At 47.8% G+C, this 113,170-nt stretch overlaps 4 protein-coding genes across 9 annotated transcripts; 3 read left to right on the top strand and 1 right to left on the bottom strand.

The window, feature by feature from the left end:
* Window positions 1-8,484: 8,484 nt before the first annotated feature.
* Window positions 8,485-20,555, top strand: CHIT1 (chitinase 1). The gene is given in 12 exon segments (XM_067729374.1): window positions 8,485-8,509; window positions 9,771-9,800; window positions 12,055-12,256; window positions 12,838-12,894; window positions 14,487-14,652; window positions 14,859-14,983; window positions 15,652-15,775; window positions 17,747-17,932; window positions 18,249-18,362; window positions 19,659-19,785; window positions 20,310-20,467; window positions 20,469-20,555. Coding segments are annotated over 12 exon segments (1,401 nt in total).
* A 34,586-nt stretch (window positions 20,556-55,141) lies between these two features.
* CHI3L1 (chitinase 3 like 1) lies at window positions 55,142-60,892 on the top strand (the record flags this gene model as incomplete). The annotated part of the gene is given in 9 exon segments (XM_067711158.1): window positions 55,142-55,288; window positions 55,291-55,451; window positions 55,973-56,029; window positions 56,779-56,929; window positions 57,667-57,788; window positions 58,864-58,987; window positions 59,577-59,759; window positions 60,317-60,433; window positions 60,633-60,892. Coding segments are annotated over 9 exon segments (1,257 nt in total), but the record flags the coding sequence as incomplete, so codon positions are not given.
* Window positions 57,302-107,349, bottom strand: ADORA1 (adenosine A1 receptor). 6 transcript variants are annotated; one of them, XM_067729378.1, is made up of 5 exons: window positions 107,212-107,348; window positions 106,694-106,858; window positions 105,954-106,351; window positions 71,945-75,167; window positions 57,302-71,730 (listed from the first exon to the last, which is right to left on the bottom strand). In XM_067729378.1, the coding sequence occupies exons 3-4, from the start codon at window positions 106,292-106,294 to the stop codon at window positions 74,528-74,530; spliced, it is 981 nt and encodes a 326-aa protein (XP_067585479.1). In that variant the 5' UTR covers window positions 106,295-106,351; window positions 106,694-106,858; window positions 107,212-107,348; the 3' UTR covers window positions 57,302-71,730; window positions 71,945-74,527. The 6 variants fall into 6 exon arrangements, with proteins under 6 accessions (XP_067585479.1, XP_067585481.1, XP_067585480.1 ...); XM_067729380.1 differs by having other exon boundaries at window positions 71,945-72,192; window positions 74,411-75,167; window positions 105,954-106,858; XM_067729379.1 differs by having other exon boundaries at window positions 71,945-72,192; window positions 74,345-75,167; window positions 105,954-106,858.
* MYBPH (myosin binding protein H) lies at window positions 64,397-72,801 on the top strand. The gene is made up of 11 exons (XM_067729373.1): window positions 64,397-64,598; window positions 64,706-64,840; window positions 65,596-65,763; window positions 68,159-68,247; window positions 68,626-68,821; window positions 69,004-69,143; window positions 69,764-69,923; window positions 71,161-71,297; window positions 71,446-71,632; window positions 71,962-72,012; window positions 72,564-72,801. The coding sequence occupies exons 1-10, from the start codon at window positions 64,397-64,399 to the stop codon at window positions 71,976-71,978; spliced, it is 1,431 nt and encodes a 476-aa protein (XP_067585474.1). The 3' UTR covers window positions 71,979-72,012; window positions 72,564-72,801.
* Window positions 107,350-113,170: the final 5,821 nt, after the last annotated feature.

Here is a 113,170-nt window from a genome sequence, read left to right on the forward strand (position 1 = left end):
TAACCTCCCCAGACTAAACCAGGAAGAAATAGCAAATATGAACAGACCAATCACACGTAATGAAATTGAAACTGTGATTAAAAATCCTCCAACAAACAAAAATCCAGGACCAGGTGGCTTCACAGGTGAATTCTAGCAAACATTTAGAGAAGAGCTAACACCCATCCTTCTAAAACTCTTCCAAAAAATTGCAGAGGGAGGAAGACTCCCAAACTCATTCTATGAGGCCACCATCACCCTGATACCAAAACCAGACAAAGATACTACAAAAAAAGAAAATTACAGACCTTCACTGATGAATATAGATGCAAAATTACAGACCTTCACTGAGGAATATAGATGCAAAAATCCTCAACAAAATGCTAGCCAACAGAATCCAACAACACATTAAAAGGATCATACACCATGATCAAGCAGAATTTATCCCAGAGATGCAAGGATTCTTCAATATACACAAATCAGTCAATGTGATACATCATACTAACAATCTGAAGAATAAAAACCATATGATCATCTCAATGGATGCAGAAAAAGTTTTGACAAAAGTCAACACCCATTTATGATAAAAACTCTCCAGAAAGTGGGCATAGAGGGAACCTACCATAACATAATAAAGGCCATATATGACATCATTCTCAATGGTGAAAAACTGAAAGCATTTCCTCTAAGATCAGGAACGAGATAATATTATAATCTCACCACTATTATTCAACACAGTTTTGGAATCCCTAGCCATGGCAATCAGTGAGTAAAAGGAATACAAATTGGCAGTGAAGAAGTAAAACTGTCACTGTTTGCAGATGACATGATACTATACATAGAGAATCCTAAAGATGCCACCAGAAAACTGCTAGAGCTAATCAATGAATTTGGTAAAGTTTCAGGATACATATTTAATGCACAGAAATCTCTTGCATTCCTATACACTAATGATTAAAAATCTTTAAGAGAAATGAAGGAAACACTCCCATTTACCATTGCAACAAAAAGAATAAAATACCTAGGAAGAAACCTACCTAGGGAGACAAAAGACCTGTATGCAGAAAACTATAAGACACTGATGAAAGATATTAAAGATGATACCAACAGATGGAGAGATATACCATGTTCTTGGATTGGAAGAATCAATATTGTGAAAATGACTATACTACCCAAAGCAATCTACAGATCCAATGCAATCCCTATCAAATTCCCAATGGCATTTTTTATGGAACTAGAACAAAAAATCTTAAAATTTGTATGGCGACACAAAAGACCCCGAATAGCCAAAGCAGTCTTGAGGGAAAAAATCGGAGCTGGAGGAATCAGACTCCCTGACTTCAGACTATACTACAAAGCTACAGTAATCAAGACAATATTGTACTGGCACAAAACAGAAACATAGATCAATGGAACAAGATAGAAGGCCCAGAGATAAACCCACGTACCTATGGTCAACTAATCTATGACAAAGAAGGCAAGGATATACAATGGAGAAAAGACAGTCTCTTCAATAAGTGGTGCTAGGAAAACTCGACAGCTACATGTGAAAGAAGGAAATTAGAACACTTCCTAACACCATACACAATAATAAACTCAAAATGGATTCGAGACCTAAATGTAAGACCAGACACTATAAAACTCTTAGAGGAAAACATAGGAAGGACACTCTTTGACATCAATCACAGCAAGATTTTTTTTTTTTTTTTTTTGCGGTACACGGGCCTCTCCCTGTTGTGGCCTCTCCCGTTGTGGAGCACACGCTCCGGACACGCAGGCTCAGCAGCCATGGCTCACAGGCCCAGCAGCTCCGTAGCATGTGGGATCTTCCCTGACTGGGGCATGAACCCGTGTCCCCTGCATCGGCAGATGGACTCTCAACCACTGCGCCACCAGGGAAGCCCAGCAAGATCTTTTTTGATCCACCTCCTAGAGTAAAGGAAATAAAGACAAAAATAAACAAATGGGACCTAATGAAACAAAAACTTCCTTTGCACAGCAAAGGAAACCATAAACAAGACGAAAAGACAACCCTCTGAATGGGAGAAAATATTTGCAAATGAATCAACGGACAAAGGATTAATCTCCAAAATATATAAACAGCTCATGCAGCTCAATATCAAAAAAAGAAACAACCCAATCCAAAAATGGTCGGAAGACCTAACGGACATTTCTCCAAAGAAGACATACAGATGGCCAAGAAGCACATGAATAGCTTCTCAACATCACTACTTATTAGAGAAATGCAAATCAAAACTACAATGAGGTATCACCTCACACCAGTTAGAATTGGCAGCATCAGAAAATCTACAAACGACAAATGCTGGAGAGCATGTGGAAAAAAGGGAACCCTCTTGCACTGTTGGTGGGAATGTAAATTGATACCGTCACTATGGAGAACAGTATGGAGGTTCCTTAAAAAACTAAAAATAGAATTACCATATGATCCAACAATCGCACTACTGGGCATATACCCAGAGAAAACCATAATTCAAAAAGACACACACACACCTGAATGTTCATTGCAGCACTATTTGCAATAGCCAGGTCATGGAAGCAACCTAAATGCCCATCGACAGACGAAGGGATAAAGAAAATGTGGTACATATATACAATGGAATATTACTCAGCCATAAAAAGGAATGAAATTGGGTCATTTGTTGAGACGTGGATGGATCTAGAGACTGTCATACAGAGTGAAGTAAGTCAGAAAGAGAAAAACAAATATTATATATTAACGCATATATGTGGAACCTGGGAAAATGGTACAGATGAACCGGTTTGCAGGTCAGAAATTGAGACACAGATGTAGAGAACAAACGTATGGACACCAAGAGGGGCCAGCGGCGGGGTGGGGTGGGTGGTGGTGTGATGAATTGGGCGTTTGGGATTGACATGTATACACTGATGTGTATAAAATTGATGACTAATAAGAACCTGCTGTATAAAAAAATAAATAAAATAAAATTCAAAAATTCAAAAAAATGAGCTATATACACAAAGCTTTGGCAATGCTAATTAAAAAAAAAGGAAAACTCAAATGCCTAGAAATGGGAGGGAGAATTATAGACAGGTATACATGGGTACAATGTACAATGAGTCCTGCCAGGCCAAGCCCAGCTCAGTTCGGAGCCTGTGATAGCGCATCCCATGATGATATGGGGAGCTCACAGGAGAGGAAGCTGATACTTATAGAGTTCCCCAGTCAGCAGGCAGTGAGTGGGTGGAAGCACCTGAAACAGAAGGCTGTGCACCACACTGATTGAGAGATGAGATTTCATATTAATGGGGCAATGGGCCAGAACCATGATGCTCCCACACGGAGCCTTTTTGGACCAGCCTTCCTTGCCAGAGGGAACCCATCACAGGGGGACCAGCAGACCTTGGCCCAAGGCCCCATGCTAAACCACTGCCCTTGCACATTTAAAGCCTTGACTAATGAGGAATCTCAGCTTCAACAAGTTTGGTGGAAGATAGAAAAGGCCCAGGGCCCATTGTGGGGATGGAAAATTCTCCCCACCCTCTCCAGCATTTATTATTTCCAGATTATGGAGGTTCCTTAAAAAACTACAAATAGAACTACCATATGACTCAGCAATCCCACTACTGGGCATATACCCTGAGAAAACCGTAATTCAAAAAGAGTCATGTACCAAAATGTTCATTGCAGCTCTATTTACAATAGCCCGGAGATGGAAACAACCTAAGTGTCCATCATCGGATGAATGGATAAAGAAGATGTGACACATATATACAATGGAATATTACTCAGCCATAAAAAGAAATGAAATTGATCTATTTGTAATGAGGCGGATGGACCTAGAGTCTGTCATACAGAGTGAAGTAAGTCAGAAAGAGAAAGACAAATACCGTATGCTAACACGTATATATGGAATTTAAGGAAAAAAATGTCATGAAGAACCTAGGCGTAAGACAGGAATAAAGACACAGACCTACTAGAGAATGGACTTGAGGATATGGGGAGGGGGAAGGGTAAGCTGTGACAAAGTGAGAGAGTGACATGGACATATATACACTACCAAACGCAAAATAGATAGCTAGTGGGAAGCAGCCACATAGCACAGGGAGATCAGCTCGGGTGCTTTGTGACCACCTAGAGGGGTGGGATAGGGAGGGTGGGAGGGAGGGAAACGCAAGAGGGAAGAGATATGGGAACATATGTATATGTGTTATTGATTCACTTTGTTATAAAGCAGAAACTAACACACCATTGTAAAGCAATTATACTCCAATAAAGATGTAAAAGAAAAAAAAGATGTAAAAAAAAAAAAGAAAATTCTCCCTACCAGTGAGAAAAGGCTGAAGTGTGAGTGATTCTCAAGGGGATTTGCATTTTGAGAAATGACCCCAGTGAGAAGCAGTACTTAACCTTGTAGGCTGCAAGCTCCACAGGCACAGGGGCTGTGAATTCATCTCAGGGTCCCCAGTGCCTGGCACAGTGCTTGTTATCTAAAAGGTGTACAGCAAACAGGTAGACTAAATTTTTTAAAATAATAAAAGTAAAACAGTAAAAGTAACGTGTGCTCATCATTAAGAGTCAGAACATAATTGTTTGAGGTTAGAAAATCAGAAGCCCTCACTGCCACTCACTCTGATTTCTCCAAGTTCCTTTTTTTTTCTGTTTGTTTGATCTATCTTTCATGTAGGGACTCTTTCCTCAAATGTCTGGTGATCCTTCATTTCTTCCATATGCAATAGTGAGTCATCACTACTGGAAGCTCCAGGGGCTTGGTGGCTTTTTATCTAAGGGCTCCCACTTTGGGGTGATGGGATAGGGGCATGGCTATTCCATTCAAGATGTCATTTGAGTTTTGGTAGTCTGAGTTTTGGTAACTTTTCTCTTAGGCTGGTTTGTTTTCCTGAGAGGAGTTAATGCTCTGCTTGGGGCTCTAGTGGAGGGAAGGGTTGGTTGGTCTGAGCATCCCAGAGACTTTCAGAGACCTTCATTTAATTCCCCTGTCATCAGTCTCAGTCTTCAGTCTGGTATCCCCCTTACCCCATTCCCCTCCACTCTCTGCTGGGCAACGTGTTCCCAAATGTACAGTCACTCTGGTTCATCTTGTATTTTATGGGGATGGAGAAGAAGATCTGGGGGTCTAAACAGTTCACTCATACCTACTGTTGTCAGCTTCACTCCACTTCACAATATTCTGCTAACTCCTGTGCCTTTCCAGGGTACCTTGGCATGAATCCCCTGCTTCCTGTGCATTCCCCACCTGGTGGCTGAGGTTTCAGCTTTTTCAGGTCTGCTGAGTGAGTTCCACTTGTTCATTCTGTTTCATCTTCCAAACAGCTGTTGATATCTCTCATCTATTTTGGTCCCCTCTTCCATTTACTTCATCCTAGTTGATTTATACCATTTTAATCCTTTAACTGCTATTTTGAGGGGGTTTCAGAAGAGAGTGGAGATAAACACCTGTGTTCAATCTGCCATGTGCAATGGGTACACTGTGCTTTTTCCTTTTAACAATATATTGAGAAAGTGTTTATTTCTTTGTAATTGGGTATAGAATTCCAGGCTCCAATAGGCAACACATAAATCTATTTTAAGTTTATGTTGCTTAATGCTGCGAAGTATACAATGAACATTATTTTACGCTAATAATTATGTGTAGAAATAAAGGAGAGAAGAATAGAAGGAGAGAGAGAAAGAGAGTGAGAAAGAGAGAAGGAAGGAGGAAGAGGAAAGGGGTCTACATGGAATGTCAGGCTCTGAAGGAGGGAGTGGGGGAGAAGCTCAGGGAAATGAATGGGCTGTAGTTCTAGCCTTGGCCCATATGCTACCTAGATCCAATCCTCGCCTCTCATTTCTGGTACCCACTGAATGCCAACTGCCTCATACTCAAACGTGTTGTTATTTGTGAGAAAAGCAGCTTCCACTGGGATGTGGTCTACCAGGATCAGGAAACAAGCTGACGTTTGGACAGGCAAGGCCACAGCCTCCATGGCCAGAGAGGGCTCAGTGTGCCCTTTCTTGCCAGAGGGTGGGGGGAGGGCTCCCAGATGTGCGTTTCAGCATGACTGAAGGCCACAGTGGCCAGCATCCACGAGGTCCACCCCTGCCTGGGGCTCAGGCCCATCAGAAGATGCCCAGATAGAAAAGGGAAGAGCCTGGGAACCTTCACTCCAGCTCTGGTTCCTCTTTTATCCAGCTTTGGGCAAGTTTGCAAGAAACAGAAGCTTTGGCTTCTGGTTCTTCAACTGCAATATGGGAGAATAGCTTCTGCTAATAGTTAAGAGGTTTTATGGGGAGGTTGGCACTTCTCACATCAACCAGATACTTTCTGAGCACTTGACATTGAATGGTGAGAGGACTGAGGAAACAGCATTCAATAATAAACTCAATATTTTCAGGTATTTGTTGAGGACTATTCTTTGTGCTGGCCACTGGGGTTGTCAGTGCACAGTAGTGGACAAACAGACATGGTTCCCACTCTTGGGGCTTCCAGTCTAGTGAGAAAGACACACATTCAATTCATAAACTCACAAAATAAGTATATAATTTCAAATTAGGATAAGGGCTAGGAAGGAAAAGAGCATTCTGCTTCAGGAGAGAGTAGCAGGAATGAGGTAGTCAGGGGGAAAGAAAAGAAACAGCTACATAAACCAAGGTAGAGATACTAATGGCGGAGCTACTGGGCACAGTGGAGACCCCAGATGATTGGGGGCAGGTCAGCACTTAGAGTGACTCAGAATCCTGGGCACCACAATGCAGGGTCCTTTTGGTGACACGAAGCTGAGTCAGGAAAGCTCAAAGCTGACAGGTCAGCTATATGTACGGGAGAATGGGGCAAGATAAGGAGGCCACCTGTCTCTCTGGAGAAGCCTCTCAAAGTCTCCTGGCTTTCACTTTCCACCTTCTCCCTTCCCCTTCTGCCCACGTTCCAAGACCTGAGGCAGCTCTATAGACCTCAGGTGATTCTGAACAGGCTCCTTGGCAGGATCCCTAAGTGAAAGAGAAGGCAAGGACACAGGGACCGTCCATCTGGGCACAGAGCTCTGACCGCCTCAGAGACCTCACAGAGTACCAGAGCCCTGATCTCTGACACCAACAGAGACTGGGCAGAAGTGTCAGGGCCGGGCAGCCCCAGGAATAAGAGCAGGCAGGGCATTAATAACCATCCTCTGAGGACTTCTCCTTACAGATGAAGAAACTGGAGTTCAAAGAAATCAAGGAATGTGCTCTAGGTTACACAGTAAATGACAGAGCTGGGATTCAAACCCAGGCAACTTGACTCCAGAGTCTGCTGCCACTGGACGTTCCCACTCAGCCATTCAGGCCACTCACATTAAGGCCTAGGACCAAAGAGCAGGTCCCCTAGAAGCTCAGAGTTTTTCCAGGACCTTGGAGTTCATGTACGCACTGGCCATCGTCTGCAGACAGAATAAGTAACATGTCCCAGTAGGTCCTGCAGTGGCTGAATGCTGCCCCCTCCCCCAATATCTCCACCCAGCACCTCAGAATGTGACCTTACTTGAATAAGGGTCTATGCAGATGTAACTAAGGTGGGAATCTCAAGATGAGATCACCCTGGGTGGTCCCTAAATCCAATGACAAGGGTCTTTATATGAGGCAGAAAAGAAGACGTGCAAAGACACAGAGGAAAAAGCCTTGTGAGAATGGAGACAGACATCGAAGTGATGCTGCCACAAACCAAGGAACACCAGAAGCCATCAGAAGATGGACGAGGCAAGGAGACATTCTTCCCTAGAGATTCTGGAGGAAGCATGGCCCTGCCAATACCTCGATTTCAGACTTCCGGCCTCCTGAACTGGGAGGTAATAAATCCTGCTGCTTTAAGCCGCCTAGTTTGAGGTTATTTGTTACAGCAGCCACAGGGCACTGATAGATGTCCCTCTGATTCTTCATAAGAAACACAGGCATTTAAAAATATTACTAAGCTCATAGTTGCTATTTATCATTATGTATTTTTCTCAATGGATATAAAATATTACTATCACATGGATAGTAATAAAAATATTACTATTGTAAAATATAGATTATACGTGCAACACTATCATCTTACAGAGAGATTACCTAAATTCCAGAGAGGGCCCTGGTAAAGCAAGCAGGCAGGCTGGTCTGGAAGCCTGCTCCCCTCATTCATGAGGTGTTTCTCTTCCTCCAAAGCCTGGGGCTACTGGTGGTCCTCACCAGCCCACACAGAGAAAATCAGAATCAAGCTTGCCGAGCAGAACGTTTAGAAACACTTCCCTCTTCCCTTCCTTTGCCTCTTGGCTTGGCAATGATGAGAGCCCAGGTTACACCCTGTGATTGTTCCAGAAAACCAAGCATTGCTAAAGGGCATTATGTCAGGTGTCCCCAGTCCGTGCTACTTGGCACCCTAGACCTCCATACCACATCCCCTGCCCCTGTCTGACTTCAACACCCCTGGCTGTGGTGGGACAGGGAGGCCTGATAAAAGGAGGGCAGGACCTGGATAGCTGGTTGTGTGGGCTGGAGTCTGTCACTGAGCCAGCACCATGGTGTGGTCTGTAGCCTGGGCAGGTGAGTGGGTGCTGTCGGGGAGCATGGGCTGCGCCTTGGGAGCTGTGGGGAAGTGGGGATGTGTATGTGAAATGGCTCCTTGGTGCTGTGTGTAAGGAAGCAGAAGCTTCCAGGAGAACTTTGGAGGATCATTCCATTTCTCCCCCTGCTGCCAGGCTTGCAGTCCCTGTGGGCTCCCCCCTGAGGTCTTTCAGCCCAAGAGGCTTTGTGTTGCAAGGAAAAGCTTTTCTCAACAGGCTGAAAATGACTTTTCCTCCTGTTTTGGAAGCCTAGAGTCAGTGAACCCCTCGGCATTGGGTGGTTTTGTCTTTCCTGTGTTCTGAGGCCCCCTACTCTCCAGGGGTGCCCTGGAATTCACTGCCAAGGAATTCTTCCCCACCCTGATGCTGGTTGCCCTGCAAAAGGCAGCCTGGGAGCCATGACCCTGGGTGCCCTTACAAATTTTCATGCAGGTTTTATTAGGTTAATGGGAAGATCCAAGGTCTCCAGAGAGGTGAAATAAATACTTTTAAAGGAGTCCCACTGAGCCCTACGTCTCCAAGGATATTGGTAACTCAGCCAACCTCTTATGCAGTGTGGCAGGAAAGCAGCAAAAAGTAGTCAATTGTGGCTGTGAGCAGAGGTACAGAGACCTCACCTAGAGATGAGCTCTCTGGCCTAGCCCTTCCAAATTGGCTCTTTTCATCCTGAGGACAGGTTTTCTACTTATTTCAAAAGAGAAACCTTCTCTCTAAAAAGCTTAAAAGTCAGGCTTCCCTGGTGGCTCAGTGGTTGAGAGTCCACCTGCCGATGCAGGGGACACGGGTTCGTGCCCCGGTCTGGGAAGATCCCACATGACATGGAGCGGCTGCACCCGTGAGCCATGTGCTCTGCAATCGGAGAGGCCACAACAGTGACAGGCCCGCGTACCGCAAAAAAAAAAAAAAGCTTGAAAGTCAGTGGTTTTCCTAGAATCTTCCTAAATCCACACTGCCCTCTACTAATGTTCTAGAGAGGGGGCAGTCTCAGCTCATGGAGACTTCCATCAGCTCTGGGACTAGCCCAGGCCAGGTAGGGCCCCCTGCTGTCTGGCCTGGGTGAAGGGATGGACACAGTGCCCTCCTGGGTCCCTTGTGGGCAGAGGAAGCTGGATTTGTAGGAAACTGTCCTGAGCCCACCCCCATCCCGGACCACTTCTCGCTCCTGCGCTTCAATAGCCATAGAGGGCCTGGGAAAGTAAGAATGACATCTTAATCTCTGCCTTCTCTTTTGTGCTGTTCAGGTTTGATGGTTCTGCTGGCGATCCAGTGGGGTAAGTGGCGCCTTTCTTGAAGCTAGCCCTGGGTTCCCTCAGCCCCATTCCCTGGGCCCTGCTACCCTCTCCCATTCACTCCCCCAACACTTATGTCCACCCCAAGAGCTCTTGCCAGATTTCAGTGGGTTCTCGCCTCCAAAGCTCCGGCCCCTGCAAGTGTCCTTGTCCCCATAATGGCCTTGCCTTTCCTTCTTCTGGGAAGGTTCTAGCCTCCTAACCCACTAGCCGAACTCCTGTGTGTCCGTAGGGACAGCTTAAATGTCAGCCTCTCTCTGGTGTTTCCTGAGGTCACTTGCTCCAACCTCTGTGCTCTCATCGTACTGGAACCCATTTTACAGTATATATCACAGTGTTTCTAATTACTGGCTTAGGCGTCTCCCCTACCACCAGTAGGGGAGCTCTGAGCTACTGGAAGTAAGAAACCTAAGTCTTCCCCAGCTCCACGTCCTAGCCCCTTGGCTCAGGCAAGGACAGCACACTCTTTCCGTGTCTGTTGAACTGATTGCATGTGGAGCTTGGGAGAGCCAGGAGGGCTCCTTCTTGTGCAGGGGGGAACTCTCTGGGTGATGTTTAGCCACTTGGACTCCTGGGTTCCCTTCCTATCCCACACCACTCCCTGTACTCAGACCCTCATCCTGAGCCTGGGCTGTGGCACAGGACACACATTTCCCCTCTTCATCTCACAGGAGGGGACAGCCAGGTCCAGAGAAATAGCAAACATCGGGAAGAGAGAAAAGTTGAAGATTTCCTCAAAAGCTTTAATCCAAGCTACTTCTGGGCATATGGTGTGCTATGGTATGGGATGGTATATATTTCTAATAATAGAGTTTTGTGTGGGCTAAGGGTTAATGTATGCAAAGCACTTAGAACAGAGCTTACTTTCTGCCAGCACTGTTCTGAGTGTTTCACATACATTAACTCTTCATTCACACAGTAGTCCTTAAGATAGGAGCAATCATCATTCCCATTTTATGAAGGAGAAAGCTGAATTATCTGGCTAAAAAGTTGCAGAGTGGGGATTTCAACCCAGGCATGAAATTCCAAAGTCCCTGCTGTTAACCACCAGACTTTGTTGCCTCTATAGTACAAATATTCATGCACAATATTCAATATGCTATGGCAGGATATGATACAAAACAAAAAGAGCCTCCTGGGTCCTTTCTAGATGGTCCCAGGGATGTGTTCGCTGGGTTAATCCCCTGCTTCCTTCTTTTGCTTTGGGGAGTTCACCAATCCTCCTTCTATGTCACTCAGGCAACGCCCCAGTCCCATCGGCAAACTTCACTCCCGGGTGACCTCTAGTTAGGGCCAGTGACTACCCAGGAGCCAGTGACTACCCAGGAGCTTTGACCCTTCTCCTTCTGAGAGCCATCCATGGGCGCAGGGGTGTCTCAGCCAGCCCTTCATGCTCTGGGTTCCTACACACCCTCCTATAGCCACTTTGCACTGCTCTCCCTCCTCGTCCTCTCACTGGCCACATGGGGGCTGCAGGAGGGCGCAGAGAGACCCTGTCTGTGCAAAAGGAAATCCTAGGGTCTAGACCGTGACCACAGACATACTCCAGTCCAAACTCATCATTCTGCCAAGTCCCTGGCATAAAATGCTGGCGTGTACAAACCACACGATCATAGTCTGCAAGGCTGGAAGAGCCCTCAGAGACCACACTGTCATTTTCAGATGGGGACCCCTAAGCCAAGGCTAAAGAGATCGGCCCAAAGTACACTTCTGGCAGCTGCAGGGATGAAGACGAGCATCTTTGCGTTCCGGTGTTCTGGTCAACTTTGCACAGTGCTGCCCTTGGTGGGAGCCATCACTGCTAGACAAGCCCCCTTCTGGGAGGAGAGGCCCTATACACAAAGCCATTCTACAGGGTATGGGGATGACAGAAACAAGCTGCCTTTTCCTAGAGAAAATATTCTCTTTGTTAGAACCTTGTCAGTGATATTAAACCAATTCTCTACAAGGGATAATAGTATGTAAATGCAAACCTCTTTAAAGCAAAGACTAAAGAAACATAAACCCAGGCCTGTAACTGGGGCCTCCTCTCTGCCACTTTATATGTTTGTATTTTAATTAACATTCTGAAGTATTCCAAGCCGTGATTTGAAAGTTCTGCCTCCCTGCCTCCAGCAGATGAAGGGCCATGTTTAACGTCTTCTGGCATGACATAAGTTCTGCCTCTGGGCAGAGGGTGCCAGTCCATAGCAGGCCCTTCTGATTGCCATTTCTTTGCTTTGCCCCAACTGGCCAGGCTCTGCGGCAAAACTGGTCTGCGACTTCACTAACTGGGCCCAGTACAGACAGGGGGCTGCTCGCTTCTTGCCCAAGGATGTGGACCCCAAGCTGTGCACCCACCTCATATATGCCTTTGCTGGCATGAACAGTCACCAGCTTAGCCCCATAGCGTGGAATGCTGAGACACTCTGCAAGGAATTCAACAGCTTGAGGAAGATGTGAGCTGCAGTGGAGGAGGTGGGGATGGGAGGTGGAGAAGACAGGCGCCTCCTCTCAAAGCCAGAAACCTTCTCCATTACTTCAGTCTGGCTGCAGACCCGCTGTGTGGCTTTGGGCAAGTCTCATCACTTCTCTGGGCTTTCCCGTGCTTATGTGGAAGAGGTGGGGGTAGATAGTGACTCCTTAAGTGCCCTTCCAGTTTAGGTCTAAGTGGAATCTGGACTGTGAAACTGTTTCCCTCCACTGGGAATGAGTGCCCTTCTATCTCCTAAAATCTATCTATCCTTCAGCTCAAGTGTTATCACTACCTTAATACAGCCTCTCTGAAGATCTGTCCTGATCTCTTGCTTTCTAAATTCCTTGAGTGTACGGCTCCCCAGCCAGATAAGAGGTCCTCAAAGGCAGGAATGTGTCTTTTCTTTCCCAATCTAGAGCTTCCCTGGTACAGAATATGACCATAGGGATTTATATATCCCCTACCTCATCCCACCAGCCCTGCCAGGCTCCTTGCTTCCTTGTTAGTGAGGTGAGCCCCAGGACCTGGCTGGATAAATTCTGGTGCTTCTCTTGTCTTTTCCAGGAATCCCAAGCTGAAGACGCTGCTGGCCACTGGGGGCTGGAACTTCGGCACTCAGAAGTGAGTTGTCTGTGGGCACCAATGTGGCAGGGCCCCTAGTGTGGAACTGGCTCACTGGCCAGAGAGATCCCCAGTCGGGGAATCAGCCAGGTAGAGGTGTAGCCAGGGTGAGGGAGAGTGGGAGAGAAGAGTGGACTCTGGGGGCTGACCTTCCTTCTGACTTCTTGGTACCTCCTCAGGAGGCAGTGGAGTGGGCTTAGCTCCAGGCCGTTATACATCCAGTCTTTTTTTTTTTTTTTTTTTTTTGCGGTACGCGGGCCTCTCACTGTTGTGGCCTCTCCCGTTGTGGAGCACAGGCTCCGGACGCGCAGGCTCAGCGGCCATGGCCCACGGGCCTAGCCGCTCCACGGCATGTGGGATCCTCCCGGACCGGGGCACGAACCCGTGTCCCCTGCATCGGCAGGCGGACTCCCAACCACTGCACCACCAGGGAAGCCCATCCAGTCTTGCTTTACATGAAGCACAGAGTCTGACCTCTTTCCAGGCCTCAGTCTCTTCCTCCATGAAATGTGTAAAGGGAGGGTCTCAACTAATCCCAGACAACATATAATGTCTATATTTTCTGAGCTCTGGAACAGTATGTCTGAGAATTTTTGTTCCCTTTCTGGGTGTCAAAAGCAGTCTGTGAGATTGAGCTTGGATGCCAGAATATTGACATTTCCAGGACATTTTTGATGATTTATGGAGATAATGGAATGGTATATTTGGAACCATACTTTTCCTAGAAAGTGCTAACTGTAAGGTCCCCAAAATTCTAAACCAGTCTTTCTAATACTTTTTTGGATCATGAGTCCTTTTGAGAACCTGATGAAATTTATGACTCCCCTTCCCCAAACACTGCTTATACACAGATTTTTCACTGAAATTCAGGATTCTCAGCCTGGGGTTCCCAGGCACACAAACCTCACTTAAGAACTGATGCTATTAGCTAATTTAAAAAAATAAATTAAAATAGAAACGGTCTATAAAACTCAAGACCCCCAAGAAGTCCAGGGACTTGTTGAGAAAGTAAGATGTGGGGAGGTTGTTCTTGGGGCACCTCAGGAATTGTAAAGAACTCTGGACTAGTAATGGTAATAGCAAGAGCACGAAGCACTCTACAAACGTGAGTTAGAAGAATAGTAACCATGTTAACCTGCCAGGGAAGTAGAAGAGCAGCCCCCCAGGGTTACCCAGATCCTCACTGGCCTGCTGGGCTTCTCTTCCTCCTCATCTTAGAAACTGATTCCTCTTCTTTTTTCAATCTCCATGCTGGGTTGACAGCCAGCTCTGATTCAGGTTAGAGCAAATCCCTGGGCAGGGATGTGGCAGTAAGCTTCTGGAGGGAATTTTGGGAAGCAGAGCTCCTAGTGAGTCAGTGTGCCCCTGGTGATGTCAATGTTTTGGGGCACTTCTACATTGTCCCTTTCCCTTAGCCAGGCCCATAACCCACCTGCAAATATCCCGGCAGCCTCTGAAGCAGCCCTTCCGGTGCCCTTCTGGCCTAGACAGCTGAGCACCAATATCTTGAGTAGCTTCTCACTTGCCTCTGAGGGAGCATGACCCACTGTCCTGTGTAAGACAGGCCCACACTTCCCTTTATCAACCCACAGGTTCGTGGATATGGTGGCTATAGCCAATAACCGACAGACCTTTGTCAACTCAGCCATCAGGTTTCTGTGCTAATATGGCGTTGATGGTCTCGACCTTGACTGGGGGTACACAGGAAGCCGGGGGAGCCCTCCATCAGATAAGCAGTGCTTCAAAGCTCTGGTGCAGGTACAGCTGGGTGAGATAGAGAAGACCTAGTTGGCCAGGGGGCCACATAGGTGCTGCTCTGCCCCCAGGCTCAGCTGCTTCATGTGTCTGCATAGCACAGACCAGCCCTGTGGTCAGTTTTCAGGCTCCTGTGCGGGAACATCTGCTTGGGGCTCACAGGGCTACCTGTTCCCTGCCTGTGTGTTCACTCTGAGCTGCCCCTGCAGGCCCTGGCCAATGCCTTTCAGCAGGAAGCCCAGGCCTCAGGGAAGGCACACCTCCTGCCGAGCACAGCTGTCCCAGCAGGACCACACTGCACAAAAGCTGGATACGAGGGGGACAACATTGCTCTGTGAGTCTCAGGCAGATGGCATGGACCCTGTGTTCTCTGCGGGGGAAAGAGACCAAGGGTAGTCTGAGCTTCCCCCAGAATGGAGCAGGGGCTCGCCTGCACCACCAGCAGACCCAGGGAGGGTTTCCTTACCACATCTGCTGCTCCATCACTCCGGAGTCCCTCTCTTTGGAGCCTGGCCCTCAGTCTTAAAGTGAAATATCCCTGGGGGAGGAAAGAGGGAAGCACTTAGCATCTCCAAGAGGATGAGTTCCCACGCCAGGCCTACTGAATAAGAGCCTGCACCTGAATGAGATTCCCAGGTGATTTATGTGCACAACTAAAGTTTGAGAAATGCTAAGCTAGATTTCCCTTCAAAATAGCAAAATAGCAAGAGGTGTCCTTGAGTGGACTGTGTCCTGAGGGTGCTGAGGGGACAGCTGGGAGGAGGATGCTGAAGACGTGAGCCGCCAAGAATGAGAATGGCCTGGATGACGGTGTGCGGGGGGGGGCGACCGGAGGGGCTGCCTATGCTGCTGCGTCTCCCAGAGCCAGAAGGGAGCCCGCCCCCACCATGCAGGTCTCTCCCCAGGCCACACACTGCGTGAGAGGGGAGGGAGGAGCAAGGAAGGGGGAGGGCTCCACCCTGCGCACTAGCCCCTCACTCTTTCTTCCCACGCCTCATGCAGGAACCTGGAGTTCCTCAGCTTCGTGGCCTATGACTTCCGTGGCTCTTGGGAGAAGAACACAGGGCATAACCGCTCCCCCGACGAGAGACAGGGAGAAAGCGGGGCCGTGGCCGAATTCAATGTGGTAAGTGGGAGGACGCCTCTGGCACAGGCCCTTGCCGGTGGCCCCTTTTGAGCGTCGAAGAACCAAATGGAAGGGAAAAGCAGGATACCAAGCAGGGCATGGAGAAGCCAGGATATTTTTGTTTCTTTTGTGTGTGTTTGTTTGTTTGTTTTATTTTCCTGTTCCATGCCGCTGCTGAGGAGAAACCTCACTTCTGTATAGCATGTCGACTGATATTAGACACAAATCTAGTTTGGGGACACATCAAACAAACCAGTGACTAACTGGGAGGCTGTCTTTGAGCTCAAGTTTCCAGCCAAAATGGCTTCTGCTCCCTTCATACACCCTCAGCCCCATTTCCTTCAAGATAATGGGTAGCTTTTGCTCCTTGGCACTGAATGTCCTTCTGGAAGGTGTTTTCTGGAAAGAGGTGAGAGCTTTCCCAAGTTGATAACATCTCAGGGCAGAACCACCCCTACGCCACCCCAGTCCCGGGAAAGGGAAGGCTTGGTTGTAGACTGGAGTGGGTGGAGGTTTCCTGCCCAGCTCTTCCTCATTCAGTAGGCTAGACATTGTTTTACAAGCCCATTCTAATTTTAAAAGTCAAGATTGACCGTATCATTTCTCCTTCTTAACAAACAACAATAACAAAAAGCCCTAAATTAAAATGTTTGTTAATTTTGGGAGCCCACATCTTTGTGTGTCAGCTGGGTGGAACATCTAGGACTTCCATGGCTCTTTTCACAAATAAAGTGCACTTCTTCAGGCACTTGAGCTGAGCATCTAGACCTCACATTGCACCTGGCTCCTCCACCCTCATCTGGGAAACTGTGTGGGTCCCAGGAGAAGCCAGCCCAGTCAAGTGGGGAGACATACAAAGACATTCAGCTGAGAGGTGAGGGGGTTGAACTCCCGCTGGCACGGTGCTCTCCAAGCTGTGTGCCCTGGATCCATGTGGGGGAAGGGAGGCCTTTATCCTCCTACAAAGAGGCCTTCTACTCTCCATACTGTGTGCCCTGCATGTTGCTTCTGGCCAGAGGGGTGACTTTTCCAAATTTGCACAAAAATACCATAGAACTTAGCAGGGTGCTCTGCCCTCTGCCCTCAGAAAGCTCCAGTCTGACCAAAGATAAATCATATGGACCAGCAAAACCAAATACACGTAAATCAATACAGTGAAAATACCTAAGTGCTAAGAGGTTGCAGGGTAACTAGAAAACCTGGACTCAAACAGGGTGGCTTCTTGGGGAAAGTGAGCCTACCGTCCTGGTTTGAGGGAAGAGTCTTCATTATTTGTTTAATCCACAGAGTTATGTTGGGTACCTCCTCATGTCACAGGCCTGGGGGTGTCATGTCAAGTAATACATGATGGGGGAAGGTCTTGTGCAGAGGCGGTGAAGAAGCCCTGTGCTCATTTGTTCTTTCTATTTGCGCATCTTAGTGCCAAGCATTGTTCTAGGCACTGGGGATACAGAGATAAATAAAATTCCCTGCTCTTGTACTGAGGGTGAAACAACAGTGATGGTAATGATCACAATCATAGCTCCCCTTTATTGCACTATGTTCGACTTATACATGCATTATATCTTTTAATTCTCACAATGCCCTTAGTGACAAATATTTTTATCATTTCCATTTTATAGACAGGAAGCTCGAGGCTCGGCAAGATCAAATAAGCTGCTGGGTAAGGCAGAGATCGTTGTTTACTGAGGTATCCCAAGCATCTAGGACAGCGCCTGGCACACAGCTGGCCTTCAGTAGATATTTACTGAGTCAATGACTGTTTGAATCCAGAGCCCATGCTCTTGGCTATAGGGCCATGCAGCTTCAATCACTGTGGTTCAGGGTCTAAGACGGGATCTAAAGAAGATGGGGAAGGGTTGGAACACTAGTAAATGCTCATGAAACTCCTCTGGAGCCCCCAGGCTTGGATGATCTGAACCAGTCTAAAGGCAAAGAAAATTAGCCCTGACATTCCTCCTTCACCACCAGGACTCTGCCATGCAGTGGTGGCTGCAGAAAGGGACCCCTGCCAGCAAACTGATTTTTGGCATGCCCACCTATGGGTGATCCTTTACCCTGGCCTCTTTGTTGGACACCGGAGTGGGGGCCCAAGCCACGGGGCCTGGAACTCCTGGCCCCTTCACCAAAGACGGAGGACTCCTGGCTTACTGTGAAGTAGGAAAACCCACAGTACCAATGCCTGAGAGTATTGTGCAGAGTAGGGGCTTCTTCTCCCATAATTTCTGAATGAGGATGCTAGGCACAGTGAATTCTGGTTGGGTAAATTCCATCCCATGCCTGTCATCTTGGATTTATCCCTAACCCCAGGTGCCTCATTGAATCTACAGTTCTAGGTCACTCAGTCTAGAGCTTCCTAGATTCTCCAAGCTTCTCAGACGTGAATATTTCAGTCTCTAGTCTCCTCATGACAGGGAGAAGATGCTTGCAGTGCCTCCCACCTCCTTCCCAGCTCTGCCCTCTGCTCCTACAGGTCTGCTCTTGGAAGGGGGCTGATGAGCACAGAATCAAGGACCAGAAGGTGCCCTATGCCTTTCAGAGCAACCAGTGGGTCGGTTTTGACGATGTGGAGAGCTTCAAAATCAAGGTGAGGCTTGGCCCTGCTGGGAAGGTGTGGTCCTGTGTGGGCCCAAGGCCTGTCAATAACATTCAATGACAGCATTCAGAACTTCTTCAAGGAGAAATATCCCAGCATTTCACAGATCTCCATGTGATAGCATTTGGTACCATTATCACCTATTGATTAAGAAAAGACACAATGGCAAAAAAATTGCTCTACATTGGAATCTCTCTTGAAAGTATTTGCATTTTATTAAACACAAATTCTACAGATATATAAGAGGAGAAATACACACAGTAAGGCATATCATTTTATTCAGTCCATTGACAATATTTGGTGCATGTTCAAATTATAGATCCTTTGATTTACTTATATGAAACCCCCTCCACTCCTGCCTCAAAACTTGAGTGCGTTTACCTGTTTCCATGTCTCTCTCTCCAGTGAGGTCATTGGCACCTGCAGAGGGACCTGCATTTGCTCATCTGCTTATCTTTTGTCAGTTATGCAGTGGCAGGTTCTTCTGGTGGTGTAGACAAAGTGCTCTGGAGAATTGAGGAGGCAGCTGGGGGAGATGAGAGAAGGCATCATGGTGGAAGGGATTTTGAGAAAGTCTTAAAGCAGAGAAGGTGGGCCTTCTGGGGAGGAAAGCGCAGGAGAAAGACTTGATGGAGAGGAAAGAGGAAGCTGGCCTCTGAGAGCAAGTTGTACCATAGCTGGAACCCTGAGTGGGGACTGGTGTAGAAAGGGAGGTAGCTGGGAGGGACATTGGGGCCATCAAGGGTTCCAATCACCCCTACCCTGTAACCCCAGCCTCACGCCAGAGGTGAGCCATGGCCCCCTGGCAGGGCTAGGGCCAGGGAAGCCCACTTGGAGGGGACACACAGCCATACCCTAAAGAAGCCTCAGGGAACTGGTGGAGGTGAGAAGGCCCTCAGCGTGGACAAAAAGACATGAAGACAGGGAATGGGTTCAGATCTTTGGGGAAGTTTAGTCGTTCCCTATGGTAACTGAACTCATCACAATCAGCAGACAGTACCCCAAACACAACAGCTCAGCCCAGAAAATGCTGGGAAGTTAAGGCTGCCAACCTAAGGAAAGTCACACATCTATGTACTCCTCACACCTCCACCCTCATGTCCACCCCTGGCCATGTTTATGTCAGGGCAGGGAGATTCCAGAATGAATCATGCCCAGCAAGGATAAGGACTAATGGACCTGGGGGTGCTGGAGAAAGGAGGTCCCTGCCTGGATGAGGAAACCGGCTCTGGGGCTGCTGGCCGGGCTTCCCTGCTCTCCTCCACCCCCATCTCGCTCCTCACACAGGTCAGCTATCTGAAGCAGACGGGACTGGGTGGGGTCATGGTTTGGACACTGAACATGGACAACTTTGCTGGTTTCTTCTGCAACCAGGGCCGTTACCCCCTCATCAAGATGCTGCTGCTGGAGCTGAGTGAGTATGGGGTCAGGGCACCTCAGGAACTGGCTTCTTCTGAGGAAATGACTTTGCCCCAGTACCGTGATTTCCCAAATTTCACCCCCAGGAGCTGAGGAAGCTGTAGAAATGATTCTCTTTTCACACTCTTCTTCCTCTTTCTGATTGTACCAATGCCTGCCCAGGGTGTCGGTAACCAGGGCTTCCCTCCAGAGGGCCCTCAGCCTCTCTTCTCAAGGCCTGCACTCAGCCTTCATTGTGAGAGCCCGCTGGCCCTCACCATTACTTGGTTGGGCTTTGCAGATGGTAGATAGCCATTGACTGCCTATGACACTTGTAGCTCCGGTGTTTTCTCTTGAGCTGTGCTCCAGCTGTAGGTGTGCTTGCTGTCTGGCTGTCCTCTGCCTTGGGTGTCTGACTATGCCCTGCCTGTAAGGTACGGGGTGTTGAGCTGCTGCTGCCTATGTTGCTGCCTGTGTGCTTGGCCTATGGGTTTGGGATCTTTTGGAGGAGCCTTGGTTGAATCATCACTGTTTTCCCAGGTCGTCCATATATGTCTTCAGGCCCCCCAGAACCTGAAGCTCCTGCACCAGGCCAGCTCTCTGAACCTGAGTATGGCTCCAGCCTCGGACAAGACACCTTCTGCCAGGGCAAAGCTGACGGGCTCTACCCCAACCCTCTGGACTGGTCCAGCTACTACAAGTTGTACAGGGGGGCGGTTGTTCCAGAAAAGCTGCCCGAGGAGCCTGGTGTTCAGCTCCTCTTGCAAATGCTGCACCTGGAGTTGAGTCTCCAAGGCCCCTTCGGCTCCAGCACCTGGGGGAGGACCCAGGACCACTCCATAGCCCACCTCCCCAGCTTTCCCTGGCAGTTGCAATCTAGCTTCTTGTGTCTTTCCATATCCAAGCTTTCTGTTCTCAGCCTTGGTTTCCTCTTGTTCTGCTCTTCCTGGGCTGCCTATTTTACTTGAAAAATAAATCTTTGGTTTGCACCCCACTGCCCCCAGATGTGGTGACTTACAGAGGCTCTCTAAGCACTCTGTTAGTTCAAACTCTACCCTGAGGAAGGTAGGGAGACAAGAGGGGAGGGTGACATAAGGCATGACTAGGTCAGAGTCAGGTGAGAAGGCGATCCATTCAGGGTGTCATGCTCTGCACCAGGTCTCACCTTGAAGACTCCACTTTCTAGTGGGCAGCTTCCAGGACACAGATGATCACATCTGGGGCATGGCCCTGGATCTGACACATTCTTCATTGGCTCAGAACCCCTTGGAGAGAGAACTATTCCTGGTGACCTCCATTCAGGTGTTATTCCCAAGATGCTCACTAGATGGCAGCAGAGAAGACTTGTTCCCTGCCTTAAGGGCTCAGCACACCGCCACTCTGCGTTAAAATGAGAATCCAGACCCCCTGCTACTAAGCGCTCATTTGACAGATGAGGCAGGGATACTCATTACCCTCCTTTAACAGGTATTTAAACTGAAGACCTATTCTAACCCAGTTCTGAGACCAAAACCAAGGCCTAAATGGGCCAATATGGGCCAGAAGGGCATGCACATACAGTACCCTGGACAAATAGAGTAATCCAAATAGTCCTTGAAGCTTTGAGTTGATTCTTGGTCAATTTGAAGAAAATCTGCACATAATCTAATGGTCCAGCTTGCCATGCACTCACCCAAAGCTGGTGTTTTGGGTGGGACTCGGGCAGCTGGGTATGGGGACAAGTGGGGAGAGAGATGAGCTGGCCCTTCACATGAGTACAGGCAGCACCAGATCCCTCTAGCGGTGACTTCCCCTCTACACCCTGCCTGTCCTCAAGCCTTTTGAAATCTGCTCTTCTTCAGTCCAGAGCACAGGTCTGCTTTTGCCCATGTTCCTTCCTCTGAGGTCTCAGCTGAGACCTGTCTCTGCTCAGAATGGAGTCTAGGATGGAAGTCTCCTTATGGCGGGGGCTGCGGGAGGCTTAGCACCAGACAGTTGCAGAACCGACTTCCGGCTCCACAGGGTGGGTGAGGATTAGGGGAAGTAAGTGCGTGTTAGCTGGGTCCAACGTGATCAGCACCACCTCTCACTAGCCTTCTCACTGGGCTCTCTGCTTCCTGTACCTCTCTCATCCAGTGCAACCTCCACACTGTGACCAGCTTGATCTCTCTAAATGAGGAATCTAACCCTGTCATTTCCCATGCCTAAGAACTACCAACAGCTTCCTCCCGCCTAAAGACTAAAGTCTCTGTCATCAGCACAGTGTCAAGACACTTTATCAAGGCCCAGTCTCTTCTGCTCTCATTCCTATCGTCCAACCCCAGTTCAGTTGCCAGGTACCCCAGCTGTTGTTACTAAACTCAGCCACGCCAGCTTCTCATGTGGGACCCCCAGATGTCCACCGTCACTCTTATGAGTTTTGAGCCCCTGTCCCAAAGCAAATACTATTGTGTACTTTATTTTTTTTATTTTTTTGCTGTACGCGGGCCTCTCACTGTTGTGGCCTCTCCCGTTGCGGAGCACAGGCTCCGGACGTGCAGGCTCAGCAGCCATGGTTCACGGGCCCAGCCGCTCCACGGCATGTGGGATCTTCCCGGGCCGGGACACGAACCCGTGTCCCCTGCATCGGCAGGCAGACTCTCAACCACTGCGCCACCAGGGAAGCCCCCTATTGTGTACTTTAAACAAGACTGTCTCCCTTTACCCACCTGTCTGCCCTACCCACCCACCCCCAACTTTATAACCTAGGTGACGTACCGTTGTATGGAGTAGGCCTTCGAAGTCAAGTGCAAATATTGCCTGGATTGTTAGGTTTGCTTCGCGTTGAGCAATATAGTTTGTAAAGGAATTTTGGGTCACTTATGCTTTAGTGGCTTAGTCCATGAATGTCTGGCCACTCTCTCTAACAGCAATGACCACTTTCAGCCCCACAGAGGAGAAGTTCCTCTGGTCTTCTCTCTGAGCAGACTCAGAGCATTCACCACAATGTCAAATATACCTGCTGGAACACCAGGCAAATCCTCAACCCCCACCACACCCCAGGACCCAGCTCTCCTGGTGGGCCCACAGTCCCCTGCGCTGACATCATCCACTTCTTGATGTACCACACCTTACCTGGAGCCATGGGAACTGAAGCGCTATTGTCTTTATTTTGTTTCAATTATGAAATCTACCACATGGGCAAAAGAATGTTTAAAAAAATACGTATGTTCAGTATCTCCCAGGAATCCATCACGGGAGTAAGGAAACAACACTACCAACAACTTTGAAGTTACTCATGTGCCTCTCCCTAGTCCACACCCTTCTAGCTAGACTTTGGTTAGTCATTTCCTCTTTTTTCTTATACACACCAACCGTGTGTATGTTCCTAAACAAGATATTATTTAGTCTAGTCTGTTTTGAAACTTAAATAAATAGAAACATACTGTGTGGTACCTTCTGTGGCCCACTTCTTATGCTCCACAGAGCTGTAACCCACTCACCTTCACTGCTGTGCAGTATTCTATCACATGACTATACCACAATTTATATATTCTGCTATTAATAGGCATTTGGGTTGCTTCCAGCTTTTGGCTAATGCGGACAATATTGCTACACTCTTGAGCATGACTGTTGGTAAGTATGTGTAGAATTTGTCCAAGAGTGGACTTGATAGGATGTGGGGCATATGCAAATTCAGTTTTACTAGGTGCAGGCAAATATTTTTCCAAAGTGGTCGTACAGGTTTTCCCTCCCATTGCAAAGTTCACACTGCATTCCATCCCCACCTTTACTACACTATACTTTATACCAATCCAAGAGGTGCAAAATGGTATCTCATTATGGTTTAAACTTGCATTTCCGTAATTACTCATTATTTTAGCATCTTTTCCTGTGTCATAAGCTATTTGTGTTCTTTTGTGAATAGAATGAGTGTACCTTGCCCATTTTTCTGTTGGTTTGTTTGTCTCTTTCTTATTGAAATGTAGGAGTTCTTTACATATTCTGAACACAAATCCTTTGATAGTTACAAGTTTGGCTATATTTTCTCCTAGTTTGAGGTTTGGCTTTTCATTCTTTTTAGGTGTTGTTTAATGTAATCTTATACCCTTTATTGTTTGTGCTTCCTGTGTCTTGTTTAAGAAATCTTTCTTTAGTCTGAGGTCAGAAAGATATTTTCCTAGATTGTCATTTAAAATTTTTATAGTTTTTTTCTTTACGTCTTTAATCCTTCTGAAACTGACATTTGAGTATGCTGTGAGGTAGGACCCAAAATAATTTTGTTTCCATTTGGATAACCAGTTGTCCCAGAACCATTTATTGCATAATCCATCATTTTCATTTTGATACTAAAAAATCAGGTTTCTATCTATGCGTGGGTATCTTTCTTTGCCTTGATCTATTTTTTTACCCCTGCCACAGTAACTCACAGACTTAATTACTAAAGCTTTACAATACGTCTTGGTATATGGGAGGGTAAATCCTATTATGCTTTCTGTTTCAGGAATGTCTTGGCTATTTTTAGCTCTTACTTTTCCATGTACATGTTAGAATCCTTTCGCCAAGTTCCATTAAAAATTCTGTTTAGGTTTTGACAAGAACTGCATTGAATATATAGGTCAATTTGGGGAAAACTGACATTTTTATGATATTGAGTCTCCCATTCTAAAAACATGGTATATCTTTTTATGTAGTTATTTCTTCTAAAACATATCTTAATAAAATTTTGTAATTTTCTTCTTAAAGATGTCATGCATCTCTTATGATACTTATTCCTAGATTTTAAATTTTTGATAAATTTTATGCTTTTTAAAAATTAAATTTTTTTCACTAATTATTGCTAGTGTATAATAATGTCATTGATGTTTGGATGTCAGTGTTGTACCCAGAAACTTTCCCAACCCTTTTATTAGTTTCAGTGATTATTCTGCAGAAAGTTCTATGTAGACAATCATATCATCTCCATTAATGTTTTGTTTCTTACATTCCAAACCTTATGACTTTTTTTTCTTGTCGACTGTCCAGTACAGTGGTGAATAAAAACAGTGGCAGTGGGCATCTTTATCTTGTTTCTGGCCAGAAAGGAGATGTTTGCAACATTCACCCTTAAGTATGCTATTTATTGTAGGGTTCTCATAGATGCCTTTTATAAGACAAAGGGAGTTTCCTTCTATTCCTAGTTTGCTGAGAGTTTTCAAGAGAAGGTCTGTGATGCAAAATAAATGAGTCACCAGCATGAAATGTACAGCATCAATAACTATGTATATCTTTGTATGGTGAAATATCATAACTAGACTTACCATGGTGATCATTTTGAAATGTATGGAAATATCAAATCACTATGTCATATAACAGGAACTAACTTAGTGTTGTAAGTCAATTATCTTCAAAAACACACAAACAAACTCATAGAAAAAGGGATCCGATTTGTAGTTATCAGAGGCAGGGATGGGAGAAGAGGGAATTGGATGAAGACAGTCAAAAGGTATAATCTTCCACTTATAAGATAAATAAGTACTGGGGATGTAATGAACAACATAATACATATAATTAACACTGCTGAATGTTATATATGAAAGTTAAGAGACTAAATTCTGATTTCTTATCACAAGGAAAATATTTTTTTCTATTTCTTTAATTTTATATCTATATGAGATGATGGATATTCACTAAACTTACTATGATAATCATTTCATGATGTAAGTCAAATCATTATGCTGTACACCTTAAACTTATACGGTGCTGTATATCAATTATATCTCGTAAAACTGGAAGAAAAAAAGCTAAGGAATAAAGCTGAAACATTGTAAAGCTCTAGAAAATAAAAGAAGGGCTGTGAATTTTGTCAAATGGTTTCTATTTATAGTAACTTTTTGTTTTTATTCTGTTAACAAAGTAAATTACAGTCATCAATTTCCCCCTGTGAAATTCATCTTGCATTCCTAGGGTAAATCCAACTGAGTCATGATAGATTACTGCTTTTGTACATTGCTGGATCTGGTTAATATTGTGTCTCATGTTTTTGTACTTATATATTAATGAGTAAGATGGGCCTGCATGTTTTCTTTCTTACATTCTAGGATGTCCTTGCCATCCCTTGCTGCCTTCCAGGCTTATAATAAACTGATTTGAGGTACTGAGGTTTTGCTAACCTCATAAAATGAGTTGGGGAGGTTCCCTCTTTCTACTCTCTGAAAGAGTTGTATGGAAGGACTTATCTGTTTGTCTTTTTTTTTTTTTTCAATTAATTAATTTATTTTTGGCTGTGTTGGGTCTTCATTGCTGCACACAGGCTTTTCTCTAGTTGCGGCGAGTGGGGGCTACTCTTCACTGCGGTGCACAAGTTTCTCATTGCGGTGACTTCTCTTTGCGAAGCACGGGCTCTAGGCACATGGGCTTCAGTAGTTGTGGCTCACGGGCTCTAGAGCGGAGGCTCCGTAGTTGTGGTCCAGGGGCTTAGCTGCTCCACGGCATGTGGGATCTTCCCAGACCAGGGCTCGAACCTGTGTCCCCTGCATTGGCAGGCGGATTCTTAACTACTGCACCACCAGGGAAGTCCCTTATCTGTTTCTTGAATGTTTGGGAGCAGTTCCTACGAATGCTGCCTTGGCCCCATGCTTTTGTTGAGGACGATTTGTAACTGCTGATTCAATGTCTCTTTGTGGTTACAGGACCATTGCATTTTCTAATTTTCCTTGAGTAGATTGAGGGCTAAAGCTTTTTATTCCTCCCTGGGCCAAAGATTCTCCCCTTCCTCCCCAATGGGTATAAGGGTTATAGCTGGTGGCACTAGAGCTTGCTTTTGTTTTACTCAGAACTTAGTATCCTTGTGCTCCTGGGTAGAGCCCTTATTTGAGATAAAGTCAGGGAAGTTGCTGGTTCTCCCTTCTTCCCATCTGTCCCTCCCAAGTGGCCTGGAGAGGGTTGGGTCAGGCTGTAAACCCACAATTTTCTCAGAGGTCACTGGAGTGGACTCAGATTTTTGAAGGTCTCATGGACAGTTATGAACCTCCTGAAAATGTTGTTCATCTAGAGGCGCCATCCTTATATCCTCCCACTAAGGGAGTTCTCAGTCACCCCCAGGGATGTCCAGGGAGTTCAGGCTCAATGAACCAGCCTCCTCCATGCCTCTCTGCCTCCTTCCTCTGCCCTGATCCCCACCCCCATCCCACAAGGCAAAAGCCTCAGAATGCCACTCTCCCTGCATTGTAAGACTCTCACCTGGGAGACACATGCATTTCCCTTGACTCTAGGTCCTGCTATCCCTGAGTTTGGGGGAAACTGGAGAGGATCATGGCTGAGGAGCCAGTGCCAAAATGGAGAAGGATGGCAAAGCATTTTAGATGGAGCTGCCTCTGAGAGGGTGGTGGAGGGTATATCGGGAGTGGGGAGCTGCTAAAGGATCCCTGGGCACCACCTGCCGTGTCATGCTGTCCGGGCAGCTACTTTTTCTAAGCATCTTCTCCAGATGCCACCACCCAGTTCAGTGTGGAATCACTGCTAACAAGTACTCTTGGAGCTCATTCCACCGTCCTCTGCTGTAAGTAAAACCCATTTCTTCGTGCTCAGAGCTTGGTGCCAAGAGGAAATAGCCAGTCATATATTAATTAATTAATCCAATAATTAATTCTGTCATTCAGCAAACTATGTTTTTTAAATACATCTCAAGTAGAAAAGCATAGCTTCCGAAAGCTCACTGTCCAATTTCTCTTGGGCCTTACCTCATTTTGTTCAGCATGGGAGTGGGGACAAGAGAACACGCAGACATTCCTGGCATTCCCCCTCTCCTCGTTGGCCTCCACCATATGGCATGTGAGATCTTGGGAGTTTAGGATGGCCCCAGCATCACACGTTCCCTCCTTCAGAGTGTCCTTGCTATTCCCAGCTGTCGCCCACGCCAATAGGAAACTGACAATGCCAGGCAGCCAGGATCCCAGGCTTAGCTGAGGATAACCTCTCCCACCCACTCAGCCCCTTCATTTCTTGGCGACCACACTCCAAGAAAGGACACTGAAAGGGCAACCTGAGAAGGGGAGGCATCAGGAGGAAAAGGGCAGAAGGACTCAGTGCCCATAACTTCCATCATCACTACACCTTGCCCTTGGCCTTCCTCTGAAGCAGAACAGCTGGGGTACTGAGGAGCCAGACCAGTCTAAACCAGCCCAGAGCATAGGCCCTTGGTCTTGTTTTTCCTAAGCTCCTTCCTAGCATTAAATTTGAGAGTGTTGTGCTGTAGCAATAGATCACATGACCTTATTTGGACCCCTGTAAGGATGGAAACCTCCACCCTATTCATTTTTAAAGTTAGCTCTCAATTTGCCAGATATGGCTTTTCTGTGTCCATGGTTAAGTCTTGGGCTGCCTTCCAGTGTACAACCCAATGCTCCTTCACTCAGCCCTGCCCCACAGAAAGGCAGACTTCGAATATGAGGGGCTCAGACCCTGTAACACGAGCCAGGGCAGGACTTGAAGTTAGACATCTGGGACCCATAAAGTCAAAGTACAGAGAGGTTGTCACCCTATCCTATTCCTACCACCATTACCCAGACTCAAAAGTGACTTGATAAGGAAGAAAGTATACTAGGCTTTTACCTCTGCCTCCCTGTGTGGACTTGGGCAAGTTGCTTCTTATTCTGAGTCCTCAGCTTCCTGCCATACGGTGGGTGGGTTGGATTTACTGGCCACAGCCAGCCACAACCAACCACTGAACACCTCTTCCCAAGAAATAGGAAAGCAAGGGGGGGCCAGAGCCTCCCTTTGGCCTAAGTATTACCCCTTTACCCTGCTCTCCCAAGTGAAAGGCCCCTTTTAATATAAGTCTTGAGCTGAATGTTGGGGGCTCGCTCTGCGGCTCTCTCCTCCACACACACACACACACACCGCACACGCACACGCACAGGGAACTTGTGCTTTCTTAGCTAAGCAAAGGGACTTGCAACACTGGGATGGAGACTCTTACATTACCCTTCATGCCAGAGTGTGTCTTTACACATTTCTCGGGGCCTCCATCTCCACTAGCGACCTCAGCCAGGCCTCCCTTGCCCTCTCATCTGCCCACATCTGCAGGAGCAGCCACAGAGCGAAAGCCAGCCGGCAGCTGAGCGTGATGTGCTGGCTGTGTTCCAGAGCATCCTTGGGGTGATTCAGAGGTCACTGGCCTTTGGAGGGCATCCAGACCTCCACTCCCCAGGGGTGGAGAGATCTCTTAGCACACCAGTCCTCAAATGCCTTGAAACAATCTCTTTCCAATCCTTTAATCCAGTAGGTTGGAGCCATTTTCTAATAAGAGACAGTGACCTCAGTGGAAAAAAACAACAACCAAGGGTCATATAATCATATAAACTTACTTAATTGAGGTGTGGATGCTGCTGCTGCGTTTTAACTTAGAGGAGGTGCATGAGCATTAAACACACCTGATTGTAAAAGGAAGACAAAACTATACAGAATAAGCAATATTTGAAAATATGTCTTTAATCCAAATTTTGGGCAGTTGCGATATGAGTTGAAATAATGTGAAGGAGAGCAAAAGTAAGAAATTTGTGATGGGAGAAAAGAAAGAAAGACAAAAAGATAAGAAAAAAGGTGAAGGAGAGAGAAAAGTCAGGGAGAAAGAAAGAGATGAAATTAGGAGAGAGCGAGGAAGGCTCATTAGGACAACTGCTAACTTGTCACTCTCTGGGCTTCATGCTCCTGGTCATCCCTAACCTTGTAATGCTTGTTTTTAAGTTATTATGTGGATTATAGGTTACCACTTACACAGAGTCAACATGATAGGTGCTTATTTCTATTATATCATTTAATCCTCGCAAGAGCTCTAAAAATGAGATATTTTACAAATGAAGAAACTAAGACCCAGAAAAGATGCCCAAGTTCACACACCACTAATAATTAGAATCAGAGCTCAAATTCGTACCTTGTTCCAAACCTCTACATGCCATGCCATCTCTTATTGGCTATCTCACCATTGCCCCCCTACTGAACACTTGTTCCCCATGACCCAGTCACTCTTTCCTTCCTTCCATTCCTTGCGCCCATTAAACTCATTCCATCTCTCTCCCCAACCTCAAAGCTTTGTGTTTCCCCCTTCACAGACTCCTCATACCCAGACCTTTCCATGGCCACCTGTGCTCACCCTTCAGGTCTTTCCTTAAGTGTCACCTCTTCTGAGAGCCCTTTCACTCACTCCCCAGTCACACTATCACGTCACTCTGACTTATTTTTCTTTTATCATGGCACTTACCACTACTTGATGTTTTCCTTGCTTATCATCTGTCTTTCTGGGCTAGAACAGAATCTCCACATGAGCAAGAACTTAGCAGTTTTCTTACTATATCTCCAGCATCTAACACTATTTCTGGCACATAGTAGATGCTTAATAACTGTTTGCTGAATGAATGTATGGTTGAATTAATGGATGGATGGATGAACAAACTGCTCTCTATCCCTTTATGGACTCTGTTTTTAGCATAGAGGTGCATTTTTCCCAGAGAACCAATAAAATCAAGTCCTAGGTTGCATTTTCCACATCAGTTTAGGTTCCCCCCTACAACTTTAATCAAAACTCATCCATTCCACAAGCCTGTCCAAGCTCTTTGCTGAGACTGTGGATGGAGATAAATGAGATTTGGACCCCAGACTCAAAGCTTGATCTCCTGGAGTTTACAGAGTCTAGAAGGGGCAATAAGCATGCCCATGAAGCATTATAGTTCAAGATTAAATGAGCCATAAGTAGTGAGAAAGGAACAAACTAAGCATGTTCAAAGGAAGAAGAACTCTTTGGTTGGGTGATTTGGGTGAGGGCTTTAACAGATAGAGGTGCCAGCACTGAGACTGAGCCTTGAATGTGGGTTCAGACCTTCCTCAGTCTCAGAGACAGAGCATTACCCAGGCAAGGACTGAGTGCCAGGATCCCCAGGGCACGTCCAGACTGACTGATCAAGGCACACAGGAAGGAGGCAGCATGAGACAAGGACGGAAGGAGAGGTTGGGGCCAGATTGTGCAGGTTCATGGACTGAACCATAGCCATGGGAGAATTAGCCATGGGGGCACCTTGACCCAGGCAGCAAAGTGAACGAGTGCAGCCCAGCCCCCTGCACTCAGCAGCAGATGGGAGGAGGGAGGGTGGTCAGTGGAGGGTCCTCACCTGCAGTCATGAAGGGGCTGACCTGGCTTCTCTCTGAGAAGCTCAGTGAGACAGATTCCTCTCGTTTCTTCAAACAGTACGAAAAACAAGCTGGTCAACACACATGCTTTCTCAACAGCAGGAAATTAAGCAACAGTTTTTGAGACAACATCCTGCCTTGTTAGAGGGCAAGGTTCCAGGCTGTGGTCATTTTGCTCTGAAGTTAATCCTGTTTTTGAAAACAGTTCTCCTCCTAAGGGTGCTAGCCTGTCTGGGAAGGGGTGGAGACCTGGGGGACTGGAGACGGGGATGGAAACAAAGAACGAGCAGGGCTCTGTGGTGTTGGCATGGACAGTGGGCATTCTGGTAGAGGAAAACCAGGGCGTGGAGGGTGGAAGAGAGGTGAAGCTGGGTTCAAGGAGACTCAAGGAGTCTCAAGGGAGATCTACCAGATCTGGAATAATTCCAAGCCTCTGCACCCTTTGTCTTCATCTTCTGGGGGCCCATGTCCCCTCCCATAGATTCGGCCATACCCCCAGGTTCAGAGACCTGAGACCAACAGCCCCTTCTCCTGGGTTCATCTCTAAACTACTTTACCATGTTGTACTGGAGCTACCAGCTCATACACTTGCTCCTACACACTGCGAGCTCCTTGAGGACAAGGGCCTTGTCCTACTGCCCTGGTGTCCCCAGCATCTGTGGCATATGCAGCCAAGACTGTAGGCTTGATAAATGTTTGGTTGAATGAAATAGTTGCAGCTGCACCTTCTTGGTTTCCTCCACCTCCACCTGATCTCTAAATGTCAGTATCCCTCAGGGTTTGAACAGGGGCCTTCTGCCCTTCTATCCCTAGATGATCTCATCCATTCCCATGGCTTTAAATAACGTCTTTATGCTAATGACTCCCATACTTATACTGGGGAGCTCCAGTCCCAGGGTCCCCTCTGAGCTCCAGACACATATATCCACAAGCCTTCTTGCTATCTCCACTCAGATGAAGTGTAAACAGCTCATCTTTACTATGCCTGAAATAGAACCCCTTACTCTAAAGCCTATCCTTACCCCAAGTGTTCCTCTCTTTAAAAAATTACCGCAATCCTCTCTAAGTTGCCAAAAGTAGAAGCCCAGTGTGGTTCCTGATTCTTCCTTTTCCCTCATCCCTTTACAGCAGTAAGTTTGTTACTTTTCCTCCAATAAATGTCTAGAATTTGCCCACTTATCTCCATCTCCATCCTCACCAGCCTGGTCCAGGCCACTGTATCTCTTGCCTGGACCTCTTTAATAGCTATTTATGTTCTCACCTCTTCCCACCTCCATATCTATTCTCTACAGAGCAGCAAGAGTGACTTTCTAAAACAAAAATCCTATCATGTACCTCCTTGCCTAAACATTCAGTGGCATCTGATTGCACACAGAGCAAAACCCCTCCATGGTTTACAAGGGCCCCCTGACCCAGACCTTCTTCTCTCTGCACTGGGCCCCCTGCCTCTCTCCCCCTAGGTTCAGTATACTCTAGCCACACTGGCCTTCTCTTACTTTTTTTTTTTTTTTTTTTTTAATGCCCAAAGCTGTTTCTCACCTCTGGGACTTTGCATATGGTGTTCTCTGCCTAGATCACTTTCCCACCTCTTGGCATTTCAGATTTCAGCTTAAGCTCACCTCCCCAGAGAGGCTTCCCTGGCCATCCAAACTAAAGTAAGTCCCTCCACCCACTCATCACTGCCCCCACCCCCAGCTTAGCCCAGGATTTGGTCCCTAGCAGGGACTCAGCAGATACTTCCTGAAAGGACGGATAGCTGCAGCCCTGGGTCCCAGCTCCTGTGAGTTCTTTTCTTCCTCCTTCCACACCACCGGGGACTCAGCACCCTCCCCTCATTTTTACACTTTCTCAAAACTGCCCACACAAGCACCATACTGTGGGGTTTCTTTCTTCTCCAAATTTAGCTGCACAATTGGACAAAGATTCCTTTGCTACCTGCTTCCTTGCTGTCACCTTCAGTTTCAGGTTTAAAAGCTAGTCACTGCAGGGGAAGAGTGGAGAGAATGGAAGATCACCAACAGGGAGAAGTGGCAGAGTCCAGGGCCTGACGCAGCTCCTGTGGACATGGTGGTGCTATATAATTAGCACCTGACTGCCCTTCTTGGCAAGATCTTTCCAGTTTCTAGGACAGTCCCGATTCCCACCATTCTGTTCTAGTGTCTGACTACATACCATGAGTTTTCTTACCATATGGTTGCTCTACCCTTCTCTTCCTGCCCTTCTCCCATGACAACAACCTTTCTTAAATTACCCCCACACTCAGTAGTTCAAAGGTCATGGTCTAGTTCAAGCCCTTGAGCTCTGCCACATAAAATCTGTGTGACTTTGGGCAAATTACTTATCCTCTTCAAGCCTCAGTTTGCTCATCTGTAAAATAGGATAAGAACAATACCTCCATTCCAGGAACTGCCAAAGAGGTGACTGGCATAATACACGTCAAGCATTTGGAACCCATAAAAAGTGCCCTCTTCCCCCTCAGGTGGATAAATGGTGTAACAGACTCTTAGGCTCTAGTGAACAATTTAGTGTTTTAACCAAATAGTGTACACATGAAACTGATATGGTATTGGATGACTGGTACATTGGATGGTACATTGGTTGACTGGTACATTCTTGTGGCCTGAATGGTGAGCCAGGTCATGTCTGTAGGGCAGGAGCTTGGTCTCTGTGAGGAGGGAAGGGAAGAGGAGTTGGCTTGGGACTAAGGGCTGCACTTAAGTGGGGAAAGGGCAAATCTTTATTGGAAATCAGAGCTCATAAGACTGATCTTAGGCAGACAGGAGAGGGTCACCCATCTCTTGGGCCTGGTTCTCTTGGTCCCAGCTTGGGAGCAGGGGTGCATCCCTGAAAATGGGTTGTGAGATGGCCCCCTTCCTGTGGGATCAGGGCGAAAGCATAGCTGGGAGGTCTGCTCCTCTGGTATCCATCTCTCAGTGTGCACTTCCCTTTGATACCCTGGAACCTTCCCTAAAGTCTTATTTGAATGCCGTGGCTCAGAGTCAGCTCTGCAGAGGAAAGGTGTGTCACCTCCTGGGCTAGAGTATTTATTAAGGGACAACCAGTGTCCCCAAAGCCACACTGGTGATAGCCTCTCAAGGGGAAGTGCATCTTGGTGAATCCTGGGGACGGAGTCGGGATCACGTGGTCCAATTGCCCCTCCCATGTAGGAATTCTTCTTCCAGTGCCAACTTGGGCAGTCCTGCCTGAAGTTTTTTTTTTAATTAAGGGAGCCGAAATGTCCCTTTCAACATTCCGGAGGTATTCATTTCACACCGTGGAGGTTTCACCTCCCCAAGGCCACCACTTTGCAGGAGAACTTTCACTTTCAGGAATGGCCTCACAGTCCCTGAGCTCAGGTCTGCTGTAAGCTATGCCTGGTGAAACAAAACTGAAGTCTGGGCTCTGGGGCAGGCTCTGCCACAGCAGCTGAATGAGCTGGAAAGGTCATGTACTCTCAGCTTCCTTATTGCCAGATGGAGAAAACAACCTCTGTGTTAGTCTCCTACTGCTTCTGTAACAAATTACCATGAACTTTAGTGGTTTAAGACAACACATATTTATTGTTTTACAGTTCTGGAGGTAAGAAATCCAAAATAAGTTTTATGGGGCTAAAATCAAGGTGTCAGCAGGGTTGCATTTCTTCTAGAGACTCCAGGGTGGAATCCATTTTCTTGCCTTTTACACCCTCAAGAAGCCACCTGCATTCCTTGGCCTGTGGCCCCTTCCTCCATCTTCAAAGCTGATCACTCCAACCTCTGCTTCCATCATCACATCCCCTTTTCTGTGTCTGAAGAACTCTTGTGATTATATCAGACCCACCCAGATAATCCAGAGAAATCTCCCCATCTCAAGATTCTTGACTTAGACACATCTTCAAAGCCATTTTTTTCATGTAAGGTACTGTATCCTCAGGTTTAAGAATCAGGATGTGGGTAACTTTGGGAAACCAGTATTCTGTCTACTGTAATCTTCTTACTATATAAGCTGTTTTTTTCAAACCTCATCCATTTCCCAGGCTCCAGAATCTTCTTATCTCATCTCAGTTCAAAAGGCCTGACTTAAGATTCCCTAAGAATGGAGGATCTGTAGATTCTTCTAGTTGCCTGTTTTAGTGTTGAAAGCCCTTAAAGGAATCATCTCTGGCTATGGTATAAGAGATCCATGTAGCTCTGACCAAGTGCTCCACAAATTCAGTACTTAGTGGCAGAGCCACAGAAACATTTCAACTGAAGATGGAAATTCTATGGAAGAGCCAGAAATTAAGGTGGGGAGTGGAGAAGGAAGGTAACTAGCAGCTGCTGAGCATCTGCTATGCACCCAGCCCTTACATACAAACCTCTCATTTAATCCTGGGGAGAAATTGAGCCTCAAATGTAAGGAGGTGGCAGAGCTGAATGAGAGTGAAAGGGTTCTTTCTGAGTCTTCCTCAGCACACCGTGGGGTTGGGGGGGTCACTAGAGCCCTGGTTTTATATTTTACCAGCATTTCTTTTCTCTTGGCATTATAAGCAATCCCAATGAGGGGACCATTGGTTATGGTGAAAATGCCTATATTTAGACAGGTTAGAGCTACACATATGTAAATGAGAATTAGAGCTTACAGAGGAGAGAGAGGAAAATTAATTCCTACTTACCTCTGGATATTCAAATGGAGAGGAAATGGGGGAGAATGCCCTACTGGATGGGAGATTAAGATTGTCACCTGGACAGGAAGGGAGGCCCAGCAAAGAATCACTAAAACCACCTCTGTATTCACTTTGTTGATGAGTGCAAAATATCCCTCAAAGCAGTGGCTTGAAATCACCACCATTATTATCCAAAGACTTTTGTCAGAGACTTTGGTCCTCGAGCTAAAGAGGTCTGTTGAGAGTCATAACCCTGCCTAGATACGGCGGTGAAGTCCGGCAGATATTGATGTAATCTCTGCCCTCAGATATGAGATGGAAAGGAGGAGAGAGCCCTACCTTCAGGGAGAGCCATGTGTGGCATTTGGGAAAGAGACAGCCTCTTCCCTCAGAGAGTTCCCAGTCTGAGAGGAATGCTATAACCCATAGGCACTAAACACACCACTACAGGGGCAAATGTTCCCAAACCCACATGGTTCAATGGTTGTAAAGCCAGAGACAGAGGAAAGAGCCATTCAATGTGAGCTTGGTTAAAAAGGGAAGGTTCTAGGAGGACATGAGTCTGGAATCAGGGAGAGGAAAACTGAAGTAGGGGGTTGGCACCAGAGTGCTGAAGTTGGGAGAGAAGCTTACCATCTGAGAGGCCTGTAAAGGCAAGAGAGGTGAGAGCTAGCCAGCTGAGGCCTTGGATGGGGAATCGCCTGGATCAACTGGATCTCTTCCCAGGCCACTTCTCAGAGAACACAGACCCACAGGGAGCCACTGCTTCCTTACAGAGGACCCCTTCACACCCCCGGCATGGCCATCCCATCTCTCCAGGGAGAAATGGTGCCTGGGTCACTTCCCATCCAGTCTACTTACCCGGAAACTGATTTAAGGTCAGCCAAGGAGACCTAGTACAACCACCTGTCCATTATCTTCACGTGGCTTCTCCAGAGAGACCATGGTTTTCCTGATCCTATGAGGGACCATCAACAGCAAACAAATGTGTTGAGCACTGAAGAAACAAAAGTTGACACTTCCCTGTTTCCAAAATGACTAAACACTCACATGCCAGGAAAAGGGGAAAAACAAACCAACAGCGTTGGCCTAACAGGTTCAGGTCCCCCAAATATTGAATATTCCTCAGAAACTTGGACTCCCTAACAAAAACAATTTGATCCCTGAGTTTTGCTATGCTGAAATGTGAGGATATGATGTGAATATGATGATTATGTAAGAAAGTTGCTGTTTTCCACCATGAATAGACTAATATAAACATGGTCATCCTGGCCATTAAAAATGTTTTCCTTTAAACACTTGTGCTTTGTATTTGGCCAGCCAGTTGTCTGAAGGCGAATTCATTCACAGACTTCACAAGTGAGTGTTTTCTTCCATTTTCTAAATGCTTTGGTCTCTGGTCCTCCTTTGACAACTTATTCCTAGAGGTTCCACCAATGATGCCAACAGACACATGGAACCTACAGAGTCCCTCTGAGGGGACTCTGTAGTCACCCTCCCCTGACACCTCTGGGGACTCTCATTTGAGGTGATGGAGCTAAAGCTGATTCTTAGCCAGTTTTGCTTCTGGCTCTGATGGAGCACAGCAAGTTGTGCCCACACTAGTGGCAGCAGGAATGGTACATGATCTGGCCATTAAGTGATTTCTGTCAGGGAGCAATAGATGGTGTTTCTGGAATCTGATTCCCTGGTAGTCTTTTGGGGGAAAATATGTTTTTCTGAGGATTCTAATATTTCCTGGCATTTGAGAATACAGAATTGAAAAAAGGATTTTTTTTGGTTTTGGTGGTTCTATGACTATTGATAGAATTGTCTGTGTTGATGTGTTTCATGTTGGTGCCAATGGGGATTCTGTTAACTCAGAGCCTCCTTTCTCATCCCAAAGTTCTGGCTTTTAAAGTGTATAACTCATTATGGTCCCAATAGCTACTATAGCTACAAAGGTGAAATTCCTATACCTAAGTTGAAAGGAAACAAATCAGCTTTCTTTAATTTCTCTAAAAAATTAAATGATTCAAAAATTAGATTCAAATGATTCAAAAATAACAAGGTTAAAAAAGGGATGTGGACATTAGAAGAGAGAGAGCTTAGCCTGCTGAATTCAGAAGGAAATCCCCCAATTACTCAGGTTTTCAACAGTGATACTTCCCCCCATAAAAGAACTAATGGTGCTTAATTATATGTTTTAATGGATCACCTTTTAGTTTTTTCTTAGGTGATCCTTTTAGTTCTTCCAACTTGTATAAGAGTTGATAAAATTATCTACTTTATAAATATGAAAAAATTTTGAGCAAACAAATTGATATAGTTAAACTTCTGGAGGGAGTTAATAAATCAGATTATAAGGTTTTATTTATTTTTAAGTTATTTATTTATTTATTGGCTGTGTTGTGTCTTCATTGCTGCACGCAGGCTTTCTCTAGTTGTGGCGAGTGGGAGCTACTCTTCCTTGTGATGTGCAGATTTCTCATTGCGGTGGCTTCTCTTGCTGTGGAGCACTGGCTCTAGGGGTACAGGCTTCAGTAGCTGCAGCACGCAGCCTCAGTAGTTGCGGCACACGGGCTCAGTAATTGTGGCGCATGGGCTTAGATGCTCCACAGCATGTGGGATCTTCCCGGACCAGGGATACAATCCATGTCCCCTGCATTGGCAGGCGGATTCCTAACTACTGCGCCACGAGGGAAGTCCCATTTACAAGGTTTTAAAATCTAGAGGAGCAAACTCATGTTCCAAACGTCTTTTTTCTAAAAACAATACTATCATATCAAACACGTAAATGTAAAGAATCCAAAGATTTCTAAAATATTTTCTACTTACATGCTTTAAATCTGTTGACTGTTTCAGATTTTTTTTTCCCCCTAAAACTGTAATTCAGGGGAAAAAGAAAAAAAAAGAGTTTTGACTCTGGGTTTAATTAATGACCTTTGTTTCTAGGTTACAAAATAAGAAGCAAAAGTATTACTGTTAAATAAGGTGGACGTTTTAACATCTAATATATAATTGTATAAGAAGAAAAATCTGTATAGTATTCTCGTCAAGATGATTCTTTGGAAAAATTAAACTGGTTTAACAATTTTGCCTTAAAACACCTCTATGCCTTCTCCCTGATTTTACCACCATTTAAAAACAATGCAGGCACAGTATTCTAGTTTGTAACTCTTAGGATTATTTTCTCTTGAAAAATCCAGTTATTTTGGATTGCCTAAATTTCCCCTACTGTATTTTCTGGTCATATAAACTAACATCAATTTATTTAAGATTATAAAATTGCAAATTAAAGAGTTCAGCTAAATAGATGATAATAAGTAATATCTTTGTAAAAGGAGATTATTTTATGTAATGCTAAAAGATCACATAGACTTGATGTGCCAACTTAAATTGTAATTTCCAGACCCTTAGCTAACTTTATGACCTTAAACTAATATTGTATTAATTTGAATTAGTAATAATCTCTGGATACTCAAACAACAAATTTAAAATTCTCCCACTGTTATTTAATGCATCCTAACATAGCCAACAGTAACAGGTTGGAAGCTTATGTAAATGCCTTTGGGTTATGTTAATGTACACATTGAGTTTTTAAGAAAAGTACAAAATGTCTGGGCCAGTAGGGAAATGTGTATGCAAGATAATGGATGTGTTTTTACTTATCAAGGGGAAAAAAAGGAATAACTTTATCTTAAACTGAAAATGTTCTTGCTGTGTCAAAACATAAAAGAGACAAATCTGAGGTTGTGTCATAAGCTTAGATGGTCTGAGGGGAAGTAAACTTTATTTTCTTGTGTTTAAAATAGCTACAAATAATGAGTTTGAAAAGCATAATTATATATGTTAAATTTTTAAATGCAGTTAGACCAATGTTAATTAATTTACTCATTAGTATTGTGTTCCCTTACTGAGATTTTTCTGTCCATTTATATAATCAATTTAACCTATTCCAAAACAACAGAAATCTCTTTTTATCATTAATATATTCTGTTACTATTAATTCTCTGTTCTTTTGGCATGTTTTTACATTTTAACAAAGATACTTCTTTTTGAAAAAGTTAATATTTCTAATAATTATTACTACCTATATCTGAGTGTTTTAAAAAAACATTGTTTATTTCTTGCCTTTAGATACTTTGATGTAAGTTCATATCTTGTATCCTCTGACAACTCTTTTGAATTTTATCTTGCCCAAATTCAGGCCCCTTATTCAGAATCGTAAAACTGTTAGGATGTCTTTTTTTACCAGACTATTTATGGGTTTTTTTAGATGGCCATGGGTAGCACGTGAATTTATTTTTTACCTTATAAAAGGTGAGATATGAAAAATAATTAGTTATATTTGACATTCTCCAGATGATTGATTAGCTCAACACAGTTGTTAGAGCCATCCTTTTCATTCCTGCTTATCAAAAAGAAACATTCAGCTTTTTAGGGTTAAGTATTTATAAGTAAAATGTATTCATTTAACCATTTCAGTGATTCCATTGAAAACAATCATACTCACATTTCACTTTGAAAAGAAACATTCTGATGTTTATGTACAAAAACTGACACAATAATTGCCAACACATCTATTTATTTTAGGTTTTGTCCCTAGGTTTAAATATCCTTGTCAACTGGTGACATTCTTACTTTATGGCATAAAATAAAGGCCCTGGAGATTTGCTAGTATCCTCACTCTCTCACACAAATTGATTGCATATTATACTTGAATTAAAAAGGCTCTACATTCCTACAATCTGTTGATTAACCAGAACCATTTAATCTTCTTATTACAGATGATAGTTAATTAATCATAATTACAGATTACTTTTCCTTGCATCTACTAAAGACCCCTGCTACAAGCTAAAGATCAGGAATTCAGTCTTCTGAAAGAAATAACAAAGGAACATCAATTAAAAAAAACTGAACCTGGTACTCTTTTTTTAAAAAAATTAATTATTTATTTTATTTATTTTTGGCTGCGTCGGGTCTTAATTGCGCCATGCAGGATCTTCATTGAGGCATGCGAGACCTTGCGGCACGCAGGCTCTTCATTGCGGTGCGTGGTCTTCTCTCTAGCTGTGGCATACAGGCCCCAGGGCAAGTGGGCTCTGTAGTTGTGGCGCGTGGGTTCCAGGGCCCGTGGGCTCTCTAGTTGAGGTTCTGAGCTCAGCAGTTTTGGCGCACGGGCTTAGCTGCTGCGCAGCCTGTGGAAACTTAGTTCCCTGACCAGGGATCAAACCTGCGTCCCCTGCATTGTAAGGCGGTTTCTTTACCACTGGACCACCAGGGAAGTCCCTGAACCCGGTACTCTTGACTTGGATATGATAGGATACACTCATGGGTACAGACCTCCCTAAATAAGTGGACATCATTACCATGGATCTGTTAGACTGAACCAAGTGACTGAGTCAGAATTCCTAGAGTGGTTTTGGTCTAGATTTGAACAGGGGTCAGCAAACTATGGCCCTCGGGACAAATCCAACTAGCTGTCTGATTTTGTAAATAACGTTTTATTGGAACACAGCCATGCTCATTGAGTCACTATTATCTATGGCTGCTTTCCTACTACGACAGCAGGATTGAGTGGTTGCAAACAGAGTATGCAACTGATCGAAAAGCATACAACTTTGTAGAAGTAGATTATCTAACCCCAGATCAATAAAATAAAAATGAATTACCTACAACTAAGTGGACTAAATGAACCGATTTCATATGATTAACATTTATATTAATTGACATAAGAAAAAAAAACCCTTTCTCTTTTAATATATTTCTTATCCTCTACTTAGAATATACCTAAAAATTTTAAAATAATATATTTTATTTTACCCAATATATCCATAATATCAACATTTCAACATGTAATCAATGTAAAAAATATTAGAGATATTTTACATTTTAAATTCTCTATCTTCAATTTTATTTTAAATGCAGTGTTTATTTTTATACTTACAGCCCATTGAATCCCTTTTTTTTTAACATTTAAAAAAATTAATTTATTTATTTTTGGCTGCGTTGGGTCTTCATTGCTGCGCGCGGGCTTTTCTCTAGTTGTGGAGAGTAGGGGCTACTCTTTGTTGAGGTGTGCGGGATTCTCATTGCAGTGGCTTCTCTTGTTGCGGAGCATGGGCTCTAGGAGCACGGGCTTCAGTAGTTGTGGCACATAGGCTCAGTAGTTATGGCTTGCGGGCTCTAGAGCGCAGGCTCAGTACCTGGGTGCACAGGCTTAGTTGCTCCACGGCATGTGGGATCTTCCTAGACCAGGACTCGAACCCGTGTGTCCTGCATTGGCAGGCGGATTCTCAGCCACTGTGCCACCAGGGAAGCCCTGAATCACATTTTGAATGTCATTTTGTCCCAATTGAACTTTTAAATTTCAAAAGGAAAAAAAATATTCCATGAGTGATCCTAATATAGATTATAAGCTAATGTATCATTAGGACAATTTTTTTTTTTTTTTTTTTTTTTTTGTGGTATGCGGGCCTCTCACTGTTGTGGCCTCTCCCGTTGCGGAGCACAGGCTCCGGACGCACAGGCTCAGCGTCCATGGCTCACGGGCCCAGCCGCTCTGCAGCATGTGGGATCTTCCTGGACCAGGGCACGAACCCAGGTCCCCTGCATCGGCAGGCGGACTCTCAACCACTGCGCCACCAGGGAAGCCCCCTCATTAGGACAATTTTAAAAGAACAATTTTGTAAATTGTAATGACATGTATTGATTGGACTTGTCTACAGAACAATAATAACACAGGTTAAATAATATGGAAAGTGCCTTTACTAAGTTCCTATACTTTTTTTTCCCCTTTACTTGTGATGTCTTTTTTTTTTTTAACATCTTTATTGGAGTATAATTCCTTTACAATGTTGTGTTAGTTTCTGCTGTATAACAAAGTGAATCAGCTATATGTATACATATATCCCCATATTCCCTCCCCCTTGCTTCTCCCTCCCACCCTCCCTATCCCACCCCTCTAGGTGGTCACAAAGAACCAAGGTGATCTCCCTGTGCTATGCAGCTCTTTCGAACTACCTATCTATTTTACATTTGGTAGTGTATATATGTCAATTCTATTCTTTCACTTCGTCCCAGCTTACCCTTCCCCCTGCCTGTGTCCTCAGTCCATTCTCTACGTCTGCATCTTTATTCTTGTCCTGCCTCTAGGTTCATCAGAACCATTTTTTTCTTTTTTTAGACTCCATATATATGTGCTAGCATACGATATTTGTTTTTCTCTTTCTGACTTACTTCAGACTGTATGACAGATCTAGGTACATCCACCTCACTACAGATAACTCAATTTCATTTCTTTTTATGGCTGAGTAATATTCCATTGTATATATGTGCCACAGCTTCTTTATCCATTCATCTGTCAATGGACACTTAGGTTGCTTCCATGTCCTGGCTATTGTAAATAGTGCTGCATTGAACATTGTGGTACATGACTCTTTTTGAATTATGGTTTTCTCTGGGTATATGCCCAGTAGTGGGATTGCTGGGTCATATGGTAGTTCTATTTTCAGTTTTTTAAGGAACCTCCATACTGTTCTCCATAGTGGCTGTATCAATTTACATTTCCACTCAGAGTGCAAGAGAGGTCCCTTTTCTCCACAACCTCTCCAGCATTTATTGTTTCTAGATTTTTTTGATGATGGCCATTCTGACTCGTGTGAGGTGATAACTCATTGTAGTTTTGATTTGCGTTTCTCTAATGATTAGTGACATTAAGCATCCATTCATGTGTTTGTTGGCAATCTGTATATCTTCTTTGGAGAAATGTCTATTTAAACCTTATGCCATTTTTGGATTGGGTGGTTTGCTTTTTTGATATTGAGCTGCATGAGCTGCTTGTATATTTTGAGGATTAATTCTTTGTCTGTTGCTGCATTTGCAAATATTTTCTCCCATTCTGAGGGTTATCTTTTTGTGTTGTTTATGGTAACCTTTGCTGTGCAAAAGCTTTTAAGTTTCATTAGGTCCCATTTGTTTATTTTTGTTTTAATTTCCATTTCTCTAGGAGGTGGATCAGAAAGGATCTTGCTGTGATTTATGTCAAAGAGTGTTCTTCCCATGTTTTCCTCTAAGGGTTTTATAGCGTCTGGCCTTACATTTAGATTTTTAATCCATTTTGAGTTTATTTTTGTGTATGGTGTTAGGAAGTGTTCTAATTTCATTCTTTTACATGTAGCTGTCCAGTTTCCCAGCGCTACTTATTGAAGAGGCTGTCTTTTCTCCATTGTATATTCTTGCCTCCTTTATCAAAGATAAGGTGACCATATGTGCATGGGTTTACCTCTGGGCTTTCTATCCTGTTCCATTGATCTATACTTCTGTTTTTGTGCCAGTGCCATGCTGTCTTGATTACTGCAACTTTGTAGTATAGGCTGAAGTCAAGGAGCCTCATTCCTCCAGCTCTGTTTTTCTTTCTCAAGACTGCTTTTGCTATTTGGGGTCTTTTGTGTTTCCATACAAATTGTGAAATTTTTTGTTCTAGTTCTGTGAAAAATGCCATTGGTAGTTTGATAGGGATTGCATTGAGTCTGTAGATTGCTTTGGGTAGTATAGCCATTTTCACAATGTTGATTCTTCCAACCCAAGAACCTGGTATATCTCTCCATCTGTTTGTATCATCTTTAATTTCTTTCATCAGTGTCTTATAGTTTTCTGCATACAGGTCTTTTGTCCCTTTAGGTAGGTTTATTCCAAGGTATTTTATTCTTTTTGTGCAATGGTAAGTGGGAATGTTTCCTTAATTTCTCTTTCAGATTTTTTTATCATTAGTGTATAGGAATGCAAGAGATTTCTGAGCATTAATTTTGTATCCTACTACTTTACCAAATTGATTGATTAACTCTAGTAGTTTTCTGGTAGCATCTTTAGGTTTCTCTAGGTAGAGTATCATGTCATCTGCAAACAGTGACAGTTTTACTGCCTCTTTTCCAATTTGCATTCCTTTTATTTCTTTTTCTTCTTTGATTGCTGTGGCTAAAACTTCCAAAACTATGTTGAATAATAGTAGTGAGAGTTGGCAACCTTGTCTTGATCTTAGAGGAAATGATTTCAGTTTATCACCATTGAGAATGATGTTGGCTGTGGGTTTGTCATATATGGCCTTTATTATGTTGAGGTAGGTTCCCTCTATGCCTACTTTCTGGTGAGTTTTTATCATAAATGGGTGTTGAATTTTGTTGAAAGGTTTTTCTGCATCTATTGAGATGATCATATGGTTTTTCTCCTTCAATTTTTTAATATGGTGTATCACATCGATTGATTTGCATATATTGAAGAATTCTTGCATTCCTGGTATAAACCCCACTTGATCATGGTGTGTGATCCTTTTAATATGCTGTTGGTATTCTGTTTGCTAGTATTTTGTTGAGGATTTTTGCATCTATGTTCATCAGTGATATTGGCCTGTAGTTTTCTTTTTGGTGACATCTTTGTCTAGTGTTTGTATCAGGGTTATGGTGGCTTTGTAGAATGTGTTTGGGAATATTCCTCCCTCTGCCATATTCTGAAAGACTTTGAGAATGATAGGTGTTAGCTCTTCTCTAAATGTTTGATAGAATTCGCCTGTGAAGCCATCTGGCCCTGGACTTTTGTTTGTTGGAAGATTTTTAATCACAGTTTCAATTTCAGTGCTTGTGATTTGTCTGCTTATATTTTCTATTTCTTCCTGTTTCAGTCTCAGAAGATTGTGCTTTTCTAAGAATTTGTCAATTTCTTCTAGCGTGTCTATTTCATTGGCATATACTTGCTTGTAGTAATCTCTCATGATCCTTTGTATTTCTGCAGTGTCAGTTGTTACTTCCTTTTCATTTCTAATTCTGTTAATCTGAGTCTTCTCCCTTTTTTTCTTGATGAGTCTGGCTAGTGGTTTATCCATTTTGTTTATCTTCTTAAAGAACCAGCTATTAGTTTTATTGATCTTTGCTATTTCCTTCATTTCTTTTTCATTTATTTCTGATCTGATCTTTATGATTTCTTTCTTTCTGCTAACTTTGGTTTTTTGGGGTTTTTTTGTTCTTCTTTCTCTAATTGCTTTAGATGTAAGGTTAGGTTTTTTTTTGAGATTTTTTTTTTGTTTCTTGAGGTAGGATTGTATTGCTATAAACTTCCCTCTTAGAACTGCTTTTGCTGCATCCCATAGGTTTTGGATCATTGTGTTTTCATTGTCATTTGTTTCTAGGTATTTTTTGATTTCCTCTTTGATTTCCTCAGTGATCTCTTGGTTATTTAGTAACGTATTGTTTAGCCACCATGTGTTTGTATTTTTTCCAGATTTTTTTCCCCTGTAATTGATATCTAGTCTCATAGCATTGTGGTCAGGAAATATACTTGATATGATTTCAAATTTCTTAACTTTACCAAGGTTTGATTTGCAACCCAAGATATGATCTATCCTGGAGAATGTTCCATGAGCACTTGAGAAGAAAGTGTATTCTGTTGTTTTTGGATGAAATGTCCTATAAATATCAATTAAGTCCATCTTGTTTAATGTATCATTTAAAGCTTGTGTTTCCTCATTTATTTTCATTTTGGATGATCTGTCCATTGGTGAAAGTGGGGTGTTAAATTCCCCTACTATGATTGTGTTACTGTCAATTTCCCCTTTCATGGCTGTTAACATTTGCTTTATGTATTGAGGTGCTCCTATGTTGGGTGCATAAATATTTACAATTGTTATATCTTCTTCTTGGATTGATTCCTTGATCATTATGTAGTGTCCTTCCTTGCCTCTTGTAATAGTCTTTATTTTAAAGTCTATTTTGTCTGATATGAGAATTGCTACTCCAGCTTTCTTTTGATTTCAATTTGCATGGAATATCTTTTTCCATCCCCTCTCTTTCAGTCTTAATGTGTCCCTAGGTCTGAAGTGGATGTCTTGTAGACAGCATATATATGGGTCTTGTTTTTGTATTCATTCAACCAGTCTGTGTCTTTTGGTTGGAGCATTTAATCCATTTACATTTAAGGTATTTATTGATATGTATGTTCCTATTACCATTTTCTTAATTGTTTGGGGTTTGTTTTTATAGGTCTTTTCCTTCTCTTGTGTTTCATGCCTAGAGAAGTTCCTTTAGCATTTGTTGTAAAGCTGGTTTGGTGGTGCTGAATTCTCTTAGCTTTTGCTTGTCTGTAAAGGTTTTAATTTCTGCATCGAATCTGAATGAGATCCTTGCTGGGTAGAGTAATCTTGGTTGTAGGTTTTTCCCTTTCATCACTTTAAATATGTCCTGCAACTGCCTTCTGCCTTGCAGAGTTTCTGCTGAAAGGTCAGCTGTTAACCTAGGGGGATTCCCTTGTATGTTATCTGTTGCTTTTCCCTTGCTGCTTTTAATTTTTTTCTTTGCATTCAATTTTTGATATTTTGATTAATATGTGTCTTGGCATGTTTCTCCTTGGATTTATCCTGTATGGGATTCTCTGCACTTCCTGGGCTTGACTGACTATTTCTTTTCCCATGTTAGGGAAGTTTTCAACTCTAATCTCTTCAAATATTTTCTCTGTCCCTTTCTTTTTCTCTTCTTCTTCTGGGACCCCTATAATTCGAATGTTGGTGCATTTAATGTTGTCCCAGAGGTCTCTGAGACTGTCCTCAATTCTTTTCATTCTTTTTTCTTTATTCTGCTCTGCAGTAGTTATTTCCACTATTTTATCTTCCAGGTCACTTACCCGTTCTTCTGCCTCAGTTACTCTGCTATTGATTCCTTCTAGAGAATTTTTAATTTCATTTATTGTGTTGTTCATTATTGTTTGTTTGCTCTTTAGTTCTTGTAGGTCCTTGTTAAACGTTTCTTATATTTTCTCCATTCTATTTCCAAGATTTTGGATCATCTTTATTATCATTACTCTGTATTCTTTTTCAGGTAGACTGCCTGTTTCCTCTTCATTTGTTTGGTCTGGTGGGTTTTTACCTTGCTCCTTCATCTACTTCATATTTCTCAGTCTTCTCATTTTGTTTAACTTACTGTGTTTGGGGTCTCCTTTTCACAGGCTGCAGGTTCGTAGTTCCTGCTGTTTTTGATGTCTTGCCCCAGTGGGTGAGGTTGAACTAGTGGCTTGTGCAAGCTTCCTGGTGGGAGGGACTGGTGCCTGTGTTCTGTTGGGTGGGGCTGGATCTTGTGTTTCTGGTGGGCAGGGCCATGTCCGGTGCTGTGTTTTGGGGTGCTTGTGAACTTAGTATGATTTTAGGCAGCCTCTCTGGTAACAGGTGAGGTTGTGTTCCTGTCTTACTAGTTTTTTGGCATGGGGTGCCCAGCAGTGGAGCTTGCTGGCCGTTGGGTGGACCTGGGTCTTAACATTGAGATGGGGATCTCTGGGAGATCTCTCACTGATTGATAGTACATGGGGTTGGGAGGTTGCTGGTGGTCCAATGTCCTGAACTCAGCTCTCCCACCTCAGAGGCCCAGGGCTGACACCAGGCCAGAGCACCAAGACCCTGTCAGCCACATGGCTCAGAAGAAAAGGGAGAAAAGAGAAAAGAAAATTTTTTAAAAATTTAAAAAACTAAAATTTAATAAATTATTAACATAAAAAATAATAATTTTTTAAAAAAGAGAGAGCAACCGAACCAATAAACAAATCCACAAGTGATAAAAAGCGCTAAAAACTAAACTAAGATAAACATAAAAATCAGAAACAAATCAGTTGCAGACAGCAAACTTCAAGTCTACAGTCGCTCCCAAAGTCCACTGCCTCAATTTTGGGAACATTTGTTGTCTATTCAGGTATTCCACAGATGCAGGGTACATCAAGTTGATTGTGGGGATTTAATCCGCTGCTCCTGAGGCTGCTGGGAGAAATTTCCCTTTCTTTTCTTTGTCCGCTCAGCTCCTGGGGTTCAGCTTTGGTTTTGGCCCCGCCTATGGTGTAGGTCTCCTGAGGGCATCTGTTCCCCACCCAGACAGGAGGGGGTTAAAGCAGCAGCTGATTAGGGGGCTCTTGCTCACTCAGGCCAGGGGGAGGGAGGGGTACAGTAGTCATAATTGGAATGTGGGGCGAGCCTGTGGTGGCATAGGCCGGTGTGACATTGCACCAGCCTGAGGCATGGCGTGTGATCTCCCAGGAAAATTGTCCCTGGATCACAGGACCCTGGCAGTGGTGTGCTGCACAGGCTCCTGGGGTGGTGTGGATAGTGACCTGTGCTTGCACACAAGATTCTTGGTGGCAGCGGTAGCAGCCTTAGCATTTCATGCCCATCTCTGGGGTCTGAGTTGACAGCCGTGGCTGGTGCCTATCTCTGGAGGTCATTTAGGTGGTGCTCTGCCTTCTGTGGGCAGACGGGGAAGGAATCCCCTCTCCTCGCGCACCCCAAAACAATTGTCTCTTGCCTCTTCGGCAGTTCCAGACTTTTTCCCGGACTCCATCCCGGCTAGCTGTGGTGCACTAGCCCCTTTTAGGCTGTGTTCATGCAGCCAACCCCAGTCCTCCCCTTGGGATATGAACTCCAAAGCCTGAGCCTTAGCTCCCAGCCCCCACCCGCCCCGGCGGGTGAGCAGACAAGCCTCTTGGGCTGGTGAGTGCTGGTCGGCACAGATCCTCTGTGCAGGAATCTCTCCGCTTTGCCCTCTGCACCCCTGTTGCTGTGCTCTCCTCCGTGGCTCCGAAGCTTCTCCCCCGCCCACCTCCCGTCCCCACCAGCGAAGGGGCTTCCTAGCGTGTGGCAACCTTCCTCCTTCACAGCTCCCTCCAAAGGTGCAAGTCCCGTCCCTATTCTTTTGCCTCTGCTTTTTCTTTGTTCTTTTGCCCTTACCCAGGTACATGGGGATTTTCTTGCCTTTTGGGAAGTCTGAGGTCTTCTGCCAGCATTCAGTAGGTGTTCTGTAGGAGTTGTTCCACTTGTAGATGTATTTTTGATGTATTTGTGGGGAGGAAGGTGATTTCCACATCTTCCTCCTCCACCATCTTGAAGGTCCCCCCCAGTTCCTATACTTTTTATGGCCTAATTCCCTATTTTATAAGTTTGAGGCAATGGAACCAAATTGATGTACGTTATTTACCTCTAGAGTGATTTAGGTACTTATGGTCATGTAGATTATTTATATAGGTTCAATAAGAATCTGTCCTTTTTCTTACCAGAATATAATTAAATATTCACTATGCCAAAAATTCCACTTAATTAGGTGTGATAAGCCCTTTATTAAGGAACAAAGACTACATTTTACATGTGAGAATGACATCTATGAAGTCCTCCCAGGAAAACTTCTCTGGGATGGCTTTATGACTTATGAAATTCCAGCCTTACTGGTAGTAAAAATTTCATTTCCTGGCAGGCATATTAACAAATATGGGAATCTTAGAGAAAATAGTGCTAATAAGGATGGTAAAATTTCTTCTGACACAAAAGTTATTCCCAGCCCTAGGAGTTTTACAAGCCTCTAGACAGAAGTTCACTGTCAAGCCTCAATGTCATGTGGCTCTAATTCCGTTAGCCACTCAAAAAGGAAGTGTTTATATGTTACATCAACTCCTCTTGTTATGCCTGTGGAAATAAATTTTAGTCAAATAAAACAAAATATCAATTTAATAACACTGAGTCAGAAAACTGTTAATCGGCTTAGGTTTTCTCAAAGGCAAGAACTTGCCCACAGGAAAAGAAGAACTGCAGAAGCAAAACCTGACACTTTGCTCTGCTTCATTCATGACTGAGTACCACTGCGGGGTGGGGGTGGGGACATTCTACATCTGGAGATAATCCAAAAACAACAGGCTATCGTGACTGGCTCAGGACTCCAAAATAATAAACTCTGATTATTTCTCATAAAGATGGACTCTGGCAAAAACAATTTTTTTCTCCTTGATTTTTACTATGCTAACAAGTGAAGATAAACTGTGACTATGATGGACATGTGAGAAAGCTGCTAATTTCTACCATGAATATTGTAGCCTTGGTCATCTTCTTTTCCCTTTAAATACTTGTTGTGATTTGTATTTGACAAACCAATCTTTCTTTCTGAACTTGGACTCCCTTTTTGCTTTTGCAGTAAATTGTTTATTTGTCCAAATGTTTCTGTCTCTGAGTCTTTGATGGCATTTACTATGTGCTGACACTAACACCATATGCTGGAGCTGAGGACTTGGAAATGAACTTGGAGGAAGACACCTGCCTGTAAATAAAGAACTTCCCCTCAGATATTTGGCGGGATGTTAACACCATCTACATTTGCTCTGACACTCCATGCAAAAGGAACGGATCCTCAAAACAGTTACGCCCAAGAGGCCACCCCTCTCATCTGTGCCTCTCTTGCCCTACCTCATGCTTCAACCACTCTTGAATCCTCCCAGGTCTTGGAACATGGCAGCCTCTTCCCACCCCAGGCTTCTTCTGTTTCTCCTGCCTCACATGTTTTTGCCAAGCTAGTACCTGTTCCTTCACAATTCAGCTGAAACATCATTTCCCAAGGAAGAGTTCCCTGACCACCTGTAGCCTTTTATAAACTCTCCTAACCCTCAGAATTGCCTTGTTGAACTTTTCACAGTTGTAATAATTTATGTGATCCTTTGTTTAATGTCCATATTCTTTGCCAGACCATGTACTTCATGAGGACAGGCACTGATTCTCTGTTTTCGCTCACCTTTCTGCCCTCACCACCTCCCACGGTGCAAGGCAACTGTGCGTGCTCAGTAAGCATTGGTTGAATGAGTAAACGAATGATAAGAGCCGCGTGGGGGCTTAGAACAATTGGACCAGGGAAAAATTGTCAGGATGTTTGTTTTGCGATTTCATCGTACCTCCTGTGTTGGTTATTCACAAGGTGACAAGAACTATTGAAAGAGATGAAATTTCTAGAATTTCAGGTTCCAAACAAAATAGAAGAGTTTGGAGTTATGTACCATCTTGAGATCATTCATGTTTTCGGTCGTTCAATAAATACTTTACTAAGCATCTACTATGTGTCAAGTACTAGGGACGGACACAAAGGTGAATAAAACAGACACAGTCCTTGCCTTTACTGAGTTTACAGTCTAGTGAGGGAGGCGGACATGAATGACATCCACACTGACACACGAGATGTAAAATTATAACCGAGTCACGTGCTAGGAGGAGAGGTACAAAGTACACTGACAGACCCAATAGGGGTTATCCCTCACTAGGGAGTCTGCCTTTTCCACAGGTGCCTGCTGAGCTGCAATCTGAAGGATGAGTAGGAGTGTTTAATTAAGCATATGCAGAGTATGACCTGCTGAATAAGGATGCACAAACCGTACACACAGAGTGGGCAGGTAACTCCCTCACTGTCTGAGCTTCCGCTTTGGGGAAATGAAAACCCCAGGGCAGTTTTGATTGAAGGCACAGTTTCAATACACTCACACAAAGAAAGTAAAGTGACAAGATTTATTACTTACAGATTCCAGAAACAGAGGAGGGAGGTGTGCATTGAGCTGGGGGCAGGGGCAGTCCTCTGTCCTGGGTCACAAGCCAGCAGGAGACAGAGAGTAAGCGCCTTTTACTTATAAGGTGGTTGGGGAGCACCACTAACTTTTCCAGGGCTCAACTTTAAGTGCTTATTTTAAAAGGTGTCCTGGGAAATGCAAAGCAGGACCTTGTGGCTGGAATCCTAAACTCAGGTCCTTATCTAAATGTCCAGACTCTGGGTGTGAGCGGAGTTATACTGTAAAATGCCTAGGCAGCAACTCAAAATAGCTGCCTCTTCACAGGAAGTGATGCAAACATGAAGTTCATGCTGCTTGACGTGCCATGAATAAGTCCTTTGTCTCTGACCTCGGGTTCTTGTGTCTTCTGCCAGAATCCATGAGATTCTGTCTGTCTCATTAGCTTGCAAGTAGTATAAAATCTCAGGCCCTTCATAGTTATTGACAGGCTAGTAGATGACATATATAAGGGCACTATGGTGGGAGAGAGTAGAGCAAATATAAGAAAGAAGGCATGAATGGATGAGTTATAGGGAGTGAAGGGGGCATGGCGTGAGATGAAGCTGAGAGGTGGTGTGCCATGGGACCCTTGGCCAATCCTGCTGGGGCAGGCCCAGGGGATGTCTTGGCTGTTATGACAATGCCACCTTCATGCAGGACATGTGGAACTAATAAACTGGCTTTGGGGGAGCACAGGACAAGGCTTGGGCTAATCTGTGCCTATGAAGTAATTTTTAACAAAGGAAGAGAGTGAACTTGGGTGTTTTCTTAACATCCTGCACCCTGTTATGAACATTTTTACGTGCCTACTACTTTGTAATACTTTCTATTAGAGATTAAAGGAAGTCCACTTCCCAGTGCCCTAAACAAACAAGGGAAAGTTGTCATGGACTATCATTGCTGTCAATCATCTAGGGTACAAAAGAAGGCTAGTTGCCTTAAGAGGGTGAAGCCATGACCCTTTAGTGTTCGTGAGTATGACTCTGGACAAACTGCTTTCTGACCATTTCTCTTAATAAAGAGATGTTTCAGTTTCTAGGGAGAGGAAGGAAGAGAAGGGGGACAGAGGGAGAGACCTCACCAAGAGAGGACTGTGAAATCAGTGTGGCTAACATTGGATTATTACCTAATATGATTGTAAAAATAAAGGTATCTGTTCAGAAGCCCTCTGTCCCATTCTGGCAATTGGAGTTCTGAACTTTTCACTCCCGGCCTATTAATTAATTTATAGCCTGCAAAGAATGGAGTTGTCCAGGATCTTTGGCCCAAAAAAAGTACCCACAAACAGGGAACAAATCATGCAGAGCCTTGTTAAGAAGTTTTGTTCTTATCTGAAGCGTGATAAGAAACCACTGAGGGATCTAGAAAGGGGTGGCATCATTACACTCAGGTGTCAACAGAGAGGAGCTGAGAGTGTGGAGATTATGCATCTCCTGAGATTGTCTGCTCCTGGGGGAAATCAAGAGTTCCCTGAATTTTTACTCCTTGGTACTTCACTGCAGCCCCAGGCTTGCCAGATTCATACTCATTTTAACGGGCCTTTCAAAAAGGAAGCAAAGCGGCACCAGGTCTCAGAGCATTCTCAGCAATTTCCCACTCCTCTCCAGCCTTTCTTTAAAATAATCAGCGCAGGCCAGCTGTGGGAAACAGCTTGGCGAGGGGGAGTGGGTCAGGCAGGGTGCTGCTGGGCTCAGGGAGAGAATAAATAACAGCCTTTTGGGGGGGTTACTGCTGGTTACAGAACTCAATTGTGCCCAGTTTCAACCTGGCCAAGGGCCCGGACAGAGGGCTGGAGAGGCAAAAGTAGAGGCTGCCAGAAAAGCCCGGAAACTGCTGGCTTTTGGAGGAAGATGAGTAGGAGGCTGAGTTACTGGCCACAGGAGCCCCCAGATCATCCCCCGATGGCTTTTCTGCCAGCAGGTGCCTCAGGAAGACCTGGCCCACGTTTTCAGAACTCCCCAGGGTTTCTCAATCCACCTCAGGCGGCCCGCAGTGCTCGGCCCCGCCACTTTCCAGCCTGCTAGTTCCTTCACTGACACACAGCTCAGTTCTGTACATGGCATGGTTTGGGGTGTGGGGGAGTGGAGTGGGACAGGTGTAAGAGGAAGTTGGACACCCAGGGAAGCGTCCTGTCTAGGCAGCTGGGCACCAGGAGCCTGAGGGCAAAGGAAGAGGCCATGCCGTGCCCCCCTCTGCTGCAGCCAGGATGGGTCTGAGGGTGGCTCAGACAGGTCTCTGGGTTGGCCACAGAGCCGCTCTGCAGAGGGGCTGGCCTCCTACCTGCTGTGGGAGGGGTAGCAGAGTTGTTGGGGGGAGAGATGAGGAGGCAGGTGTGAGGAGGCCCTTGATTCCTTTATGGTGGGGGGTGCAGGGAGCAGGGGGAAGGGCAGGAGGTACTTGCAGTGGGTCTCCCTTCAGGTTTTGTGGTCCTGGTGCTGCCCCAGAGCTGTAAGTAACCCCTTTTAAGTCATGGGAAGTGGGGGTGTGGTGAGGGCTGTGTGGAAGGGACCTTGCCACTGAGGTAGTGCTTTTCCAGTTTCTTCTGTGATTCAAATGGTTCAGAAATATTAGCATTTGTTAAACCAAGGTGATGAGTATATAGGTGTTGATTATACTATTCTCTACTTTTCTGTATATTTAAAATTTTTGAAAATTAAAAACTTTCAAAGGCTCAGGTTCAATGAAGGCTTCAACTAATCGCTTACTGGGAACCACTAACAGGAGACCAGTAGCAGCATGGATGAGTGATGCCCAGTTATTCCTCCACAGTCAAGAGGGCAGAAAAGGCCTACTTTGCAGCAGGAAAAATTAGAATGAGCGGGGAGGAGGAACTTCCGGGTCCATTGGGATATTGTGCCCCAGCTCGGGGGATGGACTGAAGGGGCCTGGGGGCTGCCATTCTGGGTGGGTTACAAGTTTAGGGACACTCCCACAGGAAGGCAGAGAAGAGATGGGCCAGAGCCTCTCAGATCAAGGACTCCACTGAAGGTCCTGCAAGATTCTCGCCTGAAGGCCAGGGTCTTCTGATATGGCTGTCGGGTCCCTCTTCTCCTTCAAAGTCACTGCCTCCAGGAAGCCTTCTTTACTTGTACCAAGTCCCATTTCATCTTTATTCATTGGCACCCCCTCACCCCATACAGTGTTCTGTTCTTAGTCTGCAGTATGTTTATCTACTATATTTGATCTTTTCTAAGCATTTTCAAAATAGACCTTATCTTCATCAGACAGAGGACTCCCCTGAGCCAGCCCTTTGCATTTAGAATTCTAACTTTGCTCACAATTCTGCCCATCAACCCCGCCCCCCAAAACCCCATTAGTGCTCAGCTCAGGGCTCAGCCAGAGGGTCCCTGGCTCAATCTTGGCCTTCTCCTCAGGTGCTGCATACAAGCTGATCTGCTACTACACCAGCTGGTCCCAGTACCGGGGGCGGGGGGCGGGGCTGATGGGAGCTGCTTCCCAGACGCCATCGACCCCTTCCTCTGTACCCACATCATCTACAGCTTTGCTAACATAAGCAACAATGCGATTGACACCTGGGAGTGGAATGATGTGACGCTCTATGACACACTGAACACACTCAAGAACAGGTTGGGCCACTGGCTGGCCAGGGAAGGAGGAAGATGGAGGGTTAGCAGGGCTGGTCTCAGGGCAGCGTACTCCTGCTCAAGAGGGTGGGCGAGGTCCCCAGTACTCACCTCTGGGTGGAGAACTGGAGGGCCTTGGCTTAAGTGGGAAGAAGTGATGAGAGCAGGTGTCAGGGTGTAGAAGAAGACCGTAGAAGAAGGTACAGCTGAGCTCCCCTGGGAAAAGGACCCCTCTCCGTCCTCTGAGGGTGCCTCTCCACGGAGAAAGTCCTCATGACTCTATTTTGCTATATCCTGGCTTCCCCGCTGGAGGGAACAAATATGGGCAACATATCTCAGAGTAACTGCCACAAATGCTTAGAAAGTCTTAGAATACTGAATCTCAGGGTTGGAAGGACCTCAGAGGCCTGATTCAGCCTCCCACCCAAAGCTAGAAGCCTGATACAGCCTCCTAAATGTGGGGCCACCCCATGTCACAGCAACTTCACTCAACCCCTGCCCTCCTGCCTCCCTGTGCCCCACAGGAATCCCAACCTGAAGACCCTTCTATCTGTTGGAGGATGGAACTTTGGTTCTCAAAGGTAGGATGACTCATCCCCCAGAGGTTGATGGAATAGGAGGAGGCATAGCTTTCTCCTCATCCACTGGATGGGGGTCACAGGGACCCCAGACTGGTCAGGCACAGGGGTCTGAATGGTTGTCAGGAGCCTGCCTCATGTACAACCACGAAATCAGAGCGCAGAGAGGGAAAGGAACTTGTCAAGAGTCACACAGCAAGGTGGCAGCCAATGCCCTTTTTACTACTTCTCAGACATGAAAACAGAAATTTGGGGCGGCGAGGGATACTGTCCTAAGGAGAAGGAGAGAGATGGAATGAATGGGAAATTTGGGAGTGGAGACCCTGTGAGGACATCCTGGAGTGGGTAGAATTGGAGCAGGCTTTAAAAAGGGGGCAAAGATGGCCATAGCAGCTCTCATTTACTGAGCTGTTACTATGTGTCAGGCATCCTATCCAACCATTATCACATGTAATCCTCATAATAGCACTGTGAGATGTTACATTTATGCCCATTTTACAGATGAGAAAACTGAGGCTCAGGTTATAACCTGCTCAAAGTGGCTTGGCTAGTAGGTGATAGAGCCAGGGATATCTGGCTCCAAAGCACATGGTCTTTCTAAGATAATTGGAGGTGGGTCCTGTCCCAACCATGCCCTCCTAGAGCTGTGTGGGTTCAGACTCCCAGCTCCACATGCCCAGAGACCCTTCCAGAGGGCTAAGACACCCAGCGTATTGGTACTGAGCCCTCTACTGGGCTGATTTCAGTTCTAGATTTTCCAAAATAGCCTCCAACACCTGGAGTTGCAGAACTTTCATCAAGCTGGTGCCACCAATTCTGCGGACCCATGGCTTTGATGGACTGGACCGAGCCTGGCTCTACCCCGGGCGGAGGGACGAGAAGCATCTCACCTCTCTGGTCAAGGTGCTGGTTGGGTCAGGGAAAAGGGCAGGGAGGTAGGGAGCATCAGGGAGTGGGGAGGGCAGAAGCTGTCTTCAGAGATACTCTCCTGAGGCAGGCAAAGGGGGACTGAGGCCTCTTTGCTGCAGGGTCCTGAGATCTGGACCAGGGATAAGACAAACAAGCCTGTGTCCTGAGATCTCACACAGCAAGGAAGACATCTTTTGTCAACAGTGGGAGGTAGGGTGGGGTTCTAAGAGGCAGAGGTCACTAAGGGGAGAACCCATTCCTCACTGCCTGTATTCATTCCCAAACCAACACTGCCCACTCCCCAGCATGCACTGCATCAGAGGTACTCAGTTACCCCAGGGACAGAGTGATCATTTAAACAAACTGTTCATGGTACAATATAAATCACTTTAATTTTGTGTTCTCCTTTATAAGCTTGAACAAAGCACAGACCAACAGGTAAATATCTTCCAGCATCATCTGAGGACCAAGTGGGATCACTCTCTATCCTCATGGTCCCTCCAGGACAGAGAATAATTGAGTGTTGATGAGTATGCACGGGGTGTAGGGACGAGATTGGTCCAAACAGTTTTTTAGGAAAAAGATGGGTGAGTCTGAGGATGAGACCACTTTATCGTTCCCACTGAGCTCCAGTCAGGTTGGAGATTACAGCAGACAGCGAAGGCCAATGACATGCTCAGAGATCTTTCGCCTCAAGGCTTGCTGTCACTCACCTGCCTCTCTCCCAACAGGAAATGGAGGCTGAGTTTGCAAGGGAAGCCCAGGCAGGAGCAGAGCAACTCCTGCTCAGCGCGGCAGTGTCTGCTGGGAAGATTGCCATTGACAGAGGCTATGACATCGCCCAGATATCCCGGTGAATCTCCTTCCTGATGCACTCTGCCCTAGCACTCCATGTACAATCAGAAGACTGGGCTTCTAGTCCCAGTTTCTCCAAAGATGTGTGACCTTGAGCAAGTCACTTCCCCTCTGTGTGCCTCAGCCTCCCCATCTGTCAAACGGGGCAAAACGATCCCTATCCTTCCTTTTCATTTGGGGTATTGCGCTGCTCAGATGAGAAAGTCGTTATGAATGTATGTATTTGTGGAAAAGGAAGCAGGGAAAGTTATACAAACCAGCCAATCACTAGTCTCTGGAGGGGCAAGGCAGCAGTAATGATACCTTTCATTTCTAGGCTGCTGGGGAGTCCACACAGTGCTGTCACATGCAGGTGGCCCCCTCCCTTTCCTGTTCACCCCGTCCCTCCTCCTCGCCCTGCCTCCTCATGCGTGAGAATGAGCAGTCCCCAGCCAAGCAGGCTGACCTCTCGGTGGAACAACGGCATGGGTCTTAGGAAACCCAAGAGTGAGAGACAAAGGCTCTTCGCTCTGACTTTAGAATCTTCTTTAGGGTCTTAGGGAGTGTAGACTTGGTGCTTTAATTGATCACTTAGAGGGTGGGATTGAGGTGGCTCTCAACCATTTGCCCCAAACACCTGAAGCTCATGTTCATGCAATCCACCTGCAGACCCTCCACCTTTGTGTGTGGAAACCTTACTTCCCACCAGGAGGAATCATAGGTTCAGGCCATCCTTTGATCCTGCTCTCTCCCGACAAGGCTAGCTGTTGATGCCACTTGTAATCTGCTTTCTCAAAGATGAATGTGGCTGGAGTGGAGGGGGTGACGTGTGTTGGAGGCCAGCTCTCAACTGTGTGCTGGGGGTGGATTGGAAGGACCCCATTCTTGCCTTGAATGCTCCTGTGGGACCCTGAGCCCACGTCCCAGTGTGGCACAAGGGAGGTGGTCCAGCAGCCTAGACAGCGAATCACTGGGTTCTGCTGGGTTTGGGGTTAATGGCTTTTCTCTTGGCTGCCTGTTTCTCCAGCTCACATCCTGCTAGGGTGGCGCGCTTTTTCAATTTTTCGCCTTGCCCTGCATCCACCCTTCCACAGACACCTGCACTTCATCAGCCTTCTGACCTACGACTTTCATGGAGCGTGGCGCCAGACCATAGCACATCACAGCCCCCTATTCCGGGGCCAGGAAGATACAAGTTCTGACAGATTCAGCAATGCTGTGAATGTCCCAAAGGAGGGAGGGCTGAGAGGGGACCACAGACATGCCACTTGCCAGAGCTCAGACACCAACCTCTCCACTCCTCAGTAATCCTGCAAGGGAGGGGTTATAGGGCCCACCTCACAGATGAGGAAACTGAGGCCCAAAGTTTATGCATTCTCCACAGCTCTGGGAACTGGGGAGGTGATTCTTCCATAAAGAGTCAGGACATCTCCTGACGGGCCTGTAGGGTGGACCTAGTGAAGGCAGAGGGCAGACTGAAGAGAGCACAGAGAAGGCTGGGGGCTGAGAGGGCAAGAGTCTAGTCTAGACCTGCCATTGTTTGCTGTGTAACCTGGGCCAATCGCCAGAGTTCTGCAACTATCGAACAGTAATAATCCCTTCCTATACCTAAGAGGATTTTTTTCAAGACTGAAATTACACAATGCTTTTTAGACTGACATAATAGGTTCCCAGAAGGAAGGGAATTCCAGACTCGTCTAGACCTGGAACTCCACCTTTCAAGGCAGCAGTGGGAACTGCACAACCTTTCCCCTCCTAGACCACCAGCATCTAACTGCTCAAACTGTCCTGCCCTACCCACCCACAGGACTACGCTGTGAGCTGTGTGTTGAGGCGGGGGGCCCAGGCCAATAAGCTGGTGATGGGTATCTCCACTTTTGGGAGGAGCTTCACCCTGGCCTCTTCCAAGACAGATGTGGGAGCCCCGGCCTCTGGGCCAGGAATACCAGGTCGGTTCACCAAGGAGAAAGGGACCCTCACCTACTATGAGGTATGAGCTGGGGAGAAGGTAAGATTTCCCGGGGCACCCGCAGCCCTGGGGAAGCTGAGCCTCCCACCCCACCCACACTGTACTCCTTTGGAAATTAAAAAAAATGTTCCAGCAGACCTAGCACTCTGGAGAAGAGGGAGGAGGAGGCCAGGCACATCCTGTCTGCAGCCCCTCTGGCCACTAAGTTGGGGCCTTCCTTCTAGCCCAGGAAAAAGCAATGGCCAAGAGGTAGGTTCTTTTGTTTCGGCCCATCCTCTGCTGCTCTGTGCTGCCTTGGGCCGGTCCTCAGTGTCAAAGCACTATTTCCCACATCCCTGTTTAAGATGCAGGAAGCTAATCAGAGCCCCCATAATGCCCTCAGGTTACAGCAGCTACAGAATCCTGGGATCTTTGCATCTGTTTTAAGTAAAGTTGTGCGAAGCCTGCAGTCTCTAGGGGAAGATGTAGCCTGCAGGAAGAAGCAAGGGGCTGAGAGATTTGGGCTGTGGTGTCCCCCTGGTGACCCGCAAAGTCTCAGCACAGCTCCCCACACCACGCCTGCCCTGTTCTCTGTTCAGATCTGTGACTTTCTCCGCGGAGCCACGGTCCATAGACTCCTTGGTCAGCAGGTCCCCTATGCCACTAAGGGCAACCAGTGGGTGGGGTATGACGACCAGGAGAGCATCAAAAACAAGGTATGTACCTAAGGCCACACCCCAAGTTGAAGAGGGGGAGGGAAGTCCCCTGCACCGAGGGTGGGGCTTGGCTACAGAGGTGTTTGGGGTCTCAGGTGTCTGCTTTTCTCTCCCATGGGGAGGTGTCCAGATAGCATGCCCTCCATAAGCACCCTGGCCCAGGGAACCCAGCCCTGCCTGCTCTGGGTCTCCAGAGCAGGTGCGGTACCTGAGGAACAGGGAGCTGGCTGGCGCCATGGTGTGGGCCCTGGACTTGGATGACTTTCAGGGCACCTTCTGCGGACAGAATCTGCACTTCCCTCTCACCAGTGCTATCGAGGATGCGCTGCTGAGGTGTAGCCTTCGGTTCTTGGGCACACAGTGGGGCAGAGATCACTTGGCCCTGACTGGCTAGGAGCCTGATCACCTGCCCTGCTGGGTCCCCTGTTGAGCTTCAGTCTCCCTTCCTTGGGCCCATGCGGAGGGCCACAGCTCTGCCATCTGAGCTCAGCTCTGGTGGACAGGCAGGTAGTAGTGGGGCTGTGGGACCAGCACAGTGTAAGACACGGGGTCAGCACATAGCTGCTGATTAAGGAGCATGCTCAACTCCTCCAGGCCCCACACAAGGAGATTTCTTCCACTCCCTTACCCCCAGGCCTCTATGCCTAAGGACACCCTTTTGGCAAGCTGTACCACTGCAGAGTGAAATATCTTACAAGAAGCAGCGACCACGCTAATTATATCCTCTGCAAAGCCCAGCTTGAAACCTTTACTCAGGGCCATAATCAGGTCCCCACTCCACTTCCCTTTCCTGATTCTGCAGCTGCTCAATAAAGCACTGGGGCCCGCCAGTTACTAGCGCTTGCTTCAGTCTATCTTTGTGGTCCCACTGGACCCACGGGGCTCACCTCCCCCATCTCTTCTGGATTCCTCTCTCTCAGGCTGGGTAGTCCTGAGCTGCGGAAAATGAGACCACCCTGTCCTCTGCCGGGCCCCAAGAAGTCCCCCAAAGAGGCAAGCATCGCCAGACCCATCAGTCATGGACTTAACCCAAGAGGGCTGATGGGCTTCCGGATCTTAAAGTCATTGTCGTCCAGACTTCTCAATACAGTTCCTTGTTGAAAGAAGCCTTTTCTGTTTCCAGGGGCTAGCAAGCACTAGGAAGGAAACCCGTTAACACCAACCCTTCATCTCCTCTCACCTCGGGGAGATGTAGGAGCCAACACAGGGTCAGGTTAGAGAGAGCCCTGACCCTGGACTCTCAGGGCTAGAAGGAGACACCTATGTTATCTCACATACTCTCCCTCCGTCCCAGGCCTAGAGTCTCTACAGGGCTTGAGAGCTAGCCTTCCAACCTCCCCCCACACTCTCAGTGACCAGTTGCTCATTACCTTAGAGGAACCCTTTCCATTGCTGGACTGAAATCAGTCAGATGTCCTAGGGCTGTAACCCAGCCCTCTGTCTCTCCCCTCTTGGGACATAGCCCTCAGCCCATGCAGAGACCAAGACTCCTCAGCTGAGCCTGGGACATGAGGTGGGGGCCAGATGGGACGGGATGAGTCAAACGGGATGAGCGCAGACCAGCCAGCCTTCCAGGCTTTATGAAGTAGAGATGTTCTCAGCAGTTTCTGTGAACTCCCAGAGCCCCAAACATGCCTTGTATCCCAAGAGAGTTCAGCTGCATGCTCCAAAACCAAAGAGAATTTATCTGTGGATTCCCTAGTGTTTGGATTATCTGTGACTTGGCCTAGTGATTTGTGACACTGGTTTGAGGTGTGGGGAAGAAAATACCTATCGGCCTCCCTGAAATCTGAACCAGCTGGAGCAGGGCAGATGCAACTGATCCCAAGGTCACTGCCAAGCTAAAGGAAAAGAGAGTGAGAACTTGGCCAGAGCTTCAGGGGTACCTGGCATTTCACTGCTGGCCAATGGGCCAAGCATTCCCTCATCCCTGCCCACTGCCTACTCTACCACACAGGGGTCTTTGAAAAGCCAGGGGCTGTGAGTCCTCCAGGGAAGTCAACCCCCACCCTACCTCCCCTGGCCACCCTTCCCCCATCCTGAGACAGTCTCTGGAGGGCTGACTCAGGGTCCTGCAGAGTTAGTCACATTCACTTATAGCTGCAGAGTCAGAGGCCAGGGATAGAGATCGGGTCTCCAGTCCTGGAGGACTGCCCAGCAGGACACTGAGTCACCCGGCAGAGGGCACGGGCACCCAAGCAGGGCAGGATCTGGAGGCTCCCCAGGCCCTCCACTGCCTCTCCCCAACAAGGACAGCCACTGGTGAGAGGTGGCCACACTCCTGTGCCCCCAAGCCCCGGGGCAGGGGGAGAGCATGCATACCACTGAGGGACCTAAATAAATTACATGTGTATTGATTTTTAAATTATGGGATGTATCATACAAGCTAAAGAGTGAGTAAAATGTATTTGTTTAATTTAAAGAATTACTATACAGTGAAAGCCTGTGTAACCACCACCCAGGACAGGGAATGAGACCTCATTAGTGCCCCTGAAACTCCACAGTCACATACCTCCCTGTCCCTCTGCCCAGAGGCAGGCACTGTCCTGACCTTCCCTGCCTTCTTTTGTGGTCTCGCCCGCTAGAGACACCCCTTGAAGAAGAGAGCTGGTGCTCCCCGTGCCTGAATTGAACATGAAAGGTGTCTCATCGCTCTCTGTGCCTGGCTCCTTTGCTCCCCGTTACGTCTGTTAGATCAACCATGTAGCTGAAGTTTGCTCATTTTATATTCCAGTTTTGGTTTAGAGGAGCACACACACGTCACAGTTAGTTAGGCATCCCCTGCTGAGGGAGAGCTGTGTTCTCCAGATTTGGTGTTACAAACAATGCTGCTGTGAATGTTTGCATGCATGTCTCCTGGGGCACAGGTGTGAGACTTTCTGGGGGTGTAACTGCTGGGTCATAGAATCTGCACATTTTCAATCTGACTAGATACTGTCTCACTTTTTCCAAAGAGATTGCTCCCATCTACACTCCCACCAGCAATGAGAGTTCTTGTTACTTCCCCTCCTCCCTGACACATGTTATTTTCAGGCTTATTAAATCATTCCCAATCTTACTGTTTTATTGGATGAATGACTCAATGACTAGGAATTTGGGTGTACCTGCCTCATTTCCCCGTGGCATGCAGATGTCCTGCTTCGAAGAATACAAGTCTCAGAGTGCTGTCCTCCTCCAAGGTCTCTTCCAGACCTGTCTTATGAATTGATTTTACCCCCAAGGGCTAGGGGACTGTCATAGTGTTCTCTGTAACAGATGGGGAAACTGAGGTCCAGAGCAGGGATTGGAGAGGCTGGGTAACCAGGGGCCTTAGACTCCCTTCCTGGGGTCCCATTGCTAGAAGACCTTCCTCCAATCAGGCCCACCTTGGGCATCCCAATTCCCTCCCTCTCTAGGCCCTCAACCTCAGGGAATGTGAGGACCAGGGGAGTGTGGGACCCTAGGGACAAAGCTGGGAGTGCTCCCAAGAGAAGGCTGTTTCCAGGCTGTCTGGAACCCCAGCACCCAAGCTGAGAAGCCCTGGGCACAAGTGGAGCCCCAGAGGCCAAACACACAGAGCCTGATCTGGGTTCGTTCTCCAGATGGAAGCTCTCGTTCCCATTGCCCTGACCCCTGGCGCAGGCTCCTGGCAATGTCCCATCTCACCGATCTGTACCCTCCTCCCATCTGGGCACCAGAACCCTGCCTGCTGAGATCCAGTCGGGGTGATGGACGAGGTCGTGCACTCCTCAAGGGACCCTTGCAGTCCTCCGCCAGAGCTATTCCTGGCTTCAGCGCCTCCCCACGCACCCCCCCCAGTCCCCCTGCCTGACCTGACCCCACAGCTGGGAATCATTTGCCTGGGGGTGGGGCAGCCCCCTGACTATATAAGCCTGGACCTGGGTGTCCCAGGCACCCTGGAAGCACGGACCCTCCAGTGCTACTACCTGCGCCCTCCAGCCCGACCCTCCAGCAATCCTTGCAATGAGAGGAAAAGCCACCCGGGAAGCCCTTGCCTGTGGTCCGGAGGAGACTGCCTCTGAGTCTGCAAATGTGCCCACCACAGAGCCCTCTGGAGAAATGGCGGCACCGAAGTCTACCGGGGAAGAGCAGGCTCCCAAACCACAGGAGCCTGCCCCTCAGGCACCTGCCCCCGCAGCCTCTAAACCCGCACCTCCAAGTGAAGGTGACAAGAGGCGGGGCAGGTGGAGGAGGGAGGCAGCCTTGGCAGAGAGTGGTGCGGGGAGAGCTTTTGGCTACGAACCTCTTTATCTCCCCCTGCTTCTCCCTCAGATGTCCCCAGTGCCCCGCTGCTGCTGGCTGTGGAGGACGTGAGTGACAGCTCGGTGACTGTGAGCTGGGAACCCCCGGAGAGGCTAGGGAAGCTGGGGCTCCAGGGCTATGTTCTGGAACTCCGCCGAGAGGGAGGTGAGCTATGGGCTAAGCCCTGCATACACCCAGGGGAGGTGGGCTTAGAGGGCAGCAGGGACAAGCCCCCAGACTCTGCAGTTGGGTCAGTCCAAGGGGAGATACAGAAAGAGGGAGAGGAAGCAGTCCGCTCAGGCCACTCACACACAGCTTCTTGCTCCACCAACGCACCTCTGAAAGCAGGAGGATGTCCAAACGGCCTTAGGAGGCCCCCTGTCCTCCAGCTCCAGGAAGCCTCTGAGTAACAGAGATAAAAGGGTAGGTGACAGTGGGGCACTCCTCTGTGAGAATGAAGGAGGTGCTAAGTCTCAGAGGACCCTGCTTGGGGAGGGCAAGCAGGAGGTGGAGAGCAAAAGAAGCTGAGGGGGAGGGTAAGTTGTAAGAGAGAGTGAGGAGAAATAGGGGACGGGCGGCTCTGGCCAAATTCCTCATGCCAGCATCCTGTTATCCACCTCCATGGCAGTCAAGTTCTTCATACGTGTGGCTGCCTTTGCCCCTACCTTGCTGTGTGATTTGGCAAATGTGATCAACCCTCTCTGGGCTCCGGGCAAACCCATCTCTGGCCACCACTTAAGGGTTCTAACGTCAGGTGTCTTTGATGCCATTTGACAACAAGAAGTCAAGGAAGCAAAGGGAAAATAAGTCCCAGAAAGGGAGGTCAGCTTCCTCAGATCATCAGCGAGAAGGGAAGCCCCACTGAGAAGGGTGCCCACAGCCATGGAGCCAGGGCCTTGCACTCTCTTCATTTCTCTCAGCCTTGGAGTGGGTGCCTGTGAATTCCCGGCCCATGATGGTGACCCAGCAGACCGTGCGGAACCTGGCTCTAGGTGACAAGTTCTTCATACGTGTGGCTGCAGTGAGCTCTGCAGGGGCTGGCCCACCAGCTGTGCTGGACCAGCCTGTCCACATCCAAGAGATCATTGGTAAATCCTGCTCCCCAGCCCTTCCCAGGCACCTTATCTAATGGATGGAGAAACTGAGGCCAATGGATAGAGCGAACAGGGCAGTCATTTCCCCCCATCCCACACTCACGTGCACAAGCCACCTGCTATCGCCATTCTGCCTTAAGAAAGTCCCAGGTTCCTCAGCAGCAAGGGGCCTCTAGAGGTCAAAGAGGCCATTTCCCTGAATGGCCCAGCCCCCAAGCTTCCTGACCTCCAGAAGTGAGAGCTCAAGCTCCCCAGGTCACCTGCCTCAGAGTCCCAATGCTTAGAGTCATTTCATTCTTCCTACCTAATCTTAATTCCTTCAGCGGCCATGGAAGCTCATTTTCTGCTCATTTCATATGGCCTGGGTTCCAGATAGGAGTCTTTGCTTGCCTCTTGCTGCACCACGTCCCTAGTGGGAAGAAGATTAACGCCCTACAATAGGCCGGTGAAGGTTTCTCCATCCCCAGAGGCCAGTGCTGCCCTGGGAACCTGGGAGGCCAGCTGCTGTCCCCTTGCTAAGATTTCTATTTGTAGGGTGCATTAGCCTCAAGCCCTCCCAGGACCGATCAGGTTTCAGTCTGTTAATGGCAGTGAGTCACTTGGTCTGATCCAAGGTTTCTGGGGACAGCCCAGAGCCCCAGGGTGACAAGAGACATAAGCCAGCAGGTGGCCTGAGGCCTTTTCCACCTTTCTCCTTGTTCCCCCCTCCTCATCTTGACCCCATAATTCTGGGCAAGGCCTCCAGACAGAGGGGGTTTCATGGCCACAGAAGGAGGTCAAGTTTGGATTCAAGGAAATACTTTTCAACTCTAAGGCCTGAGAGATGTGGGCACCAGGGGGTTGGGAGTGTAGAACTGTAGACTGGCACGGCTTGTCCATCCAAGCCAAGCAGGTCCAAAGGCACCCAGGACTCCCTTGAGGTCACCTAGCCTATTAGTGGCAGTCCCAGAACCTGACTCCCACACAGGCCAGTTCATGTCTTACCAGGCAGCAGGGACTCTTTTTCTGGTGGTTTTCAAAATCAGAGGCCTTTCCCCTCCTTTGAGTCTTGGTGAGACATGGTGCCACCTGGCAGCTTAATATGGACTCACCGATTCTAACCTGGGAGTGCCAGGAAGCCCTCCTTTTTGGGGAGTGGGGTTGGTGGGCATCCTGGACCTTTTCTGAGGGCCCAGGGATCTCAGACTCTGAGAGCCTGCAGGGGCCAGGGTCCTCTACTTCAAGGCCGAACACTGGAGGAGTCCGCCTGACTCAGCGCCCTCTACTCCATTAAAATTCCTCTGGCAGGAGAGAAGGGGATTTCCTGGAGAGAAGAGGGGAGAAGGCTGTGAATAAACAGGGAGCAGCCAGCCAGGCCCCCCTCATGGGCAGGGCAGGGTGGGGACCCTGTCCAGAGTCCTCAGCTGCTCAGCTGTCCCTCCTCAGCCACCTGGAGCTGCCAAGCATTCCTGGCCCCCTGCAGCTGCCCCTGGAACATTCCACGCCTGATGCTCCCAGGGCCAAGTGCCTGCACAGCTAATCCTCAGAGACACCGTGTTCCTTCTGTCTCCTCCCTCTCTGCCCTGCATGCCACTGACCAACTGCTGCCACCTGTTTGCCACTGAGGAGCCTCAGCTACCACCACCCCTGCTCCCGCCCAGGGGGAGAGTGGCAGGGGCTGTTGCAGCTTCCCTTGGAATGCCCGACAGTTTCAGCAGTTGCACCTGATTAGGTGATAGGAAGGTGGTTCTCTACCGTAGCATGGGGCTGAAGTAAAGTGTCTGGAAGGACTCCCCCACCGCAGACTGAAAGGTAGTGGCAGGAGTAAGAGAGAAGGAAGGGGGTAGGTCTGCTCTGGCTTCATTTAAAAAGGGAAAGATCCCAGTCCTCCCATATGGCTTGGAGACAGAGCAGTGGGCAAATGGGTCTCACAGGGGCTTCTCTGAAGGCCTGAGCTGTTCACAGCAGAAGGGCAGAGGGACTGGGAAGACAGTGTCGCCACCCTTCCAGGGAATGCAGGCCCACAGGCGCAGCACACGCTGCCCACCAGGGGGAGCCAGGGAGCCAGCTGGGGCCCATCTGGAGCCCAGGAATACCAGAGCTGCAGGGCAAATCCCAGCCTGGCAGGGTCAGGGCACCTAGGGAGTGCCCCGGATGCCTACCAGTTCACACCGTGGAGGCCCTGCCCTCCTGGAACCTCCTGGCTCGCAAGTCCCCAAGGGCCTCAGAGGATTTGGGTCCCTGGATCTGGGGAGTGAGCTTTGCCCTGTCCACAGGGAGGCAGCCTCAGAGCACACTCAGACCTCCTGCCCAGCCAGCAGCCTTCTCCAGTTGTCCCCTGCCCCTGCCACAGAAGCCTCCGATCAGCAGCCCCGTGCTGTGCTAAGCCTCGCCTCTCGCTTTAATGCAGAGGCCCCCAAGATCCGCGTTCCCCGCCACCTTCGTCAGACCTATGTCCGTCAGGTGGGAGAGATGATTAACCTGCAAATCCCCTTCCAGGTGAGTATGCCTCCTGCCCAGGATAAGAGCTTGGGTGAAATAAGGGCCCCCGCTTGAGGTGTATTAGAGGAGCCCAGGAAATGTCAGGATCCCCGTGGAGGTCTGCCTGAGACCCACCCACCAAGATGGCCTCATCCTCCCTCTGTTGTATACGTGACTCAGTTGTGATTCTCCAGCCGGTGAACAGGACAGGTGGCACCGGGGCTGGCGGGACATCCAGAGAATGAGGCTCTAGGCAGCACCTGTGGCTCTAGCCTCTGCTGCCCCTGCTCAGAAGGGCCAATGGGGCCAGCTCCCCTGGCACAGGGAGCCCTGGAGCTGAGTGGGTGTGGGGTGCTGGCGCCTTGTGCGCTCACCTTGAGGGCTCCTCCCTCCCAGGGGAATCCCAAGCCTCAGGCCTCGTGGACCCACAACGGTCACGCCCTGGACAGCCAGCGGGTGAATGTGCGCACCGGGGACCAGGACTCCATCCTCTTCATCCGCTCAGCCCAGCGCTCCGACTCAGGCTGCTATGAGCTCACGGTACAGCTGGAAGGCCTGGAGGCCAAGGCAGCCATCGACATCCTGGTGATCGGTATGGGGCCAGGGGAGGCAGGGCTGACTTGCTGGGGACCCAGAGACCTCACCTCCTGCCCCAGAACTGGCGGCCAATGGGGTCAGGCCAAGAGAGAGTGATAAGAGCCAGATCTTGGGTGGGGGGATTTTGCAGCAAACCCAGCCCTCCCCGTCACTCTCTCTCACACTCTGGTCCTACAGATAAACCTGGATCCCCCAGCAGCATCAGGCTACTGGATGTCTGGGGCTGCAACGCTGCCCTCGAGTGGACACCACCCCAGGACACAGGCAACACAGAGATCCTGGGCTACACAGTGCAGAAGGCAGACAAAAAGACAGGGGTGAGGCCCGCTGGAGCAGAGTAAGGGGAGGAGGAAGGTCTGACTGGGGCTGGGTTTGTGGGGGAAGAAGTGGCCTAGGTGTCTGGGAAGGCCTGTCCGCTAAGAGTCCACGGACTGAAGAGCTCTGGTCTGCCTACCACTAACCTGACTCCCTGTGTGGCTCTTGGCAAATCTCTTTCATCTCTGGGTTTCAGTTTCCTCCTGAAGACTGCAAGGGTGGCTCTCGGAGGCCCTTCAAGCTCTAGAGCAGTGCTTCAGGAAATGTAATGTGCATATGAATCACCTGGGAATCTTGCTAAAACGCAGATCTTAAGTCAGTGGGTCTGGGGTGGGGACTGAGATCCTGAACTTCTATGAAGTTCTCAGGTGATTCTTACTTTGCAGGACCTCGGGCCACACTTTGACCAGTAAAGTTCTAGAATTCTCTGAAGACCCCAGAAAGGTCACATTCTCCCAGGGGTTCCTTCTCCCAATTTAAAGTCCCTCAGACCCAAAGCTGGATGTTTCAGCCTCCCAGGGCTGGGGCGTGGAACAAGCCCCTCTGAGGCAGAGGCCACAGGGGGAGCAGGGAGGGGTAGGGCAGGGGGGAGGTGAGGATGACAGGCCCAGGGTCCTTGCAGCAATGGTTCACAGTGCTGGAGCGCTACCACCCGACCACCTGCACTATCTCAGACCTCATCGTGGGTAACTCTTACTCCTTCCGAGTCTTCTCGGAAAACCGGTGTGGACTCAGTGCCTCGGCGGCCGTCACCAAGGAGCTCGCCCACATCCAGAAGACAGGTGGGTCTGGGTCCAAGCCCGGAAACCAAGCTAGGCCTTGCCATGCTGACCCTTCTCCCTGTCTCTGACGTTTCCTTGGTGTGTCAGCACCCCTCCCTGTGTGCTTCTCATGGGTGCCCACTTGCCAGAGCTTTTGCTGCCCTCTCCACACCCACTCCACAGCTACCCCCACACACACATTCACACCGTGTGACTGTAAAGAAATGGACATGGTTGATTGATTGTAACAAACACATCAGAGCAAACCCATGCAAATGAGGAGCACCCCTTGGGAGGCTGTGCACTTATTCTAAAGATGCTGTATGGCTGCCAACATCATAGCAGTCATTGGGTCGCCTGTGCAGTGTCCCAAGGGAGCTACTGTGAAGGGCAATGTGTGTGGATAGGTAGACTGGTGAGTTTGCTAAAAGCAAACTCCCGACCCTAATATAACACCACATAGATGGACAAGAGAGATATGGGTATTTACTGTCTCTATACAGGCACATGGCCCTCTTGCGTCAAATGTGAAATTCCAAGCCCTTTCTCCCTGTCCCGCTGTGTGCTCCAAGGCCCTCCCCCGTACAGTCTGTGCGGGCTGCAGAAAGCACACATTAGCCTGGACTGCACAGAATTAGGAAGAAATTTTCATTTAAAAGAAGAAAGCCAGTCAAGTCTCCAAAGACAAACAGAAATGAAATGTAGAATCCCTGGGTTTTTAGTCTCCACCCTCAGCCAGGATCATCTCATCTGTTTGGTTTTGCTGCCCACTCCCCTCTCTCCTCCCCTCTGTGACTCACCCAGCTGTCGTTCCGGCTTTCCTCTGCCTCTTTGAGACGTTCTGCCTCTAAGCTCCGGCATGTTGGCTGTGCCTGGCTTCCCAAAGACCCCAGGAGCCTAGGGTCCTGCCATGGGGCTCCAGATGAGGAGGCAGGGGTGAAATGGATTGTCTCCCGCCCTTAATTTTCCTCCAGACCACCAGCTCTCTGCTCAGAGAGCCATAGTCATCATGTGACCTTCCATCCCGTAAGCCGCAAACTCACTACGTGATATTGGGCAAGTCCCTCATCTATGGAGGGTCTTAGTTTTCCATCTGTCAACTGGGGATGACAAATTTATCCTTGCAAAGGAATGCTGTGTAGATTAAATGGCATACTGAAGTGTAAGCTGTAGTGATTTTAAGAAAATGGATGAAGTCAGTCTTAAGAGGTCTCCTCCTGTAACCTCAAATTCACCCTACTTTCTCCCTCCAAACCAGATATTGTTGCCAAACCTAAAAGTTTTGTTGAGCGAGACTTCTCAGAAGCCCCCTCGTTCACCCAGCCCCTGGCTGACCACACCTCCACCCCTGGCTACAGCACGCAGCTCTTCTGCAGTGTCCGAGCGTCACCCAAGGTGAGGGGCAGGGCCCTGCTGTGCCTTGGGCAGGGGCACCGGGGTTGAAGAATCTTCCCAGGCATCTTTCCCTAAGTGGAGGATGGCCTTCGAGAGCCTCGTCCTGGCCCACAAACTTCCCAGCTCTCCTCTGACCTTGCTTCCCCAGCCCAGGATCATCTGGATGAAAAACAAGATGGACATCCAGGGTGATCCCAAATACCGCGCCCTCTCTGAGCAAGGTGTCTGCACCCTGGAGATCCGGAAACCCAGCCCCTTCGATTCCGGGGTCTACACCTGCAAGGCCATCAATGTGCTGGGGGAGGCATCTGTGGACTGCCGGCTGGAGGTCAAAGGTGAGGACTTGAGAGGGGTCACTCCTTAGGAACCCTCCAATGGATGGGAGACCAGGAGAAGCCACCTCTTCTCCTGCTGGACTAGACGAGGCTGAGCGCTGAAAATCAAGGCAAGACAGGGGTAGTGAAAATCGAGGTCAGGCTGTCAGAAGGACTTTCTAAGAGGGAGGATGGCTTAATGTGGGTAAAGGAGGTGGTAGAGTCTGCCTCGTAGACAGATGGATCACTGGGGTGAGGGCATAAGACTCACTCACCCCCCCTCACCCCCCACTCGGGTCCCCAGCAGACACCCCCCCCTCCCTGAGCTCTAACCTTCAGATCTCTCCCAGCCTCAGCCACACACTGAAGAGCCACTGGTGGAGGCTGTGATGAGCAGGAAGGTAAGTGGCTGCATGCACTCCCTCCGCTGCCTCTGGGGGTGGAGGCCAGGAGCAGGGGTGGGAGTGAGAAGGGAAGGGGGCAGCCAGCTCTGAGTGCAAATCTGCAGTCACAGGCAACGAACACGCACAGTCCTGGGGGTGCTCCACAGACGCTGCAGGGCAGGGTGCTGCTGGCGAGGCCTGGAAGGGATGGGCATTCAGTGGAAGGGATTCAGTGGATGGTCAGAGGACAGGATCTAGTCCTGGCTCTGAAAGACCTTAGGCCAGGGCCTTCCCTTGGACCTGTTTCCTCAGTCAGAGAAGTAGGGGCAACATCCTTGCCCTGACTGCCCTCCCCAGGTGGTTCTGAGGCCCTGGACTAGTGAGGATGTATCCTGGAGCTGCAGTGGGCAGAGCTGAGACCTGGGCTTTGGGCCCAAGGGCCTAAGGGGAAGGAGGCCTGGGAAAGGAAGAGGGGACTGCTTCGCCCTCCCCATATCACCCCTTCAGCAGGGCACGTATAGCCCAGCTCTGCCTAACAGCAGGGGCTCACAAAACATGTTCTCTGCTAGGTGCTGCAGGCCTGAGGGTTCAGGGCAGCCAGACCCAGAATCAAGCTCCACGGAGGCCAGAGGTCCCCATCTCCATAGTGATGACTGATGGCTTTGCTCCTTGGTACCTGCCTAGCAGGCCCCAGGCCAGGCTTCCTGGATACAAGGGGCCCTGGAAAGTGCAGAGACTGGAGCGCTCCTGCAGGGAGCTGTACACTGGGCGAGAAGCACTTGAATAAAGGTGTGTGGTGATACAGTGCAGGGGCCTCTGTGACAATGAGCATCATCACGATGGGGGCGGCACTGCGTCACCACGAGGGGGCTGTTGAATGTGTCACCATGAGGGGGTCTCCACCTCTGACACCATGAGGAAGGTGCCCGTGGGAGGGGGCTCGCGGTGTCATGGGGCTTTTCCAGATATGAGATTTTTTAGGATCTCATTTCACATGCAGCGTTTGCTACCCTAAGAGGATAACTATAGGAACAGACACACCCTTCTTTGGAACCCTCCTTGCTCCAAATGCCTCCCAGTGCCCCCTCTCTTCACCTCTCCCTATCCCCCACCATTGCTTTTTCTCTGTTGAGGTTGTTTGTTGCCCTCAGACGGTGGTGGGGTACGTTCTCCATGAGGGTTCACAGTCTTTTATTAGTCAAGTGGCCCGCCCTGGGAGCCAGGGGATATCCCACCTCTGAGAGAGGGGAGGGCCTGGAATCATGTCTGGAGTTGCTATTCACACTTAGAACCTGGCCCCTCATTCTTCTGTATAAGGAGCTTTGGGCTTGGCCAGGAGTAGACCCTTCCCCAAGGGTTTAGGCTAAAGGCCTAGACTCTGCAACAGAGCCTCAAAGCCCATGAACACTGTGCTAAGTGTCAGGGGTACTGAGGGTACCTAAATTCTGGTAAGACCTTCCTGCCCATACACCCAGGAGGGTAGTCTCCTCTGGCCTGACCACCCTGTCACACTTCATCCCAGCATGACCACAGCAGCCCACTTTCCCTTCTTCATCCGCTCCCCAGGCAGGCAGAATGCTCCCAAGAGCTGGCATGTCTGGGGCTCTCCTCTCCATCTGGCTCAGAAGCAACAGAGATGGGTGTCACCTAGGAGGGCACATGCCCATCACTGAGAGCTGGTGGCCCAGAGGACAGGCAGTTACACTCCAAGTCTCCTACTTGGGAGGCTCAAGGCAAGAATGAGGGCTCAACACTGTCTCCCAGTGGCTGTTTGAGGCCCACACCTACCATTCCACATTAGCTCCAGAGAGCTCGGAGCCCCCACTCAGGTCCAAGGGCTAGTGGAGAATAAAGCAAATACTGGAAATTATTTCTGGACTCGTTCTTTCAGCCTCTCCCAAGTATAACCCTGGGATCCCCAGGGCAAAGAGAGCAGGCACCCTGGCATGCAGCATGGCCAGGAACACAGGGTTCTGGGAGGTGGGGACTAAGGCTCCTTGCTTCCTGCCTGTCAGTGGCTCTGGCCACCTTCTGCTACAGAACAGGAGAGAAAACAAGGCCAGGACATCTAGTTTCTCCCCTTCCCTCCATCTTGGCGGGGATATTCTCCTCTCCTTACACTTGGTCCCAGGGCTGCACCACTACCACCTAAGACAAGCAGACTCCCCTCCCTTCCCGCCACGGGAGCTGAGCTTGCCCTCCTGGCCCACATGGCTCCATGGCAGTCTCAGTGTCCCCAAGCCCCACTCAGCCTGATGTGCTGGGCTGCCTGTGGGTTGGTCAGGCAGGTGGGGAGGGTTAGGGTTAGGGTTAGGGTGCTGCCCCCACTTTCCTCGTCCCCTCAGGTTACCTCGTTCTTTCCCCATGGACTGCCCTCCCAAAACTCCTCCAGGACCTCGAGGTGCAGGGCACTCACAGCCCAAAGGCCAGTAGGGAAGAGTCAGGGAGACAAGGGAGACGAGCAGGACAGCAGGGAGGTGAGTACTGGGCTGAGATGCCCCAGATGTGCGCAGCTGGGGGCAGGAGGTGGAGTCTAGTCATCGGGCCTCTCTTCTGGAGGATCCTCATCGATGGGGGGTGCAGGTTGGCAGCGGAAGTGGTCGTTCCAAATCTTAAGGAAGGTAACCCGAAACTTCTGGATGCGGAAGGCATAGACGATGGGATTCATGGCCGAGTTACCATGTGTGAGGAAGATGGCGATGTACATGAGGAGCCTCGGCTTATGGCAGGAAGGGCAGAAGAGGGTGATGCAGTTAAGGATGTGTAGGGGCAGCCAGCTGAGAGCAAAGAGGAAGAGGATGAGGGCCAGCGACTTGGCGATCTTCAGCTCCTTCCCATAGTACTTCTGCGGGTCGCCAGAGGATGCCGACACCTTCCTGTTGAGCTGCTTGCGGATCAGGTAGAAGACCTCCAGGTAGATGAAGACCATGAGCAGCAGTGGGGGCAGCACCCAGACAAAGAAGTTGAAGTAGACCATGTACTCCATGCTGATCACCTTCTCAAACTGACACTTGATCACGGGCTCACCTACACTGCCATTGGCCACCCAGGCCCGCTCCACCGCACTCAGGTTGTTCCAGCCGAACATAGGTGTCAAGCCCACCACAAAGGAGAGAATCCAGCAGCCAACGATGGCCACCACAGCCCTTCGGGGAGTCACCACTGTCTTGTACCTGGGGGAGAGGAGGGCAGAGTGTGAGGCCCCCTCCTCAGTTCACCCGGCCCCGGGGGTCTCTATAACTGATTCAGGGCCCAGCCAGGGCCCAGTGAGTGGGGAGGTGCATGTCTTTGGCTAGAGGGTCAAGTCTTTGGGATCTAAAATTTAGGCCAGAACTTGCGATGCACTGGTTCATGTCTACTGCTGAGGGTGGGAAAAAACAGAGAAGAAAATAACAAATGAATTCCTTTAGGAGTTTCACTAAAATTACCAAAGTAAAAATTGCTCACATGTGCTTGGCACACCCCCACTGGTGACCTTATCATTGCTTCATGACAGTTCCCATGGGGTAGAAAAGCACCAGCAGAATGAATGCCCATTTGACAGCTGAGAAAACTGAGGTTCAGAGTAGCCACGTGTTCTGCCCGAGACCACATGGAGGGTGGCAGCGCTGTCCTGTGCTTCCTAACTGACCACAACGACAAGGTGATTGACAAACCACCCCTCCCCTTGGGCCAGCTGACACACTATCATAAAAAGCCTTCCCACACCCCCTCCTTTCGGCTGCGTCCCATCTCTGCCAGTGCCCCCATCTCCCACCTCCATCCTTACCTCGCCTCCCCTTTCAGTCATGTACAGTACTTATCTCCTGAAGGGCTGATCTCAAGATCCAGCTCTCCACCCCCAAGCTAATTGGGAATTATTCTCAGGAAAGAAAACTGATGTTCACTGAGGACTGCACGCAAGGGACTCCCACTTATGCATGCATGCATGGGTGTCTTCATTCATTTTTGCGTGCTTTCTGTGCCATTGGTCTCTGTGCTAGGAGTAAGATAAAGAATCCCTACCTCTATGCAGCTCACATTTTGGGTGAAGAAATAGATAACACAAAAGTAAGGAAATAAATAAACAAGACAGCTAGAGGTTGTGATATGTCCTTTGAAGGAAATAAGCAGGACGATGTCAAGGGGCAGAGCTACCAAGCTTTTTCATGCCATGACATACACAGATGATGAAAACATTTGGATGACACAGAAAATGGATGAGGCTGCCCATGGGCCATGACTCTTCCCCTACCCCTGCCCCCAGGGTTGAGGGGATGCCCCTCCGAGGGGGGCTCCCCACTTCCCTTTAAACCAATCCAGCCAGCAGCCAGCATGTCCTCTGCCCACGCACTGGCCTTGGAGCTAGCGCCAAGGGCTGGGCCCCGCCCAGCTCTGTGCTGAGGAGCTGGCTCAGCCGGCAGCTTGCCCAGTTGTTATTTTCCAATGTAGCTTCTGGGATGGAGGGAGTCCCCTCCTGAGCATGTGAACAGCTACTGAGACCCACAGGTGTGGAGGCGGAGGCCTCCCTCTGACTCCGTTTTCTTCTGTCCCGTGCCTGTGGAATCTGCGGCATTCTCCTTCACAGCAATGATTCTTCAGGTCCCTCTCACCCTGGACCAAAGCCCACTGCTCCTTGAAGGCTTTACAGGAGTGGGAAGGGGAACGATGTGAGGGATGGGAGAAATTGGACCCCACCCCCACTCCATGTAGAAAGCAAGCACTAGATAAGCAACCTCATTTCTAATCTCATCATTCCAGTGGGGAGACTGAGGCCCCTAGATGACTCCAACACCTTCAGTGTGGTGCCCCATCCCCTACTCTGTAATCATAGGGTCCTTGTGTCCCCAAAGCTCCAAGGGGCCTTGAAATCTGGCCAGTTTGCTTCTGCCTTCCTGAAGTTTTCTTAGGTCTAATCCTTGCTCTCTTGCTGTAACTAAAGCCTATTTCCACCTCTTGAATCCCCAGCAGGAAAGCCAGCCTGGTGCATACTTTGGAGTCAGAGAGATCCATATCTGGGCCCCAGGTCTGCAACTTACTAGGTCAGTTCTTCCCCTGTAAAGTGAGACTGTGGGACCCACTTCAGATGAGCTAACATATGGGAAATGCCCTGTAAGCACGCCACCAACATTCCTGTGCCTGAGCTCCTAACCCTCCAAGCCCCTGAAAACACACGCACCGGAGAAACCCTGCTATCTCTAGATGCTCAGCAAACACAGCATAATGGCTCTGTAAACATCTGGCTCAAGGTTTGTTTCTGATGAGCTTAAAGTGCTTCCCACATGTCCTATAGTGAAAGAAGCTCCGGGCAAGTCCATGGGGTGAGACGAAAGGAGCGCAGATCATTCTATCAAAAGATATGGGGAGGGGGAAGGGTAAGCTGTGACAAAGCGAGAGAGTGGCATGGACATATAGACACTACCAAACGTAAGGTAGATGGCTAGTGGGAAGCAGCCGCATAGCACAGGGAGATCAGCTCGGTGCTTTGAGACCAGCTAGAGGGGTGGGATAGGGAGGGTGGGAGGGAGGGAGACGCAAGAGGGAAGAGATATGGGAACATATGTATATGTATAACTGATTCACTTTGTTATAAAGCAGAAACTAACACACCATTGTAAAGCAATTATAGTCCAATAAAGATGTAAAAAAAATAAAAATAAAAATAAATAAATAAAAATTAAAAAAAAAAGGCTAAGGTACTCTGCCACAGCTGTCACAGGCAGGGTGCAGGTCCCTGTGGTGAGCCGCCGCAGAGCCCAATGGAGCGGCAGCTGCGGAAGGAAGGATGTAGGCCAAGTACCCCCTATCACAGCCCATCACAGCTATGATTTACGTCATATTGATCATTTACAAAGTCCTTTTACGTTCATGTCCCAGGTAATCCCCGTAACCACCCTGTGAGGTGAGTACAGCGCAAAATGGAATCCCCATTTTACAGATTAGGAACTCGAGGTCCAGAAATGGGCAACGACTTGCCCACATCTCCTGACTCCAAGACCAGCTCTCCTCAGGGCACCAGGCTGACTGTGGGTTGTTTAGATGTGGATGACTGGCAGATTGGGAACATCCCTTTCCTACAAGCTTTAAAATGGGAATGTCTAGACCCTATTCAAAGGTGGTACCACCCAGAGAAAGGGGGGTAGACAAAGTGACCTCTGGTATTGCCGTCCAGCCTGAGGACTAGGGGAGGGGGTATCTCGCCCAGGACCCACATTTGGGCAGTGATGACCCACCAAGAGAGGAGGTGAATTCTGACAGTGTCCCAGGTGACAGAGGAGGAGGTAACTTCTAGCTAGAGAGGTACCGCCTTTTCTCTTCCCCTCACCCTTCCCAACTGCCTGGAGCCCCGGGGGTTAAAGCTTTCCTAGGGCTCCTCCGGGCCAGGTCCCAGCAGACCCTGCAGCTTAGGGTATCAGTTCTCATCTGTTTTTCTTGCTATTTTCTCCATGGTGGGAAAGGGCTGGACCCAGGACCTTGGCTGAGGTAGGGCTGGCTCTCACAGGAAGGGCTGCCTCTCAGAGCTGGGAGAAAAACTTACCTCTCCCTACACGTGGGAAAGAGAAGCAGAGGCTGCAAGTCCTAGAGGGCACATGGGGTGGGGCGTGCTGAATGTGCCACAAACACTTGTCCCACCAAGTCATGGTCCAAGGCCTCATAACCCCCAACTTTATAGACAGCCCTGTGAGAGCTAGCCAGAGAGATGGCTGTCCTCAGGAGTGTGCAGTCTCAGACAGACAAAGGGGAAGCAACAGAATGGAGGCACTGGAACACCAAGTGGAGCCCTGTCCACAGGCAAGCAGGGCAGGCAGCTCCTTAAAGACGTTGTTGAAGAAACCAGGGAGAGCCCTGCCCGCTCCTGTAGCTCCCACACAGTGCCTAAAATTCCCCCATTGGTGAGATGTTCCTTTGGGTTAAGAATCGCCCTCTCTGTGTGTTATTTTTAAAGCCAAGATAACGCTGACTCCGTAGTATGAATTACTTTATTTGTCAGTATCTTCTTATTGATGATGAGAAAAATGAAAAAACTGGGTACCTAGAGTAGTTGGGGTGGCAGAGACTCCAAGAGGAAAAGGGAGAGCTTAAGGAAAGAGGTCGACGAGTCTCCTGTTGCCAAGAGCTGGCCTAGCTGAACAGACAAGTTTTTCATAATATAGCTGCTGCAAGAATAAGTAAGTGTGGTTTAGAGGTCAAAGTTAGGGAAGGAGGGCTACAAATCCTGTACCCAAATAGGGCAAGGCAGAGGAAGCCTTTGCTACTTCCCTGGACACCTTGGCAGGGCTGCCAAAGGAGGGGAGGAGGTCCTGGAGGCTAAGGGAGGGGGGATGCTCAAAAATAATAGTTAACTGATTGACAGCAATAATAACAATGCTGATAGAAGCTAACATTTATTGACGCTTTTCATGTGCTGGCACCAACTTTATAGACAGCCCTGTGACTTAGGCATTATTATGATGATTATTCTCATTTTCTAATCGCAGTAACTGAGATTCAGATTATGAAACATGTCCAAGGTCACTCAGTGAGTAAGAGGTAGAGATGGAATTTCTAAGACTGAGATTTGTCCTAGTCCAAAGCCCATGAAGGACGCCAGCGCTGCCACTTTGGGAAGATGGAGGACAAGGGGGCTCAGAGGGTGGAGGTCCAGTACAGAAGAAGGGAGTCATGGTGGACCTCCCCTGCTTCAGGCAACCCCCTGGACTGGGCAGCTCTGAAGATGGCAGCAGGCCTGCCTGGGAGCCTCCCTCCTCCCTCCAAGTCCAACCTCTTTGTAGCCCTCAGACTGGTCTGTTCATGATCTGCTCAGCTGTTTAGTCGTCAGTGCTGGGGCAAGTAGGCAGCTGAGGCACCCTCCCTTTTCATTCATTAAACAGATATTCACGGAGGGCTCTTAGGTGCCCGGTTACAAGTGCCGGGTTCAGGAATATCGAAGAGAACAGGCTTTCAGGAAAGTAACATTCTAGAGGCAGGGGATAAACCAATAAACAGATTGTTTGAGACCTACCAAGTGAAATAAATAGGACACCCTGAGAGCGAGTGGCTGGGCATGGAGTGCCGCTGGCTTAGGTTGTGTACGTGCTCAGGACAGCCTCTCTGGGGAGGAGACACTGAGCAGAGAGGGACATGATCACCTAGGACAGCCAGGCATGAGGTACCAGCAGGCAAAGTCCTGAGGCCCGAGTGGCTCAGGGAGCAGAGCAGCTAGTCGGGGCTTCCGGAGAGTGAAGGCAAGGGCCAGGGCGGGGCCACCTGGGCTGGGCAGGTCACACGAAAGGTTCCAAGGTTTTATTCTTGTGCAGGGAAAGCCATTGTAAGCAAAGGAGTAATCTCCAATTTCTGTTTTTAAAAGATACTTCGGGCTGCCGTGTGGAGAGTGTGTTGTGTGCAGCAGGGGAAGCAAGAACACCGTGGGGAGAGCGTATTTTAGCCATCCAGGTAAGAGGCGAGGTGGTGAGCTCTCGTGGGTGGCAGTGGGGAGTGGGGAGGAGTGCCTGGCTGTTAGATGTGTTTGGGAACAGAGCCAACAGGACCTGTTGCTGAGTTTGGATGTCCAGGTGAGAGAATGCACCATCAGGATGACTCTCATGTTTTGATCCCGACCACTGAAGGGAGAGTGGGGCCATTCCCTGACCCTGACCCCTCCCTGGCCAGGGGCCCTTCCCCTACTCCCAGTCCTGTTGCACTCACTCAGGAAGTCCAGACCACACTGCCGGACACTTCTTTGTGTGCACCTCCCACCTGGGGCCTTTGCACTTCCTGCTCACCTCCCTGAGAGGGCTGGGGAGGCTCCTTCCCCCACATCCAGATCTCAGCGTAGATGTCACCTCCTCAGAGGAGATTCCCTGGCCACCCTGCAAAAGGAGCCCTTCACTCCATAGCCTTCTGCTGTTTTTAATTCTCTTGATAGAGCTTATCACTTCTTGACTCTCTGAATCCATTCATCTACCCCCCCACAACTGCTTCCTCTCTCGTTTAGATATAGATATAAATATATAGGTGTTTAGGAATTTATTATCTGTTTCTCTCCAGTGGAATGTAACCCCATTAGGACAGAGATTCATTTTGCAAGTTCACCAACTGTGTTCCCAGTACCTAGAAAAGTACTCAATAATTATTTGTTGAATGAATGAGTAAATAGACGTAAAAATGGATACATGAGTCCATATATCCATTTATTCAATCATTTATGATTTATTCAATGACAAATACATTTTATTCAATGATAAATAAATAAATGATAAATAAAAATGATAAAGAAAATTATTCGATCATTCATGATTAATTGAGGACCTACCATGTGAGTACGTCAGGGAACCACAGATAAGGATTAAATGGTAGGTGCTCAATTAGAGACAGTCAGATTAGAAAGGCATAGCTGAAGTCTCAGAAGCAATTACAGTGCCCTGGATGAAAAAAATCTTTCCCCTGTTCATTACCCACTGGCTAGAAGCTGTGGGGATCTGCTGCTAAGTCAGATAACTACTGGTCCCCTGCTTAAGTCCTGTGACATAAGGTTGCTCTGATGAGGGCCCCTTATGAGAGGTATGAGTGAGTGCCACCAGGCCACCAGCCAGCCTCCAGCACATCTATGGCAGCCCTGAGCCCCAGCTCTGTACCTGCATACGGTGAGACCAGCAGAGGCTACCCCGGGCCAGAACTAGCCTCCCCAGAGTCTTCCAGAGGAGCAGCATTTCCAACTCAAGCTAAGCCCCAGCAGGAGCCATGAGCCTGCCTGAGCTCCCCATTGGTCCTTTGCTTCATGAAGAGGCCCCTTTCATAGGTGGGATCAAATCCAGTCGGAGGCCTGACTGCACAGAGGGGTGTCCTCTGTCTGCCTACAGCCTCACAGGAGGGCTCTTCCTGGACACCACTGGGGACTGACTTTTAAGCTGACTCTGAGAACGTGAACAATAAGCCTCCTCAGAACAGGAAAAGCTCAGAATGCCATCAGGTGGTGAACACACCAGGGGACCTAGGCAGGAAAGATGCATTTGACAGAGAAAAGAGAAGGGGGGCAGGCGGCACAGAGATCCGCAAAAACTCTCCTTGGTGGACCAAGAACTGACCAACGGGGGAAGGTGCTCAGAGAAGCTGCTCCGTCACTGTACAAACAAGACTGGAGTGGCTGGTCCTGAAGCTGTATGTCCTCAGCTTCCCCTCCTTTTCCTGCCCTGCTCTGAGTCACGGCGGAGGGCGGCTGACCCCTGCAGGCTGCATTTCCCAAGCTCCTGGGTCGCTGGGTTCATGGAAGGCATTGGAGTGCTGGAGGAAGGAGGTGGAAGGATATTTCCACCGCCCTCTCTCTGTCACAGATGGGTCTCAGGCAGCGGTTATATCTCTTCCTTGGCTCTACCTCCCACCAGCCAGGCCCCCTATGGTTTCAGCTTCCACTAGCCCCCTGTAGCCCCTGGGCTCCAGGACCACCTCCTTCCTTTGCCCTTCAGCCTAGGGGTAGCTTCCTGTTGTTGCTAATGTCTGAGTTACCTCACTGTCCCCTATTTGACTTCTTAGATGCTTCATCACCTGTGTGAACAATTCCTGGCATTAAAAGCCCTCAGCTGTAAACGCCTAAGCGATTTCCATGTTCCTGGTTAGATCCCAATGGTTCAGGAGTGAAGCTGGAGCAGGAAAAATTGAATGTAGTTATCACAAAGAACTCCCTCCTCGAGGGATGAGAGAACTGACCGGACGCTTAATAAATATGTGTTGACTCAAAAGAAGAGAGAGAGAATCCACAGGATGGGTTTGGAAAAGGCTAAACATGGCTCTGTTTGAAGGCTCTGTTTGAAGTGTCCTGTGAACTGCTGAGACCAGGGCAGGGTCCTCAGGCCTGGCTGTCCCTGTTTATTGTCACCAAGGCACTGGGCATGCGGCTGGGTAGGGGACCGGATCATGTCTGCATCTTTCTGCAATGGGCAGTTTGGATAGTCTGGGACTGAACCCTCCATCTTCCCTTCCCACTTTCTTGCCTTGTAAGAAGGAGCGATATTCCACAGCTCTGGTGACCTCCTTCCTTGCCTCCCTCCTTATCATTGATCTCAGCTAGTTGTAACTGGAAACTTGGATCTCAAGACCAGGGAAGTAAGGCTTTAGGACTATAAACCACTTCCTTCAGAGAAATTCTCCCTCTCAAAGGAAACAGGAAACCGGATACAATCAAAGGCACTGGGCACACTCCAGGGACCAAATATTTAACGGTAACATTCCCCGGGGGAGTCTGGATCAGGGACCCTGGGGAGGGACTTGGATGTCTGGGTCCTAATAATCCTGCCTTGAATCTTGCTTGCTTCGGGACCTGTGGCATCACCCACCAACTCTAAATATCAGTGTCACCAATCCCCAAAAGGGGGATCCATTGGACACCCTCAAGGCTAGTTTGCAGAACTATAGAGAGCGGGCCCAGACACTGAACTCCTTGAAAGAAGAGAGCTGGATAAATTAGTTAGGCTAGTAGCGTAATGGGCCTTGGAAATAACTCCTGGTCACGTTCTGAGGACAAACAACTCAACAGCCTGGTGGGAAAAACAATTATGTCTATGTATGTGACCCAGTAGCGTCCTCTATTCTGAACGTCCTCTATTCTCCCTGCTTCAGATTCAGAGCCCCTTCCTTGAATCTGGGAGTGAGCAGAAAAAACATAGCCCCTGACCTAAAGGAGTTCTCCATCTGATGGGGAAGGTATAGCCCCTGAACAGAGGGAATGCCCAGTCTGATGGGAGAGCAGCCCAGGCTAAATAAAACATACGAGGCCAAAGTTCCTGGCGTCAACCCCAGACTGAAAGGTGGCACAGGTAACTGACATTGCAAGTTCTACCTCAGGCCTGTGTGCCTCTGACAAAGCCCCTCTCCTCTCTGGTTGCATCCTCTCATCCTTACAAAGAGGCGTTGGGATTTGTCCAGTGCACCTGATCTAGAGGAGGCTGCAGGGGGTAGTGTAGGGAGGGAGGTTCTCAGGTTTGGGGAAGGCATATTTTCAAAGTATACTTGCCTACAATCCCCAACCCTTTCCCGCAGTCCGGGGCGTATCAGAATGTCCCCACACAGGCGATGGGAGGCCCAGGGACTGCACTTTGACACAATCCCCCAGGTAATTTTGAGATGCAGCCACCTCCTCCCCAGCCCCAGTCCTCTAACTCCTGAGACCAGTGCAGCCCCACATCCCAGTGACAGGGTGGTCTTCAGGGAGGAGGGTGTCTGACCTGAACTGTAAACTCAGGACAACTGGACCCAGACCTCAGCATTCCTGGCCATTTCCTGCTCTGAGATTTGATTCTCTCCAGCTCTTGGGGTAAGGCCAGGATGGTGAAAATACCAAGGGCAAATTACCCCACCTGCTGTGGGAGACTTTCTGACTCATTCGGCAGTATGGAAAAAAATTTTCCTGTCTGCATATGTATTTATTGACCTACGAGTGGCTGGCGCAGTGAGGCCTTACTGGGATGACCACTGTAGTAAAGGGGGCCAAATTTCTTTTCCAACCAAGTGGAAAGACCTGACATTATAGGAAAAGGGAGCTGATTGAATCATTCCCCAGCAGCCTCTCTGGTCTTTGCAGACAGTGGTCACTTTTAAGAGGTGGCAGGGAATCCCGCAGCCTGGCTGGCACATCAAGAGGGTGAGGGCAGGAGGGAGCTGGAAATGGGCAGAGCTCGCCAGGCTTGAGAGAGCAGGGGGCCCACGCTGCCCATCAAGGTGCCTGCAAGGACAGCAATGACATGAGGACCCCCAGAGCAGGGCAGTCCTCCCTTGGAGCACCTCACTGTGGTGGGAACCAGCAGACCTCGGTTCTGGTCCAGGCTTTGTTGGGAGGGAATGAGTTGGCCTTGGGTGAAACTCCTCTCCTTTGGGGGCATCTCTATCCTCATCTGGATAATGTAGGACTGAATGAGATGTTTCCCAAGCTCTGGCAGGTCAAGTTCCCCTCTTCTGAAATGTGTCAGATCATCTTATACGAAGAGGTGAGCTTGGCACTAGTGGAGGGAGGGAACACCAAAAACCAGTTTGGGGATGGGGATCCCAGGGGCAGTAGTTGAGAGGCACATACAACTCCCCAGAAGGGAGTCCCCCCCTAAGGATTTCATGCTCCAGCTATGTGCCCCATGGAGAGGAAGATGGGGAGCAACATGGAATGGAAAGAGAAATAAATATTTGTTGTGAGTGAAGGAATGAAGAGTGCTGCTGAGCCAGATCTGAGTTCAAGCTGTGGCTCTACCAGTTAACAGCTTGTGGCCTTGACCAAGTAAAAATTCCTTGAGCCTTGCTTTTGTCCTCAGCATAATGGCACAAGAAGACTTGCTTGGCAGGCTCACTGGGACCATGAGGCCCCTCTGTGAATAGTGGCAACTGGTGCCTAGTGTTATCACCACCCCCCTCCCAAGGATGTCCCCGACTCCCCCAGAAAATACAGTCAGCTCCTGAAGAGATACAGAACAGGTTGCAGTGACACAGACAAACAACAAGTTATTTGTTTCACTTTGGAAAGACTGGTCACATGGCTTTAGTATCCATTTTGCACTCAGCTCTCCTACCTAACTCAAGACTGGTACAGAATTAGTCTGTGTTCCCTGATCTGTCTGCCTAGCATCTGAGTCTTGGGTGGGGAGCAGATAGGGATGTGGGAGCTTGCTGAGCCCAGCACAAACCCCACACAGGGCCCTGGAGAAGCCACACTTCCTGGTTAAGCGCAGTAAAGCTCTCTTGAGCAAGTGGCCAGTGTAGAGACTGGAGACAGGCGAGGCAGACTCAGGGGGAGCTCACGATGCCCCTTCTCCCACCTCCCTTCTGCATATCTCCTGGCCTGTCTGGAACCACAGAGTACTCAACATCTGCCTGAAGGCCTGTTTCCCTCTAGGGACCATGATCCAACTCTGGCCAGAGAGACTATATAGATTCCAGAGCAGCCCAAAGGCAGTGGTCCACTGAGAGCCGGACAGCAGACCCAGTGCCCTAGTGCCCAGAGCCTGGAGTCACAGGGGCTAGCTTGGGGGACAGGGATGCTCGCCCTGAGGAGGCAACTGCTCTCATAGGGCTTGGGGTCTTTCTCTGCTTTAGCTGCCTGGGCCTTCAGGGCTCCCTAAAGTTCATAGCATCTAGCCCTCTATTCTAGAAAAGATGCAACAGATGGCAGGATGTGGGAGGAGGACAGAGAAGACAGGGAGACTTTTGTCCTCTTTCTAAAGAAAGGTCCCACCTTCACCCTCAGGCCTCCCTCCATTCCATCGCTTGTACTTTTACATCAGAAAGTCCTACCCAGGGGCTTCCCTGGTGGCGCAGTGGTTAGGAGTCCGCCTGCCAATGCAGGGGACACGGGTTCGTGCCCTGGTCCGGGAAGATCCCACATGCCGCGGAGCGGCTGGGCCCGTGAGCCATGGCCGCTGAGCCTGCGCATCCGGAGCCTGTGCTCCACAACGGGAGAGGCCACAACAGTGAGAGGCCTGCGTACCGGAAAAAAAAAAAAAAAAAGAAAGTCCTACCCAGGATCTAACTTCAGTCCCTCTTGCTGCACCACAACCCAAGGCAGTCCTGCTCTTGGGACCTGGAAGAAGTTGCAGTCATATTCTCCCAGGTTCTGGACTTTCTCCCCACTTCACATCCAGGTTGGTGGAGTTTGGAGCCCAGATAACAGTGGTAAGAACCCCAGCACCCAGCAGTTTCCCATCATCCCTCCTTGGTGCCTCTTGTTGCTTTCTGTGTCTTACGTCCCAACATGTGCCTATTCACTGAGCCCCACAGTGTGCGGGACCATTTACATGAAGCTGCAGGCCAGGCGCAATCCAGGAACCAGTGCAGCCACTCAGGTAGCATCACGCAGAAGAGTTTAGCAACAGCTATCAGCCCTGAGCCCTGCCCCACCCTGCCCCTCCAACGCCCTGCATTTGCTGCAGGTTTTCCTCCTCTTTTCTGCCCCAGCCCCAGAGATGAGCTGGGGATAGGGGGATCCTGATGCAGTGGAAGGTGGGGAAGCACCCAGTCTTGCCCAGGTAGATGCAGGCTGGGCATAGAGTCCCCTGCCCAGGACAGCATGCAGCAGGATCCCCTGGATCAAGGTGGGAGCTGATGCCCTCCTCTTCCCCATGTGGGGCAATCAGTAAAATTATTTGTTTCCTCCCTGAGCATATAACTGCCAAACCCCAAGAGCAGGAGTCAGGTCTGGTTCAATGTTGTATTCCTAGCACCCACTGTGGTATCTGGTACACAGTAAGGCACACAATAATATTTTTAGAAAGGAAAATAGATTCATATAAAATGCTCAGTTAAAACCAGAGAAGGCGGAAAAGAGAAGGTAGGGGAGAAACAAACAACAAACCCAATGAATAGAAAAGGTACCAACACGGTAAACATTAATCCAATGATATCAATAACCACTTTAAATGTGAGTAAAGTAGGAAGGAGGGTAAGAGGAAGCCACTTTGAAGCTTTTTGCTTCTCTCCACAACATCCCTCCTGGCAGGTAGAAGACCCTGCACCCAGCCCACCCAGATGAGGGACCTTCCATAGAATCCTTGAGATTTCCATTCCCAGTTTCTGTCCCAGTCACCCAGTCACTTTCCATTATAAGTCATCCAGCTTAATACATTAAGCCACTTAATTAGGTGGTTCTAACTACAAGACCAGCCCTTCCCCTCACAGCTGTCCCTGGGTGGAAGTAGGGAACAGTCTGTTCTCAGGGAGCTGCCCTACACCCCTGTGATTTGTGCCAGGATAACGGAGCAGCATGGAGCCGCTGGCAGCATCCCAGAGCAGGGGTCTGGAGAGGCAGCTTCTCTGAGCATTGATCAATGACCATATTTTCAGTCACTTCTGCCACTCTGCAAAGCCCAATAAATCACTCACATCTGCCACGACCCTCGATGCGGGAATCTCACATTATGATGTACGTGGGAGAGGAGGAAGCTTATTATATCGAAGCCTTTTTTTCCCATCCACCATTCACAAAAACTTCAAAGTGCTGTGCTCAGAGCCACAAAAAAGAAAATGCAGACTGCTGACAACAATGGGTCTTGGGGATTCAACCAGGCAAGAATCAGGTAGGACAGGCACTGCAGGCACAAGGTGGGGACACCAGAGTGGCCTCCCTCACCCAGCTGATATTAATACCAACAATATGGGCCATTTGGAAGGTCCAACTCTAGGGTCCCCAACTTTCAAATCCCACAAAGGCCTGACCACCCAAAACTCTCCCTCTCTGACCTCCATAGCTGGTATCCACTATCTCCAACAGAGTTACACCAGTTGGCCAAGGAAGCAAAAGGCTCCAGATAACACAACACTGGCAGGCGTGTGACAGGCATTAGAGGGCCTGGGCTCTAATCAGACTCAAACTTGCTGTGTTAGCAGATTACATCACCTTTCAGAATCTTAGCTTCCTTATCCAAAATGGAGCTGATATCTGCCTAGCCCACCTCCCAGTGTTCCTATAGTAACCACTTGGCATTGAGCTTTACATACAGTCTCTCCTTTCCTCTTCCCACAATCATCTTAGGAGGGAGGCAGCATCTCCACAGATGAGAAGACTGGGTAACTCCCTCAAGGTCACAGAGCTGGTGGTCAGAATTGGAACTGCAACTCAGGTCAGCTGCGTCCCAAACCAGGGTTTTGTGTTTCACACAATAATATCCCCATGAGGCTGTGAGGACTTTGAGAATAGGGATTATAGTCTTATGTTCCCCAGTACCCCTTATTGTCCAAGCTTCTCAGACTGCAATGTGTGTGAGAAGCAAGGCCCAATGGCATTCAGCCTAACGCTGGCCCAGAAGTAACCCTCCCCACCCTTGTTTGGGGAGAAGCCTGTCTGAGGAGCCCAGAAAAAGGAAAGGCATTGTCTTGGACCCTGCAGGAAATAGGAACTCAAATCCCTGCCAGGTCCCTTGCAAACCACCTGTGTGACTTGTTTCTGTTAATGGACAGCCACCTCCACCATATGGAGAGAGGAAAGGCAGGGAGCCAGGGTGGGAGAAGGGAAGGCAAGAGGCTCCCCACCTCAGCGAAATGATAGTGGGGCGCACAGCTCTCCTCACAAAGCATTTCAGCTTGCCTGATAGACAGGGCAGATTTTGTTGTTGCCATTTTTTTTTTTTTTTTTTTTTTTTTGCGGTACGCCGGCCTCTCATTGCTGTGGCCTCTCCCGTTGCGGAGCACAGGCTCCGGACGCGCAGGTTCAGCGGCCATGGCTCACGGGCCCAGCCACTCCGCGGCATGTGGGATCCTCCCGGACTGGGGCACGAACCCGTGTCCCCTGCATCGGCAGGCGGACTCTCAACCACTGCGCCACCAGGGAAGCCCCTGTTGTTGCCATTTTACAGAGGCCCAAGAAGGTTCAGTGAGTGCCCAAGGCTATAGCTTGGCTGATTAGTGTTTGAGCTGAGACTGAACCCAGGTTCCTCTGAACCTGGCCCAGTGCTCTTTGTGGCATGCATGCTACCTGTGGGTGGCAGAGAAGGTCTCCTGGAATCCCTCACAACACTCAGCCCTAGGACCCAGCCCAGGGTCGGCTGGGCTGCCTCTCTAGCCCACCTCCTCCATTCTCACTTCCATGGACCTCATGGGATTATTTCTGCTGCCATGATGTTAGCAACACCTCCTGATTTAGCTTCCCTGCACTTGTGATCGAGGTAGCTGTGCAAATGAGCACATGCAGGCCCTAGAACCTGAGAGAAAGCAGGCAGGGCCTAAAGGAAACCAGATGGCAGGTCAGGCCAGGCCTATGCCCACTAGCAGCCTCTGTCCCAGAAATCTCAGCCCTCTTAGCTCGGCCTGTGCCAATTTCTCTTAACTGCAAAATCTTGTGTTCTGCCTCCATCTTAGCCTAGAAGCTCTCTGAGGACAGGGGCTGTGGTTCCCCACAGTCTGGAAATCCCTGAGGAGAGTGGCTGGGTTAGTGGGTATATCACAAGCAGCATTCACTTTGGTATCTGGTAAGCTGGTACAAATCCCAGTTTTGCTAATTACTAGCTGGATAACTATTTTCCAGTTCCTTTACCTCCCTGGTTCTCTTATTTCTTTATTTGTAAAAATGGTGTTGATGCCAGCCTTGCAAGGCTAAATAAAATTAAATATGCTACCAAAGAAGGCGCTCATCACTGTTCCTGACATGGAGGGGACACTCAGCATGCAGGTACTCCCTCTACCCCAAGACCACATGTCTCCTTCCTCAGGATCCTCTCCTGTCAGGCAGCCCCTGGGCTCATGGAGGAGCTTGAAGCAGAGGGGGACTGTACCCAGAACAGTGACAGAGCACACCTCACCTGCGTATACGGCACCATGCACCTCCGAGCCGTGCCACGGCCACTTCCCCAGGTGGAGCTCACCAACGTTAGGCCATGGCATGCATGTAAAGGAACCTCTCAAGCCACAGTTGAGGGTGGCTGTATTAACTGTCTGCCCCAACCGCGACAGAGACAGAGAGACACACGTGTGCATGCGCTACCCATCCATCGTCTTCCCTCCCATGAAACGGCAGGAAAGGGGAAGAACAAGCCCCTGTGATACTGGAGAGAGATGGTGGGTTTACATTATTTTCACGTGTAATCCCCTCAACAATCCAATGAGGAAGATGTCATTATTTCCATTTTACACGTGTAAAACTGAGGCTCAGAGAGTTTGGGCAAGATCATAGAACAAGTAAGTAGCAGAGTCAGGACTGAGAGACCAACATTGCCAGCCTGACGCCTAAGGCACTCAGAGCTCTGTGCCTCTCAGCATCCCTTCTTTCCTCAGACTCAGCACACACACTGCATGCTGGATCTTTGCAGCAACCCTGAGAAGTCAGGCAGGGACTGTGAGTCCCCTTTGCTGAGGAAGCTGCAGCGCCGGGGAAGTGAGGTGGCTTGTCCAGATGGGTACAGCGGCAGACTGAGCTCCAGCCTCTGAGTTCCGGCTCCGGGTCTCTCTCTGTACTGAGTGAATTGGGGGATCAGGTCTCCCTGGTTTGGGAGGGGGTTCCCCTTTTCTTGATTCTCCTCCCAAGTTTTTTTTCTTTAAACCTTGACAGTAGACCGAGCTCAGACTCAGGCCATGTTCTGACAGGAAGACTGCGGCCTAGAGAATGGCCCCTCCTTGCCTGCGTGGACTTCAGCGGTGGGAGGTGACAACCGCTCCTGTGCAGACCCCTTGAAGCCCTGGAGCTGCCCATCATGGAGGAGTTAAAGCCCAGCAGTAGCCCGCACATCCAGTCACTGTGAGTTCCCTCCCCACCAGGCCCAAGGCGCCCGCCCACCTCGTGTGGTCAGGGACCTGTTGGTGTGGGGCCTCCACTCCACTGAGTGCTGGAGATGCAGCACCGTCTCCCAGCAGCCAGGAGAGCTGTCTACAGCTCCAGCAGGTGGTAGACAGTGTGGCACGACACCCGAGGGGGAAGAGAGAAGAGGTTTTCTCTTTAAACGTCAGCTCCAAAGACAAACTCAGCCCCTCTGCCAGGCGTGCGGCAGCACCCACTTCCTGATCCTTCTTACTTCCCGGTGACAGTTGTGTCTGTCTCTCGGGTCTCTGCTCCACTCATGTACCCATAGCCCGGCAGTCAACATTAGCTCCTTCTGCCACCTCAGTGCCAGGCAGTCAGGCCAGCTCTTGGGCGGTACTCTGCAGGCCAGGGGACAGCTTGGGGTGGGGGTTTGGGAGCCTCCACACACACACCCAGAACCAACTCATCCCTGAACAATGCAGCCATTTTTCTTTTCTGAGAGCACTCCTTTATAGACAACTCTCTGCAGTAGGCATAACGAATTATGCCCATTCTATAGGTGTGGAAACTGAGACCCAAAGAAGTAAGTGATTTACCCAAAATCACCCAGCAGTAAGGTTGGAGTCAAGGCTCAAATGCAGGTCTTTTCATTCATCCATTCAATTGTTCATTCAACAATTCCAGTTACACTTAGATGTTGTGTGACTAATAATAAGTTGTTTAACCTCTCTGAGCCTCAGCTTCCTCAGAAAATGTGGAAAACAGGAATATATTATTACTATTAGAAAACACTATTAGTGCCTCTTCATAAAATTGTGCAAGGATTTAAATAAGAGAATCCACATAAAGTATTTCGCAAAGGCCTAGCAAACGTTAGGTGTTCGAGAGTCACTTGCTACTATTACCATTCACTTACTGGTCAGGCATTAGATACCAAAAATGGGCAGAAACCATGCTGGACACTGTGAAGGAGAGTTGAATAGGCTTGGACCCCACCCTCAAGTTGCTCACAGGCCAGTGAAGGAGGTTACCTTGGTGCAATCTGACAAGGGCTGTGTTACAGGGGAGCATGGGGAGCTGTAAACACACCAAAACAAGGAAGGTTTCTGGGAGGAAGTGTCATCTGAGTTGACTATTAACGAATGAGTAGGAATTAGGAAAGAAAAGGGAACAGATTTCTGAGGGGTGTGTGTGTGTGTGTGTGTGTGTGTGTGTGTTTTAGACATGGTCTTAGATATTAAACATCCTTCTTTCATCTTTCTCCTCAACTCCAAGGCCTGGACAGGTTAAGATATAACTGGCTAGGAGGCAGGGAAGGTGACTTTTGAGCACAGGTAAAAGGTGGGGTGGGGTTGAGCATCCTAGGCTGGGGGAGTAACCTTGGCCCTGTGTGCTTGTGTGTGCGCCAGGCTTGCTCAGGCCTCCTGCTGTGTGGCAGCTGGTAAATTGTCAGTCTTGCCCAAGAGACTGTGAGTCTGTGCCATTGAGGGCAGGACTTGTGTTGTCAGAAAACATTTCTTAACTTGAACGTATAAACTGTGTTCCTACGTCAAGGAAGATTAATGGTGGGGGTAGGGCATGAGGATTGGGTGGGGCACAAACAGGAAAGAGATTAGCCTTGTTGGGACTCTTCCCAACAAGGCCTTGAATGAGGGACTGGGATGGGCGGGGGCAGGGGTGAGCAAGCAGAATTGAATGAAAGGTCTGAAAACCCAGGATATAATTTTTTGACCTTTAAAAAAAGCTATAGCTCCCTACACACACACACACACACACACACACACACACACACACACACACCCCACTAAGAGCCTGAAGCCGCCGTGGCCTCCTGTCATGATTACAGGTGATGACGGCAGGGGGAAGGTGTCATGCCTTCACACCCCTCTCTGGCTTGCTGGCTGCTCCCAGACTGTCAGCCCCTGAGCCTGACAGAGCCGCTGAGTGGTTTCTGCGTCTCTCCCCAGCCCTTGCTGGGCCATCTGAGAATGGCAGCCCCAGGAGCCCATAATGTGGGGTAAGGGGTGTTGTATTTACTCTGCAGAGGATCGGCCACCATGGCAGGTGTGTCTGCTGAGCACAGCAAGTCCCCAAACACACTGAATGTCTTCCTCCCCAGAGAGGATTTACGGAGCTGCCAGCCCCCAGCGGAGCCCTTGCTTCGGCTCCCTCAGAGGCCAACCGTCCAGGAAGGGCTGGACAAGGCCTTGGGAAGACAAGCAGAGCTCAGGAGGGACTATTCACACCCTTTCCTCATAGAAACAGGAGCACGGGGACCAACAGGAGCTGAGCTGGGGGTCAGGAGGCCAGAATACTCCCCCCTAACTTGCCAGGTAAGCTTGAGCGAGACCCTTTACTCCTCTCATCTCCTGGGGACGTTTTAATGAAATAACCCTTCACTCTCCAGTACCTGCGTTTGCCCTCTGTGGGTGAATGTAAAATAACCAACTAACTTCTTCTCTACCTGGCTACTCAGTCTGCCCCACTAAGGCTTCCTTCCCCCCACAGACACTGATTCAGCCACCTACTGAGTGCCAGCCAGGCATGTGTTGTTAGGTACTGAAATACAATGAGCGAGGCAGATGGAGAGAACCACACCCTGCTCTCACAGAGTACGCAACTCATCTCGATGAGGACTTGTCCCAGTGGAACTACAGTGGCCACACAGCAAGTGGTATGTGAGAACCAAGTTTGGATTATTTGACGATAGTAATAGTCCCCATTTACTGAGTGCCTACTATGTGCCAGGCTCTTAATGTATCTCATCCCTAAGACTCATTACAACCTTTAGAGGAAGTATTAAGAAGCCTGTTTTGCAGAAGAGTTTTGCTCAGAAAGGTTAGGTAACTACTCCAAGATGACACAGTTCCAAGTACCTGAACTTTCTGTCTGGGGAGACCACTCTTACCCTTCATTCGACTCACGTACCTCCATAAAGCAGGGGGAGAGAGATGTGTCTCTGAAAAGGTGATCGTTAAAAATATCTGGGGTAAAATAAGTCATGGGAATGTAATATACAGCATAGGGAATATAGTCAATAATAGTGTAATAACTTTGTATGGTGACGGACAATAACTAGACTTATCCTGGTGATTATTTTGTAATGTATAAAAATATGAAATCACTATGTTGTACAACTGAAACTAATATTGTAAGTCAATTATACTTCAATAAAAAAATGAAACAAAAAATCTGGGGTAGAGGGGCTTTTTTTCAACAGACCTTTCCCTCTGGTGCCCCCAAGAGAATCACTGCCTGGGACACTGCATTCTAGCTGCGTGGGTGTGCATCAGAGCTCTTGGTTCCGGGCTAGAAAAAAAGGGCTAAGAAGTAGCTCTTGCTCTGCTGTAGTCTCGGCCCCTGCTCTCCCAGGGGTGGGAAGCAGAGAATTGGAAGCCTGTGGACTCTGAGAGCAGGCTGCATGGTGAGAGCTGCAAGGTCTGACCCTCAGGTTCTGCACCAACCTCACCAACTGCACTGCAAAGCTTTCTCTGCTACACAAGGCAAAAGATAGTTTCTGCACAGAAGAGCTGACAGTGCTCCACCAAGCAGTCCAGAGCGACAGAGACCCTGTCCCCGTGTGCCCTATGCTAGCCTTGGGGCTCCCCCAGCCCTCCTGCTTTGCCCATCAGGGCTAGGCTGGAGCCGATACTTGATAACTGCCTGCTTATTGACTGACCATCTTCTCTGCTGCATTAGCTGAAACTGGGCCACCCAGTGCCCAATATAGCAGCTGTGAGAGGACCCTGCTGAGGAACTGGGGAGGAACGACCACTGTGCAGGGGATTAACACAATCCCCAGTGCCAGGCCACTAGTGGGTTCCAGCGATGAGGGTGGGAAATGAGTCTGTGGAGGCACAGAGCATCCAGGGAGAGTGACCACTTGACTGAGGATGGGTAGAGAATTGGGGGGCCTTAGCTATCACAGAAGCTACTGTGTCTCATTCTGAATAAAGCCTGGCAAGAAGGATGAACCCCCAACTCTGCTGTCTCCTTCTGGAAGCTTTAGGGAGCCCAAAGCCACATGTCCTTATTGCTGTGGTTTCAGCCTAAGAAAGCCAAAAGTCTGCTGAGAAGTGAGGTGGGAACAGTAGATTGGGGCAGCTGGAGGCACCCAGGAAACTTGCTGGATATTTGAAGGACTCCTTCTTTGGTGCTGCATGAGGCAAAAGGGGGCCCATCTGTTGGACCACATGAAGGGACAGAAGCTGGGGAACGAGCAAGAGAGAGACCACTAGTGGACCCGCCATTATATCACTACCACTTGAGTACCTACTAGGATCTGAATCTTCTCCCCATCCCTCCCTTCCCCACCCTTCCCTATCTCCAGAATTGGCACCCCATCCACCCTGTGGCGTCAGCCTTAATCCTGGGGAGTCATACTTGATCCTTCTCCCACTCTGTACATCCAGTCCATCACCAGTTGGTTCTAACTCTAACATGGAATAAAACCTATTTGGTTGTGATATATTATCCTTTTTATGTGTCACTGGATTTGATTTGCTAATATTTGGTTAAGGACTTGACATTTTAAAAATGTAATCTGGATAATGTCATTCCCTGCTTAAAGCACTCAAAGGCTTCAATGTGTACCTAGAATCCTATCCAAACTCTTGACCATGAACCACATGGCCTATAAGGCCCTACCTTAGTCCTTGAGCCCTGTGAGGGCTGGACTGACACAGGGTTTAGAGAAGCCAACAAGGGCCAGGCACAGTCAATTCCAGGATGGCTTCCTTCCTCAAATACTTCTCAAGTTGTAATTGTAGCTACCTCCTTGTTGATCGGTGTCTTGGCTCTCTCCCAGCTAGTCTCTAAATTTCATGAGGGCAGGGACCAGGACCGACTTCTTGGCCATGATAAGATACCTAATGTCTGGCATGGAGTCTGGTGCTTCTGAATTAGTGAAGGAGTGAATTTGCTGCCTCCTCCATGCCTGGGCCTGTGCATCTGAACACTCAAATTTATCACCACGAACTTCAGGTGGGCCCTTAACGCTGCCTCCAACTATACTAGACTTTCTGAGTCTAGCCTTTCTCCTACTTCCTAAAGAATTATTTCACACTTGCTACTCTCTCCATCACCTCCTCCCTCTCAGCTGATGACCTTGCTTCCCACTTCACTAAGAAAACTGAAACACTCCGAAAGGAACGTCACCTACCAGCACTCACATACCCTGCCTTTCTGCCTCTTGGATGATCTCCAGGCTCCTCTAAAGCCAATCCCTCTGTGTTTGCCCTAAGTCCCAGCCCTGCTTGCCTAAACAAGGACATCAATCCAGAAATTCTATCCTTTGCCCTATCATTAGTTTTGCACTCTCTACTAGATGGTCTTAGTCAGTACACAGACATACTAATGTCCCTTCTTCGCAAACAACAAAGCAAAATGCCTTGTTTCCACTTCTGACAGCTCTTGCCCCATGCCTTTACGCTCTGCAACAAAATACCTCAAAAAAGTAATCTACACCAGCTGTTTTCAATTCCATTCCTCCTCTCTCCTGAGCCCTCTCCAACTAGACTTTCTGCTCCTACCACTATTAACATTGCTCTTGCTAAATCCAATGGTAATTCTCAGTCCTCATCTCACTTGACCCATTGGCAGCCCTTGACAGCCAATCTCTTGCTCCTCCTTCATATACTCTCTACTTGGCTTCTAGGACACCATACCTGGGGCTCTGGGTTTCTTCCTATATCTGTAGCTCTCCTTAAGTCCCTTTTGCTGGTGCTTCATCATCTCCCCAAACTCTCAATGCTCAGTCCTTGGTCCTCTCCTCTGCTTTCTTAAACTTTTAAAAAAAAATTTATAAAATTTTGAAAGGTTACTTTCCATTTACAGTTCTTACAAAATATTGGCTATATTCCCCATGTTGTACAATACACCTTTAAGCCTATGTTACACCCACTTCCCCACTCCTATATTGCCCCCACCCCTCCCACCCCCCGCACTGGTAACCACTGGTTTATTCTCTATATCTGTGAGTCTGCTTCTTTTTTGTTACATTCACTAGTTTGTTGTGTTTTTTAGATTCTACATATAAGTGATATCATACAGTATTTGTATTTCTCTGACTTATTTCACTCAGCATAACGCCCTCCAAATCCATCTATGTTGCTGCAAATGGCAGAATTTTGTTTTTTTTATGGCTGAGGAGTATTCCATTGTATATATATACCACATCTTCTTTATTCATTCATCTGTTGATGGACACTTAGGTTGTTTCCATATCTTGGCAATTGTAAATAATGCTGCTATGAACATTGGGGCGCATGTATCTTTTCGAATTAGTGTGTTCATTTTCTTCAGATATATACTCAACAGTGGAATTGCAGGATCATATGGTAGTTCTATTCTTAGTTTTTTGAGAAACCTCCACACTGTTTTCCATGGTGGCTACATCAATTTACCTTCCCACCAACAGTGTAGGAGGGTTCCCTTTTCTTCACATCCTTTCTAACATTTGTTATGTGTGTTCTTTCTGTTGACAGCCATTCTGACAGGGTGAATTGATATCTCATTGTGGTTTTGATTTGTATTTCCCTGATGATTATCTTTTTATGTGTCTTTTGGCCATCTGCATTTCCTCTTTGGAAAAATGTCTATTCAGTTATTCTGCCCACTTTCTAATCAGGGTTTTTTTTTTTTATGTTGACTTGTGTGAGCTGTTTACATACGTTGGCTCTTAATCTCTTATTGGTCATATCATTTGCAAATATTTTCTTCCATTCAGTAGGTTGTCTTTTTGTTTTGTTGATGGTTTCCTTTGCTATGCAAAAGATTTTAAGTTTAATTAGGTCCCACTGGTTTATTTTTGTTTTCATTTCCATTACTCTAGGAGATGGATCCAAAAAAGTATTGCTGCAATTTATGTCAAAGAGTGTTCTGCCTATGTTTTTCTTCTAGGAGTTTTATAATATCCGGTCTTACATTTACATTTTTAATCCATTTTGACTTTATTTTTGTATATGGTGTTAGAGAATGTTGTAATTTCATTCTTTTACGTGTAGCTGTCCAGTTTTCCCAGCACCACTTATTGAAGAGATTGTCTTTTCTCCATTGTATATTCTTGCCTACTTTGTCATAGATTAATTGACCATAAGTGCATGGGTTTATTTCTGGGCTCTCTATCCTGTTCCATTGATCTATGTGACTGTTTTTGTGCCAGTACCATACTCTTTTGATTACTGTAGCTTTGTAGTACAGACTGAAGTCAAGGAGTGTGATTCCTCCAGCTCTGTTCTTCTTTCTCAAGATTGTTTTGGCTATTCTGGGTCTTTTGTGTTTCCATACAAATTTTAAAATTATTTGGGGGCTTCCCTGGTGGCACAGTGGTTGAGAGTCCGCCTGCTGATGCAGGGAACACGGGTTCGTGCCCCGGTCCGGGAAGATCCCACATGCCATGGAGCGGCTGGGCCCATGAGCCATGGCCGCTAAGTCTGCGTGTCCGGAGCCTGGCTCCGCAATGGGAGAGGCCACAACAGTGAGAGGCCCGCGTACCGCAAAAAAAAAAAAAAAAAAAAATTATTTGACCTAGTTCTATGAAAAGTGCCATCATTATTTTGACAGGGATTGCACTGAATCTGCAGATTGCCTTGGGTAGTATGGTCATTTAAACAATATTGATTCTTCCAATCCAAGAACATGGTATATCCTTCCATCTGCGTGTGTCATCTTCAATTTCTTTCATCAGTGTCTTACAGTTTTCAGAGTACAGATCTTTTGCCTTTTAGGTAGGTTTATCCCCAGGTATTGTATTCTTTTGGATACGATGGTAAATGGGATTGTTTCCTTAATTTCTCTTTCTGATACTTCACTGTTAGTGTATAGAAATGCAACAGATTTCTGTATATTACTTTTATATCTTGTAACTTTACCAAATTCATTGATGAGCTCTAGTAGTTTTCTGGTGGTGTCTTCAGGATTTTCTATGTATAGTATCATATCATCTTCATCCTCTTCTTTATTTCTACTTTCTCTCCTGGGGATCTCATCCAGCCTCACGTATTTAAACACCATCTACATCCAATGGCTGTCACATTTACATCCCCAGCCCAGACCTTCCTCCTGAACTCCATCGTATATCCATCCAACTGCCTGCTCAACATTCCACCGAGGCATTTAATAGATACACCAAACTCAACGTGTCTAAATCTGAACTCCTTTTATTGCTCCCAAAACTTGTATCACCTGCAGCCTTTCCCACCTCAGATAATGCACACTCTATATTTCCAGTTGCTTAGAACTAAAAGTTTGGTCATACTTGACTCTTCTTTCTCTCACACCCCATATCCAATCCATAAGAAAAATTTTTTTTCTTCCAAATACATCCAGAATTTAAAAATCGTGCCACATTCATTCAATGGAATTCTAACAGCAATGAGAAAAAACAAAACAAACTAAAAAAAAACAAGCAAAACCTACTATTTTGCTCAATAGTATGGATGAATCTCAGACATAATTTTAAGTTTCAGAAGCCAGACAGAAAAGAGTATATACTACTCAATTACCTTTATAAAAGTTCAAGAACAGGCAAAATCAATCTATAGGTAGCCTGGGCAGCTGGTAGCCTCCTTGGGGCTTGAGTTAAGAAGGAGGTTGAGGCTGAAGGGGTGATTCATGCAGCTCAAAGAGCCAGGTATCCTCCTTCCTCTCTGTTCTGTGACCATCCTGCCAAATGAGGCCAACCAGGAAGTACCATACTCCAAGCCCTCTACTCTAGGGACTGCTCTCCTCACTAAGACACAAAGAAACAGGATGCCCAGGCCTAAGAGGAATAGAGACTAGGTAATATGAACTAGACTTGGGGCCCAGACAGTCCTGCCCTACCTAGCCCAGAAGGGCAAATGGGCAGAGAAATGCCAGGTGCACCTCTGGGGTTTTGCAATTTTGGTGAAACTGGGCAGGAGGAGCAGGGAGAGTTGGAGGAAAGGGAGTTGGGAAATATTTAACCTTATAAGAAAATCCTTACAGACAGAAGCTGTGCTATCTACTAGGAGGCAAAACCCAAAGTTCTAGGCTTGGCTCTGATCCTACAAACAATGTGAATTGTGGGTATCACTGTAGTGTTATTTGTAAAAATTAAAAATCAGTAACAATCTAGTCAAAATTATAAAAATGAGTCATACAAAATATAAAAGTCATATAAAATATGATAATCATTTATTCAAAAAAACGTATATAGCATGCCTACTCTGTGCCAGGCATGGGGGTTACACAGGTATGTGAGCAGATGTGGTCCTGGCCCTTTTGGTGCTTACCAAGCCCAGAAAAACTACCTGGGCCAGGAGAGATGGGGAAGGAAAAATAGATCCACCTGGAGTAACTAACAGAGGAAATGAAACTGGTCTAGCGGGGGAGGGGGTCAGAGAGGCCTCCCTAAGAAGGGGCTGTTTTAGCTAAGACCTAAAAGATGAATAAAAAGACAATCCAATATTATACCATTATAAAAATCCTTAGAAAATATTCTTTATTGACATGGGGGAAATGCTTATAATGTAACATTAAGTGTATAAAATAGGATATAAAAACCATAGATGCACCCAACTATGCAAAAATAATTATCTAACATCTATCTATCTGTCTATCTATCTATCTATCTATCATCTATCATCTATATATGTTGGAAAATTTTCTGGAACACCAGAAATTTAACAGTAGTGATCTGCAGGTGGCAGAATTACTGGTTATTTTGTCATCTTTATTCTTTTCTATATTTCTCAAATTTTTAACAATAAACATGGATTGATTTTATGCTTGGAAATAAATATCAAACACAACACAGCCTCCAAGGCTCTGCCCCATGACCTCTGGGTAGAGGGGTTCTTCAGAAAGTATCCTGGCCATTCCCTTGCTTCCAAGCAGCACTCCTAAAGGACTCATTCCAATGTCAGCTGGGAGAAGCTTTCACCACTGATACTAATCTGCATTGCCCAGAGCACTCTTTAGCATAATCCACCTGAAGGCTATCCCTAGTTCAAACAAAGAAATTACCTTTTTAATCACAAAGTTGACATCCTTCCAGCACTTTCCCCCACTAAGCCCACCACTAATTTGCTGACTTAACCTGTGGAGGCTGAAATTTCTCTGTTCTGTTCCTTGCAGGTAAGCCTTTACATCAAAGGCTGGGGAGCCAGAGTCAGAATTAGGAGGAGAAAAGAGCCTGTGGCTGAGTGACCTTGAACATGCTGGAACTCTAGGCCTCTGTTTCCTCTTGTCCAAATGTGAGGGAGTTGGGCATCAGGGCTTGCTATCACTCCTCTTCTATCTCAGCCACTCTAGGCCAATGACTAATCCATCCGTACAGGAGCTAAAGATGGCCTACCTCTGCTGAAAGCAGGTGGTACCACCAGAGAGCAACTGTTCTGGGACCCTGAGGCCTGCTGCGGTGCAAGCACAGGAGGCACTTTAGTTGTCCAGAAAAGCCCAGGCTAGCTGGGGGGTCGGGGGAGAGGGCTAAACTGATGCCTAAAAGCAAACATATGTTAATCTACCAGATCTCTTTCCCAGAGCTCTGGTCCAGCAGTCTGGCCTCCCCCACACTCTGCTGTACTTCAGCAGCCCAGTTGGGAAGGCCTCCAGCTGTGGACAGAGGCAGGGCTGCCAGGGGCTCAACTGCCCACTGGAGTGAAGGTGAGGAGGGAGGGAGAGGCACCAAGCATGGGCTGGAACAGAGTGCAGAGGCCATGGCAAAAATCAGAGGGGAAAAATCACCCCCGCTGACAGCCGTGAGGAAACTGCTCCATAAATCCTATAGCTTCTCGAGGCTGATTCAAAACACATATGGGCTCACCGGTTAAAGGCATCTCTGGTAGACAGACCTGGATTCAAATCCTGTCTTGGCTCCTGATAAGATGTTTGGGAAAATTACTGAACCTTCCTGAGCTTTAGACCTCAGTGTATCTATAGACGTGTCTAGAATGGGGATAACAATAACCTTTACCAGCAAGAAACTATGAGCATTAAATGAGATAAAACTATAAAAATATAGCACTGTGGGCTTCCCTGGTGGTGCAGTGGTTGAGAGTCCACCTGCCAATGCAGGGGACACGGATTCGTGCCCCGATCCGGGAGGATCCCACATGCCGCTGAGCGGCTGGGCCCGTGAGCCATGGCCGCTGAGCCTGCGCGTCCGGAGCCTGTGCTCCGCAACGGGAGAGGCCACAGCAGTGAGAGGCCCGTGTACCGCAAGAAAAAAAAAAAAAAAAATATATATATATATATATAGCACTGTCCCTAGCTCATAAGCACTAGGAGCTAAAAAACACAACACAATCTTCCTAGGATTTCAACACAGTATTGGCAGGAGTCACGGTCAGGAAGAACTATAGAAAGTTAGAACTGAAAGGAACTTCAGAGACCTCGAATCCAGAATCCATTCCCTTCATTTAACAGACGGTGGCAGGGGGTGTGGTGGCAAAGAGGAGGCTCAGGGATTGAATAACCTAACCAAGAAGGTTGCACAGCTAGTTTGTAACAGCAAGGTTCAAACTCAGGTATTTCTGACTCCCAAATACCCATCACCCCTTCACCCCACACCAACCCATCTGGTCACAGACAGACCTTGCTCAGGTCTCCTTCCCACACAGAGGGCTGTGGTGGTCAGGGAGTGGCACTCCTCCCCATAACAAGCCCCCTGGAGTAGGTATCAAGTTGGCACAGAGTGCCCCCAAGAAAACCCAGGGATTCCCTAGAAGTAGGAGCTGAGGGGAATGGGGTATCCATTACCAAGCATGTGGAGGTGGCAGGCAAATAACCTGTAAAATACATGTAAATAACCACAGGCTATTGATGCGTCAACAATTTAAGCTATTTTTTTTGGTAACTGGATCACACTATACCAAGTGAACCTTTTTTCCTCTTGGCTTTCTGCCAAGTGGAAGGAAATAAAATTTGTGGTTGACTGACCAAATCATGCCTTGCTTGGTGAGGGGCCCAGCTGACTCCTGTCACTGAATGCCCCATATATGCCTCAACAATGCTTGAGCAGTATTGCTCCCTGGTTCCCAGGCCACATCTACCTCTGACTGGCTTGTCAGGGCAGGGAGCCAGGCACCTGGGGACCTCCAGCAGAAAGGTGTTCTCCCAGACCCAGCAGCCTGCTGACTCCAGCTGCCCAGAGGGCAGCAGCGCATGCTGTTCCTCCTGCGGGGGCACCTGGAGTGACCCGTCACCTCAGCCCAGCCTCCAGGATCCCAGCTTTGGAAGCTAGGCCCAGCAGCCTTTCTCTAACTCAGGAGAAAGACTCCTCTCTCAGGCACTACTGGAGTGTGGCTCTGAAGGAGCCACCTGAGCTGATAAGGGCAGCTGTGGTCAGGGCCCTGAGGTAGAATGCTGGGAAGATACAGGCCACAGCACGATGGTTAGAGGTTAGGCCCCTGGAAGGCCTGCCTGAGGCACAACCATGTGAGCTCTGAAAACTCATCCAATTCAATCAACATTTACTGAGTGTCTGCTATGCGCCAGACACTATGCTAGGCATTCTGGAGAATTTGTACAAACGAACAAAATGTGGCCACTGTCCAGGTCGCTGCACTTGAGGCATGACAGTCTAGCAAGGGAGAAAAACATGTATAAATATAACTTAACAGTACTTTGACACCTCCCTGAAAATGTGGTATGTCTTGTGTGCCCATGTGTGCGTGCATGTGTATAAGGGCATATGTGCTGTTATGTAAAAGCATCAGTGTGGGGGGGTGAGGGCGCAGGGCTTGCCTATTCAGACCCACTTTGAGCCATATGTTAACAATGATAATAAAACTACAAAATAAACGTACCACTTATGGCTTGCATATACCGCCAGGTGCATTATACAGTACCACGTGCTTTATATGTAGGAGTTTATTATATTCTTCCAATCACCCTAGGAAGAAGGTACTATCATTAATGTCTCCTTTTATTGACGTGGAAGTTAAAATTGAACGAGGTTAATAAGTGACTTTCTCAAGGTCATACAGCTAGGAATTCACAGCAAGGATTTGAACCCAGGCCTGCATTCTTAGCCTCTATGCATACCTCTGCCTTGGCCCTCCAACGATAGCTCCTAAAGACCCCCAGTTCTTCAAGGCTGGGGCAAGGAGCAACAGAAGCTGTCTTCTGGAAGAATGAGCCTGCAATTCTGCCAGCACAGCCATCCCCATCCCCACAGGACAAGGAGGGCACATTCTGTGGGCCCGTGACCTCTGTTACATCACGACCAGGCCTTTGGTTTGCCTTGGCACCCACTCAGTAGACCAGATTTCTTAAGCAGCCTTCCTATATTCACGTATCTGCATGACTTTCCTAATGTGGCAACACTTTGTTATAATCACCAGGCTCAGAGGCCCAGCCCACGCTAATGGGTTGAAATCAGGTTCATTGGTATATAGCTCAGCCACAACCTGGGGCTAATGGCAGCATGAAGGCCCCTCAGCGGCTGAGCTTACAGGGTTTCTGGGCTGCCTTCCCTGTCTTCCCTTCTCTCCTGAGCATCAGTCTTCACCTCACCTTCCCTGGGAAACTTGGAGGTTGTGAAGGAGGTAAACAGGGCAGGAACACTGCCATCAGGGGGCTGGGACACTGGGGGAATCAGGAAGGAAGGGGAGTAGTGGAATCAAGCCTCTGCTCCCAATCAGCTTCAGGAGGTTCTCTGGATCTGTTTCCCCTTTACCAGCTCCTACTTCACCTCCCTTATAGGATCACGATGAAAAGAGGAAAACCATGGTGCATTATAAAATCTTTGAAAACTTAAATGTGTACAAATGTAATGCAAACAGGAGAAACATGGGTGCCTAGGCCTGCCTGGGCAAGTTGTCAGGTGAGGCCAGAGGCTCCATGTCCCAGGTATGGAAGCTACTGCAGCGACAGCAGGTGCTGAAGACGTCTAGAACTCCGTAGTAGAAAGGGAATCTGCTGGTGAGAGGATTTAACGAGGGGGCAAGCACGCCTCACAAGAATGTCCCAGTGAGGCCAGCACTGGCAGTGTGCCCAGGCATTTGCTGGCACTTGGTGGCCCAGGCACTGCCTGGTGACAAGATTATGGCCTGGCAGGCCCAGGGAAAGAGCCCCAATGTGGACTGGACACTTGCATGACAGGACTGCCACTATTAGGTCACCCACCCTGGTGCTGCCTGGACATAGCATAAGCACCTCTGCTGTGACCGGAAAGACAACATGGTTTTGCAACACAACAGGAACATTAAGAGCCTGCCTCCTCCTGCCTGCAACAGAGATCCCATAAGTGGGAGTTGGGCAGAGGTAGTCAGACTGTCTGGGTTCAACAGGATAGCCCTGGGGCAGGGAGCTGGCTAGCACAAGCGTATCTGCAGAACAAGAAAGAGTATCCTCAGGAAGCTTTCCCAGTTCTGGTTAGAGAAGCAGCACTCCTGTCCGTGGTGTGCCACCCTAAGCCCACCCTAGCAATCTGCTCTGCCCCTTCCACTTCCCTCGAACTGGTGGAGATCAGCTCATTCCCAACCAGGGCTCACTGTCTACCCCGCACCCCCCACCCCCGCCCCACCCCAGGCCAGGCTGAACAGGCAGCCTCAGGTTCCCTGGCCGGGTCAGGAGAACAGCAGAGCTTCAGCTCTGGGGTCCTGAGCACTGCCAGGTTCACATTCCTCCAGCCAGCCAGCCCCCTCCTGCTTCAACTTGAGTTCAGCCTGATACTGCAGGGCAGAGGAGAGGAAGGCAGAGTGAGGGCTGGGGCACAACGGCCCAGAGAATATCCAGCTTACTTGGGGTCTTATGCTCTACCTTTTATCCTCTCTAGATGGCCCTCAAGCCACCCAGCATGGGGCACAGCAGGTACCCTCAGCTGCTCTGGACTCACCTGAGCGGGATCTTGACACGGAGGTAGCGGTCGACAGCGATTGCCAGCAGGGCCAAGATGGAGCTCTGAGTGAGGATGAGGACAGGGCAGGCGACCATGAGGCAGGTGTGGAAGTAGGTCTGTGGCCCAATGTTGATGAGGATGGCAAGTGGGATGACCAGAGCGCCCACTGCCACATCAGCCACTGCCAGTGACACGATGAAGCAGAAGGTGGCATCCCGCAGTGCCTGGTTCACCTTCACTGCCCAGATCACCAGCACGTTCCCAGGCACGGAGACCAGGGCGATGAGCACCTCGATGCCAATATATGCGGCCTGGAAGGCCGAGATGGAGGGCGGCATGGTGGGCACAGGCTGGGCACATCAGCAGACAGGCACCAAGGGGCAGGAGGCAAGCACCTGTGGTCACGGAAGCCTGGGGTGGGAAGGCCTGCCTGGGAAGGGGAGGGGAACCCAGGCAGCTCTGGAAGTCCAGCTGCCCTTTGGAGATGTGCCCCACTTGGCACATCTAGTGCCTGCCCAAGCTGGTGGGGTACCCTAACCCTTTCTCTGCCGGATCTTTGTCCCCTCCCCTTATCAGTCCCAGCGGATCCATTCGACAACATAAAAGAGCAGCACTCACTCCTCCACCGGCTATTTTATCAGGTGTGAGGCAGTTCCCAGCACACACTCACCCCACAGGGGTCCCCAGTGCCTGGCTCTGCCTACCCGTGCCCACAGAACAGGATGCAGGGAGCTCACCATCCTGTCTGCTGGTGGCCAGGGAGTCCCAGAGGCTGTGCCCAAAGTTCCGGACACCTGGTGCCACTCAGGGCTTGAGGCCGCGCCAGGCAGGGCTGGGCTCTCAGCACCGCGCGTAGCAGTTCACGGTCCTCCAGGCTCCCGCCGCAGAGCTCCTAGCCGGGCCTTTCAGGCAATCACATGGTGCGGCAAAGGCTCAGCCCGGACGCTTTTAAAGAGGTAGCGCCCCTATTTCGCACCTGGGACTGGTCTGGCAGACGTGGGTCTGGAGGACTGAGCCCAGCAACAAGCCAGGGTGCGCGGTCCCCTCTCCCCAGCTTGCAGTGCACACATGCCCTGCGCCCACCCACCAGAGGCACTGCTGGCTCCTGCTTCCTAGCAGTCCCCGGTCCCGGTCTGGCTCTGCCAGGGACCCTCGCACACACCCTGCCCCAAGGGGGCATTCTAGTCGCCTCTTTCAACCCTTTCCTGCATCCCCACTGGGGATGACCCAGAGGCGAACTGAGGTACAGACTTACCCAAGGTGACCAAAGCTGGCAGAGCTCCTAGCCACCTGAACGGTTCCGTCCAAGCGCCCTCCCAGCTCCACGCCTTGGGCAGCCTCTTGCTCCAGGGATGCCTGAAGAATCCAGGGCCAGCCTGTCAGGTCCAGAGGGATGGCAGCTATCTGGGACTCCACTCGGGCACCCGGCGCCTCCGTCGCCCACGGCGCCAGAGCTGAGTGGCAGTCGGGCTCCGCACAACCGGAGGGGGTGGGGGCGGCGGCGGCACCGCGGGGCCCCTCCCTCCTGGCCCTCTGTCTCCTCCCCCATCCCCTCCTCTAAACAAAGGCAGTGATTCTGGGCGAGAAAAGCTGGGAAATGTGAGCTTGTCGTAGGGTTTGATGTGTGAATCCTGTCTCAAGAGTGGACAGCGGAGCAGCCTCCCTGTGTTCACTCTCCCTCTCTTCTCACATGTGGGGTGTCAGCGATCCCTCCACCGGTCACAGCAAGGCATCTCACCTGCAAGACTCCAGGATGCCCCCCTTCTCCATTTCCCCCAACAGTCAGTTGGAAGTCCTGGCACACTCCCGGACCCCTCAGTCCTGAAACCCTGCTTTCCCATGAAATCAGCCCCTGCATAGTCCAGCACGCATTGCTTTGCAGGCTCTATCCTGAGTAATTATGTTCCTTTCTCCTCTATCTAGTAATTTCCTTTTTACAGAAGAGGGCACTGAGGCTCAGAGAAGTTACCTAGCTTCACAAGGTCATCTACATCAGTGTCACCTCCTCGTGTGCCCCTTTTCTTTCCTCCTTCTCCCTCTTCATAGCACAGTACCTAAGCCATAGGTATCCAGTCCAATATCCACATGTTATTGATGAAAAAGCAGACCCAGGGATGGAAGGGAATTTCATAAGTTCCCACAGCAAATCCTAACAGAACTAGAGTAAGAAACCATGCTCCTGACTCCCAGCACAGGGCTCTCCACCACTGTGCTCCATCCTGATCCCACTCTTGGCTGTCTCCTGCCACAGTTTCAGTTTAGGTGGGCTACTGGTATTGCCTAAGGACCACCCCACGGCAGATGCTCACTCAGACCGGTGCCTTACAAAGATCCCGACTTGAGAAATCCTTGTTCATGGATATTGGGAAAGAGCTCTATGAGGGCGAAGAGAGTCAGGCTGGGAGACCCCAATGCCACCTGGCCACACCCCAGTCACTGAGGTCACTGCATTCTTGTTGGGTTTCAGGATGTCAAGAGAGGAGTTCTGCTGAGAGGAGGGTGCCAACTAAAACTGCCACTTGTCATCTGCCTGTACAAGGGTTAGGTCACTAGCCACTGCAGTCACTGATCTTCAGCACAGGAGCTCAGGGCAGAGATCAGGAACGAGGCACTCTAATGAGTTTTAGATTGTAATACTTGAATGATGACTAAGTGTTAAAATGAGATCTCTGGTTGTATCTGTCTATATGTCTATGTTGGCATATATGTCTTTACCTTTGATGGTATTAGCTCTACTTAATTGGCTTAGAGTAAATTAAGTGCTTATATAAATTTCTCAGAAAGGAAACTTGCCAGAATGAATTTTGTGTTCATGTGAACTGGGAAATATTCAGCATTAAAATAATACCTGGTATTAAAGTTAAAGTTTGTAGATTTAATTAATATAGATATGTCTTTAGAGTCATCAACATTAAGTGTAATATTTTTATTGTATCAATACCTAGATTTCATAGAAGTCAAATAAGATCTTATTACATCCGTTGCAAACTTGTCAGCAAGAAAAATAACTTGGTATGATGAAATTTTTATCAGTACTTTTATAAGTAAATTAAGTGTAAGTGAGATAAGAGCTTTTGGGTGAACTCTTTAGGAATAATTATATTTTAAGAATGTCTACTTAAAAATAATCTCTCCAGGGCTTCCCTGGTGGTGCAGTGGTTGAGAGTCCGCCTGCCGATGCAGGGGATGCGGGTTCGTGCCCTGGTCCAGGAAGATCCCACATGCTGCGGAGCGGCTGGGCCCGTGAGCCACGGCCGCTGAGCCTGCGCGTCCAGAGCCTGTGCTCCGCAACGGGAGAGGCCACAGCAGTGAGAGGCCCGTGTACCGCAAAAAAAAAAAAAAACCTCTCCAGATATTTGGTAACTTAAAAGTTTAGAGTTGTGCTTAGTTAAGTTAAATGATAGAAGTTTATTGAATAGCTAAGTCATTCCCAAATAAAATAGGATACTGAAACATTAATTACTGAACATTGGCTTCCTTTTACAGAGAAACTAAAGGTATTGAGGATTATTAATAAATGTATTTGGTGCCACACTGAGACATTTTCTATTAAAAAGCACATTTGTTTTTAGAAGTTATTATTGGTATTTATGTTTTTCAATCTACAGAATGCTAATGTAGAAGACAGTTCCCAATTGCTTACTTTTTCATTCTCACTAGAAATTAAGGTGTTTAAGAGTTGAGGATTCTAATTTAAATATGTCATTAAAGCTACTTGAAATAATAAAGGAAACATTTCAGTATGTAGCAAGAAAGTAGGGTGTGTATTTTCATTAAAGGAAGGTATGAGGAATGGAACTGCATTTCACTAAGGGAAAAGTAATTCTGTCCTAGAGCTGGTTGTTTCTGGATGGGGAAAATAAGGGAAAAACTAATATGGGTACAGAAAGTGATGGAAGGTTTGTGGGAAAGGAACCTTGAGAAGAGTTTCGTGCATGGTCAGAATTGGCTAAATTTAGAATAACTTTAATCGAGTAAATAAATTTTAAAAGTAAGTTGGTACAAAACTTGAATTTGGTTTTTCTCTCTGTAAAGAGTACAAAGTTTTCTTAAAATGTCGATCTACATTTGATAATAGATTTTAAGCTTCTTTACCTTTTCAGTAATTTGTTCTGTATTTGTCTTTGAAATCTTTTATTGTCACTTTGGTTAAGTGAATAAGTATTATTTCACAATGACCTATGATCCTATTTGACCAAGTGTTTTAAAACCTTTTTGTTATTTTTTGACAAACTTCCCAAATCAAATTCTAATGAAGTTTCTTTGACCTCTAGCTAACTTTGGGATGCTTTAAGGGGCCCTAAAACATCCCAAAGAAAGATATTAAACTAATTAGGTTCGTTTGGTATGTTAATTACATGGGAAGCATTGTCAAATGGGTAATAAATCTTCTTAGGTTATATTGTATGGGTAAATGTTTTTAATCTAGATATTCTAGAAATTATATGGAATTTCTAAAACTATGGTATGTCCTGGTAAAATGTTATCAGTCATAATTCTAGTTATTATCTTAAAATGTTGTATGTCACAGCAGTAACCAAGTTTCTTTGTCAATGACATCGTATCAGGTGTTTAACTGTGCCTTCTTAAGTCTTTGTCATTCATAGACAGCTATTGTTTTACACTTATGCCTGCAAAAATGCTTCCTCTTCAAGAAGACTCATAGTAAGAACTTTCTGACAAGTTACAACAAAGCCAAATGTTAAAAAAGCCTGTATGACCAATTATATGAGTCATTAGACCAAGTTTATTGAAACCAGACTTATTTTGCAAACAAATTAGTCAACTTGGCTGTATTTGGTAGAAATGAAGGTAATTTTAGAGAGAAAAGATTATGTTTCAGTGGATTTTAAATTCTAAATTTGTTAATTGAGGTCTGTATTCACTGCCTAAGACTGACTTCACACATAGCTCTTTGCTGTTATGTTATATTGTTGTAAAGTTTAATTGAATTATTAAAAAACACTCTAAGTTTGTTTCTGAAGCTTATCTCAGTAATCTATCTTTGGATGAAGATCAGATGCCCCATGACCTGAAACCAGGGGAGTATACATACTGGAAAAGACATAATTTAAAAGACTATCTCCAACCTAGATGGAAGGACCCTTATCAAGTACTCTTAAGTAGCTTGTGCACAGCAAAACTGAAGAGAATTGACTCTTGGATTAGTATGTCCTCTTAGAAAGGGCTCCTGCACTGAACCAGCCTATAGAGAGGACTTCAGACCTTAAAATCACCTTAAAACAATGCTCAAGCAGAGAAGAAACTACCAGACTAGGATAAGAGGAAGACAACATCTGAAGTAGAGAGCTGACCCAAGATGCTGGACCAGGCCTCTATACCAATTACTTTGATAATTGCTCACACCTTTGCTTATGAACCAACTATATATCACAATCTTATGCAGAGTTAAAGTTCATCCAATTGTTAGGTTTATGGTCAATTACCTATATCCAGTATTTCTGGGTTACATTGGTGGATTTCTCCACTCCAAGGCTCTAATTGGAAGGCCCTTAGAGAATTATTCTAGAAGAAAGAAATTATAGCTCTGTTCAGCTCATTACTGATCTGGTGTTACTAGGTGGGATCCCCTCACCTGGCCACTTAATAATACCTACTCTGACCATAAATATGAATTTTCTTCTAAAGTTACTCAAGCTCAGTCAGAGCAACAATTAAGATTTCAGCCAAGGAATATAAACTCCCTCAGTTGTGGGATGGATTTATATGGCTAACACCAGGCTATAATCGTTTAAGTTTAAGGTCCCCCTTAAGTTGGGAACCATATTAAGGACAACCAGCATAATAACACTAGGAAACTGGGTTGGGTGCCTTATGAATAAAACCAATATATAATTTCCCTTAAAGATAAGAATAGGTACAGAATTGACTGAGATGACTGGGGATATACTGGGGTGCACCTAATGGAAGTTCTTGGCATTTGTATTTTGCCTGATTTACAAAATTGTTGTTCTTGCATTATCAAATGTATGACTGAGCCTCTGATAAAATGATGACTAGGCGACTTGAAGCAGTTGACCAATCACATAGTTCTATATGAACGATTGTAATAGTGTAACTCTAAATATGGAAAAAGCAACAATAATGAATCATTTCCTGGACTGTAACAGACTAGTAAGACAGGCAGTCCAGAGACGTTTGGCTACCATTAACAAGGTCTAGTCCAGTAATAGCACATTGAAAGCAGCAGGATACAAAATTAATGCATAGAAATCTCTTGCATTCCTATACACTAATGATGAAAAATCTGAAAGAGAGATTAAGGAAACACTCCCATTTACCATTACAACAAAAAGAAAAAAGTACCTAGGAATAAACCTACCTAAGGAGACAAAAGACCTGTATGCAGAAAACTATAAAACACTGATGAAAGAAATTAAAGATGATATAAACAGATGAGGACATATACCATGTTCTTGGATTGGAAGAATCAACATTGTGAAAATGACTCTACTATCCAAAGCAATCTACAGATTCAATGCAATCCCTATCAAACTACCAATGGCATTTCTCACAGAACTAGAACAAAAAATTTCACAATTTGTATGGAAACACAAAAGCTCCCAAACAGCCAAAGCAATCTTGAGAATGAAAAATGGAGCTGGAGGAATCAGGCTCCCTGACAGACTTCAGACTATACTACAAAGCTACAGTAATCAAGACAGTATGGTACTGGCCAAAAACAGAAATATAGATCAATGGAACAGGATAGAGAGCTCAGAGATAAACCCAAGCACATATGGTCACCTTACTTTTGATAAAGGAGGCAAGAATATACAATAGAGAAAAGACAGCCTCTTCAATAAGTGGCACTGGGAAACTGTACAGCTACTTGTAAAAGAATGAAATTAGAACACTCCCTAGCAGCATACACAAAAATAAACTCAAAATGGATTAAAGACCTAAATGTAAGATCAGACACTATCAAACTCTTAGAGAAAAACATAGGCAGAACACTCTATGACATAAATCACAGCAAGATCCTTTTTGACCCGCCTCCTAGAGAAATGGAAATAAAAACAAAAATAAACAAATAGGACCTAATGAAACTTAAAAGCTTTTGCACAGCAAAGGAAACCATAAACAAGATGAAAAGACAAACCTCAGAATGGGAGAAAATATTTGCAAATGAAGCAAATGACAAAGTATTAACCTCCAAAATTTACAAGCAGCTCATGCAGCTAAATATCAAA

Source organism: Pseudorca crassidens, chromosome 2 (genome assembly GCF_039906515.1).
Source record: "Pseudorca crassidens isolate mPseCra1 chromosome 2, mPseCra1.hap1, whole genome shotgun sequence".
NCBI lineage: Eukaryota > Metazoa > Chordata > Mammalia > Artiodactyla > Delphinidae > Pseudorca > Pseudorca crassidens.

Excerpts from the sequence above, each read along its gene's own strand:
- MYBPH (XM_067729373.1), top strand. The coding sequence starts at position 64,397 with ATGAGAGGAAAAGCCACCCGGGAAGCCCTTGCCTGTGGTCCGGAGGAG. Across the intron at positions 68,822-69,003 it reads CATCGACATCCTGGTGATCG|ATAAACCTGGATCCCCCAGC; the intron begins GTATGGGGCCAG and ends CTGGTCCTACAG. Across the intron at positions 69,924-71,160 it reads CGCCCACATCCAGAAGACAG|ATATTGTTGCCAAACCTAAA; the intron begins GTGGGTCTGGGT and ends CCTCCAAACCAG.
- ADORA1 (XM_067729377.1), bottom strand. The coding sequence starts at position 106,294 with ATGCCGCCCTCCATCTCGGCCTTCCAGGCCGCATATATTGGCATCGAG. Across the intron at positions 75,168-105,953 it reads CGTGTCAAGATCCCGCTCAG|GTACAAGACAGTGGTGACTC; the intron begins GTGAGTCCAGAG and ends CCTCTCCCCCAG.